The sequence below is a fragment of the Eretmochelys imbricata genome, chromosome 14 (assembly GCF_965152235.1).
Source record: "Eretmochelys imbricata isolate rEreImb1 chromosome 14, rEreImb1.hap1, whole genome shotgun sequence".
Taxonomy (NCBI): Eukaryota; Metazoa; Chordata; order Testudines; family Cheloniidae; genus Eretmochelys; species Eretmochelys imbricata.
The window spans coordinates 3,090,607-3,228,436 of NC_135585.1; the positions used below are offsets into that span (position 1 = coordinate 3,090,607).

General features: G+C 60.4%; 3 protein-coding genes across 4 annotated transcripts in view; 2 read left to right on the plus strand and 1 right to left on the minus strand.

The window, feature by feature from the left end:
* The first annotated feature begins 7,778 nt into the window (after window positions 1-7,778).
* On the plus strand, window positions 7,779-84,333 carry BAHCC1 (BAH domain and coiled-coil containing 1). Its single transcript, XM_077833773.1, has 28 exons — window positions 7,779-7,952; window positions 11,961-12,267; window positions 44,959-45,138; window positions 53,454-53,576; window positions 54,593-56,314; window positions 57,294-57,399; window positions 58,318-58,526; window positions 58,978-59,136; window positions 59,291-59,481; window positions 59,820-60,180; window positions 61,390-62,169; window positions 66,332-66,507; window positions 67,250-67,386; window positions 67,786-67,914; window positions 72,404-72,518; window positions 72,928-73,210; window positions 74,423-74,581; window positions 75,067-75,392; window positions 75,607-75,714; window positions 77,023-77,155; window positions 77,709-77,823; window positions 78,295-78,370; window positions 78,806-78,914; window positions 79,447-79,569; window positions 79,805-79,978; window positions 80,474-81,609; window positions 82,143-82,379; window positions 83,069-84,333. The coding sequence occupies exons 2-28, from the start codon at window positions 12,093-12,095 to the stop codon at window positions 83,273-83,275; spliced, it is 7,749 nt and encodes a 2,582-aa protein (XP_077689899.1). The 5' UTR covers window positions 7,779-7,952; window positions 11,961-12,092; the 3' UTR covers window positions 83,276-84,333.
* A 31,700-nt stretch (window positions 84,334-116,033) lies between these two features.
* On the minus strand, window positions 116,034-119,641 carry ACTG1 (actin gamma 1). 2 transcript variants are annotated; one of them, XM_077833029.1, is made up of 6 exons: window positions 119,543-119,641; window positions 118,547-118,679; window positions 118,189-118,428; window positions 117,468-117,906; window positions 117,098-117,279; window positions 116,034-116,992 (listed from the first exon to the last, which is right to left on the minus strand). In XM_077833029.1, exons 2-6 carry the CDS (start codon window positions 118,667-118,669, stop codon window positions 116,849-116,851), a joined length of 1,128 nt encoding a protein of 375 aa, XP_077689155.1. In that variant the 5' UTR covers window positions 118,670-118,679; window positions 119,543-119,641; the 3' UTR covers window positions 116,034-116,848. The 2 variants fall into 2 exon arrangements, with proteins under 2 accessions (XP_077689155.1, XP_077689156.1); XM_077833030.1 differs by having other exon boundaries at window positions 118,547-118,682; window positions 119,543-119,609.
* Window positions 119,642-136,665: 17,024 nt separating this feature from the next.
* FSCN2 (fascin actin-bundling protein 2, retinal) overlaps window positions 136,666-137,830 on the plus strand; it is a 6,002-nt gene continuing 4,837 nt past the window's right edge. Inside the window, exon 1 of the mRNA XM_077833913.1 lies at window positions 136,666-137,488. Coding sequence (XP_077690039.1) covers window positions 136,666-137,488 — 823 coding nt within the window. The remainder of the gene's footprint in view (window positions 137,489-137,830) is intronic.

Consider the following 137,830-nt stretch of genomic DNA (forward strand, 5'->3'; position numbering starts at 1 on the left):
TTCTTATTGAACTGGGTCTGCTGGCTTTGCTGCTTTTGCCACTCTCTGTCACTTCAGCCCCTTTCTTCCCTTTAATGTGTCTCTCCTCCCCCACCACCCAGTGCCTGGGTCTCCTGCCTTTTCATAATAATTCCCAAACTCTGGAGTGGGGGCAGAGTATTAAACTCCCTTGAATTTACCGCAGATGGGTCGCTTCATTAAGACCCTCACACAACAAACCTATGGAGGGGTGTGTTGGGGGTGTGAACACGCTAGGATATATTTAGCTGCACATTAGGACTCTGCATTGTACAGGGCATTAACTAAGCATTTGGAAGTGGAAAAGCTCTTTGAGCTCCTAACCTAAAAACCTCTGCTCCGGGCTGATTGGACTCCAGGCCTTCCTCTCAAGCGGGGGGGATTCTCTCCACTCTGCCCCCCCCAGCTATAGTAAATAAGGGCACCATTTATGATGTGTGCGGGTGTCTGTATATGTAACACTGTGTGCCACTGTACCTGTGGGTGTGTGCGCTGAAATCCTGTTTGGGTTATAAAGGCTCATTGCCCCTTAGTTGTGTTTCAGTCCTTTGCTACAATGCAACGAGCTTGTGAGGAAGCGGCCAGGCTTCTTTTGAGATTAAAAATGTATTTGGGGCTTCAGTGCAACGTCTGTCTGTCCGTCCGTCTGTCCGTCCCCAGACACTTCAGTGAGGTAGATTTATTCCATTAACAAATTTGTCAGTCTCCTGTACAAAGAGGGAGGCCAGGGCTCCTGCAAGATGTGGCTAGCTCTGGGGAGGCCAGAAGGGGCAGGGCCGTATTATTGCCTTGGCTAGTGATATTTGTAGGTGAATGGCAATAACTAGCCCGAACTGGTTTGACTGGGAGGGGAAGGTTGCCTTGTCAGGATGCTCTTTGCCTTTTCCTGGCTGCTGTCCTCTCCAGGCTAAGTCTGCTGTGACCAGTGCAGCCAGGGCGGGCTTCCACCCCCCAAAATGACCTGTTTCTACCCTGGATATTTTGCGTTTTTATCACCCATTCCAAGCCCCCCCCTTTCCCCCCCAGGCCCCCTCTTGATTCTTGGGTCTCAATGGGAACCCAGACACCATAAATAATGCCCCTGCACAAGGTCTTCGGGCTTGCATCTGTTGGTGTTTAGCAAAGGGGGTGGGGGAAGCCCCTGCTCCTTGTCTGGGGTCCCCAGGGCATGGGCTTGGACTGGGGAATAACCCCACGCAGCACTCCTGAGGCTAGCTCAATCTTCCTCCTGTGGGCCTGGCCAGGGGAGGGGAATGAGGGGAATGACTAGACGGATGATTTGAGCCCCCCAGTTGGTTGATTTACCTGGCCCTGGCTGAGGCGCTTTTGGAAGGGGGCAGGCTAAGGCAGATGCCACCCCCCAGAAAGGAGGGGTAGAGATATTGGCTTGAGGGACAGGTGGCAACAAGGTACAGCCCTAATTTGCGGGAAGGTCTTTTCCCGGGGTGTAGTCTGCAGGGCCTTGTGTCTCCCGCTGTCTGTTCTACGGGAGACTGGAGTGTGGCCCATCGCCTGTCCTCCCAGCTCCCAAGGATGGGGGGGGGGCAGGGAGGGAGGCACACACCTCGAGGCTCTGGGGGGGGGGGCGGGTTAGTAGCTCTCTGGACAGTCCCTCCCACCCCCGTGGGGTATCTGGTGCTTCTAGGGTCCAGAGACCCTCTGCCGCAGTCAGAGGGCAGCTTGCCCCGTGGCATCTCCATTGCGCAGAGTTTGCCCTGACTTCTGGACCCGGCTAGGTGAGACCCGCACAGGGGGACACGTTCTCCAGGTCCTTAGGCCAGCCCGGGTGGGGGTCAACTCCCGATCTCTCGGCTGGCTAGCGCGGGCAGTGTATGTTGTGGGGCTGGAGTGGAGGGGCGAGGGACATGTAAAACTCTGGGGGCAAGGCACGATGTCAGGAAAGGGGTGGGTCGGTGCTTGTGTGGAAGGCAGAGACCCCCAGCAATACGGCCTGACTCGTTCCCTCTGTGGGTTTGTGCCCCCTCCCCCCCCCCAGTAGCCTGTTTTTGTAACAAGTAATGCAAAACAGCGCTCATTTTCAGGAGATTGGCAGCAAGTTACAGCACGTGCTGACTCTCCCCCCCCTTCAGAAAAAAATGTAAAACTCGCGAGCCGGCTCCTGTGTTTACCGAGATCTCTGGGTTCGAGCAAATAAACACGGCTTTAATGGAGGATCTGATTTATTGGATTGTTTGCATTTTGATCGGAGCACGAGGGTTTTTTTCGGGGAGCGGGGGGGCGGGGAATTTCGCTTTTTCCAAAGCGCTGGATCTGGACGCTGGGGGAGGGACTGTTGCAAAGGCCACTGCCCCCCCTCGGGTGCCAGGAGCGCTTGGGTTTGAAGAATTAAGAGTCATTTTTTGTAGTCAAGAAATTGTTTCTAATTTGCTCTTTGACTAATGGCACTTGGAACAATGAGCCGGCCCCAAACAATTGCATTACTCAGAGGCGCCCAACGTGCAATTACCCAAATGCAGAGATTTGCATCTTGCAGCCCTATTAGGCAATTATTTAGTGTGCTGGCTTAATCTACAATATTATTTAACATACCGGGGCCCTTTTCCTTTCCAGATGGAGCGATATTCAATTGCAATATTTTAACCCATTTCCCCAGAGTGGGGAGGTTGGCGGAGGGCTGAGAATTTCCAATGATTGCATATTCATTTGGACAGGAAAGGAAGCTGCTTTGGGGTGGCCACCCGGAGCAAAATGCCGCTCGCCAGCCACTCCGGTTGGCTTAGGAGCTAGTCCAGCGGGCGACCCGGGAGCATGGAGAGGGCTCACCGCAGAACGCACAGCTCCAAACCTCCCTCAGCCATTAAAAAGAACCGGGCTGCGGACCAGACCCTGAACAGAGAGAATCGCTGCAGAGCAAAGGGACAAGTCTGACTTTCAATCTCCTTAGTGCTGCTCAAATAAACGTCCTGCCAAACCCGCAGCAGGGACCCGGGCGGCGCTCGGAGGCTAGGACCGTGCCAAAGATTTCCAATCACGGGGCGGGCAGGGGGGATGTCGACAAAGCCGGATTTTTGCAGCCCCTTCCTCTTCGGTCTTTCCCCAGCGCGGTGACGAGCAGAGATGGGGGGGGGGGGCTTTGGGGCGCCAGGATTCATTTGCAAATCACTGGTGAGAGGGTTGCTCAATCTAAGGCCACTCTCCCAGCAGCGTAAATATTTATTTCTGGGCGCATTATCTGCGCTCGCTCTTGTCTCAAGGAAGCTAAGATACCAGTGGTTGGTTCCTGTTCGATGGAAAACATTTGCTAGGTCTGGACAGTTGAAAAATCGTCCTTCAGGGAAGCCTTCACTTCTGCTGATAGCGGGTTGCCCGGGTGCAGATACCCTCCGCCCCGCCTCCTTCCCTTGGTGTGGAAACTACCGTGATCTAGTTCCCCCCTTACTACCGCCAAGAAGTGAGCACACAGAACCGGTGGGTCATTTGCCAGCAGACCCCTGCTTGGTCCACCCGTCCTGGCTGCAGCTCTTTGCTGTCACAACTGCTTGGAAGGAATTTTTTAAAAAATGATATTAATCAAAGTGCTTGTTTTAGAGGTGGGGCAAAATCTAGACGGGTTTAAAGCAAAAATCAACCCAGCGATGTTGGGAATCAGGAATAAACACTGAAGAAGGGCTCGGGAAGTTCCCCCCTGGTACATTTCACCCTTATTTTCCCCGGGCAAAGCGCGGCTGTATTTCCAGTCGGTTTTGCGCATTGTTCGTCTGGATCGTGCTCCTGGCCAAACAAAAGTGACCCCCTTTAAAAAAAAAATCCCCTCTCTCATTGGTCCAATAAATAGACCAATCTTTTTAATGCTAAGAGTTTGGAGATTTTGCAACCCTCGGCCTAAGCCGGTGACAAATGCACCGCTCTGCTAGTTGCCTTTGGGTAGAAGATAGAAGGGAAGTGTCAATCAGAAACGCTTCAGCGATCAGGGACAATCCTCTTTGCAGGACTGGCCTTCCTCAAGAGCAATCAGTCACTCTGCATTAATTACCCTTCCATCCATTCCCCACTGCAGGGCAACTGCTGCTTCTCAGAGACCTGGCACATTCATTACATGGCACCACCTGAAAGAATGGAGCAATCCATCCCTTCCCCCCTCCCTCCTTCCCCAAAAACAAAGAGTCCAGAAAGGAAAAGGACTTCAGAAGTCTGGACCTTCGAATCCCTCCCTCCTGTAGGCAGCCCCGAGAGCTTTTCAGCCCTGCTAATGTCTCCCCCTCCCTCCGCCCCATATCACATCAATGTACAAGCGACAGCAGCCAGACAGAATTTATATTTGATAATGTTCCACCGGGTTGTTTGTGTTGGTTTAAACAGCCCTTTCAGTGCCTTGCTTCTAACTCGCTCTGCTAGGAACCGCCTGGAAGTCACAGGCCGGTGCTGCTAATTTAGCCGGTGCTACAGTACCCTGAGAGCCAAATCCAGACCCACACCCAGAGAGAAAGCCGAGGCGTTGGAACCAGTGTTCTCCACAGAGACTAGGGACGCGGATTTGAGGTCTCGCTTTCAAAACGAGGAGCTCCTTTAAAAAAAAAATTAGTGCAACTTGGAAAGACACAAAGCCCGCTTTCCCGTGCGGCTGGATTTCATACAGGCGATCCCCAGCGAAAGCAAAGACGAACGCAATCTCGCCCGAGCCACAATGCAGCCGCCCCGGAGAGCGGGCTGCGGGAGGGGCAGGGAAGGGGGTGAAAGAAACAGAACTTTTGCGGAGCTGCAATGTAAGCGACGCAAGGGACTGGGGCCGAGGCACAGGGCTGGCGAGAGCCAGCCCGCGGGAACAGCACCAGAGAGGAAGGAGCCTGTCTCCTTGACATTTCCTTAGTTCCGATCTTTTATTTCGCAGGGGTTGGAGTTTCGCACCCCTGAAACGCGGCGTGTAGGGGCCATGCTCGGGACCCACACGGCCCAGAGCGGGACATCTATCTGCCTGCTTGGCAGCTGCCTTTCCCCCTTTCACACCCTGCCCCTGGGTAGTGGCTGCTGCTTTGCTAAGAGGCCCGACAGTGTGAGCTCGCTTCCGAGCTCAGCCACCCGCCAGCCCCGCGCTCTCCGCCGCTCGGACGCGGGTTTTCTCTTTTCCTGCTGGGCTTTTCAGTCCGATTTCTTACAGCGGTGTCAGCCACAGCAGCAGGCCGGCCCCCCAAATCTCGCTTGTATCCCCGCGGTCCCTGGGGAAAGCCACCCCTTCGGGCCTGCGCCGCGCGGGTCGGTGTCTCCGCCCGGGCTCGGGCCCTGTGTTATCGGCCCCCTGTTACCGCTGAACCGCTACGCACCCGCCCGAGCCCCTGTGTGTAGCTCAGGCGCGTTGTGTAGCCCGGGAAAGTCCGCCGGATCCCGCCGGGCTCTGGCCTCGGCTTTGCGCTGGGAAGGATCGGCCTTTCTGCGGGGTTTCTGGCCGCTCCGGTCTGCTCTCTCCCGCAGCCGGTCTGCGCGCTCGGTCTTGCTCCTAATTCAATTTGCTCCTTCGCCTAATGAATAGCTCCCTGGTAATCGAATCTCTCGTACGAGTTATTCTGATTTATTCGGCGTTTGCAATCAATTACAGCCTTGTGTTTTTAAAAAATAATTTTAATCGCCCTTCTAGGGAATCGCTCCGGCCATTCACCACCCCACCCCCGGACTGCTAGCGGTGACATTGGCTGGTTTCTGCCCGGTTTATCCCCAGCACGCTCCCCCCCCCCCACCCCGGATCCTACGGCTGGGAAGATCCCAACCCAGCGCTCTGGCAGGGAAACAAATGGACGCGCCTGATCTCGTTAGACCCCGCGACTGATAATTGGGCTGAAAGGTCTGGGAAGCTGGGTGCCTGCATTGGAAATGGGGGGGTCCCCTACACGGATACCCCCCCCCAGCTGCCCAGGCTCGTAGAAAGCCAGCTCGCTCTGAACATCGCGATTGGCATCGATAGTTCCGCCCCGCCCTCCCCCTGCCCAGCCGCGGCAGGACCGGTCCCCTCGGACCTCCCCCCCCACCTCTTACCAAGTTACAGCGCGGAGCTGCCGGGGCCACGCACCCCGCCGCGCTCCGCTTCCCGGGGCTCGCGGCCGCTCCCCGCACCCAGCCCGGCCCCGCACGCTGCAAACTTTCCGGGTGCACCGGCGGATTTTCTCCCCCCTTATCCTCCTGCTTGCCGCCCCCCCCGCAAGGGGAGGGGGCTGGCCCCCCCCGTGCACCAAACCTGCATTGTTTTGGGAACCACTAACAGTGGCTGAGTCCGTGGCCCCTTTCTCTCTCCCTTTGATCCTCTCACTCTTTGCTCTTCTTGGCTCCTGGGCCAGTGGGGTCTGCCTCGGGGCCTCCTGGAAACAGCCCCCATCTTATCTCCTTTCATCAAGCGGCCCCGGGCCGCCTTGAAACCGCGGGGCCAGTAATTGCTTTTTTCAGGCAGCCCAGTGCGGACTGGCTAACAGCCAATCAGCGCCTTGTTTACACTGGGTGATTGACAGCGGGCTGGCAGGCTGCCAACCAATCGCCGCCATCCCGTGGAGGGAGGGGGAGAAACTTGAAATCGGTGGGGTTAACCCCTGCATTGCCAAAGGGCAATCGAGCAAGGGAGAATCTGCATTTCCGTGTGTCTTGCTAGCTCTTCAAATCTGTTTCTCACGGGGCTGGGCGGAGGGAATGGGAGCTACAGGTGGGGGCTGTGACCCCCCCCGCTGTAAATAAATCGCAGTGCGCTGGGTGTAGCGCAGATCCCCAGAATGGTCGCAACCGCAGTGTCTGTTCTGGGGTCTGCCTTCGCTCCGGTTCGTTCTCTGCGAACCGACCCAAGCACTTTACAAACAATGCGTGGCTTTCCCAGGAACCGTCCAAGGGCGCGACATGCTCCCTGTGAACGCCTTTAGGTGGGGTGGGGGGGATGGGTCTAGCTGACGGGAGTGTGATCCTCCCTCTTGCCCAGGACTGGCAGGGTTTAATTTTGCGGGTTACCTCTCTCGGGGAAGAGGGCGAAAGAGAATGCATGGGAGCGAATACAAGTCTCCGGCTTCTCGAGAAAAAAAGCACCGACAGAGCCTGTCCTGAGACCGGGCAGGATGCAGGTGACCGGGAAGAGAGTTTGCAGGTCTCTGTCCCCGTTCTGCAGCCCCTGCTCTTTCTAAAGCCGTTCCCGTATTCTCCAGCCGGCCTCCAGACCAGGACAGGAGCCCTAGCGTGCCAGGGGCCCATTAGAAGACTGCAGCACGTCTGTGTGAAAAGGGATGCTCGGTTTGGTGCAACGCCCACGTACCCAGCCCAGTCCACAACCCCACGTATCAGACTGCGCAATAGCTCCATGCAGTGGTTGCTACCAGAGCTTCCAGCTCGGCCCAGTCCAGCAAAGCAAAAAATAAAACGCTCCCTGCCCAGCTGCTCGGAGCGTGCGTGGGCTGGAGCGACTCCCTGGAAGAACTCATTGCAACCCCCCCTTCCCACCACCCCCCAAACACCGACCCCCCCCCCCCCCGCCGCTGCCTTCGCTGTACATCCCCATTCACAAGCAAGCGGGGACGGCAGCTGCGCAAGAGGAGCTGCGCAGCTGCAAGGCTTGAATTAGGCGCCATTGGGCTGAGTAGTAGCCCTGCTGCTCTCTGATTGGCAGCTCGCTGGCCCCGCGCCAGCCTATTGGGAGGCCTGTTTACGCAGGGAGAGTGGCACGAGTTTATTACCGTGGCGGGCCAGACGTCCAATCAGCGACCGTGCTCACCCTGGGTGAGTGGCACGAGCTTATTAGTATGCAGGGAGAGTTGCTTGCAGGACTGAGCTGCGGGCTGGGGAGCTGCTGAGGCTGGAAGGAACCCACTGTAGGGTCCTTTCCCTTCTGCAAGAGCAGCCAGTGCATTTACAGTGCAACAGTCAGCACAGTGCAAATACCAATAGGAATACAATGCAAAGTCCCATTTACTGATTTAATTGTATTGCATTCACTGTGTGCAAGGAACATATCTCCAGTAAGTAACTGCAATTCTATTTTTGTTTGCTTTTTAAAAAAATGCTTTTTTTTTTTTTTTAGAATTAAAATAAAATCCAGGATTGTAAATTTTATTATTTTTTTTTGCATAGTGAGAACTTTTGATGGTTGAAAATACCATGTTGCTATTCTTTTTCTTTTGAGAACATTCTGTAGTTCTGTTTGATGTTACATCTGTAAAAAAAAAAATTTTAGTAGCAGTGTTTTGCTTGGAACTGTTTATAACACATATCAATTGAAAATAATAATAAGACTAAAAAAGACATGTTGGAATACGCTACTCTTAGCACCTCCAATGAAAAGAAATGCTACAGGGCATTTTTAATGGTTACAGTAAATTGCTTTCTCTACCCCTGGAAATTTGTACCTAGCGCCGGGTAGCACCAACAAAAATACAATTGTTTGCAAATTTTCTAATGCCATTCTAAGGTTTTTTAAATGCAGCTATGAATGGTGCTTTGCAAGGAAAAACAAACAGAGCCATTGTAGCACTTTAAAAAAGGCAATGGACGCAAATTTGCAGCCTTTCTGTTTTTTAAAAAAATAAATACGTGGTTGCAGGAGAGATTTAGCTTTGCATCGAGCGCCGAGGAGTGCTTTCTTTCTCCCTCAGCGCATTTGCTAAATTTGAATAGAGGACAAATCTGAATTAAAAAAAAAAAATCCACAGGAAAAAACCCAACCCAAAACAAAATTAGGTTTGGGGGAAGGTGCAAGTTGAGGCTGTTGGTTTTTTTTATGGTCACACGGACTTTGCTTGTTAATTAACAGATTTTAAAGGAAGATTGAGTTGGAGATACTGGGGAGAAAATCCGGCTTTTTTTAAACCTTCGGGCTCGGTAGGTTTTGTTGTTGGTCGCAGGGAGGCCAGCTCGTTGCAAATCTGTCTGCGTTTGCTGGCCGTGGCGGTCGTTGTGTGTCTCCTCTCTGCCCGGGTCCGAGGGTGTTCCCTCTAATCGGGAAGCTGCTTTTTGTTTGTTTAATTTTCATTTGTAAACGCGAGCGGGGGAGGTTTTTGTGAGACAAATAAATGCACAATCTCGGGGTGCAGGGCTCGAGGCTGCGCCTCTTCTCCGAGGAGCTGCGGCTGCTGGCGCTTTTTCCCTCTCGGTGCAAAAAGGGGGTTTGTAAAACCCAGCTAGAAAGCAGGAGAAAGCCTCGGGGTGGGGAGGAACCCAGCCGGCCCCAGCCCGGGCTCTCGCCGGGCTTGCTGCGAGGCCGATCCCGGCAGCTCCCCAGCGGCCCGCTCTCCCCGCGGCTGCCGGCGGAGAGCTCTCGCGGCCGGGCTGGGGCAGGCGCTTGCCCCGCGAGCCGCCCCAGCCTCTCCGGACGCAAAGCGGCGAGCGGAGGGGAGGAGGCCGGGGAGCCGAGCCCGCTGCCTTGGCGCGGGGCGGGAGGGCGGCAGCCCCGGCGCTGCACGGCTCCGGCGCCGAGGCGAGCAGGGCTGGGCCGGACCAAACCTCCCGCAAAGGCCCAGCAGAAGCGGGGGTCCGTGGAAGCCCGACTGGGCCGGGGGGTCGGACTCGGGGCCGTTTGCGGTGGAATATTGGTTCCCACCTTCTCCCCGCGATGTATGTTTAACCGCTTCCCGCTCCGTGTTTTTCCTTCCTCGCATTGTTCCAGCCGCGGCTGACTCGCAGCAGCCCCGGCCCGCCTGCCCTTGGCTGCCGGGAGCTGGTCGGAAGGAGAGATTTTGGGGGGTGGGGGAGGGGATTTGATGAATGGGGTTTGGAGATTGGGGCATGTTTGGAAGCGGGGCGGGGGGGGGGTTACCGAACCCCCGCCGGTCTCAGGCAGAAGAACAGCGGCTGGGAATATAGGTGTGTAACACCTCGGCCCCCAGCCCTTCTCCGCTGCCTGCTCCACCCGGGCCTGCAAACAGGACACGATCCTGACAAATAAGAGTAATAATTCCATCGTGCAAACAAAGCCGTAAGCGGACTGCGGGGCGGGGTGTCCAGCCCCCCTTCCTGTAACTGATCCCGGGACATTTTCCTGCTCACCCAGGCCCTGGCCAGATTGCTGTCCTTTTATTCATTTTAAAAATATCTGAAGCCGAGATGAATCAGAGAGTGGGAATCTTTCCCTCCGCAAAACAAGCTTTCCCGTCCGCGTTGCTATGTGAAACCATTCACCCCGCCAGGCTGCTGAAACTGCGAACTGAGCTTTGTCTTGCAGGCTGCAATTTTTCCCCCTGTGAATTTCATATCTATATATTGCTTTGAAGTGGGTGTTTTCCTGTATTCTGTATTCCCACCCAGACCCATTTCCGCTGCTTTTTAGGTGATTTCGGCTGACTGCTGAGAAAAAAACCCCTTCCGTAAGATTCTTGCAAAGCGAAGGATCCTTCCAATAATTCCCTGTAATTGCAAAGTAGGAAATATTCGTTAGGCTAAAAGAGATAGATTATGATCTCAATAGGGGGAGAAAAAAACCCACCCCCCCTTTGTATTAAGTTGTAAGCCAAAGAGAGCTCATTGTGTTAGTTCGAATTTATTTACAATGCAAAAGCTCCCCATCTAAATATATACATAAAATACTTATCAGCTGTGCAAATATGTATTCACTTAATACATTGTGTTTTCGGTTATAGATTAAATCAAACACAAAAGTAGTCTGCAAATAAGACACTGTAGGGCTGGAAGCATTAAATATAGCAATTGAAAAGGGTATTCGCTAAATGAAAAACATCTTAATTGCTTTGTTGTTATGATCCGGGTTAAAATAATATCCTTTCTCCCCCCTGGAATGTTAACAATTAAGGGTAGTGAATCTATTATTCTCCTTTGGTTGGAGGTGAGATGAAACGTTAAAACAATACAGAATGAAGGAGAAGACTGGGCAAAAACGAGTGTCTGGGAGCCCTGGACTGGGGCGGGGGGCTGGGATTTGAACGGCGGGGAATGGTGTGGCAGGAGCAGAACCCACTGCTGGCTTCTCTCGGGTCCCGGGTGTGCCGACGCTTTGTTTGCATTTATTTATACACGCAGGCAAAATGCTGGGAGTAGGGAGCTCGTGAAATTCGTAGATGCTACCTGACCGTTCGCTTTTTTCCCACATTTATGAAGCAAGACCCCCCGCCCTCCTCCTCCTCCTTTTGGCCTAATGTTACAGGCGCTGGGCCCGAGCCAAACAGCCTTGTGTGCAAACGGAGTGAATGCCCAGGAAGCACCTTACATAACTGTTTGGTCTGGGAACAGTGTATAGAAGAATTTAAAGCCCCGGCCTTGCCACCGAAGGCAGGGTTTGCCACCGCGGTGGCCGGAGGGTGAGATTTATTTCGGGGCCAGCGGCACGAATTCTGCCCCGTCCTCTCTCTCCCAGGCCGGGCGCTGGGGTCTGCTCCTTGCACGGGCTGTCCCGGGGAGCCACCGGAGCCCATCGTGCGACTTCTCTCTCCCCCCGAGGGCGGAGGGTGGGGGAAGCAGGCCCGGCTCCTGCGGCAGAGAACTGACCCCGCCGCGGCCCAGCGCGACCTGCCCGAAGGCAGAGTTGGGGGGAAGTGTCCCCTGCGCCCGCGGGGCGGCTCCGCGCAGGGCTGGCGCTGGCTTGCCCGGGCGGTCGGCGGCTCGGAGAAATACATTCTCCGAGGAACCGGGAGAGATTTTATTTTATTTGTGTTTTTTTTTTTTTTTTCAGCCCAGCCCCATCAAAAGGCCTGACCCAGGCGGCCCGGGGCCCATAGATCCGGGGGGATTTTCAGGTCCGGGGGCAGGTTTTTGTCTCCCCCTCGCAGATGCAATTCACGTTTTGGGTAAAATGTTGCTCTGCCTTGGGGTGGGGGGCTGGTCTCCTCAAGGTGCCAGTTAAAAGGGGGGAGCGCTGCGCGGGTGGGGGGGCGCTGCGCGGGTTCTGTATTTTTAAAACCCTCTCGTGCCCCCGTCAACGCCGCGGCTCGGTGATCAGCCCGGAGCCAGGGCCGGGGATTTCTCCCGTCCCCCAGCTGGGCTGCAGCCGGTTTCACGCTCTGTCTCTCTCCCCTCCGCAGAGGATGAGCCGGGACGCCAGGAGCAGAAGCGGGGCCCGAGCCCGCCGGAGCCCTGAAGGACGAGCGCTGCCCCGCTGAGACGCCGCCGCCGCCGCTCGCCCGCCCGCCGGGGTGCGTGCAGCGGGCCCCGGCATGGAGGGCCGCGAGTTCGCGCCCCCGCCTCACCTCCTCGCCGAGCGCGGCAGCGTGGGCCACCGCAGCAGCGCCGGCCGCCTGGCCGCGTCCGGCCACAGCCCCGTGCAGCACCCGGGCCACTTCCAGCCGGGCAAGTTCTTCCCCGCGCCCATCTCCATGGCGGCGCACACAGGTCAGTGGGGTCCCCGCCCGTCCCCCGCAGCCAGCGGCCGGTGCACGGAGCCAGCCGCGGGTCCCCGGGCTGCGCGGCGGCCAGGCCGGCGGGAGGGAGCGCGCAGCTCCGCGGGGGGCTGCCCCGCTCGGTCCCCCGGGCCGCTTCCGTGCGGGGCGCTAGCGGTCTGTGTCCCCGAGCGGGAGCTGTTCTGTGCAGCCGCTGGGCTGGAGGCGAGAGGCGGCGAAAGGAAAACAACCCCGCCGAAAAGCCCTCGCTGCCCTAAGAGCCCGGAGAACCTCGGGGGGACGACAAGGAGGCGTTCGGGGGGCTGAGCAAAAGGGCTGCTCCGTGCCAGGACGCGGGGAGCAGCGAGGGGCTGGCTGGGGCCTTGCCGATTGGGGCAGTGGCGTGTGCCGGGCTGTGTTAATAGGGCTGGTGGTGTAGGACTAGAAAATCCTGTTTCTATATAAAGCCCTGAAGTGTCAGGGTGCGAATGGGTTTGCAGGGCCATGCAATAGCTTTAACAAGTGCCTCCGGTATCCTGCTAAAGGCATACAAAGTGTGGCAAGAAAAATAGACCCAGTGAGATGCAATAGGGTCTTTGGAGATCATCGGCAGTGGCCGTTTAATCAACTAATGCTTCAGAGCAGCCTGCAACCAGAGAGGGGTGAGGGGAAATCTACCAGGTACCTACTAGCTACATGCTTAATATTAAACAAAACACAATAAAAAACTATCAGCGGGTCAATTATATGCGTGAGCAGCTCGGGGTTTCTGGGGAGGTAAGGTGTGTATTCATTGTCTTCAGTACTGATGTATATCCAAAGGGCCGGGGTCAATCCCCACTATAGTGCTGTTCTCAGGCCTCACTCAGTGGGAAACTGGCCTGAGAGAGGAGTAAGGGAAAATGGAACTGAGGCTTCAGGATTTGGCCCTCACATTTTGCCTTTGCTCTGAGTATTGTGGGCTCCTCAGGTTTCCAAAGGGTTGATCCGCCGTGGACTGGATTTTAAAGGGAGCTTCTGCTGTGTGCGAAATGAAAGATTGGAGTTAGAAATCTTATTTCCTCCATATTCCCTCTGCAAATGTATTTGCAAGTGGGAATGGTGGAATTCTTGTGTGCTACTCTCAGCTGCCTCCCTATTAACCCGCAAGTGAATATATTTTTGTCCTCAAAGTTTTTCTGCACAGACTGCTGGATTTGAAATCTGTTAGCTGGTTTATAATGTCAAGAAAGAAGGGCTGTGGGAAGCTGTGTGTGCACGGTGTATATGTATGAGATACATTTAAGGATGGATGGATGCAGTGCTACTCTTGCACAAGCATATAGCTAGCTCGGTTTGTTTACAGTTTGCTTTAAACATCAGAGTAAATGTTTTGCAGTTTTTTTAAACTCAGCAGCAAGAGTTATTATTGCTAGCTTGATGAACTGTGAATACTAATAAAATTATATCTGCTTTAATGGGATTACAATTAGTGCGTGGATTAAAAAGGACGGCATGAGATGGACTAGAATGGAGAATTGTCATCTGGGAGCGCAGTCAAAAGAAGACTGTAAATTTCCTAAAAAGAAAAAAATGACACACAAAAATTGCATAATTACTAATGGGCTTTTAGCATGATGAGATGAAAAAAAGTGCCAATAACAAACGCAATGATCTAGACATACTTATTCTTAAATGTGCTGTATTTTAAATAATTACATCATATGTTTGCAGAATTTTCCCTGGATGAAATGTGTATTTCCTCTTACTGTTTCTTCCCTTCCCCTTTGTTTTTTTCAAAATTGCAATATGCTGATTGCAGCTCAGCCTTTCAGAAACAGATGCTCCCAAATGACACCAGGGTTTATTTTAAAATATAAAGCTGGACAAACAGGGCAAATTGTCAGATTTGTGTTTAAATCTTGTTTCTTCTGTGCTCCTTGGTTAGTGCCCCTAGTTCAGACAGTGCCCCATCCCGCTTCAGAGAAGGTTTGATCCAAAGCCCCATGTAGTCTTCACTGGATCAAGCACATAGTCCCTCATGTAGCTCAGAGAAACCCTCTTTCTAAAGCCCTCAGCGTTGTGTTTAAGTCTCATTGGGGAATTCAGGGGAGATGAGAAAATTTGCAGGTAAGCAAATTGGTGATTCCTGTAGAATAAATTATTGATGGTATCTTGACACTGAGTATTTAATTATAATACAGGGAACGACCTCACAAGGACCAGAGGCCGTTGAGTAGGAATATACCGACTAGACTGGATGGAGCTTTGCCAGTTTTTTTTTTTTAATCTGAAAAAGGTTATTAATGTCTCTTAACCCCCTGCTCTCAGCTTTTAAACATACACACATGGGATGTCTTAGGAACGACGACGAGCAAAACCTGTCCTGACGGAATTGTTTTAACTCCTTCAATTTTCAGGTTGAGATTTGGATAAAAATTGAAATGTACGGCTTGGAAGGCCCCCAAATGAGACAGATCCATTGGGGGTATATTGGTTCTAATAAGAAAAGCGCTGCTCAGAATGAACTTTGTTTTTATGTCCAGTCATTCTTCTAGTCAGGCAAAATTCCAGAAGGCATACATAGTTGATCGAGCATTTATTGTAACACTCCTGTTGCTGTGGAATTCTCTCCCCGCGGAAAGCTTTCCTCTCTCCCCTCAAACTGTCCTTTTTTTTTTTTTTTTAAGTCAGCTGCAAAGACCTTGATTTTGGAGTTAGCTTTTAATGTTTCACAAATTGTTTTTCTTAAAACGGAGTGCTGAGAGTTTTATAATCCTGCTGTAGAAATTTTATGGTAAAGTGCTGTTATAGTAACCTTGTCACAAAAGGTGCAATTAAAATGTTTTGTAGCGTTATTTTTAGTGCAGTGGTAGATTTTTTTTGTCTCTAATGCAGATGGTCCAAAGTCAAAGCTGTGAAAGTTGAGAGAGAGAGAGAGAGAGAGAGAGAGAGGAGCAGGGTTATTTAGCAGTCCTGCTGCCTCGAGCTGCTGAAATTTCAACATTGCTGTAGACTCTTATTTAGTAAGAGAGACATTCTTATCTTTTAGGGAAACCTCCAAATATAAACATTGTCTCTCTCTCCCCTGCCACCCCTCCAAGGTAGCTGCATGTTTCAGCATTTCGGCTTGAATGGGGCTGACAATAAGAAATAATCTGTGAACTGCTGCAGCTAGGAACACAAATATAATCATCATACTAATTAATAAAGATTAATAGTAATCAGGAATGGCAGCCGTCTCTAGCAGGGACCATAAAGGACTGCAAGCCGAGAATTTCTGGTGGAGTACTTCCATCTTTTACTCCACCACCGTCCAAGCCCTGAAACTTGCAAGGAATAATAGATCTTCATATAGATTTAGCTATCATTAAATCCAGTAATTTCCTGGTGAGAAAAACCCTGTAAAGGGGTTTCCCCCCACTGCCTTTAGTGTTCTTCTTTTCTAAAAAAGAAAATACATTTTAGTAAATACCTCATTAACTGCATGACACCAGTGAGTGTTTTTGCAACACAGTTACCAGCATTAAATAGGTGCTAAAAGAGTTACTGTTCAAAGACATGTTCTAAAGACTCTAACCATCTTTACTTATAAATGACAAGTAGCATGAGACATCAAAGGCAATGCACAGCTAACAGCTAGGAACTGCCAGGGCTGATCTTTTGCACAAGAACTGTAAGATATACATTGTTATGCAAGGCAGCTGCGGTTAACACACACACTGGGAAATTAAAGCTCAATTTTGGAATGTGCATTTTTCCACTGGGAATTGCTACACCATCATGTCTAATTATTCCTATAAGAAGTGGAATTTTTCTATAGGACTATCCACGCTGGGTGATGCTAATTTAGTGGCAGGCAGAGCCTTGGTGCAAATAGCGCATCCTAAGAAATTGACTCCAGCAATTCTTAGAAACCTGCCCAGCCTTGTAGGAGAGGCTGTGTGACATATGGAAGTCCAAATGCAAAGAAGTCTGTTAAAATAACATGTATGAGTCTAAAAATACCCCTCCAGAAACTCGCTTAAAAAAAAAAGCCAAACCCAACAACAGAAAGATCTAAAAATATTCCGGGCTTTGGCAAGGCCCATGAAGTTAAATAAATTATACAAGAGCCATTCATGGGAGAGTCTCCACTTTCTCTTACGGGAACATTGTTCAAGCTAATAAAAATTATAATTTACTAGCCACCGAGCTTTTCATGAGTCTAAATTTAATTGGTTGGGCTTCTGGAGTCCATCATTTCCTGCTGGATTAGTAGATTTGTATTGGAGTCTGTGACACGGCACAGAATGAAAAAAGGCAGAATCATGAAATGCCATATTTCTGGGCACAGGCAGGACAAGGAGACTTGCCCTGCAAACAGTTCCCTTTTGCCAGCCTGTGCAGTGGTGGAGTTTTGGGAAGGGGGTGCTAGGAAATGAGGAGGCGATTTGGATGCTCCGGGCCTTTGGAACGCGACACGGTCATTTCAATTTGATAAATGATTGGACACCTTTGAGAGTATGTTTGAACAAACGAGATGCAGTCCAGCAGGCGGCTAGGATGTATGCTGTCAACTTACCTGTGTCATTAGTGCAGCCTGCGAGCATTAATAATGGGACGACAGAGCGCCTCTGAATACCCTGCACTCCTCTGCTCGGTACCCACAAAAGAGCCCTCTCGCCTCCCTTCAAATGGGAGACGTCTGAGAGCAAAGTTAGAATCCCGCCCCCCCACCCCCCGCTTCAGGACACACTCCTCTTGTAGCTGCTGCCAGCAGCGAGCCTTCACAATAGAAATGTATTAAGGGTAATGGAGCCCCCAAATGTGTGCTCGGAAAAGCTGGGTGTAACCCCTCCAGCTAGCCATGGCTGGGTCTCTAAATTGGAGGGGGGAGAAGTAGCCCAGTTGGTTGCAAGGAAGAGACATTAGAACTCCGTACGTTTACTTATTTAGCTGTTAACCCAGTTTCATTCTTTTCTCGCTGCTGCTCCATGGCCTGGCGCCGAGTGCTTTGGAAACGTGGCTAACGGTAATGAACGATGATTAATAATTACTCTCCCTGATAAATAACCAGACAAAATAGTGGGTTGGCTGCGGTAAACCGAAAAGGTGGAAAGACAGGCGCAGAACGTTAATTGCAGGATAGGGCCGGATCCCCAACTCGTGCAAATCAGCGTAACTCCCCTGAAGTCAGGAAGCTGCCCGGACTTACACACGTTGAGGAGAGGACCCAATGTCTCGCCCACATCTGTCTTTTCCTTTGCTTTGGTACCGGCTGCCTCTTGGTCAGGGTTATCCACAGTGCAATTAACAGGGCATGTGTGGCCCTGAAATGAGGCCCTAGGGTTGTCTGTCTGTAACATGGCTCCCTCCCCTGCTGCCCCTTCAAGCGTGGGACTACACGTCCCAGAATACTTTGCAGATGGCTCCAAGGTTGTGGGTAACTTGGAGGATGCGCAGAATATAAGATGAAAAGGTTTCATTTTATTTTATTAAACCCATCATTCAAACCTGGGAGTTAGAACAGCCAAATGCTTCGGTTTGCATCTGGTTTTGGCGCAAAGATCATGCAAATGAATATGTCAGAGAATGTTCTGCAGCTCTGGCGCACAGGACTGGGAATCGTGACCCCATGGCTCCATTTCCAGCTTTCTCACTTCCTCGCTCTCTGAGTCTTTTTCTGTGCCTCAGTTTCTTCATCTGTACAATATGGAGACCACTTACCCACCTTTGTAAAGGGCGCTGAAATTCTCTAATGCAAGTTACTAAACCAGAGCAAAGTGTGATTTATGCATTATAGGCGCAGCACTGTGTTCTGGGAAGTTGCCCGTGTGACTTCTGATACGTCAGAGTTTGGATGCTTGACATTTCTTATTTCTGATGCAATTACAGAGAGAAACAAACAGAACAGAATAGATTTTGTCCTTTGGAACCTATAGGGGCATATTTTAATTTTCCTGCCTAACTCCCATTAAAGTCACTGACAATCCCGCATGGAATATACCCTGTAATATAGAACAGATTTTCTATAAAAGTCACTTTGTTCCACAATTAAAATTCTGTGAAGGAACTGAAAGATTATCGCTGGATCAATATGAAAAGCCTGCCAGACCCCATCACTGTCTGGGAAAGAGACCGGAGAGAGTCCTGCTAGTAGCAAATCAGCCTCATCAAAGTTTTCCTGGTGTAAATCTGCAAACTTACCCCAACTTCACACTGGTCTGGCAGAGGGTGGAGGTTGGCCTGGGACCTTGAATCTCACGTGGTGCTCAGACACCATGGTGGAAATGCCCATAAATAAATGAAATAAGGGAAAGAAGAAGTGGAAAACTTCGACAAAGAGGTTCTGTGAACTCGATACTTTACACGGAGTCTAAATTTTTGCCCTTGTGACATTTTTATAGGCTAATATATAGGTTAGCTCATGTAGTGCTATTTGTCACTGCAGAAAAGCTTTCTATTTGTTGTAATATATAATAATACTGTACCCTGAGAGCAGCAGCCTGGAAGGGATTTTACATAAGGCAGGAGCAGGAGTTTTGCTGAGGCCAAACATTGCTGAGTAGCTGAGGGAGCCCCGGAGCACTGCTGTGACGTGATCCTGGTGATTTCTGGTTTTCAATCAGGCCCCATCGTGTGTCAGTTACGAGCCCTCAGGGCCCAAGTTGCCAGCATCTCCTGCTCCAGTTCTCACTGCAGCTGTCTCGGTGGATTAAATTCCAGACTGGGATCGGTCCGAACACTTAATTTTTATATTCCGGCATTCCCGAGAAAGGGATGGGTCAGAAACAGGTGGGGCCGTGTTTTCTTTTTTAAACGGGCTGGAGATTGTTTCTCTAATTTCCTAAGACCTTGGAAGCAGCCGAATCCCCGTCATCGGAGGCTGGTGAATTGGGTACAGGAGCCCTTGATCGCACGCGCACACACATACATGTGCAGCCGTGTGTCTCTTCAGCAGCAATTCACCGAGCAGGAGAGAAGCAACAAAGCCAGTGCTCGGTGGGAGCGAGGATGAAGAATGGAACTTGAGGCAAACCGCCTCACAACTGTCTTTTAGTTACTTTAAGATTAAATCTGACTCGTTTAAAGTGGATAGGTGGGTGGGGGACTGTGTGTACATCCAGCCCCAGTCACACCGGCTGGGTGCGGTGGAAGACGACAGCCTTCCATCTTTTACAGGCACAGCCTGAGCTAGCATGAAGATCCAGGGCTGCAGGGACCAGTTAGCTATCCATCATCCCAAAAGGAGCTTTTCCTTCCTCTCCGCCTGTGTGTTACTGTGGCTTGCCGGCCCAGCCTCTGCATTGCATTTTAAGAAGTAGGTGTCAGAGTTAAAACAGATTTTGAGATTAACTTGTCTGCTCCTTATTAGGGACCCTCCTGCGGAAGATTACTGAGGAGGGGAGGCGGGAGGTAAATTCACATGTGTCAGGGAGAAAAAAAGCAGAATACGAAGAAACCAAAATCTTGTGGAATTACGCTGGAGTGGTTTCATCTGTTCATTAGTTATTATTTGGATCTGGGCAGGGACACTGGTGTGTGCATGTCTGTGGGGAGCCAGAGAGGCCGGGGCTAGATGAACGGCACCTTTTATGATCTCACCTGCGGACACTAAGTGTCTCTAATAAATACTGTTACGATTGCCCCAAAATATGGAAATGAATGCTTGACCCCGGGGTGCCAGAGCGGCCACGCTATAACATGAAATTGGATTCCTGTTTCAGGGACGTGAATCTCTTTGATGTACTGAGGGATTTTTTTTTTTTCGGTATAAATTTGTTATTCATCATGGTGAAAGAGATATAAATATTCCAGCTGCCGGTGATGTCAGAGGGAGATCCTGTGAGTGATTGTGTGTGTCTAGGCATGAGAGAGAGAGAGAGAGAGAGAGAGAGATCCTGTGGGGAAGGGGGACGTGTATATTAGGGGAAGAAAAATGTACTGTGCAAGTCACTGATCTCTGTTCCCAGGGACCCCATGGTGCTGAGCCCCCAAGATCTGAACAAATGTCCCCTTCACCTGACCAACCCAGTATCCCAGGGGTGCATGTAGGGGAAGGGGAATCTGTAGCTGTTAGCACCGGAGTTTAAACAGGCAGCTTCAGAATGGAACATAGGGAGGAGGCAGGGCCGGGCTGGGCAAAGGAACTTGTGTTAAATGCACTTCCTGTAAATGCTGATAGGTTGTTTTGGAAAGACCCGTGGAGCACACAGGGCAGAATGTGTGAATACTCCATTCTCCAAGAATGGGACTATTGGGCTGGTTTCTTTTTCATCCACTCTGTAAAATACAGTAAAACAGATGGGCCCAGAGTTGCAAACTCTCAGCTCCCTTCTGCCCTGGCTGTACTGTACACCCAGGTCGGGATGTGGGAATCCCTCTGGACTGGAGAAGAGCCGATCCCAGGGGATCAAACCCCCATTTCCCCTTCCTTCCCTTCTGGGGCCTCAGACTGATTCTCCCCGCCACAGCTTATCGCACCGAAGGTGGGATCCTCATGTCTCTCCCCACCCCCGCTCTCCACTGCCTGGGGGCTTGACCCACTTCTAGCCCCCCCAGGCCCTTTTCGTCCCCCAGGCTGGGACTGGAGGCAGGATGGCCCCACAAACAGCCCTGGGGAGGCATCCGGCCCATGGGTCAGACCAAAGCAGCTTGGCCCAAGTTTTGGGGACGCATCTGAGCTCCTGGCTGGTCTCTCCTCACCCCCGGATTTCTTAACCTGCCTCAGTGCCCAGAGGTGGGGGGGCTGGGCCTTGTGTTAATCCAGCTGCTGGTTGTGGGACGCGTGTGTTGAACCGTTTCTCCCAGGCCGTGTCCCTGCCCAGTTCAGGGGCTGCGGGGCTGGAGAAATGCGGGGGGGTGGGGGGTGACCCTGGGGGAGGCCGAGGAGCCCACCTGAGGTGCAGCGACCGCTTGCGAGCTATCAGTAGTTGCGAGGGAGAAGCAGCTGTTGGAGTCCAGGCAGGACCCGTTGCTCACGGGCCTCAGAGAAACCACTGTCCCCATGCTGCAGGGTGGTGGGCTTGCCGCATGCTCTCTGCAGGCGGGTGAGTTGCAGCCCTTGGGCTGGGGCTGGTCTGGGCTCGGCAGCCCGTACCCACACTGGTGAGCTCGCCCCCCTGGCAGGGAGTCGGGGCTCAGCACTCTGGCTGAGGCAGGACCACAGCTGTGTAAAAGAACAAATCTCCGGGGGCAGCCACGAGGGAAACACCTTGGGGAGCTGGCTCGATAAACAAAGACTCTTTCCACAGACCAGGCCAACGCCCCACCTGCAAAGAGCTGAGGCCTCTGCTGTGGAGAGCCGGCAGCTCCAGGGGCAGGCCCAGCTAGCGGGAGGTGCAGTGCAGCCAGGAGTCCCGTGTTCTTATTGCCAGCTATGCCAGGGCTACAGATATAAGGTACCATGCGCACCTCTTCCAGCATCCTCTGAGATGGACAGACAGATGTCAGCAGGCGTCAGACCACGCCCCATGTGAGCTGAGCTGCACCGTTACCAGAGCCCCCTTTTGGAAGCCACCAGACTTAGCGAAGTCTCAGCATGTGTGTAGCACGGATCAAAGCCCAGCTCTGTTTTATTTATTTGTAGGGTAACTCAGAAATTCAGGAATATGTCATCAAATAGCAGGGTGAAGAAGCTCTCCTCTTGAAGCTGGAGTGGGATTCACTGAATAAAACCAATATTTATGTTAGCGGGGCTTAGAGCTGGCCTACCTATCAATTTTGCTTTATTGCTTACACTCTGTTTTGGTAATTTTTTTGTTGTTGCTTTGCTCGGGGCCTGAGAGAAAGGGGCTGCTCGGCCTTCTCGCCCTTTGTGGGCATTTTATGTATTTGAAACACTTTCTGAGAACTTAATGTAGCAATTCCAGGGCTGATTCTCAGCCCTCCAGACTGCAGCTCGTCGGCAAAGGCCCTTTGGATTTACCCGGGGTGGCAGTGCTCAGCCTTGGTCAGAGCCTCCTGCTTGTGTTCCAGAAACGCAGGGGGCAAAGCAGGCTGTCAGGAAGGATTTCCCGGCCCCGGTTTGGATGCAAGAAGCTCCAGGTGTGATTGTCCCCACCCGGCCCCTCTGTGCCCGCTGTCCTTCGCACCTGGCCAAAGTGGGCGTGACACCGCTCAGCTCAGAGCCGCAGCGTTTGACACCCCTTGCGTGCGGGGCGAATGGTGACATGCGGGGTCGGGCGGGAGAAGCAGGGCCTGGAGCCTAAGCAGTGGTGGGAGAATCGCACCCAGGGGCAGGTGCGCAGGAAGCTCCAGGTGGGCTGGGGTTGGATTCAGTTCCCAGGGTTTATTGGCTGCAGTGACTGGGTTCAAGTAGCACCTTGCTGTGTGAGTAGCCCGGGGCCTGGTAGAGGCACCACCCAAGAGATCCCTTAGCTGACCTGGTTCACAAAGCTGCCCTGATTCCAGCTGGCCCGGGGCGCTGTCTGTCCCCACAGGGAGCAGGTGCCCAGTCGTCTTGCACTCCCTTGCAGCCAGGGAAGAGCTGTGCATCCCCCCCACTTCCTGAGTGCACCTACCCCTGGGGGGCAGCCACTGTCCGACCAGAACAGCTGCTTCCTGACCCTGTTATGGGGATATCCGAGCACCTTACTGTCTTGATAGATTCCTCCTCCCCATGCAGCAAGGCCAGAGAATTTAGAGATTAAGGTCCCATTGGCACTCTGGCAGAGCAGGGATTTTAACCAGAGTCTGCCAAGTCGCAGGCTAATGGGATCACCAGTGCTGCGATTACGACCATAGGAGGGGAGAGGGGTGTGACCAGTGGGTCATTTCTCAGTCTAGACCCACATCCCCAGCAGCTTGTGTCTTGTTGCGTCCCACGGGCACCTTTCTGCTGGCTCTGGAGTGCATTCAGAGTGGTACCAGTGTGATGATGGGGGAGCTGAGCTTGGCAGGGGGAGTTCTGGAGGTGTTTGCTCTGGAGGCTGTGTTTGTCTGGCTTTTTAAGCACTGGGACGTGAAGTGGTGCTGATCAGAACCGCTCCTCCATTCTCTCTCTCTCAGTCAAAAGGCGACAGATTGCAAGTGGCACTTATAACGTAGAAACTAGCTTGTGATTACCCATTGGATAACATTTTAATTGTACGCCTGGCACTCTGTCAAGCTGCATTTCAATATTACAGCATTTATTTAGTGCCATAACAATATGGATTAATCTTAAATTATAACACTGAGGAAATTGTATTACACTTATTTTCTATTTGCCAAATATTTAAAGGGGCAGCATCAGGTTAAAAATCTCGTTATCTGAAGGGAAAAACAAAGGAAATTCATGTGTGGGGTCTGGGATAACACTTTAGATTGGTACAAGGGAAGGACGTGAAAAGACTGTCATTATTTACCCTGTTTGTTGGTTCTCTTTGCATTTCCGGCCTTTGGTGGGGAGTTATCCGGCTCTTGCTTCCTAACTAGGGTCAGTTTTCGGTCTCGTGCCTGGGCGCTGGTGAAAGGGGCAGGTAGCAGTTACTGCGACGGGCTTGGGGTTTAACTTGAGATGCAAACTGGGTTTCATTGTTACGAAGAAAAATAATCAGGTGGTCGCTGATTTCTCTTGGCGCCAGGTTTTTTCTTTCTTTGTTTGTTTTTGTGTGTTTGTTTGGCCGAATCTTTTCAGATGAACCCTGGGTGTCTGATGAAAACGGCTGGGGCTGGGGCCGAGTGCAGCTTGAGCTGTCCTGGGAGCAGCTTTGAGTGACAAGTCCGGTATTTCTCCGTCCGAAGATTCGGTTCTTAGAGCGGGCAGGGGATGGAGGGAGTCCTCTTCCCCCTCCTCGGTGTTCATGGTTCACGCTCACATCAGTGTGAACATGGCTACGCCCTAGGGCAAGTGCCCAAGGAGAGATATGCCCTTGGGGGGGCCAAGAACAGCCTTGCTTTATTTCTCCCCTGTCTTTCATGGAGCAATGGACACATGGACAGCAGAGAGGAGAGAAGGGGGTGTGTCTGCATGTGTGTGTTCACACGTGTGTTCACACGTGTGTGCGCACGCAGAACTGCATTCCTTATCTCCTTTTCTATGTATCTTTCCTTTCCTGGAGTTTCTTTTAGGAAGCCAGGTTTAGCATTTGCGGAGACACCCTGTCCCGTGTGAACAAACCTCCCACCAGCTGACCCCACGGAACAGGACTGAAAATCCTTCCCGTCCTCTGCAAAACTCCTGTAAAGTAGGGAGAATGCTGCATTTCCAGGTCCTAGGATACTGGGTTTTGAGAGGAGCACAGCGTTGTCTGCCCTCGGGGCTTTACAAAGATCCAGCGCTCTGAGTGCAAGGCACAGGGGAGCCCGGGGAGCGAGCTCAGGCCCCCCAGCCTGTGGATCTGTTCTGCAGCCACCCGACTGGCCCCACCCCACAGCTGTTGGATGGCCTCTGTGTCAAATGAGCTGCTGGCTTCAGCCCTTTCCCCAGGGGCAGGTGCCCAGCTCACAGAAACACCAGGAGCAGAGGTGCTAATTGGTCCCTGTGCTGCCGAGGCCAGGGGCTGCAGGGGGAGGAGGGGTTTCTGGAGGTGGTGGTGGCGCCGTGCATGGGGGGAGCAGAGACTTGCTTTGCCTCTGCCTGTGGATAAATAAAGCACCGGATTCCCCAGGGCTGCCCCCCGGGAATCTCTCCAGTGTGGACAGGACCAGGGGAGAAGTAGCCAGGATGCTAGAGCCCGGATGGCTCCGATGGGCAGGGAAAGGGGGTCCCTTCCCGAGTTCCCCCTCCAGGTGCCACGTGTATTGCTGGAACCAGCGTGCGAGGTGCTCCTGGCCCCGGCACTGGGGCATCCTGCAGGCAGAGCTCTGGCCGTGACTTTCCCAGAGCCACAGAGGGTTCTGTGGGCAGCGTCGGCCCCTGTCTGCTGGTGGTAACTGAGCAGGTGGCTCGCTCTGGCACCAGCCCCCGTGCTCTGGCCCGGCTACACGGGGTCACTGGAGAGCACCGCGAGGTCCGTCACCCTGTGCCGTGGCTGACGGGTGGCATGTTCTGCCCTCCCTGCCTCCTGGGCGTGCCCTGCCCACTCTGGCTGCAGCGGGCTGCGGTGCACGGTGGGGTCGGGGCTGTCGGAGGCAAGGTGGGGAGAGCAGCGCCATCCGCCTGGAGCCCACGACTTGGCCTCAACGCCAATTCACGAGCTGTAGTGACGCTCCTCTCCTTCCAGCACAGTCCAGCGCCTCTGGGCAGCTGTTCCCTCCTGGGCCCCTAGAACCTGGGAGGAACCTGCTCTCGTGGCCGTGGCCGTCCGCAGCCCCCAGCTGGCTGTCAGGCTGGGGGCGCGCGCTGGTGCTGAGTCGGGATGGGGCGCTGAGGATCAGCACCCAATGGTCTGTGCTTGGGCCCGACAAACTTTCACTGTTGTTTACAGAAGGCTTTGTTTCTATCGGGCTTTTAGCTGTGGCTCTCAAAGTACTTTATAAGGGGGGGGGAAGTTGGTGCCATGAGCTTCCACTTTGGGTGGGGAAACTGAGGCACAGGGTGGGGAAGTGACTGCCCGAGGCCACACAAGAGCTGGGAGTAGAACCCACGAGTCCTGACACCAAGCCTGTGATGGTCTAAAGGGCTGGAGGTTTGGAGAGATCCAGGGTCTGGAAGGCAGTTCCCACTGAATGCTCGGAGCTAGGCCAAGCCTCGGTCATCCCTCGCATCATTGCCCCAGTGAAAATACTGGAGCCCCTGCCCCATGCTGGGGACAGAAATGAACAGCCTTGTCCAGGAGTTTCTCTCGCCCCGTCCCTGCCACACAGCCTGCTCCACCTTTTCCATGTTTGCTGCCATTTATTTTCCAGACACAAACTGTTCCCCCTGCCCCCCGTCTCTCCCCAGCACGGCTCCCAACTTTTCATTTTATTATTATTATTATTTTGCGATAAATTAAGAAGCATAATCAATATTTAGAGAAGCCGGGATGGATTTATTCTATTTGCATAAACGGATGGAGTGGATGTTTAGCCGATATTTCAGCATGTCAGGGACCTTTATGGGACAAATTGATTGATGAGGAAGATGGGGAAAGATTAGATTGGAGAGGGCAGGTTGCTGATACTTGTGAGGACCAGCTGTGGGGGGAAGAGGGCGGGCTGCACATCCGTGGTGGGGGTTGCAATGCTCCTTGGGTGCTAATTTGCATCCCTCGGCTTTCCGTTCTGGTTATGGAACCTGCTAAATGGCTTGCAAATGAACAGACAGATTTCTGGGTTTGCCGGAGCAATTTTCACACGTTTTCAGGGCCAAAACTTCAAAGAAATGGTCTCCATAAAATGTAACATTGTCAACTCAGAACACCAGCTCGTGCCTTTGGTGGCAGGCGTCTCTCCCAGCTCTGCCTTTCTCAGGGGTTTTCTTTTGCAGTGGAAGGGGAATTAATTGCATTTTCTTTGTTTGTTTTTCCCTATTTCCAATGTAATCTACCAGTGTTTTATTGGTGACAACATATCTCCAGATTATAGCATTTTAACAGCAAACTGAACCTCAAATATTTGTTCTGTTCGCTGCGCAGCCTGTGAGAACGTCTTCTCTTTAGAGTAACACTGGGTGCGCCAGCTGCTTGTGTGGGAAATGAGCTGTATTATCCCTGAAAGATGGGGAAACTGAGGCACAGAGCAGGGAAGTGACTCACTGAGGTCCACTGAGGGAGTGAGTGTTAGAGCCGAGATTAGAACTCAGTGACCTGGATATCCTGCAGTGAAAGAATGAAATAAACGTGTATCCGACAAGGGGAGAGGTGGCCCCCAAGTGCTCCTGGCTCGCAGCTAGCCTGTCACAGTCTCCCTCTGTCTCCTGCCGCTGGGACGTCAGGATCAGTAGCATGCGTGTGAGGGTGGCGCTGTAAAGACTCTGGTGATTGGCACCCTAGAAATAACGTATATCAGGTTGCAGGGGCAGGTGAGGGGTCGCACTGGCAGATTTCAAGAGAATAGTGGGAGTCACATGGAAAAGTCCTGTTTCATCCTCCCCCTTCCCTCCACTGTCTCCAGATTCCCTGTGCTTCTTACATGTGGGGCAGCTCCTGGCTCGGATCAGTGCGAAATCCTGCGTTTGAGCAGTGTGGAGTGGCTCTGCTGGGGCTGCAGCCGGAGGAAGGATCCCGCTGCAGCTGGAGTCTCCTGCAGGAATAACGTCTGTGCCCCTCGGCTTGTCCCCCAGCTCTGGGCCTGGGCAAGGAGAGAGCGGGGATCGTCCCACCCATCATCCTGGGCTGGGCAGGGCAGGACGGTGCACTCCAGGGCCTTGACCTGGTTCTAAAGGGCCCCCTCCATGCAGGTCCTACTGCATCCCTGTGCAGAGCCCCGCCAGCCCAGGTCTGTCAGTTATTTCCCCTTTAAAAGCCTGAGGAAGTGTGTAAAGCCGGGACCCCCCAGGCCAGGTGTCTCTGACACACTGCTTCTCGACATGGAGCCAGGAGGGCCGGGGCCCTGAGAGCTTCCAGATGCTGCTGAATTTCAGTCTAAAAAATATTTGCAGCCTTCCCAGGGCGAAGAGAGTCCTGAAAAGCCACAAAGTGTGAACGCAAGCAACATGGCTGCCTGTGTCTGCAGAGAGCCTGACGCCAGGGCTCGGGGAGGTGTGAACAGCCCCAGGCGCTGATTGGCTGGAACCGGAGCGTGAGCATTTAACTCTCTGGTGCTGTATGCAGCGCTGGTGCAGGCGGGCTGGTCCCAGGGTAGGAGAGAGACAAAGTGTGGGGAGATCATACTTTTGTTGGACCCACTGCTGTTGGTGAGAGAGGGACTCGCTTTCCAGCTTTGCCAGGGCTTGGAGAGCTTGTCTCTCTTACCAGCAGAAATTGGGCCAATAAGAGAGATTCCTTGTCTCTCATTTAACTCCTTCCTTGCTTCCTGACCCACCTGCCCAGCTGTCCCGCTTTGCCCGGTCCAGCTGGGGGGTATGAAAACCAGGGGTGTGTTGGAGAGCAGGGGACGGGTGCAGAACAACTGGACTCCATCTTTGCCCCGTAGCCGGGCCCCTGCACAGTGGACAGTGGGGCCCACGCGGGCTGGGCTGCCTGTTCTGTAGGTCCCTTCTTCACCCCCCAGAGCTAGCATCTGTGGTCGCGTAGTGCCAGGAGCCCCAGGCACAGAGCAGGACCCCACTGTGCCAGGCGCTGGACAAACCCAGAGCAGAGTCGGTCCCTGCCCCAGCGAGCTGACGCGCTCCGTATAGGACAGGAGGCAAGCTGGGGCCAGACGAGGGAGCCCAAGCGGACAGTAGGAGAGAGCTGGCAGTGTTACTGGCGGTGGCTCCCGCTTGCCAGCAGCCACCCTGTGGCAGTGGGTTCTGTGGGTGTGATGGCACACGGCAGTTCTCCGGGGGGGCCTGAAGGAGGATGGCGAGGCTGTGGGGAGCTCCTGGGGGCTGCCTGCCCTGGCCCGGCCCCCTCCTGCCCGGCCAAGAGGAGTCAGCCCCCTCCGCCTATGGAACCTTTCTCCAGCTGGCCAACGCTTCAGCTCAGAGCTGGCGCCGCCCTGCTCCCGCAGCAGGGAGCTGAGTCAATCTGGGAAGAACCCGGCCAGCAGCCTGCCCCGGCGGAAGAGGTTGTGCAACGTTCCCTCCCCAGCCTCGGGGGGGGGGGGGGGCGCTGCTTGGCCCAGTGGGGCTGGGCAGTTGCTCTGGCTGGGGGCAGACAGGGCGCTAGAATCAGTGGGGGACCGTTGGGCCCCAGGGGATCGTGCCTGTGGGCACAGGGGGGAGGTGTTGCTGGGGCAGGGGGTGGGTGGCAAGGAGGGACAGGATGGGAGGAGGGTGGGGAGAGCAGGGTTGAGGCTCAGGGCTTACGCCATGGCTGGTACCAGGCAGCACGCGGCTCCGAATCCCCTGCTGTGCTGGGGAGGGGATGGTCTCATGGCCAAGCTACCCCCTGCCTCCGGGCTCCAGCTGGGTCCCGCCCTGTCCCTGTGGGGAAGGGGCAGGACGAAAGGGTCGTGGGCAGATGCTCTCCAGGAGGACAGGGGCTGGCAGGGGCCAGCCCAGCTCCCCAGGGTGAGCGGCTTTGGGGGCGAACGGGAGTGCGTTCCCCGGGGGGAGGGATTTGCTGCGGGAGGAGGGGAACCCGCTGGGCAGCTTGCTGGGCCTTGTCTTCAAGGCTCTTGATGTGGCTGGGAGGAATTCTGAAATGTACCCGGCGAAATCTAGCGCAGGCATTTGGCCAGTGTACACAGACCCAAGGAGTGTTTCTAGTCCATTACAGATAATTACCTGTCATTCAGGCCAGATTAAGGCTCTTTTCTTTTGTGTTTGCGCCTTGCTCTCTCCTTTTTAAAAAAGTCCCTCCCGCTGCTTCTGGCTGGGGTTGTGGGTCAGCTGTGGGTGCTAGCGAGGAAACGTCTCCTATAGGGGAATCCAGAGCCTGGAGGCACCAGCCAAGGAGACAGGGCCTGGTGGGGAGAAGGAATGCGGGAATAATCAGTCTCGTGTCAGCATGTGTTCATATGCACATGCCTGTTGGTCTAACGTTAGCATGTGTTCACACCTGCATCTTCCCACACGTCAGCACCAGGACAGTGCATGTTCATGTGAAGGGCGTCCACACACACGTCAGTGTTATGGCAGTGCCTGTTCTTGTCTTCTCACGCACATCGTGTCTTGTGTGTATCCACGCGTGTGCGCACACGGGCACGTAAGTGTCACGCCAGTATGTGTGTATCTACGTGTGTGCGCACAGACCCGTCAGTATCCCCCCCAAGCACGGTGGTGTGCCCAGTATACAGCGATCCCGGCGGGAAGCGGGTGCACGCAGCACTGAAGGGCAGGATTGGGGCATTAGACTCCTGGGGCGGGCGCGTTGGGGAGGCAGATTTGTCCAGTGCCTGAGAGCACTGGCTAGCATCGGACAGGCTGGCGTTACCCAAAGCCTTCCAGCGGGCAGCGCAGGAGAGACACAGGTTGCTCCCTGTCGGCTCTGGGGACCCCATCCCTGCTCAGAATGTTCTAAACCTGCAACAGACGAATGAGTAACTCACCCCCAGACTGGCTGCTCCCCCGGCTTCTCTGCTGGGGTTTGAGTCACGCTCTGGCATTTCTCTAGGGCAGCGACCCAGCCAGATAGTCCCCGGCAGGGAGGCGTCAGCCAGCAGGCTGCACGCAGGACTGGGAGCCAGAAATTCCCGAGGCCTAATCCTGGCTCTGCCACTGGGTGGTGGGGCCTCCTTAGGCAAGTCCCTTCCCTACCCTTTGCCTCGGTTTCCCTTTCCTGTCGCAGGGAGTTAGGGATGGCAGCTCCTCTCAGGAGCCTGCAGGTGAATGAGCTGTTTGCGAAAGGCTGTGCTAAGCTGTATCAGTAAGAAACTCATCCACTCTTCCACCCCAATGCGGGATGGGGGACACGGCCTCCCAAATGCCTGCGTTTCTCATGGGAGTCAGCTGGTGCTACCAGCCTCTGCCCTGGTGCGAGCTGAGACCCCGGGGCAGCGAAGGAGCCTGCGTGGAGGAGGGGCTGGGGCCTTGCCAGCTGTCCAGGAGGCTAGTGAGGCCTGTGGGTCTGGGCACCTGGTGCCCAGCCAGCTCCCAGCCTGCCCTGCCTGTAGAAGGGAGCGAAACACGGCTCCCACCAACAGAGATTTCTGGGGAGGCCCTAACTGGGAGGGGCCTCTGGGGTGGTGGGCACTGGGGAGAGCCTGGCGCTGCTTGTCTCCCGCCTGGGGGGCTGGCCCGCTCCCGTGACTCTTCCCCCACCAGCCACCCGAGCAAGGGGGCAGGAGGCTGCTCCCCTGGCCGCTCTGCGCTGTGAATGCCCCCCACAGGCTTGCTGGCCTCATCTGGTGTCTGCTCCCTGGGTCCACTCAGGACGCTGCTCTCAGGGAGGGAGGGGCAAAAGCTGCCGAGGGGGGGTCAGTGAGGCTGGCGCTGCCCCTTGTCTGACCTGCACTGGGAGGGGGGACGGGAGAGAGGCGGGTCGTGTGGGATGAAGTGGGGAGCTGGTGTTGTTATTTACGAGCCCAGGGGCGGGCTCTGCCCGGAGAGGAAGGTTATTTCGGAGGTGTCCCCTCCCTTTCCTGGCAGCGCTGGTTTGGCTCCTGTTGCTCCGCTGGAACTTGGCGGCTCTCAGCCACTGGCCAGAAACCTGCTTAGTCGCAAAACAGATGTTGCCTCCATATTTCCCATGTGGCCCCTGGGGTCTGCGGCCAGGGCGAGGCCTCCCCAGCGAGGGGGTTTTGAGGAGATGCCGAGCCCTGACCCGCAGCCCCAGCCCAGCTGAATGGACGAGCGAAACTTTCCATCCGCCCAGCGCATTGGTGTGAGTGTGAGAATTCGGTGCTCTCAAAAGGGAGGAGATACGATGCAGGAAGGCATGGTGCAAGCTTCCCCAGGCCACAGCCCTTCCTGTGCCCCTCACTCCCGACCCGTAGCCCCGGGCTCCCCACACACCCAGCCCTGCCGGTGCCCCTCACTCCCGACCCGTAGCCCCGGGCTCCCCACACACCCAGCCCTGCCGGTGCCCCTCACTCCCGACCCGTAGCCCCGGGCTCCCCACACACCCAGCCCTGCCGGTGCCCCTCACTCCCGACCCGTAGCCCCGGGCTCCCCACACACCCAGCCCTGCCTGTGCCCCTCACTCCCGACCCGTAGCCCCGGGCTCCCCACACACCCAGCCCTGCCGGTGCCCCTCACTCCCGACCCGTAGCCCCGGGCTCCCCACACACCCAGCCCTGCCGGTGCCCCTCACTCCCGACCCGTAGCCCCGGGCTCCCCACACACCCAGCCCTGCCGGTGCCCCTCACTCCCGACCCGTAGCCCCGGGCTCCCCACACACCCAGCCCTGCCGGTGCCCCTCACTCCCGACCCGTAGCCCCGGGCTCCCCACACACCCAGCCCTGCCTGTGCCCCTCACTCCCGACCCGTAGCCCCGGGCTCCCCACACACCCAGCCCTGCCTGTGCCCCTCACTCCCGACCCGTAGCCCCGGGCTCCCCACACACCCAGCTCTGCCGGTGCCCCTCACTCCCGACCTGTAGCCCCGGGCTCCCCACACACCCAGCTCTGCCGGTGTCCCTCACTCCCGACCCATAGCTGCCGGTGCCCCTTCATGCTGTTCCATTTCTCAGTGCCAGGCTCAGCTGCACTGGTCAGTTGTGTTTAGGGTTCACCAATCCCCCACTCAGGGGACTGTGCTGAGACCCGCCGGGCTCGCTTCACAAGGGTATGTGAAAAGCCCCCAAGCCTCCCCCAGGGCTTCCCAGCCTCCCTGCCCCTCCCCCTCGTTCTTTGCAGGTGAGGAGAATGAGGCTAAACTTGTTTTCCAAGGTTTTGTTTTAACCCTTCCCTTAGCCCAGAGTTTCATGTGTTTCCTCTAAAAAGTTCCGAAGTCAGTTTGCATGCGTGTGAGAACGTGTGCGTGTGAGAACGTGTGCACAGCCAGCCCAGGACAAGTGCAAACTTAGACTAAAGCCATCATTGCAGCCCAGTCCCCTGAGTCGAGCTGCATGGCGGTTTTCTCTGCTGGCAGGGGGCCGCCATAGAGGAGCGGCTCCGGGTTCCATTCCCAGCCCTGCCACTGAGCTGCTGGGTGACCATGGACAAGTCACTCCCCTGCTCAGTACCTTGGTTTCCTCTCCCACCCTTTGTCTGCCTGGTTCGATGGTGAACTCACCGGGGGCACTCTGCTTCTGCAGTGCCTGGTGCAGTGGGGGTCTGGAGATGGCACTGCAATAAATCATTATAATGCAGCTCTGCGTGTGAGCGTCTGGGATCTGGGGCTAGTTCTGGAGGGGGAGGGGGTGTGACCCTGGTCAGTGACTTGTGGATAAATTAGGCTGGTGATCCGAGTCCCCAGGCATGTGAGTCAGAAATGCCCCCAAGCTCGGTCCCCCCCATGACAGAGCTACCCCGAGGGCTGCAGAGTGGCATGCAGCACCAGGCCCCCTTGCCCAGATACGCGTCCTCCTGCTGATCTGTCTCCTAGAAACGAAGCCTGTGGCTCCTGGACAAGAGACAGTGCGAGTGGGTGGGCAGGGTGCTCTTGGCTAGTGCGTGCCCCCAGTCAGAGTTCTGGGCCCGGAAGGGGCGGCACCGGACACCTCTGGCCCCTTTGGTAAATGACCCAGTGCCCCAGCATCCCGGGAGGAGTCTCACGGGGAGGACTCAGGTAGGTTTGCAGGCCTGAGCGTGAATCTCCGGAGACACAGGAGGCCGTCCGTGCTGCCTCGTGCCCCAGGAATGCCCCGTGAGCAGGGAGCGTGGCTGTGGCCTGCTCTGCTTGTGCTGTGTGTGGCGACAGGGAGGGTGCGTGGGCTGCTCTGTCAGTCCCAGGGGATTTGGGTTTGCCTCATGCTGGCTTGGCTTGGGCTCCAGGTGGTTCTGCTCCAGTTCTGCTGTGGCTCTGCCATGGCGAGTGCCCAAGCCAAGTGGCCCAGAGCGGCCGGCCAGGCTTGGGGGTGGGAGCAGGTTCTGCCTGCTGCTGCGTCTCCCTTTTGCCCCGGAATTGGGCCCGCGTAGCCAGGACCCCAGCAGGGCTGGGGGAGACTGGGCCGTGCCGTGGGAGTGGGGGGGGCCCCATTAGCTGCAGCCTGGGCTGGGATAAAGAGAAAACCCTGCACAGACAGGAGCCCAGAGTGCCGCACAGGGAAGCTCCCAGCTTGGCTGCAGCCTGGGGACCCTGGTGTGACTCACCCAGTGACCCCAAGCCCGGGCCCAGTTCTCCTGGGAGGAGAGCACTTGGGGCTGGCTGTCCTGTTTTATACGTCCGGTCAGGGAGCAGCAGCTCTTCCAGGGACCTCGGCGTCCAGTCCCATGGCCCAGCCTGGCCAGGCCCCAGTCGGGGAGGAGCCCCAAGCCAGGCGAGCGATGGGGGGGGCCTGTGCATGGGGGGGTGCAACAGACAATGCAGAGAGTGGAGGCTGTGACTGAGATGGGGGGATGGGATGCACAGCCCCAGCCCCAAGGCCAGCCCAGCCCTGTGTGAGGAGAGGGCCTGAATTGGGGCCTGCTGGCAGCCTGAACAGACAGGCTGAGTGTTGCACAGGCCATGGACCGAGGTCCTCTCTTGAGCCAGCTTTGCCCGTCCACTAAGGGGCCCAGCCTGACCCAAAGGGGTGGCTGGTTACTGCCCATCAGGGGGTGGTTGGGGTGGGCACCTATGCCCCAGGTCTGACCGGGGCCCCCAGCCTCTTGTAAGACCTTGTAGGGTTTGCTAGCGTCCCGGTGCTGCAGGATGCTCTAGGCCAAGGGTTCTCAAACTGGGAGTTGCGAGGTTATTACGTGGGGAGTTGCGAGCTGGCAGCTTCCACCCCAAACCCTGCTTTACCCTGAAACCAGGCTCAGCCCTAGCATTGGACACTCCCTCCCATGCCCACGCCAGGAACTCACTGCCTTGGAAGGTGCAAACCCCTGCCCCTGGTGCCTAACCCTGGTGGGTCCCACCCTCCTGGGTCTCCCCTTGTGATGAAGTGGGACTGTTCTTAATGTTTCCTCTGAAATAGTGTGGGGGTGCCTCAGTTTCCTCTGTGCAGTTCTTAAGTATCTAGGTGGTGGGGTAAGCGTATATGATCATTGCAGAGCCCTGGAGGGCAGGAGTGTGCAGGGGTCTGGACACAGAGAATGGCCGACACCCTGTTTCCTGGCAACTGATGGCCTGGGCCCTTCCCCCCTGCAAGGTGAGAGCTGAAGGGTTGGAGAACAAAGGAATCCGGTGACCTCCTGGCCGGGGAAAGGGACAAAGCCCAGAGGAGGAGGGGCTGGAGGGAGTTTCAGTTTGGGGCTGGCTGGGACATGGAGTGAAGTGCCCCCTTAAATGGACCCAGCTGAGGGGTCCGGTTCCCTGCACCTACAAGCTCTGTTTTAGACCATGTTCCTGTCGTCTAATAAACCTCTGTTTTACTGGCTGGCTGAGAGTCACGTCTGACTGCGAAGTTGTGGGGCAGGACCCTCTGGCTTCCCTAGGAGCCCCGCCTGAGCGGACTCACTGTGGGAAGCGCACGGAGGGGCAGAGGATGCTGAATGCTCCGAGGTCAGACCCAGGAAGGTGGAAGCTGTGTGAGCTGTGTGTCCTGCAGACAGGCTGCTCCCAGAGAGGAGACTTCCCCAGAGTCCTGACTGGCTTCGTGGGGAGCAGTTCCAGAGCATCGCCCGGGGACCCCGTGACACCTCTCTGGGTTGCTGGTGGTTCCCTCATGCTCTCCACCCCTCTGAGCACCTGACCCACCTTCTGTGGAATGGTGGGTTTGGGGGTGGGTGACTAGGGTGAGGGGCTGGGCCGGTTCAGCGGGTGGCACCTGCCAGTTTGGGGGCAAGGCCAAGTGCTTCTTGTGGATCTCAGCTGGGGAGGGACTGGCAGGCGAGAGGCTGGGGCAGCCTAGCCTCCCCCGATGCTTTGGGACCCCACCAGAGCAAGCCCTGCTCTCGGGTGGTAGGAGGAGAGAGCCCCGCCCCAGTTGGCCCCATAGTACACTAATGGGAAGCACATGGGGTTGCAGGGCTCTCCCAGGGCTCTCGGCCAGCTGCCTCATTCCCAAGCACTTTCCCTGCCAGGGAGAGGAGCTACGGGTGGGGTCGGCTCGGCCTGGGCCTGGCTCGCTGGGTGGTGTGCAGGAAGGGAGGGTCAGTGCCCATGGGGGGTGCCCTGCACTGCCTCGCTCCCTGCTTCCAGCTGAGACGGGCTGGAATAGTCACGCAGCGGACACGGGAACAGCTTGCCCCTCTGCAGCCATCACCAGCCCGGGCATGCCCGTCTGCAGGGGGCTGCTTCCCCATCCACCCGCACAACCTTCCCGCTACTCACCCTCGCTGCCGGGGGCTGGGCCCAGCCATGGTGGGGGTGCCATGGACCGGCTGTGACTGCGTATGGGATGGCAGTGATGTGGGAGGAGAGGGCTCCTGGCGGGTCTCACCCAGGGTCAGAGCATGTGGGCAGCAGCTCCCGGGGGGTATAGAGTGGCCCCCAGACTGTGGGGTGCTGCCTTGCAGCGAGGCTGGTGCCAGGCACTCTCCAAGGGGAGGACAGACCTGGTGGGTTGCTGCTGAGACAGGCAGCGGGTCCCCCACCCTGCCCAGCGCTGGGAGCAGCCAGCCCTGAGCAGCTCCTGGATAACGCACCTGTGAATGGCCTGGATCTGCCCCGGCTTGCCCTCGTCTGGGCACATTGGCTGGCTCAGGCACCTGACGGGGTGGGAATGGCACCATCAGGGCCTGACGGGCGGGGAGGAGCTGGGGGGAGCCTGAGGCCCATCTGGGGAGACATCCAAGCCTGTGCTGGGGTCTCGGTCCCAACCACTAGGCTCCTCAGTCACCGCCCTGCCTAGGGTGAGGCCGCCGGGCAGATGGGGCCCCCAGCAGGGGTCTGGAGGCCTGTTGTCCGAACTTCATGTGATCCGGCCCTGGCTAGGGGCTTTGATCTGCTGGGCTCCCTGGGCCTTCTCCCTCAGGGAGAAGGGCCTGAGCTGGGCAGAGTGGGTGCCCCTCCCTCGAGTCTCTCTCGTCCTCTGGGCCATGCTCTGGCTGGTCTCAGCGCCCCTCGCAGGTACCAGGACCCCCCAGTAGCTGATACCCGGAGCCTGGCAGTGAGAGCACCAGCCTGGGAGTGGGGGAATGGGGCTTGGGGAGCAGCCCCGCCCCTGTGGCTCTCCATCTCTGTCCATGTGTCTCTGCAGCAGGCAGGCTTGGAACAGACGGACACGGACTGAGCAGGAGGGCTGGCGATCAGCTGGCTGGGGGGGGGGGCTCCTCCATATTGCTGGTGTCACAGGGGTGGATAAAAGGGGCTGTTATGTGGGCACTGGGTGCTGCTCAGTCCGCCTTGTGGACTCCCTCCAGCCCCTGGGGGAGACCTTCTCCATTCCAGGGGCGGGGAGTGGGTTTGGATCTCTGCTTTGGGGGCAGGCAGGGAGCTGGGGGATCTCGTCACGGGGAAGCCTCTCTTGAGCTGTGCTGGATTAAGGCCAGCTCATGGGAGCCGGTGCGTGCAGGGTTGGGAGCTGCTCCCATCAGCCACCCTGAATTCAAATCCAGCCTCTTCTCTCAAGGGAAAATGACTCGTTTTAGCCCCCATTCTCCACATCAAAAAACCAACTCATCCCTGGTGACTTTGGTGCAACAGAGAATGGGGGCTGTGGGTTGGGATTGAGGGGCTCCGGCAGAGCTGGAGTGGGGGGGAGCCCAGGGCTGGGCTAGCAGGGGGCTGCGGGTCAGGATTGAGGGGCTCCAGCAGAGCTGGAGTTGGGGGGAGCCCAGGGCTGGGCTAGCAGGGGGCTGCAGGTCAGGATTGAGGGGCTCCAGCAGAGCTGGAGTGGGGGGGGGGAGCCCAGGGCTGGGCTAGCAGGGGGCTGCGGGTCGGGATTGAGGGGCACCAGCAGAGCTGGGGAGGTAGCAGGGAAGATGCTTTGGCTCTGGTGAGTGCTGTTTCCATGAGCACATGGGTCCCCCAGCCTGTCAGCCCTCCGTTCCCCCCGGAGCAGGCCCAGTACTTGCCCAGCGGCCCCCGGACATGCTGGTGGTGGGAGGACTCCCTGGCCAGCCCTGTGCAGTCAGTAGCCATGCGGGGGTGTGGCCCTCCCCCTGCTCCAGGCTGCAGGTGCCCCCGCCTGTCCCTGCCCCTGCCCTGCAGAAGCCCCCAAGGGCCAGCGTAGCTGTGGTGTGGATCCAGCAGCCAGTGAGAACCGGCTGCAGGCTGGGTGGGAGAGCTGGAGCCAGGCCCCGGCCGTGGGAAGGACACATCCTCCCCGCTGTTCTGGGGCTTTCCCCTAAGGATCCAGGAGTCCTGGAGAGGATACCCCGGCCAGCTGCAATCCGGTGCTGGGATGGGAACTCATCAGCCAGCAGTGTGAAGGGGTAGGGGGCTGTGACAGCCTCGCCCCCTGCCCGGCTGCTGCCCTGTGCCCCGCTGGCCTGGCGAGATGGGAGCAGCACGGCCCCCCGCTCCCCCCCTCTCGGTTCTCCTGGGGCTCTGAGTGTGGACAGGAGATTTAAGGTGGATTTTTTTTTTACCATCACCTTTGAGCTGGGGAAAGGGGAAAGTATTTAAGGTGGAAATGTTTGTTTCCTGCTGCTCTGTGGGGTTTGACCTTCCCAGGATTTGGTTGTACATTGAGGTCGGTCCGTCCATTCCCACGCTCTCTGTCTGTCTGTCCTGTGCTCTGCCCACTCCTGCAGCTGGCCTGGCCCATCTGTAAGCACGCAGCACGCCCCGAATACAGCAGGCACCAGCAAAGCACCGTTTTGGCAGCTCAGCAGAACTCGTCTCTCTGGACCGCGCCGGGGGCTCCCTCTCCCCGCCCGGGGCCGCGCCGGGGGCTCCCTCTCACCTGGGGCTCTCTCCCTGCCAGGAGCTCCCTCTCCATGCCCGGGGCTCCCTCTCCCCGCCAGGGGCTCCCTCTCCTGGCCCGGGGCCGCGCCGGGGGCTCCCTCTCCTGGCCCGGGGCTGTGCCTGGGGTTCCCTCTCCTGGCCCGGGGTTCCCTCTCCTGGCCCGGGGCTGCACTGGGGGCTCCGTCTCCTGGCCCGGGGCTGCGCCGGGGGCTCCGTCTCCTGGCCCGGGGCTGCGCCGGGGGCTCCCTCTCCTGGCCCGGGGCTGCGCCGGGGGCTCCCTCTCCTGGCCCGGGGCCCCTTCTCCCCGCCCGGGGCCGTGCCTGGGGCTCTCTCCAGCCTGGGGCTCCCTCTCCCTGCCCGGGGCTGCACCGGGGGCTCCCTCTCCTCGCCTGGGGCCACGCCGGGGGCTCCCTCTCCTGGCCCAGGGCTGCGCCAAGGGCTCCCTCTCCCCGCCCGGGGCTCCCTCTCTCGCCTGGGGCCGTGCCTGGAGCTCCCTCTCCCCTCCCGGGGCCATGCCTGGGGCTCTCTCTGGCCTGGGGCTCCCTCTCCCCGCCCGGGGCTCCCTCTCCTCGCCCGGGGCCGCACTGGGGGCTCCCTCTCCTCGCCCGGGGCTGTGCCGGGGGCTCCTTCTCCTGGCCCGGGCCACACCTGGGGCCGCGCCTGGGGCACCCTCTCCTCGCCCGGGGCTCCCTCTCCCCGCCTGGGGCTCCCTCTCCCCGCCTGGGGCCGTGCCTGGGGCTCTCTCTCCCCTCCCGGGGCCATGCCTGGGGCTCTCTCTGGCCTGGGGCTCCCTCTCCCCGCCCGGGGCTCCCTCTCCTCGCCCGGGGCCGCACTGGGGGCTCCCTCTCCTCGCCCGGGGCTGTGCCGGGGGCTCCTTCTCCTGGCCCGGGCCACACCCGGGGCCGCGCCTGGGGCACCCTCTCCTCGCCCGGGGCTCCCTCTCCTTGCCCGGGGCCGCACCGGGGGCTCCCTCTCCCCGCCTGGGGCTCCCTCTCCCCGCCTGGGGCCGTGCCTGGGGCTCTCTCTGGCCTGGGGCTCCCTCTCCCCGCCTGGGGCTCCCTCTCCCTGCCTGGGGCCGTGCCTGGGGCTCTCTCTGGCCTGGGGCTCCCTCTCCCCGCCCGGGCCTCCCTCTCCTCGCCCGGGGCCGCACTGGGGGCTCCCTCTCCTCGCCCGGGGCTGTGCCGGGGGCTCCTTCTCCTGGCCCGGGCCACACCTGGGGCCGCGCCTGGGGCACCCTCTCCCCGCCGGGGGCTCCCTCTCCTGGCCCGGGGCCGCGCCGGGGGCTCCCTCTTCTGGCCCGAGGCCGCGCCGGGGGCTCCCTCTCCCCGCCCGGGGCCGTGCCTGGGGCTCTCTCTGGCCTGGGGCTCCCTCTCCCTGCCCGGGGCTCCCTCTCCCCGCCCGGGGCCGTGCCTGGGGCTCTCTCCAGCCTGGGGCTCCCTCTCCCCGCCCGGGGCCGTGCCTGGGGCTCTCTCCAGCCTGGGGCTCCCTCTCCCCGCCCGGGGCCGTGCCTGGGGCTCTCTCCGGCCTGGGCCTCCCTCTCCCCGCCCGGGGGCTCTCTCTGACGGTTCTGGTTTCTTTGATGGGTTGATAGTGTTGCTCTGCAGAGCGGGGCCCGGGGCTGGGAATGAGGGAAAGGTGGGTGCGTCTCCTCAGCCCTTGGCAGGGCTGTGGGAGCAGAGCTCTGGCGGGGCGGGCGGGAGCGGGGGGTTGCTCGGGAGTGTGTGAAAGGAGGGGGGTGGGAACCTGGCGCAGGCCTGGCCGCGCGGCTCGGCAGCCAGACCCGGAGCCTGGGGAGCAGAGCCGGTGCCAGCGGCCTGTGAGTCAGCTGGTCGGAAATGTGGGGGGGAGTGTGAGAGCCGCCGGGGGGGCCCTGTTCTCAGGGAGCCCCGAGCCAGCCAGCGCAGAGCCTGGGTCGCTTTGCCGCCGGCTTCCCAGCTTCCAGAGCAAGCTGGGCCTGGAACCTCGGCCGGCCCTGCCCAGCACATGGCAGCTCTGGCCCCCTGCCCAGCTCCTCCCGCTGCCTGGCCCCGATGCTCCCTGGGGGGAGCCGGGGTAAATCCCCCCCCCACACACTGAGGAGCTAGACTGGGGGGAAAGTTAGACTCTGAACCCTTGTTCGCCCCGGGCTGCGGCTCAGGGCATCAGCTTGATGCGTCGGCCCCTCTCTGCTCCTGCCCTGGGACGCCACAGCCCCCTCTCCCCCACCCCGGGATGCCACTTCCCCTCACTCCACCCCGGGAGGCCGTGCCCCCCCTCACACCCCCAGGATGCCACGCACCCCTCTCATCCCCACCACGGGATGCCGCGCCCCCCTCTCACCCTGCCCCCCAGGATGCTGCGCCCTTCTCTCATCCCCCCAGGACGTCATGACCCCCTCTCCTCTCACCCCCCTCTGCTCCCACCCCAGGACACCATGCCCCTCCTCTCCTCCTGCCTGGGATATCATGCCCCCCTTCATCCCCCAATCTAGGACACTGCACCCCCACTTCACCCACCCCAGGATGCTGCACCCCTCTCTCATCCCCCCCCCCCAGGACCCTGCTCCCCCCTCTGCTCCCACCCTGGGATGCTGCACCCCCCTCTCCTATCACCCCAGGTCATGGTGCCCCTCCCCCCTCCAGTGTGAGCTCCATGAGGCAGGGCACCCCAGGCTGAAGTGGTACACGACAGGGTGGGGGTGGCCCTGCCTGCCTGGCACCTGCTCTAGAGAGGGGGCACATCCGGTTCTGGGGGGCCAGGCTGGCACCTCTACCCCGAGCGCAGAGCACTCCCCCTCCCCTCTCGGTGACTCAGTGATTCCTGGGTTTGGAATCCAGCCCCTTGCTGCTTCTCCTGAGCTGTCTGCTTGCCCGGGCCCTATAATGCGGCCTGGCTCCTGGCTGGAGCCACGGATGCATGGAAACACTTTGCCTCATCGCATCTGATTTAAATCAAGTTCAGAGTGCTTCTAACCAGGCTGGGCTTGCCAGGGTATGGTGGGCTCATGGGGGCTTGCCTAGCACTCGGGCGGGGGAGGGCGGGGAGCGCCTGCAGGCAGCGTGTGTTCGGGGGCGGTTTGCCAGGGCTCAATGAGTGCTGGGGGTGCAGCTGTTTGCGGGGAGAGCTGGGGGGCCGAGGATGGGAGAGACTGACCCCACGTTCTGCCAGTGTGGCCATTAGAACTGTCCTCTGTCTTGAGCCATGAAGAGCCGTGGTGGGGCTTTGCTGGGGATAGGCCGAGGGGCAGATGGGGTGACATGGGAAGATGTTTGCAGAACAAGAGCATGTTGGAGCTGGGAAGGTTTGGGGAGTGAAACGGAGGGTGAGGCAGAGACCCAGGGCTGGGAGCATCAGCCGAGCTCCATCTTTTATTAGCTGAGATCTCCTCTCCCATGGTCTGTCTCCTGCACTTCCACTTCTTGGCTTCCAGCCCACCCATCCTAGCCCCTTGGCCTCCCCCTCCCACGGTGAGCTGGCATGGGGTGCTCTTGGCCCGCAATGCTTCTCTTCCTTTGCTGGCACAGAGCGTGGGGCTGGGAAGGGGGAGCGAACGCCAGAATCTCCGACCCCAAATGGAGCAGGGAAAGTCATTGTCTGGCTCTGTGATGGCAGGAGACTAGGAAATGGTTTGGCGGGCGTGGCGGGGTCCCAGCCAGAGCCAGGGGGCCGCCAGCAACTCCGGGACGGTTCGGGTGAAAATCAGGAGCCAGTGACATTTAATTGTAAAAGGCTGGGAGTCTGGAAACACCCCACCCCTGCTGGCTGCTTCCCCGGCCCAGCCAACCCCTGTGTGAAGCCACGGCCTACGGGCCGGAGCCCTGGCTAACAGAGAAGTGAGCAGGCCCAGCACTGGGGGCTGCAGGTCGGGTCTGAGGGCTATAGGCCTAGCTGGGGGGGCCTGGATGTGGGGGGCAGGGGAGGAGGGAGATTCCCGGGAGGGGGGAAATCCTGAGGGGGTGCCCAAATGCTCCAAGCTGGCACCGTGGGCTGTGGGGGGCTGGAGAACTGGGAGCTGAGCCGGGCCCTGCCAGCTGGGGACAGAGGGCTGAGCTGGGAGCGGCCGTGCTGTTGAGCCATAGGGGGCAGCTGCCTGGTGAGGTCGCTGGGGCTGGTGAGTGCCGAGGACTCGGCAGCGCCAGCCCCTTCTGCGCCCACATATATGGCCCCTGCCAGGCTGGGGGGTGGCTTCCAGGGTTCGCGGCAGGTTTGGCCCCCGCCCTGGGGGGCTGGGACAGAGCTGGGCTGGCTGTAGGCGCAGGGGAGCCTGTCTTTGCCATTCCATCCCTGCCTCATTGCAGCTGTGGGTGGGCGCTCCTTGGCAAAGCGGGTCGAGCCCCCCATCGCCTGTGGGGGCTGAATGCTGTTCTGGGGAGCAGGTGGGGGCGTGGGTCCTGCCTTGAGGCCATCACCTGCCCCATGGTTGCCAGTGCAGGCTCTGGGGTCCTGGGCTCCCAGCTCCCTCGCTTGGGGTCTGGCCTCCACTTGTTCCCAGGCCCCCCTGCTCCTCTGGGAATCCCCCATCGCTGCCTGTGGGAGGGCCAAGGCTCCCTGTTCTCAGAGCCGCAGCCTGGAAAATCCTTCTCCTCCTTGGATCTGGGCCCTGGCATCCCGGCCCCGCTGGCTGCTCGGCTGCCCCGGAGACGCGCACTGAGCAGTGGCCCGGGCGCCCGCCCCCAGCACAGCTGCTGGGCGCGGCCTCGCCCCGCCTGCTCTGCGGTGCCCAGCCCCAGCCCCTGGCTCTGCGAGCGGGAAGGCTGGGGCGAGCGTAACCACATCCCGACACTCATCCCCGAGGCATCCTGGGGATTAGCTCCGGAGCGTGGGCTGGCTTAGAGAGCAGAGCTCACTTCCTCCCCGTGTGGGCGTCTGGCCAGGCCCCGCCGGGCTTCCCATCAGGGAATGACCCGCTCCTCAGCCGCACCCCCGGCTGCAAACACATGTGCTGGGGCGGGGAGAGGACCGGGGCCAGCCTGCCCGGCCCTTGGTTACCGGCTGTGATGTTTCCAACATGATCTCACAGGCCGGTCTTCCACGCTCGCCTCCTCCTCCAGCCCGCACCTCCCCAGCCCCAGCCGCTCCCCAGCACCGCTGCTCTCCCGCCCATCCGGGGGCCTGCAGGCTGGGGAGTGTTGGACCTAGCCCCCTGCCCCCATTGCTGGTCCGGGTGAGCACCTGGCATGGGGTGTGTTGTCCCTGCTGGGGGGTTGGGGCTGCCAGCCCCGGGCCAGGCCCTGAGGTGTGGGGGCTGTGTGTGGTACAGAAGACAACTGCCTGCTGCCGGGTGGGTGTGGCAGGGCTTGGAGGGGCGCTGAGCCTGCTCCCTGCCCCACCCCAACCATACCTGGTGTCTCACAGGCTGGGGGCCAGTGGGGCTGGACGCCTGCTCTGCCCTGGGGTGCTGCCAGCTCCTAATCCAGAGCCGGACGCAGAAGGGCCTGGATGGGGCTGCACTCCTGTGCACACAGGCTGCCCCGCGGCCCACGCACGCTCGCGCCCCGGCTGACGCCCGCCTACGCAGCCTCTCCACCTTCGGTGCTGGGCCCAGCCCCTGGAAGCGCCGGCGTTGGGCTGCTCCTCGAGGCCACTGACTGCAGCACCTGTTGCCCGACATGTGCAGGCATGAAGGGGGTGCCGAGCTGTCCTGCTGCCCCAGTGGCACCTGCCCTGCGGAGCCCTTGGCAGCGTGAGCAGGGCCCGGAGCTGGGAGCCTCAGGGACGTTCCCTGTGCGTGGCCAGGCGGCTGGGCCCCCACACCCTTTGGCAGCTGCCTGGGGAGCGAGGTGGGGGGGTTGTACTGAGTGAAGGGCGCATCGCTCCCTGGACAGCCCTGCCGGCCTCCGTGACGACACGCGTGTGTGGCTCCTGGGCTGGGGGAGGGGAGCTGGGCTGGGCGGGGCACCGTGGAGGGAGTCCCGTTGGGGTTGCCTGGGGGAGACGGGTGGAGACCAGCAGGGGCTCCCTGTCCAACAGCTCCGTGGTCCTGCTGAGGGGAGACCGAGCTGCCTGCTCCCCCCCGATCAGCATGAGCAGCGGGGTGCCCCCTGCCACGGGCGGGCACGCAGAGAGGCACTGTCGGCTCCTTAGAACCACCGAGATGGACAGCCCTAGCCATGTGCCCGTGCCAGAACAGGCAGGTGAATGCAGCCCCACAAATGCCCGCAGACACGTACGTGGAAACGCTCCTGCGCCCTGCACGCCTCTGCCAGCTGGTGCACACACCCAAACGCCTCCGCGTGAGAGATGAGCCCTCGCCCCGGGCTCAGAGTGCGAATCGGAAGGGGCAGATTTCCCTGCGTTTCCCCGATGGCCCTGCGGCTCCCCATGGCCTCCTTGGTGGGGGTGGCCCTCAGGGACTTCATGGAGCCGAGGGTGAACCTCCCAACAGGCGTGGGTGTGAGTGGGTGTGTGCATGCCCGGGCATGTGGGCACTCATTTCCTGGGGGAGCGTGAATGGGTCAGAGCATGTGGGTGCCCGGGTGCTGCTGTGTGGGTGCCCACGCAGAAGACCCTGGCCCCGGCGGAGCTGATGGTCCTTTGTTGTGTTTACAGCAGGGAGTGGATTGATGGGGAACACGCCCGCCTCGTCCTTCATGGGCAGCTTCCTCACCAGCAGCCTGGGCTCGGCCGCCCCCACGCATCCCACGGGCCCCGCCTCGTCCCCCTCGGAGCCGGCCTACCGGGGCCCACACTCTGGCACCTCCCAGATCTGGTTCTCACACTCCCACGAAGGTAAGGGCTCGGCGGCCCAGAGCGCCACGGGTGAACTGGGGAGGGAGCAGGGCACGGGAGACAGTGGGGACATAGGGAGCAGCAGCAGCCATCCAGCCTCGACTGGCATACCACAGGGATTTGGCCAGTGAACCAATGGCAGCGAGGTGCCTGCCCGCCCTCGGGCCACGTGTGCCAGATGTGCCGGGTGCATCCTGCTTCCCAGGGCCACGTGTGCCAGATGTGCCGGGTGCATCCTGCTGCCCAGGGCCCACGTGTCCCCAGATGTGCCAGGTGCGTCCTGCTGCCTAGGGCCACGTGTCCCCAGATGTGTCAGGCGCATCCTGCTGCCCAGGGCCACGTGTCCCCAGATGTGTCAGGCGCATCCTGCTGCCCAGGGCCACGTGTCCCCAGATGTGTCAGGCGCATCCTGCTGCCCAGGGCCACGTGTCCCCACATGTACACACTCAGACGTCTCTAAGACCTTTGACTTGGTACCACACAACATTTTGATTAAAACACTAGAATGAGATAAAAATTACCCTGGCACACATGAAATGGACTAAAAACTGGCTAACTGGTAGATCTCAAAATGTACCTGCAAGTGGGGAATCACCACTGAGCGGGTGTGTTACAGTGGGTCCCGCAGGGATCAGTTCTTAGCTCTACACTAGTTAACATCTTTATCAATGACCTGGAAGAAAACATAAAATCATCCGTGATGAATTTACCGGTGACAGAAACATGGGGAAGTGGGAAATAATGCAGAGGCCAGGTTACTGGTACAGAGCGATCAGCATCACCTGGTAACCTAGGCGCAAGCAAACAGTGGGTATTTTAATACAGCTACATGTAACTACACATCTGGGAGCAGAACGCTGGCCATGCTACCAGGCTGGGGGGCTCTGACCTGGGGAGCAGCAACTCTGTAGAAGATTTGGGTGGGGTGGGGAGGTGGAATTCAGCTGAACGTGAGCTCCCGGTGCAACACTGGCCAAAAGCGCCGATGGGATCGTGGGATGCACAACGGGAATCTGGAGGAGGAGCAGAGAGGTTATGTCACTGCTGTTCCGGGCCATGGTCTGACCGCTGCTGGGATCCTGTGTCCAGTTCTGGTGCCACAATTCAGGAGGGATGTGGATAAATCGGAGATGGGTCAGAGAAGAGCCACGAGAATGATCAAAGGGTTAGAAAAGCTGCCTTGTCGTGACAGACCCAAGGAGATCAGTCTATTTAGCTTAACAATGGGACGTCCAGGGGGGACTGAATCCCAGTCTGGAAGTACCGACCTGGGGAACTTTGATAATTGGCTCTTCAGTCTAGCAGAGGAAGGTCTCACCCCATCCAGTGGCTGGACGCTGAAGCTAGACACAGTCAGCCTGGGAATAAGGCAGACATTTTTAATGATGAGAATAACTAACTACTGGAGTAATTTCCCCAAGGGGGCCTGGTAGATTCACCATCACGGGCAATTTTGCAATGAAGGCTGGATGTTTGCTAAAAGCTCTGCCCTAGGGATTGTTGTGGGGCAGGTCTCTGAGTCTGGCCTGCGTTATCCAGGAAGTCAGACGAGGTGATTGCAACGGTCCCGTCTGGCCTTGGAATCTATAAATCTGTGTCCTGGTGGCCCCCCTGGCTGTGCATCCCCAAAAGTGCCAGCCACCCACATGGCTCCGCGTCCCCAGATGTGCCGGATGCCCCCAGGGTCATGTGTCCCCAGATGTGCCAGGTATGTCTTTCTGCCCGGCTGGCTGTGTGGCCCTGCCCCTCGGTTGGGTTAGCTGTGCCTTAGGAGAAGGGCGAGGGTGACTTTACTGGCCCCAGCCAGGTGCTTTTGGTAACCCCATCTCTGGTTACCATCCCAGGGGATGAGCACGTCCGGCGGGGCAGGGTGGCACCGAAGGGGTTAAAGCTTTGGAGGCGCTGGCTCTCGGCACGGTTGGCATGCAGAGAGGTCATTGCAGTTGGCAGCGTGAGTGAGCGGTGGGCTCTGTGCTGCTGGCACCTGACTGCACTGTAACGCGACGGTTCCTGCAAATCGAGTGTTTAGAGAGGCGATGAGGTGTGTGTGTGGGAGGGCGGGGCTCTCTGCAGCCCTCTCGCCCTCCTGGGGCCTGTGTGTCTCTGCCTGGGGGCTTGGCGTGACGGGGCTTGGAGGGGCATGATGCTCAGGGACCTGACTGCTCAGGACTGAAAAGTGTTAGAGAGAACTGAGGGGGGGTGGGCAGGGGAGCCCAGTACAGCTGTGCCATGCCACGCCTTGCGCGCCTTCCCCAGCTTCCCCTGCCCCAGACAGTGCCTGACACTGCCAGCTCCCACCATGGCTTGTGTGATGTGCACAAACAGGGACTGGGCTGAGGCCAGTCTGACTCATGCCACTTGTGACCATTGGGATGTGGAATCTGCTTTGCCAGCTCGCTGTGCCGGGCACCCTCCTGGCAGCACCCCGGGGGCCGTCCCTGTCAGTGCAGTGCACATAGCCTGCCGCTTCCCAGGCAGGAGTCCAGCATGGAGGCCGCGCTGCAGTGTGAGCTGGGCCTGGGCAAACCGGCCCCTTGGCCAGCAGCTCAGGGGGTGGGTCTGTAGCAGGCTGTGGGGAGCGGGGCAGGTGCCAGGAAACAGCGCAGGGAGCAGCCGGCATAACCGACACCAGGCCCTGAGCTGCAGCTGCCTGCCGCACTGGCTGCCCACGGGGCCCGATCTCCGCGATAAGCAGCAGGGGCTCCAGGGGAAGGGAGAGGGGCCGTGGGTAGGCGGAGGACTGAAGGGCCCCTCCCCCTTTCCAGAAGCAGCCCGGGATGCAGGGGTGACCACGGCCTTTCACCCCACACCCAGCCCAGCCGGAGTCACTATCCCAGGCTCCCGGAGCTGGGCTGGGGTGCTATCGCCCACTCGGGGGCTGGCGCCTGTCCCTGCCCCCCACCGCCTGCTCATCAGCACAGAGCCTCTGTGGTTAAACCGGCGACACCCCGGCTTCCTGTGCCACTAACGGCCGGGGGGAGGGGGATCCTGCTGCCGCAGACTGGGGGGGGGGGGAAGGGGGCTCCTGGCTCAGCCCCCCAGCCACGCTGCTCTGCATCATGGGGGTTGTGCTGGGGAGATGCAGCCTGCCTGCCCCCCACACTGGCCCCAGGGAACTGGTTCACTCACTGGCGGGGAGCAGCACCCCCAGTGCCCACTCTGGGCTGGGCAAACCCCCAGAATTCACGGAACTGACTGTACGTCCGATCCCAGCTCACTCCCTAACCCCAGCCTGCTACCCGCTCCCCCAAAGGAGAACTACTGGTACCCCACTGGACAGCTGGCTCCATTCTCCAGCCCCTCCCCATGCCCCGCCAGCTCTGCTGGTGCCCCCAACTCCCAACCCGCAGCCCCCTGCTATCCCAGCCCTGCCCTCTAAACTCTGCTGGTGCCTCTCAATCCTGGCCCGCAGCCCCCTGCTATCTCAGCGTTGCCCCACCCCAGCACTGACGGTGCCTCTCACTCCCAACCCGCAGCCCGTTGCTGCCCTTCCCCCCGGCCTGGGTTTGGTGCTGAGTCTGCAGTGTCCCCACCTGATCCCTGTCCAGTGAGCTGGGTCAGCGCCGGGAAGTGAGGGAGATGCAGAGTTAAGGAGCGAGGAGCAAGGTGGTATTGGCAGGATGCCCTGGCACCGAGCCCGGCTGCTAGTTTGAACTGGTGCCAGCTGGCTTCCGGCATGCCGGGGCTTGCTCAGCACGTCGGCCGGGGGCGGGGGGGCGCAGCGCACGGCTGCATGAGCAAGATCACGAGAGGCCTTATTGACGGGCAGCCTGGCTGAGCACCGGCAGCTAATGAAGCTGAAAGGGGCCGGTGCACGGCATGGGGCTCATAACTCAGCCTTCCAGGAGGGCACTTGCGCCAGGCTCGCTGTTGCGCTAGAGGGAAGCAGAGAGGGGGCCTCACAGAGCCCCGGGGGCTGGGTGGGAAGGGGGCAGCAGCGTGGGAAGGGGCATGGGTCTGCGTGAAGGGGGGCGGGAGAAGATGGGGCTGCAGGCACCTGGAATAAAGCCCTGGCATCTCACTGCAGGGCCTGTGAGCTGTCATCTCAGCTCTTTTCACCAGTGACACAAGTCTGGAGGGTCTCAGCATGGGGCCCGTTGGGGTGGGGCGGGGTGGAGGTGTGCGATGGGGCTGGCGCATCCCTGGCCCAGATGCTTGGTTGGTCTCTCTCTGCAGCCCCAGGTTTGACTTCGCTGCGCAGAGGGGCAGGATGGGGCCTCTGGATCTCGGCAGAGCGCTGCATCCCAGCCCCAGCTAGTGGGAATTTCCTGCTCCACACAGACCTGCTGGGTCCTGGGCCCAGACCCCACTGCTGGGCCCCACTGCGCTGGCTTCCCTGGGAGGCCCTGAGCCCTGGGCCAGAGGGGTGGGGTGTGGCTGTGTCCCATGGCTGGGAGCAGGGGAGCCACCAGAAGCAGTAATGGGGAGAGGATGGGCTGGCCGGGGGCGGGGCCATGGGGCTGGCCGGGGTGTGTGCCGGAAGCCTGCCCCTGGTGGAGGCAGGTGGGACTGGTGACCCCAAGACTAAGAGTGAGTCTACAGGACGCCCCATAGGAAGCATCTAAAAATGTGGGGGGAGGGGTCCAGGCCAGGGCTGGACAAACACAGGTGGGGTCCAGGCTTGGAAGAGGGTCAGAGTCTGGGGTGAAGCTGCCCCAGGAGGGAGTGCAGCAAATTCACTGGGCCCAGCCCCATCAGCAGCTCCTGGTCCCATCCCACCAGAGGAAGGGGAATCACTCGGGGCCCTACTGCCACTGTCGGACATTTGTGACTGTACAGGGAAATTGCCTCACCCACCACTGAAATGCAGCCACCTCTGGGCTGCCACGCAGCAGCTGTTTAATCGCTCCCAGCAACGCAGCCAGGACAAGGAGTGAGGGAGCCAACATGCCCCGCTGAAGCTGCACGTGAGCTTGGAGCAGCAGAACGGAATTGCCCCTTTGGGATCTGGCCAGGATGTGGACGCTGACGCCGGTGGAGGTTGAATGACCGCAGGCTTCCTGGGTTTGCTGCCCCTGGGAGGGACGACCCTGCCCAGCTCAGCGTCCCCGTCGAGGGCTTGGGGCCGGTGTGCATTGTGCCTCCCAGTCCCCATCTGTGCCCAGGGCTTGCGTCTATGTCTCTGTGCCCTTTGCCAGGCACTGGCTCATCTCAGCCCCGCTCACCTGGCAGCCTGTGACCAAAGCACCCAGCAGGGACAGGTTGGGCCCCTCCAGGCCTGCTGCAGCATATCTCACCAGCAGCCTGGCGTGCTCAGCTCCTGGGCAAGGCAAGCAGGAGCGGGTGTGTTCCTGTGCCGAGGCTGCTGGGCCGTGCGAGGCTGATGTGTGTGGATTCTGGCTGTGCTCACATCACTGCGTATCTGTACACGTGTCTCCGTGTGTGTCTGTGTCCCTCCCCGTGTGCACGGCCATGGTTGGGTGTGGGTGGCAGGCCGTGCACACGGGGAGGGACACAGACACACACGGAGAGAGGCCGTGCGTATGCCTATGTGCTCACGCATGTATGTATCTGTGCGTGGGGGGGGTATATGCTTGCTGCGCGCTCCCCTGTTCTCCCCCCCGGTCCCATGTGTCTGCTGTGCGCATCCAGCTCTGGGTGAGCTCCCTGGCAGGGCTGGGTGCGCTCAGCTTTCGGTGAGGTCGGGAGGTCTGAGCCGCAGGGAAACCCCTTCCCGCCCCCGCGGTTACATGAGTGCCCCCCCCCAGACTGAGCCAAGACCCCTGAGGCTGGGCAGGTGCCACTCGCAACCACAGCCCCTCTCAGAGCCACAGCCCAGCCTGGGGGGCTGCCCTGGGCCACTCGCTGGGGCTGGGGGCTGGACGGTGTGACTGGGGGGGCCCTGCCGTGGGGGAGGGCTGGATTTGACCCCTCAGTGTCCAGTGCAGGAGTCAGCCGGTTGAGGGTGGGCTGGGCCCGGCGGGCAGAAGCTCTGGATCTCCTGGTTCCTCGCCTGCTCCTGTGCCCCCTTCCCCTCCGGGCAGAGATGGGTGCTCAGGTGTCCCGAGACAGGCACTGCTGCCAGTGGCAAGGGATTCTGGGTAACCGGAGAGTGCCGGGCTGAGCCCACTCTGCTCTGCCCCTGAAGCTGGGTGAGCCAGAGCTCAGGCCCCTGGCTCCCTGAAAATGCCCCTCCCTCACCACTGCACCTGACACCTCAGCCAGGGGGAGGTGCCCTGTGGGTACCTGGGTCCCAGAGGGCAAAGGGAACCCGCCCCCAAGGGGGAAGGACTCCCTGCCTGCTGGCCATCTCTCCCCCAGCTCTGCTGGCTGAGCACAGACATGGGTGTGGATGGGAACGTGACCTTCCGGGGCCTCCTGGGTGCTGGGGGAGGAAGGCACCTGCCCCTCAGTTACAGCTCGGTACGGCCCCTCGCCCAGGAGGGGTGATCCACCCACCGGGCGCCGAGCTGCAGCCCTGGTACCCAGCGCTCGGGGCTATTTGAGCAGGGCTTAGACCCCTTGCCATGCATTGAGTTTGGGCCCCCACGACTCCCAAAGCAGGTGGGTGTCTCGCCGGCTGCGTCCGTGTTCGTGCACGTCTGTCAGCGTGAGCGTCTGCGTTCATACGTGCATGGTTCTGTGTCGATAAGCGCGTGTCAATGTCTGTCTGTGTGTGTGCACGTCTGTCTGACCCAGCCGTTCACAGCTGTCCCGGGACACGGGGTTCCCAGTTCTCGGGCAGGGTACTCGAGGGGGCTGGGCCCTGCACAAGATTCGGGGCCTGCACTGGCCCCCGTGCGAGGACACAGCACAGAAGCCTGGCCGGACTGGGGGTGGGGTGGGGAGAGACAGGGGGTGACAGCATCTGGGCCTGAGGAATTGACAGACTTTGTTGACTGAAATGAGGGCCAGTAAAACTTCTAACAGCAGCTAATGAAAGAGGGACAGCCGCAGGGTTTGCCCAGCCCCGCCCCGTGGCACAGCCCCTGGAGATGGCAGGTGCAGCGCGGGATGAAGGTGGCATTGGAGCGGGCAGAAAGGTGCCCTCGACGAGGCAGTAGTGGATGTTATCAAGGGTCCTTCTGACTGGGGCCAAAGGGAAGAGCTGCCGGAGTCAGACGGGGGCTAACAGGCCTCAGGCTGGAGCAGAGCCCCCGTTAGCTCCATGTGGAGGCTGCGTGATTCTGCCTTTGCTGTTTCCTGACTTCGCTGCTTTCTGGGCTCTATGCTGCCCGGGTTTGGGTGCGGCCTGGGCTAGCCAGCTGCTGCTCGTGGGGGTGTAACGGGCAAGATCCATGGGGCTGTCACCACGTGGGGAAGAGGGGGTGCTCTTGGCCTAGCAGTGAGCGCTGCAGTGTGCCCAGAGTCTAACGAGAACTGCCCAGCTGCTTTGGCGGATCACACAGCCTAGCTAGGGTGGAGTTGCCCCGTGCCAGGGCCAGCCACAGGGCTGGGTGGTGCCGAGTGCTGAGGGCTACGCAGGGCTTGAGTGGTGCCAAGGGTCTGTGCGGGCACAGGTTCTGGTGCATGGAGAAATACCAGGTGCCCCGTGCTGGTCCCTTGGCCTTGGAGAGCACGGGGAGGGCACAGCACAATCCCCCGGTACTGAGGCACTGTCCAGCTTGCAGGGGCAAGTGCACAGAAGCCAGCGAGCTGAGCAGTCATGTGCGTGCCAGCTCGCTCCCCCTCTTGTGAGGGCTGCCAGGGCGCTGGGCAGACGCGCCAAGAGGAGATCGGGATGGGCTAGCGCGGGGGGGGGGGGGTGCATTGTGCAATTGCAGATGCACTGACCAGATCTGCCCCCGCCACAAGACTGGCATCCGGGGGATTGATTGAAGCACAATGGGACTGTGTCCTCTCCGCTGGCTCTCTCCTGCCTTGCCCCCCGCGTCACCCCAGCACCTGCGCACGGGGGGGGTTGCGCGCAGGGGGCCCAGGTGCGAATGGCGGGGAAGAGTGTCATGTCACCAGCGTGCGCAGCTAAAGGCCCCAGGGCGATCTCCCGCCGGCCGGAGCTGGGTGGGGTGGGGTTGTCTGACTGCTGGCTCTGTGGAGAGCAGGGACTTGGCTCTGGGGGCCCCGTTCAGAGCCCTGACAGCAGCAACCCGCCCAGGGAGAAGGGCCAGGAGCCTGGATTGTCCATGCAGGCTTTGGTGTTCCTGTGGCCCATTTGGAGGGGGTGCCCAGATGCTATGGGGATGGGCAGCAGGGCTAAGCCTTATGACAGAAGAATGCACGGGGGGTGGTGGTGGTACCATTTACCGAGGGCGTCCCACTGGCCTGCGCGCGAGCACCTGTGCTGTGCTCATGACCTGCCTGCCCGTCTGTGCCCCACCGTGGGGCCGGCTCACTCGCTCGCTCTGTCTCCCCAGCTCCGGGGTACCCCAGGTTCTCGGGGAGTCTGGCCTCCACTTTCCTTCCCATGAGCCATTTGGATCACCATGGAAACAGCAACGTCCTCTACAGCCAGCATCGGTTCTACGAAAGCCAGAAAGGCAGGTACCAGGAGGGGCTGGGGCTGGGGCAGGGTCCCCCAGCCTGGAATCTGTGCCCCAGTGGCCGGGCTCCTGGGCCCCAAGGCAATGGGCGGGAAGGGGCTGCCGGGGTGCCCTGGGAGGGGACCAGCCGAGCCCGGGGGGAAGAGGCAGGAAGCCACCTGGAGTTCTTGGCACAAGCCTGTGCCCCGCGAGAGCTTCCTGCTGGGGATTTGGCCCACTGATGCCGGTGGAGTGGGGCTGGTTACCCCAGCTGATGGAGAGATACCCCCGGTCCCTGTCTGGAGAGTCCGGCCCCGGCATGTGGCAAAGGAAGGGCCAAGTCCCCCTCGCCCCCTGGCCGTGGCAGGAGGGGGCAGCACGCAAGCCCACACAGGGAGACGGCCTGGGCAGAGCAGGCCGTGGGTTGGTTTGCGATGCCCCGGCCCAGCCCTTAGCCCTGTGCTGGGACGGAGGATCGAGGGATTTGGGCAACAGGCTGGTTTTTTTGAGGCGCTCGCACCAAAAAGTGGGGAACTTCTGGTTGGGGGTGGGGCGATTTGTGGAGGTGCTGGGCGGGGGGGAGGGTGGGTTAATGGAAGTGGCAGTTCTGGATTGGGAAGGGTGGGGGTGCTGGGGTGGGGAGGATTGGGGGACTAAGGGGGCTGGGATGAAGGGTGCTGGGGCGGGAAGGGCTGTGGGGCTGGGATAAGGGGGTGCTGGGGGGAGGATTAGGGAGCTGGGATGAAGGGTGCTGGGGTGGGGAGGGCTGGGGCCAGGAGGCTGTGGAATGCGGGTGCTGCCGGGGTGGGCTCCAGCATCGCTGAGGCGACTGCCATGACGCTGAGACGTCGAATGCCTCCTGTGGGCGAAGGGGGCTGCAGCATAGTGCAGGGTCAGCGGGGCCTGGTGGTGGGCGAGCGCTGGGGAGAGAACCAGCGTCCAGCCCAGCCAGGGCCGGGTCCTGGGCCCCGTGTGGAGGCGGGCACCCCTCGGTGCAGAAGGCCCCACGCTCACCGGCTGCATTTGCCCCCCAGATAACTTCTACCTGCGGAACCTGCCAGCCCAGCCCACCCTGCTGTCAGCCAACCACAACTTCCCCAGCATTGCCCGGGCAGCCCCCGGCCACCCCATTGGGTCCTGCAGCCGTGACCGCGAGGCCAGCCATGGGCTGAAGAGCCACAAGGAATACGACCGCTACCTCCTGGCCAAGGAGAAGGCGGGCAAGGGGGAGGCCAAGGAGAGGCTGGCGGAGGAGGACGTGAAGGAGCGGCACAAGTTGGTGCTGCCCATGACGCCCGAGGGGCACTGCAAGGAGGGGGTCCACCAGAGGAGCTCGTGCGAGAACCGGGCCAAGCACCTCAACTCCTGCCTCCTGAGCTCCAAAATGCTCAATGGTGACGCCCACAAGGCTGTGCTGCCCAGCTGCACGGGCGGTGCCCTGCCCCGGCACGCCGGCACCGCCATGGCCCAGAGCCGCTGCCCCAAGGACATGCTGAGGTCGGAGCGGGAGCTGGCTCCCCACGAGTCGCCCCAGCCCTACAGCGAGTGCCTGGAGCGGCGTCAGATGCTGCACCACTCGGTCTCCTACACCGTCCCGTCCAGCCTGCCCGCCATCCCGCCCCCACTCAGCACCTCGGCCGCCACCTTCCCCTGCCTGCAGCTCCACTCCGGCCCCGACGGGCTGTGCCCCTTGCAGGACAAAGCCGGGCGCGAGTTGAAGCTCAGCGGGGCCACGTTCGTGCCGTCGGTGGGACACTTAACCGACAAGAGCAGGTCTTTCCAGGTGGCGTCCGAGGCCTGCAGCCTGGAGCGCGGCGAGGCCAAGGAAAGGCACGAGATGGGCTCGGAGCACACGGGCGCCTACAGCAACTCCTTCCACCATCTCAAGGTGGAGGGCAAGGCGGAGCGGAGGCTGGAGTGGGCGCAGAGCTCCAACGCCCGGCTGAAAGGCCTGGAGTACCTGAACAGCGGCGGCTCCGAGGCCCCCTTCCCCAGCCTGCCCCAGGCACCCAAGGGTGGCCTGGAGAAAGGCAGCTACTTCGAGGTGGCGCCGTCTCAGGACTGCTCCCGCGCCAGCCACCAGGACGCCCTGTGCGTCAAACTCAGCCAGTCCTGCTGCACTTTAGACAAGGGCTCCAAGGACTGCCAGGGCCAGAGCGTGCAGAAGGTGGCGCGGATACGGCACCAGCAGCACGTGCCCCCGGAGCTGGAGCTGGCAGGGAGCGGCTCCGAGGCCAGGAGGAAGTCGATGGGCTACAACGGAGCCCCCCTGCCCCCCTGGGGCATGCAGGGGCAGGGCGCGCCCATGCCCATGGGCGAGGAGAGGAAGAGCTCCTATCTCGACCCCTTCAGCACCAGTTTGCAGCAGGCTGCATTGATGACTCAGGGCTCGGTGCTGAGCCAGGACATGCAGAGCCCCCCTGACGAGGTGTCGGCCATGAAGAACCTGCTGAAATACAGCAACCAAGCACTTATCGTGGGGCAGAAGGCTCCCTTCGTGGGGCTGGGCACCCTCAAGGGCAGCTGCGCCCAGCAGGACGGGAAATTCCCGGTGGGGAAAGGGCAGCAGGAGCTGGAGCGGCCGGACTGTGCCCGCAGCAGAGACCATGAGCTGGCCCACGGGGAGGGCGAGGTGCGGCAGCCGCCCGTGGGCATCGCTGTGGCGGTGGCGCGACAGAAGGACACGCTGAGCCGGCCGGAGCCCTCGTATGGCGCCAACTCCAGCCGGCAGGGCCGGGCGACCGTGGGCCTGAAAGGTAACGGGGCCAGGCCAGCCACACGCCGCCCCGGGGATGGGCAGCCCCATGCCTGGGAGGAGCAGCAACGGTGGGGGGTGTCCGCAGGGCCGGTGGTGGGGGGAGGGCGCTTCCCAGAAACCGCGAGCATCCGGTTCTTATTGCCGGCCGGCATTGCCCCGAGTTCACGGCCCCCGTGCCTCTGCCCGGAGCCCCACTGGGAGGGGCATGGCCGTCCCCAGGGGAAAGCACTGACAGGCCAGGGAACCCTGCACTCAAGCCTGCTGCCCCCTGCGGGCTGCACAGTCCCCTGGGCCCCACCCATCAGCCCCTCTCTCTGTTTTCCTCCCCCAAAGCCCAGTGTCACCCTCGGCTGAAAGCCCCCCGCTATTCCATCCTGAGCCCTCCCCACCAGTGCTCTGCCAGTCAGTGTATGCCCCTCAGCCCCGACCCACAGCCCCTGTTAGCCCAGCCCTACCGGTGGCCCCTCAGTCCCAACCCGCAGCCCCCCCATCCAAGCCCTGCCCCCCACACTCCTTCCACTGCCCTTCAGTCCCAACCCACAGCCCCTGCTAGCTCAGCCCTGCCCCACACAGCCTTGCCGGTGCCCCTCAGTCCCGACCCACAGCCCCTGCCCACCCCAGCCCTGCCCCCCCCACCTCTTCCAGTGCCCCTCAGTCCCAACCCACAGCCCTGCTAGCCGAGCCCTGCCGCGCACAGCCCTGTCGGTGCTCCTTAGTCCCATCCTTCAGCCCCACCCTCAGGTTCCCAGCCCTGTGCAGTGTCCTGTCGAGAGCGCCTGGCAGCCCCAGCCGGGGGGTGAGATGGGCACAGGCAGGGGCAGGCTCAGACCCCGTCATGTGTGTCCTGATGAACACGGGAACCCAGGGCGAGAGGCGCGTGCCTGGCCCGCACCCTGTGCGGGGGTGGGGACGGGATGAGGGATTCTGTCCCTCACGTCTCTCTCTCTCTCATCTCCCTCTCGCGGGGTGTCCTGTAGCCGGCTCAGCACGACCCATGCACGTCATCGACCTGGAGGCGGAGGAGGAGCGGAGCCGCCTGTGCGAGGAGCGACTGGGGATCACAGGCCGAGAGCTTCTTCTCCAGTAAGAAGCCAGCGTGCCCTGGCACACGCCGGCAGGAAACTCAGGCTGGCTGGCCTCCCCCACCCCCTCCGGGGCTGCCCGGATCCCACGTCCCCGGTATTTCTCTGCCCTGGGTCTTAAACGGGCCATGGGTGGCCCCCAAGGCCTCTGGGTCCTGGCTGGAGCAGGGCCAGTAACGGGCTTGGGCAGTGGGTGGGTGCCGGAGGGGGGCTAGGCTGCGCCAAAGTCTCTAGCTTCATTCTACAAACCATGGGCCCAATCTGGAATGGTGCAGCATGCTGGCAGCTCTTGCTGGGGCCCAACGGTGCTCAGCCCCCCAGGATTGGGCCCGTTCGCAGCTGCAAGGAACAAGGGAAGGAGGCAGCAATCTCAGAGCTGGACGCAAACCCTGTCACTCCCAGACCCTGCAGCTCCGGGGCTGGGCAGCACAGGCCAGGGGTGCAGGGCACCAGGACACCCGGGTTCTGCTCCCATCTCTGCCATGGGTGTGGCCTTGGGTGGGGGTCTGTCGGCCCCCCCATTTCCCACCTGTAGAGCAGGGGTGGGGCGGACCCTCCCTGGGAACTGCTTTGCCCCTGCTATGTGCATGGAGCCAAGCGCATGTCTCTGGCTCAGGGCCCAGCGTGGGACTCACATGGCAGCTGGCCCAGTGCAGGCGCCTCGGGCTGGTCCCATCCTGGCTAACGAGGCAGAGGGAGCCCAGAGCCGGCTGGACAAGTGACCGGCATGGTGCATGCCTGGAACCATGCCTGGGGGCAGCCAGGTGCCCGCGTTGTCACCAGGCATCTTGTCTCTGTTTCCAGCGATGGGGGCAGCTGTGGGCAGAGGTGGGGAGCAATGGGCACGGTTAGTACAGATGGCTCCAGGCCGACCTGTGGCCCCTCTCACCCTGTTCTGTGTCTCCCCTTTGTTTTGCAGGGAGAACAAAGACCTCGTGGACTTTGCCAGGATCCACCCATCCAGCGGCTGCCCGGGCGATCTCACCCCCCACCTCATGATTGCCGGCGGCTCCTCCCTCCAGGCCGGCCAGTTGGGTGGGGACCCCGCAGCCCACGCACACCCGGCCCACACGCACTGGCTGCCCCGGACGCGCAGCCCCTCCATCTGGATGGGGGGACACTCATATGGTCAGTGCAGGGCGTGGCCAGCTGGCCGCTGCTGGGGAGACGGGGCCCCTGGCTTCGCTCCAGGTCTTTGGGCCCATCTGGGCCCTGGCATCACGGGGGCTGGGCATGCTGCCAGCCACACACCTCTGTTGGCGCCCCTCAATCCCCTGCTGCACCCGCCCTGGCCTCCTGTTCGCAGGCACTGTGAATCGGAGCCAGGGCTCGCTGGGGTTAGAGTCCTCCAGACTCCTCCGGCTCCTGCTCTAACTCAGCTCCCAGCAGCCGTGGTCTGGGCGTCCCAGCTGCCCCACGGAGCCTGGCGCGTGGCCCGGGGGCTCGCTGCCCGGCCCGGGTCTGTCATTGACAAGTCCCTGAGTCTGGCCATGGTGCCAGCCCTCTAGAGTGGGTTGCTGGGAAGGTGCCTCTGGCTACACCAGCCCCTATGACCCTTCTGTGTTTGTTCCCTCCACAGGCATCAGCCACCCGGCCTTGCATCAGAACCTGCCGCCCGGCTTCCCTGCCTCCATGCCCAGCACCATGCAGTCCGTGTTCCCCCTTCCCCAGGACCCCCCAGCGCAGCTGGTCATCCTGCCCACAGAGCCGTCACCCCACGGCGCCCCCCACACGCTGGGTAAGGGCAGCCGCCAGGGGAGACGCTGCCCCCTGCGAAGCGTGGGCCCAGCGCCTGGCTCCCTCTCGCCCGGATTCCCTCGGCCAAGGGCTCGTCGGAGAGGGGGGCATGGCTGGGCTGAGGCGCTGTCTAACCCCCTGCTCTCTCTCGGCAGCTGATGTTATGGACCAGGCCTCGCTGTGGCCGCCCATGTACCCGGGCCGGGGCCCCAGCTCCCACCTGCAGCACGCGGGCCAGCTCCCCGTCTACTCGCGCTCGCAGTTCCTCCGGCAGCAGGAGCTCTACGCCCTGCAGCAGCAGCGGGCGGCCCAAGCCCTGGAGCTGCAGAGGCAGTCGCAGATCCAGGTGGGGGGCAGGGGGCCGGCGGGGAAGGGTGGGGGGGTGTTCGGAGGAGGGAGGTGCAGGTACACGGCTCCTCCCAGCCCCTGGCGGCCTCACGCCTGGGGAGCCGGCACTGGGCAAGCCAGGCTGGGGCCATCTGGTCTCTCTGGGGTGGGTGTCGGGCTAGGGCGTGAGGCCAGTTTGTCTGGAGCATAGGGCTGGGTCCTGGGGCTGACCTGTCTGGGGTGTGGGGCTGGGACTAGGCCCTGGGGCTGACCTGTCCGGGGTATGGGGCTGGGCTGTGGGGTGACCTGTCCAGAGCTGGGCCGTGGGGCTGACCTGTCTGTGTCCTTGCCCCACAGCGGAAGGCGGAGGAGCAGCCTGGTGAGCTGGAGGAGCCAGGCCACGAGAAGCCCCTCAAGCCGTCCCACAAACCAGTTGCCTTAACGCCCCCCACCAAGGGCCTCTCCTCGGCGGCCCCCTGCCCTGCCAAGCTCTCACCCTGCTGCCACTCGCCCGCCCTGCGGCACCCATCAAAATGCCCCTCGGCGCATCCTGCCGCCCCCTGCACTTTACCCGTCTGCCCGGCCCCCAGCTCGGCCATTGCCCCGCGCTCCCCGCCCGCCAGCCCCAGCCCCTCGCCCAGCAACAAGGGCAACGAAGCAGAAGACAAGCGGGTGGAGGGGCAGCCGCCCAGGGGCTACCCCAAGTCGCTGGAACCAGGTGGGAAGCATGCTGGGGCTGGGGTTGGATGGGAGCCATGGGAGTGCCGGGGCCTGAGTCCTGAGGCAGACAATGGGGCCAACCCCATTCGTGTGCCTGAGGGCAGTCCTGTGGGGTGGGGAGCTGGGGCCTCTGGCCGTGGGGCGGGGGGAGGCCATGCTGAGGGCCTGTCCCAGCCCTGGCCAGAAGGATCCAGCCTTGTCAGGACAGCAGCTGGGCATCGTGGTGATGAGGCCAGTGGGGTGGGGGGAGCTCAGGGCCACCGGGGGCAGGATGAGGTGTCCTGGTGGCCCTGGTTCTCCATGCTGGGATGGGTGGGGTGGGGGGCGTTTGGCAGTCAGCCCTGTTTGTGGGAGAGAAGCCTAAGGGGACATGTGGGGCGTCCGCGAGGCCAGAGCCTCCCCGTCCGGTGCAGCCCGCCATGGAGTGGCCCAGTGCCCGGGCAGGCAGAGGGGCTGGAGTTGATTGGTGCCCGCTAGGGATCTGGCCCCAGGAATCCACCAGGCGCTTGCGGGCCGTATGTGCCTCCCACTGCCCGAGCTTCCTCCCTGTGCCAGCCGCTGGCCCTGCCAGCCCTCAGACAAGGGCATTTAACTTAGCTGGCATCACCGCCAGCATTTACATTGGAACCGTGTGTTGGACGAAGCATCTGGTCCCAGGGTTACCATGGGGACACCCGCCAACAGGGTTAATGGGGCTCGGTGCCTGGACTGCAGCCATCTCCCCTTCCCCAGCACCGGCTAAGGCCTGCCTGCCAGGCCAGAGGATTGGGGTGGGGAGCTCCGGCCGGGAGCAGGCCGGGCAGGGGGTGGCCTGGCCCTCCTGAGGGGCTACCTGGGATCAGAGGGGCCTATCGAGTCATCCCACGCACCCCCCTTGTCCCAGCTTGGGAGGCACAGACCTGGCAAACGGGTGGGCCAGTTAGACACGTCCCCTGGGCCCCTGGTGGCTCGGGGCTGGGGATCCCAGGCAGGCAGACACCAGGCGCCTCTGACCAGCTGGCGGGCCCATGGGGCTGATGGGAGAGGGCAGGGGGAACATCCAGGCAAGGGCCTCAAGGGTGGGAGACCCCCAGATACTGAGTAGGGTGGCGGGGGTCAGAGCCCTCTCCTGGAAAGCGTTGGGGATGGGGTTGTGGCTGGCCCCTGGCGCTGTGGGGTGCGTGGTCCCCTCCCCTGCCCTCACTGACTGCTCTGCCTTGCCCCACAGACCTGCCGCCTGGATACAGCTACCCCGCCGTCAGCATGGGCTACTCCTCGCCGCTGGCCGTGCACGCCGCCGAGCCGGCCGACCCCGACACGATGCAAAGCGTCTCCCCGGCGGCCGAGCCCGAGCAGTCCCGGACGTTCCCTCCCACGGAGGAGCCGTGCCGGGCCAACGGCGCGCTAGAGGAGGCCGGGCGGGCGGCGCAGGGTGCCACGGCCGAGCCCAAGGCCCAGGCTGCCATGGGCCAGCATCTCCATCACCACCTCCTCCTCCTCCCCCCGGGGCAGGCCTCCGGGGAGCTGGTGGGGGCAGCGTCAGGGCGGGGCCCGGTGGCGGAGCTGGGAGAGATGCCCTACGGCCCAATGCTGGGGGGGCCCAGCTTGGCCTCGGCTCAGGGAGCTCCGGAGGAGAGCAGGGGCCTGGAGGAGCAGCCGGGGGCAGCGCAGCTCACGGGGGCACAGGCAGGCCCCACCCCGAAGGCCTCGGAGGATGCAGCCGGGGAGGAGCACGCGGCGGGGCGGGAGGCCGGCTGCGAAGAGGAGCAGGAAGACGACTCCCTGAGCCTCCTGCGGGCGGGCAGCGGCCTCCAGGGCTCTCTGAGCGGGCTGGACGCACTGATCATCGCGGGCATCGACCTGGGAGACCTCCCGGCCCCGAGCCCACCCAGCGTGGCCCCCCCAGCGGCTCCCCCCTCGCCCTGTCCATGCAGCTCAGGGATCACCCTGCTCAGCGAGCTGGCCGACCTGGAGCTGCAGCGGCAGAGGTGTGATGCGGCGGTGGGAGGTAAGGAGCTGCCACCCTCCTCCCGGGCCTTACATAGGGCCCCTCCCTGGGCTGGGAGCCCCCCCATTGCAGCCCCTGTGCGCTCTGACCCCTCCACTCCACAGGGTGGGGATGGCATCGGGCCAGGTACAGTGTAGGGTTGGTATGGGGTGGGGTGGGTGCAGTGTGGGGTTGGCACCGGGCCAGGCAGCTGCAGAGCAGGGTTGGCGTCAGGACGGGTGCAGAGTGGGGTTGGCATTGGGTGGGGTGGCTGCATAGGGTGTCAGGGCGGCCACCGCGGGGCAGTGGCCCAGTGCAGACAGGCACCATCCTGGCTCTGAAAAGGCGGCAGGGGCTAGTCCCTGGGGGCTGGCTGGGTCGATCCAGCTCCCTGGCTCGCTAGAGGCAATGGAGACCCCCGGCTACCAGCACTGCCAGCTCTGTTGCCCAGCACAAAGCGCCAGCACCCTCAGTTCTCTTGGGATGTTCATTTCCCCACAGGCCTGGGTTATGGGGTGCAGAGAACCTGGGGGGCATGGGGCTGGGATACCGGAATCACTGCCCTCAGCTGGGGAGACCCTCTTCCCCCAGCCTGCCTGGCCCCCCACCCTGTGCTCGCACGCCTGCTCCTCAAGGCAGAGAGGGGGCTGGAGAGGGAGGGGACTGAGCCAGCTCTGCTTTCTGCTGCCAGGGGGAGGCCCCAGAGCTTAGTGTCCCCCAGATTCCTCCCCAGTCCACATAACTCCCCCCCAGTCCTTTGCCTTGGTCTCCTCCCCCTGCTGGGGATACCCTGGGGTTCTTGGGGCGCTCAGGTAGGGAGCAGGGAAAGCACACCTCCCCCTGCCCGGGCCAGACCCAGCCAGACCAGGGGCGGGGTGTTAGAGCAGCACGTGGGCATCCCTGCTGGAGGAGGTACACACGGGGGAAGGATCACACCCAGAGCCCAGGGGGCAGCCCCTGGAGAGAGGTGAGGAGCCAGGTCCCAGCATGGCCCTGCTCTGTCTTGGTAGTGCCCCCTACCTGGCCTGGCCCTCAAGCCCTTGTCCAACTGGTTGCCCTCTGCCCGTCTCCGGGCCCGTTTCCCCCAGACATAGGCTGCTCCCTAGCGGACCTTGGCCGAGCGGCTCCATGTCCCATACAGGCAGGATGTGGCTGGGTCCCTGGCATGCCTCTCGGGGCGTGCAGCGAAGCAGGTGGGTGGCTGCCCTGCCAGATGCCAGGGTGCTCTGCGTGTAGGAAAACCCCCCGCAGAGAGGGGTCTGCCTGGCCCGGGTGAGCTGCAGGCTGTGTTTGGAGAGCGGCAAATGCGCAGGTCACTCTCCAGTCACCCAGAAAGGAGAGTTCACCGCGGCCAGGCACCCCCATCCTGCTCGCAGTGGGCACAGGGGCAGCGCACCGGGGATGTCCCCTGGGGGCAGGAGTTGGGAAGGTGGTGGGGTGCCAGTCTTCAGGTCCAGTGTCCCTTCTCCCCTGACACCTGGGATTCCTGGGCTCCCTGCTCATCCTGGCCCCTCGCTGCCAGGCCAGGGGGGTTCCTGAGCCAGGGCTCTGGGAGGAGGAGGATCCGAGAAGGGGCACCAGGCTCTGAGCAGAAGGAGGAACCCCCTGGGCATGGCCCCAGTTATATGAAAAAAAGGGAAGGGAGTAGATGGCCCCCCAAAGCCGTTCCCATCTCTGAGCCCCAGGGAACAGACTTGGGGGAGCATCCTGTCCTGAGGATGGGATTTTCCCCACTCTAGGGCTGGGGATCCTTTTGGGGACCTGGGTGTCCTGGCAGGAACAAGGAAACCCAAAACCCCACTGCAGCAAGAGCCAGGGCAGGGAATGGGCACTGGAGTGGGAATGGGCATCAGAGGGCAGGGAATGGGGCATCAGAAGGCAGGGAAGGGTCGTCGGAGGGCAGGGAATGAGGCGTTGGAGGGCAGGGAATTGGCACCCAGCACACGGGGGTTTGGCCACAGGACGCAGCGCTTAGGGTGCAGGGAGCTTGTCGGGACTTTGTCTCTGGGATCTAGTTGTTTATTTCCTTAAATTCTAGAGGTAGAAAATCCCCGAACTCCTGCACCATGCGGAACCAAAACAACCCAGCATCACCCCCCACTTCCCCTGCCCAGCTGTGTCTGGCCTGGCCCTGGTAGATACAGGTTTCCTGGAGAGCACAGGTGGGCCAGGCCTGGGTCACCAGATCCCCACTCCAGGGCTTTGGCTGCTGCTAGCAGCTGAGGTTACTGGGGGCTCCACACCCACAGACATGGCCCCCCAGCCAGCCTGGCCCAGTCGTCCCGCTCACACGGCCCCGCGCCACGCCACGGGCCCTCCTAGCCCGCCGTCACTGCAGGGCTATAAATAATCTTCTGCTGTGCACTGACGGTTCTCCTGCCTCCCACAGTCGTTCGGCCAAGGAAAGTCTGTTCCTTTCATCTCTGCTCAGACGGTTACTGTTCCCAGAACCCGCCCGCCCTGTGCCCGCAACGGAACGGAAACCGCACGCAGGCATTCCCGCCTGCTCCCACTGTCACGCCATGCACACGCGCCCACCCGCCTGCACGTGTCTGCACCCTCCCCATCAAGGCCACACTGTCACACGCACAGGCGTGCTCAGCGTGCCAGGCCAGCAAACCCCTGCACGCGTGCACGGGTCCTCGGCAGGAGCATACCCGCAGTACGCCTTTCACACAGGCGTGCTCAGCGTGCCAGGCCAGCAAACCCCTGCACACGTGCACGGGTCCTCGGCAGGAGCATACCCGCAGTACGCCTTTCACACAGGCGTGCTCAGCGTGCCAGGCCAGCAAACCCCTGCACACGTGCACGGGTCCTCGGCAGGAGCATACCCGCAGTACGCCTTTCACACAGGCGTGCTCAGCGTGCCAGGCCAGCAAACCCCTGCACACGTGCACGGGTCCTCGGCAGGAGCATACCCGCAGTACGCCTTTCACACAGGCGTGCTCAGCGTGCCAGGCCAGCAAACCCCTGCACACGTGCACGGGTCCTCGGCAGGAGCATACCCGCAGTACGCCTTTCACACAGGCGTGCTCAGCGTGCCAGGCCAGCAAACCCCTGCACACGTGCGCGGGTCCTCGGCAGGAGCATACCCGCAGTACGCCTTTCACACAGGCGTGCTCAGCGTGCCAGGCCAGCAAACCCCTGCACACGTGCACGGGTCCTCGGCAGGAGCATACCCGCAGTACGCCTTTCACACAGGTGTGGCCAAAGCCAGCGTCACTCGCCCAGCCGCGCACGGAGCACACAGCTTTCCCCATGCTGCCCGCCATGTGTGCACTCGCTTCTCGTACACAGCCCATGCCAATCACACGCACACGCATGGGCGCAGCCGTCCTCACTGAGCCTGGCTCCTGAGCCCAGTCGATGGGCCAGACCCTGGTGCTGAACCCCCCCTGCCTCCGGCATCATGCTGTCCCTGGGCCTTGTCGTTCCAGTGATCCAGCACGGGACCAGCCTGGGGAGAAGCTATGTTGCCTTGGGCCCTGGGGAACCTGTCCTCTCCCGCCCCCGCTGCACCCACGGGACCCTGCCCCCTCCCCACCAGCCACACCCACGGGACCCCGATCCCGCACGCCCCCCCCAGCCGCACCTGCAGGACCCTGCCCCCTGGAGCCTGTCCTGGGATAAGGCCTGGCTGGCTGCCCCCCACATCCAAGCTCTCCCCCAATTCTGCCTCCCTCTGTCCCTCCCATAGCCAACCCTGACTCCTGCCTGCCATCACACAACCTTTGGCCTGGAAAAGCCCCCCGCCAGGTGGCTGCCAGGACCCTCAGGCCAAGGTATTTGGTGTCCCTGTAAACTCCCCTCGGCTGGATTGCTGCTCGGTATGCCAGAAATAAACAGCCGCAGAGTGCCAGGCTTGGCCCGGGGCAGGGAGCCAGGCAGTGGGCAGTGCAGGGAGGGGAGGTAGCCAATGCCCATGGCAGAGGTTCTGGAGCCTGGTGCCCGGGCCCAGGGCCCATCTATACCAACTGGCTGGGTCTGCCAGCAGGCGCTGACATTCGGGGCGGCAAAAGGCCCTCGGGGGCTGGACCCCACTTTGTGCTCCTTTCCTGCTTGGTGCTGCGGGGTGGGCTGGTGGGGTTGTTAGCTAATGAACTGAGTGCCTCTGAGACAGCGGGGAGGGCTGATCCCTGCTGGGGGGCAGCTCTGCTTCCCCTGACCTCTCCGCTCCCCACAGCAGAGGACGAAGACTTGGTGGCCGTTAACCTTCGGAACCTGGCGACCATTGCTGCCCTGGTGGAGGCGGCCGGTGAAGAGAGCAGCCCTCCCTGCCTCAGCCCCCTGGCGACCCCCCTGGCCCCCCGCACACGGGGCCTGCGACGGAAATACACCTGGACTCCCAAACCCAAACCCGTGAGTGCCAACCTTGCTGCCCAGCCAGTGCTGCCCCCCCAGCCTCTGCAGTACATGCCAGGGCCCCCCCGAGCCACGCGCCAGCCTGGATTCCAACCAGCAACCCCTAGGGAAAGGCCCCCAAGCCCTTTCCCCTCTCTGAGCCCCAGGGCCCCATGGCGGCATCTCTCTCTGCTCCTGGGAGCCCCGTGTTCTCTCCCCCAGCCTCCCTTTGGCCTCTGGGGCCCTGGGCCCACCGACAGTCGAAGGGCCCACCCAGCGTTTAGTCTGGGGTTGCCCAGGGCCCTGCCCGGCTCCTGCCACACTCCAGAGCTAAGTGCGTTCCCTGGCACATGGGGACTCCAGGGCGCTCCCTGTCTCGCCAGGGTCACCCATCGGGCTCCTCCCTGAGGGGCCCAGGTGCCTCGCCCTGTTGGGACGATGAGAACTGGAGCCATGGGGACCTGCTGGCTGGGAGGCGTGGCCCGTCCCTGACAGATGGATCCCCCCTTGCACCTGGGATCCTGGAGAGAGGGGCTGTCCCAGCTGCAAGGGGAATGCACCCGGGCTTCTCCCCACCGGGCAGCCAAAGCTGCTGCTGCCCTTGGCCCTTTGCTGGGCTCCAAAGGCCGGTTCAGGCAGAGAAGGGGGGCCAGGCTGGTGATGCCAATGAAGGGAGCAGCTGGGGACATGATGCCTGGCCGCCCAACCTGCAGGCCCTTGGCTCTCCTGCCTCACGCTGACGCTGGGCCTGCCCCGCCAGGTCTGCCCCCTGAAGGCCGCCATTGAGCAGCTGGACACGCAGGAGGTGGAGATGCGGCTGCGGCTGGCGGAGCTGCAGCGCCGTTACAAGGAGAAACAGCGGGAGCTGGTGAAACTGCAGCGACGGCATGACCATGAGTACGTCCCCCTCTGCGCACCCCTGCCCATTGGCCTTTTAAAGCCCCACCCCCTCCCACAGTGACAGCAGGGCATGGGCCAGGAGGCCAGTCTGTGAAAGGGGCAGGGGATGGGGTGTGGGGTAGGTGGGGCGGAGCGGGGGGAAGCCGGCACAAAGGAAACACTGCCTGGTGTTCCAGGAGGTGTCAGAGCCCCAAGGAGAACCTGTAATAGCAGCAGAAAAACAAGGCAGGAGAAAAGTCACTGGTGTGATGAGTTTGGGGCCGTTCTCAGCCTACTTCATGCAATGATCCAGTCAGTGGAGAAGACTCAGGAGCTCAGAGCAGAGGGCAGGTAGGGGGCGAGTTCTCAGGGAATCTCCTGGCATCACTCTGCTTTTGTTGTGGCTGGTGCCCACAGGCACGACGAGAGCTCGCGGAGTCCAGCGCGGCGCGGCCCGGGGCGGCCGAGGAAACGGAAGCACTCCAGCACCCTCGGCACCTTGCGGCAGAACAACGCGCTCAGCAGGGCTGACGGCAGGAAAGTCAAGTGAGTGACGCTGCGTGTGGTGCTGTTCGGGGAGGGATTATGGGGCTATGCCAGCAGCTGGGGCCCCTGGCTCTGGGGGTCGCTCGGCCCCAGGAAGCCCTGTGCTCTGGCTCCAGGAGGTGTGCTGCATACGTTGCCTTGTGGCATGCGAGGGTGGGGGCTCATTCCCCATCCCCGGCATGGTAGATGTGTCTCTGGGCGCCCCTGCTTGGCTGTCTTAGCGAGCCCCAGGCTGAAAGCCCCCAGGGCAGAGAGCCCTTCAGGGCCTGGTGGGGGCACGCCGAGTGCTGGGCACTGCCTTGTGTGTGTGTGGGCCTCAACTGGGACTATAAACCTGCGGCCCCCTGCACTCGGCAGGAGCATGTCCTGGTGTCCTTGCTCTCCTTCCTGCTTCTGCGTCGCACTGCCCGCCTCATGGCTCCTCATCCCCAGAAACGGCAGTGTTTTGGGGGCAGGAGATGCGGTCACCGGGTGTGCAATCGGCAGAGCGCGCTGGGATCCAAATGGGGCTGAAGAAAGGGCTGGCTGGCTGCAAGGTTGGCTTCCTCCTTCCTCTCTATACGGCGTGCTCCCTCCCCAGCCCATCGCCGAGCCGAGCGGTTCCGACTTGCCTGCACTGTTCCAGGGAGCCCCCCTGCTTCGAAGGGGAAGGCAGCGTTGCATAAAAGCCTCTTTATCTGTGCTGTATAAAGTCATTGGTCACGCTGCAGTGCTGTTCATTGCTGCTGGCGCTTTATTATTATCCATTAGCCGCCCGGCGCAGTCATTCTCGCACTCACGGGCCCTGTATAATTGTCCTTCTCTGCTACAAATTGCCTCTCCCGGCAGGCCCATTTGCATAAATCCTCCGAGCTAGTCCAAACATGACTGGAGTGTGTGCATGCCGTGCATCAATCCTGATGATTTGGTAATAATAGTTAAATCTGTACTAAATGGTTCCTTCAATTAAGACAGAGAAAAAAAATTAATCTCGAGGTTTTATGTCACAAAACATTAGCAAATGGAGTGAAGGTTAGAGTTAAAAAAAAAAAAAAAAAAAAGCAGTTCGTGTTGGCTTAGGGTTGCAACATGGCTCGACCATATGGCTGGTGGGAATTCTCCTGGGCTGTTTGGACAACTGGTTTTGCTCCCTCCGCCCAGTCCAGGGGAAAGAGGAGAAATCTCCCCCACCCCCATCCTCAAAGCTCTGCAGCCCTCAGAAAAACAGTACGCTGAACACAGGGCCAGCTCCCTGGGAGGAGAGTCCCACCCAGAGACACCATGCGCTGCCCGACTGGCACCGCTGGAGTGCCCCGCCTGTCAGCCCCGCACTGCCTGTAGCAGGTCTGTGTCCTCTGGTGACTGGAGAAAAGGGCTTCCAGGCTCCTCCACAGATACCTGGGCTGAGCACGACTGCCCTCGTGTGAGAAGCCGGCCAGGGCTGCCCGAGCTGCCAGCTCTCGGGTGCGGAAGGAGGGGCAGAAAATACCATGGTGAGGCCCAGGCCAGGGGACTGGCACACCTGGAAATTCCTTCCCAGCTCCAGATCTGGCCACTTCCCTCTCCTGGTGCATGGGCCAGAGTCACTGGAGCTTCTGCTTTCCTGGAGTTGCTGATAAAGAACCCAACAGGAACCTCAGATGGGTCTGTGCCATTTACCCGGGCGGTGGCCAGACGAAGGCGTGTTCCTGCTGCTCATTGCACACGCGTGTGCTCATACACACACTGTCCTGCACGGATGCAGCCACACAGACCGGCACACTCACGTACGTGTGCTCCAATGCATACCCATGGACATGCTCATCCTCACACAGACACGTCTGTGCTCCAGTGCACACACACAAGTGCACAATCACACACCCCTCCACTTGGCCAGACCCGCCCACTGCACACAGCCAGGCCCCATGTTCATGCGCCCACACACGGCCTTGCGGCGGACTCCCTGTGCTCACCCCTGCACTCTGCACACCTGCGTGCTCTGCACCCATCGTGCTGACACCCCCCAGCTCACACACTGCTTGTGACCCTGTGTGCACGCACATCTTTGCACAGATGCCCCTGCCACATGCACTGGCCCCGCACCCCAGGAAATCTGCCTCTGCAGGCTGTGAGTCTGCAGCCCCACACACAGGCCCTGCCCCTTCCTGTGTGCCACATGTGGGATCTTGGCCACAGCCATGAGACAAAGGCTTCTCCAGCAGCTGCAGCTCTGGCCCTTTGGCTGCTGTCCTATCACTAACATTCCTGCCTCCTCAAGCTCCCCACGGGCGCAGAGCTGTCTGAGCAGAGATGCCTCCCAAAGCCAGACACTCCCCTGGAGCAAAGCTGTGGCCTTGGGCCGTGGAATCTCCTCACAGGGCCCTGTTCCTCCCTGGCAGGCCCAAGGGCCCCGGCCGGTGACTTGGGGAGCTGGGAGCATTGCTGCCTCCCCTCCTGGCTCTCTGGTTAGCTGGGGATTCCCTCCCTGCTGCCTGGAGCTGACACTGGGTGCTAGGGTCACCCAAGGGCGCTGGGTCAAAAGGTTGAGTGGAAGCGTCAGGCCGTGCCAGAGGAGTGTGAACAGGAGCTGCCTTGTGGTTGCGGGGCCAGGGGACAGCCTCAGACCCTAGCCAGGAACGCCAGAGCAGGGGAGCAAAGTCAGCTTCCCTGGAGCTTGGGGCTCAGCACCGCTCCTGGCATGGAGGGGCTCCAGGTGCCAGACCTTGGAGCAGCGAGATGCCCTGGTTTGGGGTGGGCAGCAGCGCTGGGAAGAAATGAACAGGGAAGGTAAATTAGCCCCATTTAGGGAGCCCCGGGTGGGGGCATTCTCCAACACCCACCCCTGGGCTTGAAATCCCGGTGGGGTGGCCGCTCCAGCTCGTGCCCAGATGCACGGGCAGTGCCCGCAGAGCCGCAGGCAGGGTTGTGGAACCGCCAGGGTGGGCACTGGTGTTTTTTGGGACCCAGGGTCTGTCCAGCTGATTGCACAGTGGGGATGGGGGGGCGTGGCTGGTTCTGGCACCCTGACCCACAGCGTCTCTGTGTGCTGCTCCCCGGGAGGTGCTGTGATCTGCGTGCTCGGGAGGAAGGGGGGGCTGATACCCACTGAACTTGCTCCACTTGTGACCTGCTTCCCATCCCAACCCATCCCCCACCCCCTTGGGCCCAGCTGCTGCTCCCTGGCCCTGCCTGGTTTTTACTGCTGTCTAATGACTAAAGCAATTAGTCAGTAATAAATGCCCCCAGCCTCGGGAGGGCAGCACCTGTGCATCTCCCACAGTCTTCGGGGGGGTCTCACCACCCCCCCGCTCACCAGTGGCAGCACTGACATCCTCAGACGGGACGGGACGGGCCAGCCCCACGTGGGAGCAGCCTTTCCCCTGCCAGCCCCGTGCCCATAAAGCGCCCTGACAGCTGGGGATGGCCATTCATTTTTGGTGAAAGAGGCGATTGTCCGTGGAGCTGGTTCCCCCCCCCCCCCCGCCCCGTATTAATTAGCTCCAGCAGCAGCCGCCTCACGGGCTCTGGAGGAATGTGGCAGGAAGGCACAAAAGCCCAGGAATGTCCCAGGGAGAGGACTCCCTGCCCCCAAAAGGGGAGCAGTTGCGGGGTAGGGGTGCGGGGGGTAGATCTGGCCTGCCCCAGCTGCGGCCTGCATTGTGTTCATTGTTGGGTGGGGGGATCCCAAAGCAGCCCATCCCCCACCCCCAGTCCCCAATACATCTGCCAGGGAAGGAAAGGGCACAGGGCCAGTGCCAGGGAGGCTGAAGGGTAATAACACTTCGCATTGTCTGTGCAGCCTCTCAAAGGATCTCAAAGTACCACAATGGATTTTGCCTCCCAGTTCCCCTCTAGGGGTGCAGAGACGTCACAATAGCCCCATTTTATACAGTGAGAAACTGAGGCACTGAGAGACCTGGCATCTTGCCCCCAGTCGCATCGCTGGGACAAGAACCCAGTGCCAGGCCGGGGTGGGAGTTTGGAGCCGCTCTGGTTCTGTGCTCCAGCATGGACCTGGCTCATCACCAGCTGTTTGTCACGGGCCTTGGCTCCATAGAACATGGCTCTGGGAAAAGGGGCCGGGTGGAGGCAAGGCAGATCCCTCCCCCACCCCGCTAGGCTGCCTGGTGCTGGGTGCAGTTCATGGTGCTGCTCAGGGCCCCAGGCTCAGTGGTGTTGCTGGGCTAGGAGCATTCCTGGGAGAGTGCTTGGCTGAGGGAGCTTGGGAGGTCAGGCTCTGCACAGGGCCACAGGGCCTGGCAGTGGGGCTGACATTGCGGTGGAGGCTGGCTGGGATTCCTGGGGCAGCCGGGTGGGCGGCAGGACAGGGTTCCTGAGGTGGGGCTGGCTGTGGGGCGGGGCTCCTGGCAGGGTGGGACTGACGGCGGGGTGGGGTTCCTGGCAGGCTAGGGCAGACGGCGGGGTGGGCAGGCTGGTGGCGGGACTGGATTGCCGGCACCCCGGGACAAGGCCCGTGTCTCAGCGGCTCTGCCTGCCCGGTGCACTGAGGGCTGCTCTCCCCCGCTCACAGGGCCGTGAAGACCAGCCTGTCCCTCCTGTGCTCGGAGCTGCGGAGTGACGGTGAGCCCAAGAGGAAGCGGAGCAGGATCGCTGAGGCGACCTACAGCGGCCTCAAGGGCGCCCAGGTGAGTGTCTGCTGCTGGCAGGCTCTTGCCGGGAACAGCCCCACTGGGCTGGCTGGGGGACATGGGGGGCCAAACTGGTGCCAGCCCAGAGCCTGGCCCAGCCACACCACCTGCCCCAGAGAGGAGCCTCCAGCTGGATGCTGGGGGAGGGCGCTGGGCACGGTGCTCAGGGTCTCTGGGGGGCCTTGGTTGCTCCACACATGGGGCCCTGCCTGGGGGGCCCCATTTCCAGCCAGCCCCAGCCGGGAGGAGCAGGGATGAGCACCGCTGGGAAGACCAGCTCCTCTTCTGGCTCGGGGGACGGGGGAAGTCATTGGTGAGGGGCCGGACGGCAGGGCAGAGTGTGTCGGGTGGGCCCGCAGGGGTGGCTGGTGGCTGCTCAGGGCTGTGCTGTCTCCGGCCCACGCAGGACAAGGTGCGGTGCAAGAAAAGCAGCTCCCAGAGCAAACTCGCTGCCAAGGCGGCTCACAAGGTCTCCCAGCTGAAGCAGAAAGTGAAGAGCAAAGGGCTCCCAGCGGGCATCAGCCCCTTCCGCAGGAAAGAGCCCAGCCCCGGCAGCAGGATCCAGAAGAAACTCTCCAGGGCCAAGAGCACCAAAGCCGCGGCCTCCACCAAGTACCCGCAGCAGGACCTGGGCAGCCGGGAGACTGCTCACTTCAAAGCCACGCCCAGCGCGGGGGCAGCTGGCGCAGGTACGGGAGTGGGGCAGGGCACAGGCCAAGGGTGCGGGGCCACGGCACAGTTGGGTCCCCTTGGCACCCAGCCCTAGGGTTGCCCCCCCTTCATACTGCTGCAGGGAGGCCCTTGCTGCTCCGGGCAGGCCCTGGGCACAAGTCTCAGCTCCATGGGTGAGGGAAGGGGCATCCCTCCCTGGGCACAGGGCAGCTGGCAGGGCAGGGCTGCTGTGGCAGCGAGATGTTCCTGGCTGCTGCTGCTCTGCCATGCTCACCGTGGGCTCCCTGGGGTGCTGGCTCTGAGAGAGGGGCAGGGGGCTCCCCAGTGCTGGGGGCCATGCACAGAGGTGAGCGCTATATCTGCAGCTATTGGGGGAAGGGAGGGGAGGGGAGGGGAGGCCAACGGATGGAGGAATCTCTGTGGGATGAGGAATTTAAAAATAGCTCTGTCTGCCTGGCCCGGGGCTGGTTCCTGAGGGCGAGCCCGCAGCTGCCAGGCAGGGTTATCGGGCAGCCAGGCCCTGACACACAAGACTGGGAAAAACCCTCGGCTTCCTCTCCCCAAAAGCCATTTGGTCCGGCAGAACAAAGAGAGGGGCCCGCCTGGGCAGGATGCAGGAAGGAGGAAGCTGGAGCAGGAAGCTCTCGCTGCGAAGGAGCAGGAGGTGCCATCCCCGGGGAGCGTCCTCCCCAGGTGAAGGGGCAGAGAAGTGGGAAGGGCAGATAAGATGAGGAAATCCAAGGCTCTGTGTGCCGGCCCTGGTTGTGTCTGGCTGCAGCAAACCTCTCCCGGGTGCCCAGCCCTGCCCAGCATGGCTCTGCTCTGCTCCTGACAGGAGGGATCCTACTTCCCGACTGGCCACTGCGTTGGGGCCACCCAACCCTTCTGGGGGTATCCCTAGGCAAGCCCCAGGATGGCTTCCAGAGACTCCCCCAGCCACTCTCGGGCTGGCCTGTGGCTGCAGGCCAGGTGCTGCCGGCAGGAGCTGAGCGAATTCGGCTGAAATTCCCCGGGCATCAGGTCGCACCCCATGTCCTGCCATGTGGGACTTGCTGAGTCCCCTGCGGCTGCCCAGTGGGTCCCTCCCTGATCCCAGGGCCGGGCAGGGCAGTGTGGGGAGACGGGGCTGGGTGGGGACGGCCCCCCATGCCCCCTCCGTCTGGTGCTCAGCCTCATGCCCGCCATTGCAGTCTCTTCTTCACCTCTCCCGGCCTGGCTTCCCCCTGCAGACGCAGACTACGAGAGCGAGGACGGTGCCGCCCTGTCGCCCGACGAGACCCTGCCTCCCTCGGTGCCCCCCGCCGTGGTCGGGCCCTCCCCATCCTCGGTGGTGAAGATGGAGGCCAATCAGAAGGCGAAGAAGAAAAAGGAAAGGCAGGGGTTGCTAGGTAACGGGAAAGGCAGGCCGGGGGTACCGGGGATTGGCAGGTGCCAGGCGCAGGGAGCACAGGGCAGGGGGCCCCTGGCACAGACCCTCCTGAGCGGGGGGCAGGCCATGGAGGCTGAGCTGCCTTTGCCCAGAGCAGGGGCAGCACGTTGGAGGGGCTCATGCTGGCACCGTCCATGCTGTACCCAGCACCTGCCCCGTCTGCCTACCTCAGGAGGCAGCGAGCGAAGCCAGATGCTTTGCTCGGCAGCTGCCCTGATGGAAACGTGTGGCCGGCTGGCCATGGTTCAGAGTCAGTGCAGGGAGAGCACTGGGTCGGGGGGTACTGTGCAAAAGGAGTCGCTGCTTCCCCTGCGGGTGCCCAAGGATGCTGGCCCACATGCCAGCACTGGGCCCCTGCTCCATGGTGGGCTCGGGACAGGCACAGGCTGGCAGTCATCAGGACCCCTGGCCTAAGCAGCCTGTCTCTCCCCTCTCTCCCTGCAGGGCCTTGTCGAATCTCCAGCCCAGAGGGCGAAGTCAAGATCAAGCGGCGCCCGGGGAAGCCTGGCGTGGGGAAGCTGGAGAAAGTGCCCGCCAGGAGGAAGACAGGGGGCTGCGAGGGGGCTGCTAAGAAGAAACTGAAGGGGAAGCCCAAGGAGAGCCTGCGGCAGCTGGTGAAATCCAGCGCAGGCAGCCTGGCAGCCGGCAACAGCCCCTTCCCCGGCACCAACTCCAGACAGTTCACACCCAGGGAGGATGGGGCCAAGATTTCCAGCGAGCGCTTGAAGAAAGCCACCCGCAAGACCAAGGTGCTGCAGTCGGCCCTGCGGGTGAGTGCTGGGGGCTCCTGTGGGTGAATGCAGGGGGCAGGAGGGCTCTTGTGGATGAGTGCTGGGGGCTCACAGGTGGGGGGCGTGTTGCTTGGTGCAGGGCAGTGGGCTGTGGTTGGGGGTCTCTGGGCCACAGCCATGCGCTGCCAGGGCCGGACGCGGGCAGGAGCTGGCTGTGCGCTAACCCCCACCCCCCTCCGCCCCTCCCCGGCAGCGGAAGAACGGGGCGCTGGCCCTGGCCCTCTCTCCCAGGAATGCCAAGACCATCCTCAGCAAAGGCAAGAAGCTGGGCAAGGTGAAGAGCAAGGTGGCCACCAAACAGGTAAGGAAGCAAGGCAAGGTGCCCCCCACTGCAGCAACCCCTCCCCCACCTCTGCCAGCCCTGCTCCCCACCCCCGCTGCAGCAACCCCTTCCCCACTTCCGCCAGCTCTGCCCCCACTCCCGCTGCAGCAACCCCTCCCCCACCTCCATGAGCCCTGCCCCCACCCCTGCTACAGCAATCCCTCCGCCACCTCTGCCAGCTCTGCTCCCACCCCCGCTGCAGCAACCCCTCCCCCACCTCCCACAGCCCTGCCCACACCCCTGCTGCAGCAACCCCTCCCCCACTTCCGCCAGCTCTGCCCCCACCCCCGCTGCAGCAACCCCTTCCCCACCTCCCACAGCCCTGCCCACACCCCCGCTGCAGCAACCCCTCCCCCACCTCCATGAGCCCTGCCCCCACCCCTGCTACAGCAATCCCTCCGCCACCTCTGCCAGCTCTGCCCCCACCCCCACTGCAGCAACCCCTCCCCCACCTCCAACAGCCCTGCCCACACCCCCGCTGCAGCAACCCCTCCTCCACCTCTGCCAGCCCTGCTCCCCACCCCCGCTGCAGCAACCCCTTCCCCACCTCCGACAGCCCTGCCCACACCCCCGCTGCAGCAACCCCTTCCCCACTTCCGCCAGCTCTGCCCCCACCCCCGCTGCAGCAACCCCTTCCCCACCTCCGACAGCTCTGCCCCCACCCCTGCTACAGCAACCCCTCCACCACCTCTGCCAGCCCTGCCCCCACCCCCACTGCAGCAACCCCTCCCCCACCCCTGGCAGCAGCCCCCATGGCCCCTAGTCTGTGGCATAGGAGCCAAGCCCTGAACCACATCCTGCCCAACCTGCCACGGTTGGGAAGAGACGCTGAGGCCAGCTACCTGCAGCCCCCTGACTAGTCACCAGCCACCCAGCCGTCCAGAGATAAGGGGCTGGTCAGGGGCCTGTGGGCAGAGAGCCATCTGGAGAGACCGAGCTGGCCTCAGGGCAGCGGGGGCTGGAGTCCTGTCCAGGGCTGTCTTTGGACCTTAAGGGGGGACTGGGGTTTGGGAGGAGCAGTAGGGAGAAGCCCCTTAGGGCCATCCCTCCCTCCAGACGCTCCCAGGCTTCCCCCAGGCCCCCGAGACGTTTGCTTCCTCAGGCTGGCCTGGCTGCAGGCAGAGCTGAGCTCCCTGCTGGTGCTGTCGGGAGAGACCCAGGTTCAAGGCCTGGCTGAGCCACCGATGCACTCAGTGGCCTGGCTGGGGGCTGGGTGAGGGGCTCCCTGGCGGCCCCCAGACCACAATGGGGGGGTTGCTCATGTTCCCCGGCACTCTGTCCCCACAGTGCAAGGGGCGGGCGGTCAGCAAGCTGCTGGAGAGCTTCACCGTGGAAGACGACTTCGAGTTTGACGACAACAGCAGCTTCTCAGAAGAGGAGGAGAGCCCTCGGCTGGGGGCTGAGCAAGGCGCAGCCCACGGTGAGCTCAGCCACCCAGGCAGAGCCCAGGGCTGCCAGGCCACTGGGGGATGAGGGAAGATCGCGCCATTCTCCAGCAAATGCAGCCTGGGGTGTGGGATGAATGGACACAGCTCAGGGGGGTCCAGGGCAGAGGAGTCAATGCTAAGGCACCTGACTCAGGACTCCTGGGTCCTCGCCTGGGTTTGTGTGTGATTGCCCTGCTCTGTGCCTCGGTTTCAACCATGGGGCTCTCAAGTGTGGGGCAGTGGGGCTCAATCCAGTTACGTCTTGCAGCACTCTGGGATCCCTGGAGCGAGGTGGGGCCACAGAGTGGCGGGCCAGGATCCCGGGGGGCACAGTGCACCCCACGGCTTGTTTCAGCACTCTGTAACAAGAGCCAGCATCCCGTGGGCAGCCCCCAGAAGCTAATGAGCATGCTCCGGATCCCTAAGCCACGGGAGGGGCCGTGAAGCGTGAGAGTGACGGTGGTGTGGCTTGCCTTGCGGGCACGGTGTGGGCAGGGGGGCAGGCACTGGCTGCCTGGGGGACTCATGCCCCATCTTCTCCCCCAGCGCACTCCTGTACTATCCGCAAGGAGGACCTGCGGGATGGCCTGCACGTGCTCATCCCCAAGGAGGACAGTCTGCTGTATGCCGGCAGCGTCAAGACCCTGCAGCCTCCGGACATGTAAGGGCCACGCTGGCATGGGGGAAAGACGCGGGGGGGAGACCTGCAAGGAAGGAGATGGACGGATGGACAGACAACCCCTGCACGGGTGGGGCTGCTGTGATGCCCCTGGCCCGCCAGGGTGGGTTCCCGTCTAGTCCCTTTGGATTTTCCCTGCCGTTCTCCCTCGGAGAGGCCACTGAAAGCGATGGTTCTCTGGGAACGCTCTTGGGATACGAAATGAGTCCTGTCCCTGCCCAGCCCCCCACACCCTGGTCCTGTCTCTTGCGCGGCTGCTGTGGCAGGCCCTTGGATTACCAGGCTGGCCCTGTGACCCCAGACTCTCGTCCAGCATAGCCACTCACTGGGCTCCAGGCCTCTCGGGCCGGATGTCCCACCTTCCCCATTCTGGGTGAGCTCCGAAAGCAGAGGCGAGCCCCTTCCTCCCGCCGCGCTGGCCTGACCCCTTTGTTCGCTCAATCCCCCCTGCAGCTACAGCGTTGTCATCGAGGGGGAGAGAGGAAACCGCCAGCGGATCTACTCCCTGGAGCAGCTCCTGCAGGAAGCCGTGAGTGCTCTGCTCAGCCTGGGTAAACACAGAGCTTGGCCCGGAGTCCCGGGGTGGGAAACAACCTGCCTCAGACAATCGGAAGGTCCCGGCCATCTGTGCAGGGCAGCCTTCAAAGCGCGGGCAGGAAGGGAGGGCTGACGAGCAGCCGGGACAGCGGGGGGGCAAACAAGGGCAGGCGCGCACCATGCGCTGGGGCCAGCGGGGGACGGGAGCCAGGCCGGGACAGCAGCAGAGCACCCCGGGCAGCGGCTGGAGCACACCAGGACTAGCTGCCCCAGAACCCCACTGGTTCTTTGCCCCGTGTGCACTTCCCAGGCAGAGCTCTCCCCAGGTGGTGCGACAGACACCCCCCCACACACACCCTTTGCAGGGGAAGGAGGCCCCAGCCCTGCTGAGGAGCCCCCAGTGACTCGCGCTCTTGTCTCCTTCCAGGTGCTGGACGTCAGACCCCAGTCCAGCCACCACCTCCCACCAGGCGCCAGGGTGTGCGCGTACTGGAGCCAGAAATCCCGCTGCCTCTACCCGGGGAACGTTGTGCGAGGTGAGGCGCCCGCAGGGTGCAGGCCAGGGCCCAGGCGTGGGGGTAGGAGCCATTTGGGCCGTGGGGCAGGGCGAGCACTCCTGGGCTGGGGCTAAGAAATGCAGAGCTACGGCTGGTGGGTGCTCAGGTGCCAGGCAGGGGTCTCCGGACAGGGGCAGCGAGAGGAGAGGTCAGCACGGCTAGCATCTCCCTGGCACACAGCTGGGAGCTCAGCTCTGCCGGGGACATGGCCCTGCGGACATGCCGGGGCTAGACAGAGGGAGCGCAGAGCGAGTGCCGGGCGGGGGGAGCTGGAGATGGGCCTGGCTGGAGGAGGACACTTGTGCGGCATGCGGATGCGACTGTGGCCCAGAGATGCCCATGCCATCAGCGCGTCCCTCCCCCGTCTGCTGCTTCTGGTGCAGCCTCACCTGCTCAGGGCCTTGTCCTCAGCGGGGCACCAGGCTGCTCTGGCAGTGGGGTGGCCCCCCCCACTCACCCAGCGCTGGGGCTCCCCCTCCCCTCTGCCCGCACTGACAGCATGTCCCCCCAGGTCCCTCCAGCGATGAGGAGGAGGAGGACCTGGACTCGGTGGTGGTGGAGTTTGACGACGGGGACACGGGCCACATCTCGGTGTCCAACATCCGCCTGCTGCCACCGGACTACCAGATCCAGTGTGAGCCGCTCAGTTGGGCCCCGAAGGGGGGCGGGGGGCCGTGCCCTGCCTGGGGTTTGGGGGAAGCCCCGCAGAGAGGCACAAGTTGGGTATGCAGGGCCAGAGTACTGGCCTCACACTGCCAGGGGGCTGGGCAGGGACTCAGCCAGGTCTCCCTGCCCCTGGGGCCTGGGCTGGCCCATCTGGCTGTGGGCACGAGTCTCCTCCCCAGCCCTGACGCTCGTTGTGGTTACAGGCACAGAGCCCTCCCCCGCCCTGCTGGTATCCAGCACATGCCGGCGGACAAAGCGGTCTTCCAGCGATGCCCCCCCGCCCAGCGAGGCGGTCCCCAGCCTGTGTGTGGACGGGCGTGAGAGCGCCGAGCCAGCCAAGAACTCCAGCAAGAAGGCCGCTGGCAAAGAGAAAGCTGGTAGGTAGAGCTGGGGGCTGGGAATTAGCCTCCCAATGGGCCAAGGGTCCCTCGCCTGCTCTGCTAAAGCCAGCCAGCAGAGCTACGCTCTTCCCTGGAGGGAAACTCCATAGGGGCTTGGGACTGGCCTAGCAGGGAGCTGCGGGTCGGGAGTGAGGGGCACCAGCAGAGCTGGGGTGGTGGAGCCCAGGGCTGGGTAGCCGGGGGCTGCAAGTCAGACTGGGCTGGCAGAGCTGCACCTTGGGGGCCACATGCACCCTGCTGGCATCCTGCTCCTCTCCAGCCAGCGCATTCGTCCCCGACTTGAGAGCTGAATTGGCACAGCCATGCCTGGGGACCCGCGTGTGCGGGGCTCGGTGCCGGGGGTGGCACAGTTGGGAGGCTCTGGCTGTGGATCAGGAGCCTGGCAGAGCCCGGAGCTGTTCCCAGCCACAGCAGTGCCTTGGCACCCAGGGCCAGCCATCGCCCTGACCTGGCTGTTTCCCTCCCTGGCAGGTAAAGCTGATGTGCTGGCCATGGGTGCCAAGGCGCTGCCGCCGGCTGATCACTTCCTGGGCCGGCGTGGCAGCCCCCTGCTGAGCTGGTCGGCGGTGGCCCAGACCAAGCGGAAGGCGGCCAGCAAGAACCCAGCCGTGCTGCAGAACCTCTTCCAGCTCAATGGCAGCAGCAAGAAACTGCGGGCCAAAGAGGCGCTTTTCCCCGTGCACAGCGTGGCCACCCCCATCTTCGGCAATGGCTTCGGTGCCGACTCCTTCAGCAGAATCGCCAGCTCGTACGCCTCCTTCGGTGCTGGCGCCGGCCTGGTTCTGCCCAGTGCCCAGAAGCTCTTGCGGGCCAAGAAGGTGGAGAGGCTGGAGGCGGAGGTGGGCAAGGGGGGCAGGAGGAAGTCGGGCAGCGAGTACCTGGTCAAGCTGGACCATGAGGGTGTGACGTCCCCCAAGAACAAGAACTGCAAGGCCCTGCTGATGAGCGAGAAGGACTTTGGGCCCAAGCTGGAGCGGCCCCTGCCCAGCCATGGCTACGCCCACCCAGCTTTGGTGGGCAAGGACAAAAAGGGGCGGGCCCCCATACAGCAGCTGCCCATGGGGCTGGCTCTGCGCAAGTACTCGGGCCAGGCCGACTACGCCCTGAACTGTGACAGCGACTGCCACAGCTCCTACTCCGACATGGACGAGGACGAGGAGGCCGGCGGGCTGGGCGCCAACGTGCCCTCGCGCTTCATCACGCGCCTCTCGGTCTCCTCCTCCTCCTCCGGCTCTTCCACCTCCTCCTCCTCCGGCTCCATTTCCACCTCCAGCCTGTGCTCCTCCGACAACGAGGACTCCTCCTACAGCTCCGACGACGAGGACTCCACCCTGCTGCTGCAGACCTGCCTCACCCACCCCGTGCCCACCCTGCTGGCACAGCCCCAGGCCCTGCACTCCAAGAGCAGCACCCCGCAGAGGTGCTTCATCGCCAAGGCCGCCGCCGCCAGCGCCAAGGCCAAGCTGAAGCGCAAGGAGGCCCTGAGCTTCTCCAAAGCCAAAGAGTTCTCCCGGAGGCAGCGGCTGCCGTCGGTGGAAAATCGGCCAAAGATCTCCGCTTTCCTGCCGGCACGGCAGCTCTGGAAGTGGTCGGGGAACCCCACGCAGGTAGGTACATCTGGCCCCACCCCTGGGTACATCTGGCCACGCCCCTGGCTGTATCTGCCTCCGCCTCCCAGTACATCTGGTCCCGCCCCTGGAAACATCTGGCCCCGCCCCTGGTATGTCTGACCCCACCCCCAGGGAAGCCTCAAGGACAGGGCAGGTAGAGGCCTCCCATGTGATTGTCCCTGGCTTGTTAGCGTGGGCACTGCCTGTAGGTGGGACGAGGGGCAGGGCGCGCCCTTAACGGGGATGCCTTGGGTCGGGGAGCTGCTGGAACAGGCCAGCACCTCCACAAGCAGACCCCTGCCAGGGAGACACAGTCACTGCCTGAGGGGGCACGGGCTTGGCAGAACTGCCCCACCCCTGCCAGGGGCACCCCATCCCCACCGCTAGCCTTGGGCCTGCCTGTCCTGCTGGGAGCCCATGGACTCGCTACCAGCCCCCCCGCCATCTCACCAGGGCAGCCGTGCCCGGGATGCCAGTGTGGGGCGGGAGGGTCGCGAGCTGGGGCCTGACTGCATCTCCACCCACCGCAGAGAAGGGGCATGAAAGGCAAGGCCCGGAAGCTGTTCTACAAGGCCATCGTGCGGGGCAAGGAGACGCTGCGCATCGGCGACTGTGCCGTGTTCCTCTCGGCCGGCCGGCCCAACCTGCCCTACATCGGGCGCATCGAGAGCATGTGGGAGTCGTGGGGCAGCAACATGGTGGTGAAGGTGAAGTGGTTCTACCACCCCGAGGAGACCAAGCTGGGCAAGCGGCAGAGCGACGGCAAGGTGAGGGGGTGGGCGGCTGGGCATGGACCCTGGATGGGGCGGGTGGCCGGGCACGGATCCTGGACGTGGGCAGCGGTGCTAAGCAGATGGGTGCGGGACAGGGGCAGCTGGGTGGATGGGGGCGCTGGGCAGCCAGGCATGGGATGGGGCGGCTGGGCATGGGACAGGGGTTGCCAGGCAGATGGGCACAGGATTGGGGCGCTAGGCAGACAGGCATGGGATGGGGGTTGTTGGGCAGACAGAGATGAGACAGAGATTACTAGCTAGATGGGCACAGGATTTGGATACTGGGCAGATGGGCAGGGGATGGGACATGGGGCAGACAGGCACAGGACGGGGTGGCTGGGCATGGGATTGGGGTAGCTGGGTGGACAGACATGGGACGGGGGTTGCAAGGCAGATGGGCACAGGATGGTGTGCTGGGCTGCCAGGCATGGGAGGGGGCACTGGGCAGACGGACACAAAATGGGGGTTGCTGGGCGGACCGGCACAGGACGGGGCACTGGGCGGATGGGCGCAGGGCGGCCCCTTTCCCGAGAACCCGAGGGCTGTACTCAGAACAGGATGCCACGGAGCTCCCAGCATGGCGGACAGGGCCCAGTGTCTGTGTTGGGCCGGGCCAGCAGACCATCCAGTGGCTGAAGCCCCTGGGGCCTGCAGGGGACCCTCATCCTGCCCTCTGCCCACAGAACGCACTGTACCAGTCGTGCCACGAGGACGAGAACGACGTGCAAACCATCTCGCACAAGTGCCAGGTGGTGGGGCGGGAGCACTATGAGCAGCTGACCAGGAGCAAGAAGTACCAGGACCGCCAGGACCTCTATTATCTAGCGGGGACTTACGACCCCACCACGGGCCGGCTGGTGACTGCCGACGGCGTCCCCATTCTGTGCTGACCCCGTCAGGGGCAAACCAACCACCCCCCGGCCACTCACCGGCAAACACGCAGGGGAAAGGAGCCGGGAACTGGGGCCAGGAGTGGCCGGGCATCCTGGGGCCTTTTGCCTCCCTCTCTGGGTGGGCTGGCCAACGGAAGGGCTGCGCTGACATCGCGGAAGCTCTCCCAGCAGCACCACCTCTGCCCGTTGGAGCCAGGCCCGGTAATTATGCAAACCCCCGCCCCCCAGCGGCACGACCCCGGCAGCTCCCGCGGAGCAGCGACCCGGATCCCGGCCGCAGGGCAGAGCCAGCCTGGCTCACCAGAGACCTGCACACAGAGCTCTCCTTCCCGTTGGCAGGCACGGAGAGATTTGAATTCAAGCCATACTGTCCCTAGTACCTCGGACTGTTTGCCAGCAGGTAAAGCAGAAATCAGGTGTATTATTCTATTTATTTCTCGTGTAAATATTGTATTTCTTCCGGGAAGTTTTATGGAAACAGAGAAACCGACAGACAAACGGGGGGCGGGGGAGGGTTGCAATGCACTGTTTGCCCCCAGCCTGGCTGAGGCCGAGGACAGCTGGGGTTTTCTGTACATAGGGAGGGAGCAGGGAGGGCCCCGACGCGCTCACCCCGCGGATGGGACGGCGCCCGCCTGGCCGGACTGTGTAATATAGACCCCCTGGGGCACGCTCCCTCGGTCCTTCGGTGTATTATTCTTATTCTTATTCTGATGCTAGTGCCCCCGGCGCTCTGTCGGGGGGCACGTGCCCTGTGACGGGGGAACAGAGAGAGTATATATATTATTATAAACTTGGGCAGTGAGGCCAGGCCATGCTCGGCAGGGAGCGCACAGCCCGAGCTAGCTTCCCTCGGGAACCAAACCCGCCCGCCACGCACACGCATGCAGCCCCCACACGCACAGACCTGCCGCTCCTGCATGCACCCGCGCCCCACCCAAGCAGGAGACAGAGCCGGGCTAGGCGTCTCCCTGGGGCTCCCAGCCGCGCCGGGACCCCGGTTAAAGGACGTGGGTGGATGTGTGCAGACGGTGGGGGGGGGCATTCGCATGTGGACGTGGGCACGCGGCGGGGTGGGCACGCGGCGGGGTGGGCATGCGGCGGGGTGCGCGGGTGCTGAAAGGACAAAGCGCAGGGGTGCCTGACAGCACCGCACCCCCTCTCAGTTGAGGCCGGGCAGCCCCAAACCTCTTTTCTGAATCCCATTAATCCATTAAACCAAACTAACCCAGACCCTCTCAGGATAAGACATAGGGGCCTGGCTGGAGCCAGCGCTGCCCATGGGCCGTGGCTGCCCCAATGCCCTGGTCTGGGGCCCAGCTGGGGCCGAGATGTCTCTTTCCCCTTTGAGTACCCTCAGGCTTGCAGCTCTGGCAGTGGGGCTCAGCAACCCCCCAGCCACCCCCCAGCCGGGCTGCTCACGCAGGGCAATTGGGGCTTTTCCGAAAGCAGACCCCAGTGAGAAGGTGCCCAGGCAGGTGAGGCTGAGTCAGCCGGGAGCGGGTATGGCACCCTGCTTAGATCCCATTGCCCTGGCATGCCGAGTTAGCCAGAGGGGCAGTGGGTGGCTTCCTGCAGTCAAACCAAAGCACCACCCCCCTGCTCACCCACCCCCACGGGGGCTACGCTGGGAACCGGCTGGGACACTCAGGAGCAGGCCCCTGCCGTGGCCGGCCCCTGCGCCTGCTCTGTGGGGGTGATGTGCAGACATCTGAGCTCTCCCACCCAGGGGCTGCCAGAATGTCTCCGACTCCCCCCATGACAGCCCTGCCCTGCAGGGAGGTGGCACCCACTGGGCACACTACTGGGCTCCGTGTGGCCCATGCCAGCTCGGGGTAGCATGGCCCCACTGAGCAGGTTGGGCACCCCCAACCAAGGACCAGACATCCCCAAGCCCCCGTGCTGCCCCAGGGCCTGGCAGTCGTCCCAACTCCCAGGGCCGCAGCAGGGGCTGATGTAATGTGTTCTGAGGTGCCCCCTCAGCCCCCACTCTCCCAATACTTTGCTGTCTGTGGTTTCTGCCCACTCCAGTCGGGGACCCGCGCCCTCACTGGGGCAGGGGGACGCTGGCTCGTCCCAGCCCCCCCTAAAGCTCCAGATAGAAGAGAAAGGAGCCTCCCCTCCCCCCGGTGGTCTCAGAGTAACCCAGATTCCTGCTGAGCGTGCAAGACTCCCCCCGGACCCTCCCCCTCGAGTGGCCGTGCCCCCCTCCCCGTGGCCACGCTATGCTGTAAATGTGTAAAGGGCCGTTCTGCGCCGAGGGGAGGGTTTTTTTCAATGTAAACACTAAAAAACTACAACAAAAAAAGGGGGAAACACCCCAGTTTTCTGAACAGCAGACGATGTAAAGGCCTTTTAGTATGGAACTTTTCTATCGATAACTTGGCTTATGAATAAATATATGAAACCTTGCTGGGCGCCAGGTGTTCATGCCTTGTGGGATGGAGTGAGGAACCAGCCCCACAGGGGCAGACAAGCACGGGGCACCGGGGCAGGGCTCTAACGTATGTACGGGGGGTGCCAAGCCCTGGGGGTGGGCTGCGAGGGGAACGGATCGGGAGTGCCCTGCGCGGGTGGGGGGGCATTAGAGGGAGGATCAGAGGTGCCCTGCATTTGGGGGATGTTGGGGTGAGGATCAGAGGGGAGGATTTGGGGGTGCCGTGCACTGGGGGGGGAGGATTTGGGGGTGCCGTGCACTGGGGGGGCATGCCAAGGGGCATCAGTAACATGGGCGGGGTTACGGTGACAGCCAAGGGCCAAGTGTTGCACTGGGGAAAGCTGGATGCCAGGACCCATCTCCATGTGACCTCGCTTTGCCTTAGCACTACTCAGAGCAGGCCGACAGGACACCTAGCTTCTAGTTCCCAGTTCTGCCACTGACGCCCTCTGCAGCTGCAGACAAGTCCCTTGGGAGGTGGGGAGGGTGGCTCCGTGCCTCAGTTTCCCCTTCTGCCTGAGGAGTCTCAGTGGCCTCCCCAGAGGAGAGACTGGGACTCACACAGGGGCGTGCTTTGAGATCCTTGGCAGATCAGGAAGGCTGAGCACTGTCTGGGTTCAGGCCTTGGTTGGCCTGGTGCAGCCCACCCCCTTCTCCAGCAGTGTGGGGTCAGGGTCACCCCATGGCCTGATTGCGGGCCAGGCCCCCTCCCAGCCGAGCCACTTGCAGCATGGGGGCTGTAAATCCCAGCACGGCCCCCCGCAGCTGCTGGCTAATGACTTAGTTTTATATCTTAATTCAAAATTTTATTGCCCTCTTCCCAAGCGCAGAGACAGAGAGGTGTAATTAGCAGCCAATGCAATTACCGCCAGCCCCCTGCCCGCCGGGCCCGGCTCCAGCACCATGCTCAGGAAGGGAGCTGGACCTGCTGCTGGCACAGGGCGGTCCGGATGCCCAGGGCAAGCGGGGTCTTGCTGGCCCTAGTCCTCCTGCAGCCATGGCAAACACATCTGCTCCCCCAGCTCGACAGACAGACACAGGGATGGGATAAATTGATACACGGGCTGGTGCAGTGAAATTAATGGGTGCACTGATGACAGGGAACGGCGGGGACTGGTGAAATGTTAGGGTGTTCTCAGTTCCAACCCGCATTCTCCAGACAGGGAAACTGAGGCATGTAGCTGGGACCTGACTTCCCACGGTCACACTGTGGGTCAGTAGCAGACCAGTTACAGCCCCCAGGAGCCCGACTGCCAGTGCCACGCTCAACCCCCCAGGCCCCAGCACGACCATAGAATACCATTCGCCAGGGCAGCAAGCAGCACCCAGCTCCTCTCTGGCTGTCCTCTCCCGGCCCCCTCCCATGCCAGGGATGCTACCCCATTGCCAGGCCTCTGCAGGGACGCTGCATGGGGCTTTGGGGCTGGTGTGGCCAGAGCACAGCCCTGGGACCCAGACAGGGCAGATCTAACCCCAGCAGTGAGACACCAGGATGGGGGCAACTGTGGCTCCCCACGAGCATCGACGGGCAGGGGTGTGAATGCCCCCAGAAGTGGGGGCATGTTGCTGGGGGGCAGGGGTCCAATGTTCTGTCTCCTCCTCTCACTGCCAGCCACAGCACCCCAGATGCCTGCCCCCCTTCCCCACCGGCCCAGCTGCTCGTGTTTCCGCGCTGTGTGGAAAGTGATCCCGCCCCAGGGGAGGCCAGCAAGTAGGCCGGGGATTCGGCATTCAGCCCAGCACTGCTGCCCGGGCCCCCCAGGCCACACCAGCCCCTTTGTCCTGACAGCCGGCTCAGCTTAATTCTGCCCAGCCGAAGAGAGATGAAATTAAACAGGAGCCGGCCCAGCCCGCAGCGGGCCTGGCGTGGAGCGGGGAGCTGCACGGCCACAGGCCTGGCTCTACCCCGTCCCAAGCTGGGGGTGGGCACCAGGAAACGCTGATGGTTGGATTGATACCAGGGGACGGGCCCCACGGGGCGAGCTGCCCTCATCTCAGGCAGGCCCAAGGGGCCATGCAGCCATGCCTCCTGGGCAGAGTCCTCCAAGGCCAGCCAACCACTGACTCTCACCAGCCTGGAGCAGGCACAGGTGCCAGCAAGTGTCAGGGACCATGTCACCTCTCCGTGTCCCATGCACCTCCATCCCAGCCAGGGCCCACAGGCCCCTGGGGTCAGGGCTTGAGGTCTCCATCCCTACTTCGCCCATCCCAGCTAGTACAGGAGCAAATTCCTCTCCCCACCCGCCAAGGCCATGGCCAGGTGCAACTCCCCTCCCCCTTTCTGCCCCACTCCTGTCTGCCCTGTGCCCTCCCCCCCGGAGCAGGGCCCGCACTGCGTGGGGGGCAGCACCCAGAACACACAGGGTTAAAAACGAAGCGCTGGCCTGTGACCAAGACAAACGAGGCATTCCGGGAGCTGCCGCAGCAAGATAAATGGTGGCACCGGGTGACTTTGATCAATAAACGGGACATTGGCGCAGGTAGAGATGACAAGCGGGGCCGATCGCAATTAGTTTTTAATACCACAAACCAATTGGGGACGAGGGCACGTTAATTATTCATCCACCGAGCACTGGCCTCGCCTCCTACCGAGCTGCGCAGAGAGCAGCAGGCATCCCTGGCCGGTGCCCCACAGCCAGAGGAGGGGGGGTCCGCAGGGATGCCGATGGACAGAGATTCTCCCAGGAGGCCTAATGGGCACCGCAGGGTGCCGCGTCACCCAGCCAGGTGCCCGCCCAGCCTTGCCTGCGGAAACGGGCTCTTGGGTCAGTCAAGGGTGAAGCGGAGAAGAGTGAGTGGGGAGGGGAGAGATGCTGCAGGAGGGGCTTTCCCAGACACGTGCCCCCCCCCCCCAAGCTTCCCAGCGCCACATGGGCAGCCTCCCGCCCCCCAGGCAGCTGCCACCTCTTACCTGTCAGGCATGAGCTGACTCCCACCACCAGCCCATGATGAGCACAGACTGGTCAAGCCGCCCACATCTCCTCTCTGCCCCCAGTGCCCTCTGGATGGTGGGGCTGGAGTTAATCCCATTCTGGGGCTGGCAGCCCCATGCACCCAGACCCCCTTGTCAAGTGCCAGCTGTCACCCAGGCTCCCCACAACCTCCATCACGGCCCCTGCAGCCCCAGGGCAGGAGGATCCATCACGGGCTAATCCCACAGGGGGCAAAGGCGAGGGGCCCAACCTCCTGCCCTGCCCAGCCCAGCTCCAGGCTGGCCCCAATGGGCCACAACGGCCACCTGCAGCTTCTACCTGGTCAGGCAGGGATCATGGCGGGAGGGGAGATGCCAAGCCTAGTGGGGGAACAGGGGCAATGGGACATGAAGAGGCATGAGCATGGGGGGAGAGGGCAGAGCACTGTTTTATCTTGAAGACAGAAAGCCTGAAAGTCCCAGCACACACCCTGGTGCCTACAGAGCCAGCAGGCACCGGGGTCCAGATTGTCCAAGGGAATTAGGGCCCCAAGATACAGAGAATACCAGGCACATTTGAAAATCACCCAGGGTGCCTGCCTGCACCTTTAGGCCCCTAACTCCCTTGGGCAGCCTGGCCCCCAGAGGGCATCATGTTCCACCTGGACAGTGACCCAGTGCAGGGTGCTGCCAGGCAGAGGGGAGGGTCCCTGTCCCAAGGAGCTCTGAGGCCAGAGTGGGGGCAGCCCTGTCACTCCAGAAAAGGCCTTGCCGCAGCCCAGCTGGCTCCAGGGCAGAGGGGAGGGGGTTGCCAAGGAACAGGGGTTAAACCCCAGCAAGTTCAGCAGAGACCGCGCCGAGCAGCCATTCCTGAAAGTGCCAAGCTGCACCAGAGGCCCCAGCAGGCAGCACCCAGGGGTTCACTCCACGGGGTGGAACTGGCCACCGTCTTTCCCTGGGGCACTGGAGCCTTGCAGCACCTGTTACAGCCTTGGGGCTTAGGGCAGGGAGCAGGGATTCCTGTCTTCCACCCTCAGCTGCCCCCAGCACACGAGAGGTGATGCCCCATCTAGAACCAAGGGGAGCAATGCTCTGCAGAGCCCTGTGTGCTCATGGGGCCCCTCCTGGCCTGGGTAGTGCCTCCATATTCCCCAGCCATTTCTCTAGGCCAGGCTGGGGAAGCCCTTGGGAAGGGGGCACCATCCAGTCAGACCCACGGGTAGTCCCAGGCTCCCACCCCTGCTGCCAGCTCAGAGGGGAGCCTAGCAGGCACTTTTGGCTGGACACCAGTCCAGACTTCCTGTGCACCTGGGAGCAGGCCCCATGCAGCCAGCTCAGGCTCTGAGACACTCCTGGGAGAAGGGTCTTGAAGCCAGGGGCAGCACTGTGTGTGATCCTAAGCAGCCGGGGTAGCAGCTCCCTGGCACAAACCTGAGCCAGTTGCTCAGGAGACCCTGCCAGAGGCCCCATGAGCCAAGCCAGCGAGCAGAGGGCCCTGAACTGCCACCCCAGGGCATGAGGTGCTGAAGGGGAAGGGCTACTGGCCATGGCCAGGGAAGTCAGGGCAAGGGGTGACTTTCTGGCTGGACAGTCCCTGCAGGCACCTCCCGGGCCCAGTGCCAGGCAGTAGAGATGGTCTACAGGAAGGACCCAGCGAGCAGTTTGAGGGGCTGCTCCTCCCACGCTGGGGCCAGCAGCACCCCAAGGCTAGAGCCGGGGGGGGGTGTCAAGGAGCCGCAGTGCTGGATGGCAGGAGCTACAGAACAGCAGCTCAACAGGGACTAGCCAACCCGCCTATCAAAGGGCCCGGGGCAGGGCTGGGCTAGCAGGGGCCTGCGGGTCAGGACTGAGGGACATCGGGGAAGCTTGCATCACTCCAGCCTGCACTTTCGCTCCCCCATTGACAGTAGGGCCAGGCAGGATGGGTCTGTTTAGGGACCATCATGGACCCAGCTTTGGAACAGCCCCTAGGAGAAGCCTGTCAGTGGGCCCAAGCCCCTCTGGGTCTCACTCCTTCTCAGGGGAAGCCCTGTGGTTTCCCACCTCCTTAGACTGCACCTCAGGGCCTGTCCCCTGTGCAGGATTAACACCCCTCACCCATAACGACAGTGACACATACTGTTGGCAAAACAGTTGGTTTATTAGTCACCCAGCACCGCCCAGGAAACCCCCAGGGTGGCACAGAGAACAGTGAAAGCAGAGCCTCCTGGTCAACCCAGAGCCCGGCTAAGCTGCAGTGAACCCATATTCTGGCTCCATCTCTGCCCGGCCAGACTCCAGGTGAGACCCCGACTCCTTCCAACAGCCAGCTCTCGTCCCCTCCCGGCCTTTGCGCTCAAGCGGGGATCCTCGCTCAGCTCCCTTAAGCAGAGGCAGGGAAATCCAGCTCCCTCGCGGCATCAGCTGGTAGGTGATCGCATCCTGATGACTGGCTTTGCCACTGTCTTCACAGATGCTCCATTGATCTCGGGTCTGAAGCCATGTCTGCCCCCGGAGCAAATGGCTCACTGGGTACCAATACAGCACAGGGGAAATTGAAAATATTACAGAAAATTCCCACTTTCTCCTAGGGCCCATAAGAGCTGTTGCTCCCCACCCTATCCCAAGCCCACAGGCTGGGCTGGGGTGACCCAGCGCTATGGCCCAGCTCCTGTTCTCTGCACTGCCCAGTGAAGTGGATGGGGACCTGGGGGGTCTCTCTCTCTGCCCCCCAGTAGGGGTACAGGCTACAGCTGAGAGACACAGATAACCCTGCCTGTTATCAGCAGAGGGCAGATATCTCTGGGTCCCAGCCTAGCTTACCCCTTTCCCTGCACAGCTCACCCAAACGGGGCACAGGCCAGCTGCTGGCTCTGGTATCTGCACACAGGGGCTGCTTGGAGGCTCCCGAGGGCAGGTAAGATCAAGGGGCTGCACCACGGGGAGCTCTCCCCACACGACCCCAGGGAGCCTGGCTTGACGAGGTCCCACTGCAGCTCCCCAGCCCCAGCGGATTTCTCAGTGGTGCCCTGTAACACTGAATCAGCCACAGCAGAGCTGGCTGGTGGCCAGGCAGCTGCTGGCAGGCCAGGGCTGTTGTGGGAGCTAGGCTGCGCCAGGCTGGACAGAGGGAGCCTTTGCTATTCACTCACCCGCTAATGGGGCTCCACGCTGGGCAAGCTCTGGTGCACGATGCCTGGGGTGCCCACACAGGCACAGGGGGTGCTGCAAACAAAGCCCCAGCCAAAAGCTTGGAGCTGGGATGAGGTCTGAGGCCCAAACCCCCTTTCCTTGTGAGACCCTGGTCCACCTCCCACCTATCCCCAGAGCCCCTCAGGCAGAGACTGGCCAGGTCCCCTCTGTTCCGGGGAGGGCTGGAGAAGGCTGCTGCTGCAACCTGAGAGAGAAAGGCCTGGAGTCTTGCTCCCCAGCATGGGCAGCCGGGGCCTGGAAAGGAACAAGTCAGTCCTGAACCTCTCCTTGTTCACGCACATGGGGGGCCTACTCTGAGGGGTGTCAGATCATCCCCATACACAGCCATTGTTCCCCTGCACTGCCTGGCCCAAGGACTCCCCACACATTCGGCCAGCCGAGCGGAGCACAGCCCAATGCACTGGCCCCACAGGGATCCCACGTCAGGGAGCCGGCCCCAGTGGCTAACAGAGGGACAGGAGGGACCCCTGGCTGGGCCAGGCGAGGCTCCCTGCACCCAGGTTAGTCTGCGGCTTCTCAACTAACCCCCCCCTGAGACTCCCCATCGGGCTGGACTGTGAGCTGCCTGAGCAGAGACCGGGGCCCAGTGCCAGGCTCTGCCCTTTGATGCCAGATGCTGCCCCAGCCATGCAGGGAGAACCAGAGTGCCACGCCCTTCCCCTCCCAGCCTGATCCCTCGGCAGTCCCTGTTGCTACCCTTCCCCACGGCTCCGATGAGCCAGCTGCAGGTGGCCAGCAGGCACCCGTGGCATGGGATTCCTCCTTTGTATTTCAGGCAGCAGCTCACTGCCCGAGGACTACGGGAAGAGATGAGCCCTTGGCATGGCACGTCCCACCCTGCAGCTCAGCAGAGCCGCCCAGTGGGGGAGATGCCCCAGCACAGAGCAAGGATGCCGAACCGCCCCGGAACCTGCCAACAAAATAGCCCTGTGTCACGGGGATGGCAGGGCTCCCCCACCCCTCCCTCATGGGCCCGGCTGGGCACCCTGGCATGGCCAGCGCTGGGCTTCCCCATCCCCACAGCTCTGCCGGTGCCCCTCACTCCCGACCAGCAGCCCCACAGCATCACCTTCCTCAAGTCAAAGCCATAATGACCCAATGGCACAAGGCAGGGGGTTCGCTGCAGCCTGTGCTGAGGAAGGCCACCTCGCAGAGTGGGGACGGGAGCAGTGCTGCCTTTGGGGGCTGATCACGGGGCCATCCGAGAAGTGGGTCAGGGGCCAGCAGGAGCGGGAAGTGACCCTTCCAAAGCCCCACCCCACCCCAAGCAGGGGGGAGGGGAGGGGGAAGCTGCCAGCAGCTTGGTGGGGCCTGGACAGCAGATCCAGGCTGGTTTTGCTTATAGGATCAAAAGTGAAGGCAGTGAGAGCTACAGGGGATTTTAGATTAAAGAGCCTCCCAGAGCCTCGAGTCTGCGCTCAGATGAAGAGCTCACCAGGCCTCAGAGGGGCGAGAAATTCACCAGGCTGAGCTCCCCTGGAACTCTGGAACCAGGAACCCATGGGTCCCCCTTGTGATGCAGCAGGGAGGGGGAGTGTTAACCTGGGAATGTGGCAGGGGAGTTTCACTGGGGATGGGATACCTGAGAGCCTGTAACCTGAGCCAGGAGGCGAAGGGGGGAGGTAACACCTCTGCCCGGGAAACTGGACAAAGGCTGCAGGAGGGAGCCTGCTGGAGGGGTTTTGGTTTCAGTTTGGTGCTGGGTGGTGGAACGCAGGGAACCCCAGGGCTGGGGTCTAAGCTCCCTGCCCCCCAGAAGGCCTTGACTGAGGGGTCCTGGTTGTACCCACAAGCTCTGTTTTAGACTGTTCCTATTGTCCAATAAACCTTCTGTTTTACAGGCTGGTTGAGAGTCACGGTGAATCCCAGGAAGGGGGGTGAAGGGCCTGGACTCCCGCATGCTCCATGACACCCCTTCCCCCCTAGTTCGGGGCCCCTGCTCACAGGCTACCCCACCTCTGCTTTTAGTGCAGCTGCCAGGGCAGGGGCACCATGGGTTGAGCTAGGGGAGGGGGCCCCAGCGGGCAAGGACCAGGGGCAGGGAAAGCATGGCCCCCCAGCAGTGGGGGTACAGATTGAGGACCAGGCTCGGGCAAACCTGCTGATTTGGAGCCAGCCTGTCTCAAGGACGCGGGGCAGCACTGGGCTTGGCACCGAGGGGGAGAGGAAAGCCGGCCTCGCGGGCAGCTGGGGCAGAGCACGGGCACAGCTCCAGGAGAAGGCTCATGCCTTCAGGGAGAGGCACCCGGGATGCCACAGGGTCAGACCCGCAATCAGCACGCCATCCCCACAGAGCCTGGCAGTGACAGCTTTGCCATGCTGCACAGAGGGGCTGGGGGAGGGGCAAGCTGGGGCCTGCAGACCCCCAGGTGCGGTGGCCCGAGGACCCAAACACCAGCACAGGGAAGAGTTTCTAAAGCACTTCCAGCTGCAGGCCTCTGAGCGGCTGGGAGATGGCGCCAGGGCAGGGTCGGGCCTGGGCAGAGAACCAGGCGTATCCCCCAGAACCCCACAAGCGAGGCTGCAGCCACCCCCCGCCCCCATACAGCACCAAGCCTGGGCGGATGCATGGGGGGCTCCCCCTGAGACCCAGGGAGTTGCTCCCTCCAGCTGCTGCACTGGGAGGAGGAAGGGTGAGTGCAGCCTGGCCCTGGAGACATGCCCTCCTCCAGCAGCCAAGGGGTTAAACTAGACCCGAGAGCAGCCGCCCCGGCCTGCCCGTATCTCCTCGTTCCCACCAGCAGGAGGCGCTGAGCCGGGAACGCCCCTGCCAGGCTGGGGAAGCTGGACACGCCCAAGGGATGAGCCCGCCTCATCCCGACCTCGCACCCACCCCCAGCACAGGGCCACGAGAGGGGGCAGCTCCCTGTCCTGGGGCAAAGCGCGGCCCTTCTCTGCCTCAGTTTCCCCACCTGTGTAGGGTGGGGGAGGAGGGGGAGCCCGCGCCCGCAGCGCTGCTGGGAGCCCGCCCAGAGCGGGACCGACCCCCCGATCCCTGCCCCGCGGCGCCCATCCCCGGGGCATCGGGCCGTGGGCCGGCCCCCGCCTCCGAGAGGGAGGAGCGCGAGGCCCCGCCCACAGGGTCCCTCCATCCCCCACGCCGGCCGCGCGCGCACGCGGCTCATTGACGCGGGGTGACGTGTACAGGTCTGAGCGATGGACGGGCCCCCAGCCAGCCAATGGAGACCCGACTCGCGGCTCCTTCCCCCACGTGGGGCAGGACGGGCGGCCAGCGTCCACCTGCCATTGGCCCCGCGGCAGCCAACCAGAGAGTGTCAAAACGCAGCTCTGCGCGACCATTGGCCAGCGCGGCTCCCTTTTGTTCTCGCCAGCCTGGTGCAGTTAACACTTCCCTCCCCGCAGGCTGGACCGGGGCAGCCGCTGTCCTCCAGGGGGCGCTGGCTGAGCCAGGCGCCCCGGGACTAGCACGTGTCCCTGGGGCGAGGGCAGCCCTGCACCAGCCCCCTGCAGGGCAGGGCATTGCCAGGGCTCCAGCCGCCCCCAGAGCTGGGGAATCAGCAGCGTGCTCCAGGGAGAGTAATGGAGGCGGGTGGACAAGGGCCAGGTCCCACAGGCAGCTGTGCAGAGACCCCCCCCAGGAGCCTGCGCGGGGCCCTTTACCCACCCCTCAGCGCCACAGACCAGGGAGACTCACGGTGGCAAGCAGTGATCCAGGGCTCAGCCTGCGCCTGGGCCTATGGGCAGCAGCATGTCCTTCGCCCCGACGGAGCCCCCCAGAAAGCCAGCGCAAGCCAAGGTGCTCCTAGCCGGACAGAGCCAGCATCACTCCCAAGGGCAACAAGCTGGGAAAAGGGGAGACCTGCCAGCGGGGCACAATGCCCTTGGCTTCCTAGCTAAGGTGCCACAAGTCCTCCTTTTCTTTTTGCGAATACAGACTAACACGGCTGCTACTCTGAAACCCAGCTAGGGGGAGGACTCTCTGCAGAAGCTCTTCCCCCGCAATCCCCCTTGCTGGCAGGGGTGCACGCTCTGCAGGTGGCTCAGTGGTGCACAGGGCAGGGATGCAATGGGGAGTACTCAGTAGGACCCCCATAATGCCCCCACTTCCTCCCCACCAGGGCAAAAATGCAGCCCAGGAAGCTCCCAGATCAGTCAGATGGGTGGGGGAAACCATTACGGGAGCTTTATGGGGGGGTCACACACCTTACTAGTGTGTGACCCCAGCACACTGGGGCAGAGCCACGATGACCCCCACCGTCCCCACTGCCACAGATGGGCCATGGGAGGCCGGTGACCAGCCCCCCCAGGCCAAAGGAATTGAACCTGCTGCTAGAGCAGAGCCAGATCTTCTGCACCCAGGACAGTACCACACACGGGGGCAGGTGAGCCCAACATCCCTTAGGCCCTGCTGGGATGCTGGCAGGAGGTCACTGGGGCTGTTAATGGCTCTCCCCACTGCCCTGACAGCAGAGCTCCAGCTGCCCCGTTTGCCTGGCTCTATGCCAGACAGAGAAGCTAGGCAGGACGGTAAGAGGGATGGATCTGGGCATTGGCACAGCCAGCAGCTTCATCTTTGGGGGCTACCAGGCGCTGCACTGGGCATGCATCGGGCCACTTAGGTTCTGCACAGGAAGCCTGAGCCTAGATGGCACCCACTCAGCATCATGGGTGCGCATGGCCCCAGGCTATGAGGCTGCAAGGCTGCCCGGGGAAGCCCTCCGTCCACCCACCCACCAGGGCCTCTCTCCTGCACCCCCAGGCTGAGCCACACAAATCTATCCCAGTTTCCGCCACTAGGTGGCACCCAGCAGGCCATCGCCAAGGGCAGGGGGCAGCTGGGTGTGGGGTGGCTGAGAGTCCTGGAGACCCAGGGCTTCTGAACCGGGGCCAGGGGAGGAGACAGGCAGCCACGGGAGCCTGAGGATGCCCAGCAGGGAGGGCAGCTGCCGGTTGGCTCCATGTTGGGGACACCGGGGGCATGGAGGGTCTAGGTTGCTTTGCTGCACAGGGGAGGCAGGGCCCAGGAGAAGGGCTGGGTGCCCTGACCCACAGCGCATTACCTCTTTGGGAGGAAGGAATGGGAACCCCACACACGGCAGCCGCTCCTTGGGCTGGGGAGAGATGCTCCCTCCCCGAGGCAGGGAGCAGATGGCCCTGAGCACGACAGTCACTGCAGCACCAGCCCCTGGGTTTGGCTACAGGCCAACGAAGGGTTAAGCCCGCCACCCATCACTCAGCAGCCACAGGGACCCCCGCCCGGCGCAGGGAGGCAGGCCGGGAATTCCTTCCAACACCACGGTATAAAAAGTCACCGACTAAGCAAGTTAACAAGTGAACAATCAACCGCAGCCAAGTTGGCTACAGTGAAGCCGTGACGAATGCCAATTGAGAGACAAGCAAGGGCTGTGGTGGGATCGTTACTGCCCAGCCAGCCGGGCGCAAGGCACAGCGTGCAGAGCGGGGCCAGGGGGGCCTTGACAGATGCAGCCGGCATCCCTCCCCGGCTCCCCTCCCTTCCCCAACGCGTACCTCCTGTACTGCGCCAGGGCTGCCCTTTTCTGTGGGGCCCTTCTGGATGGGCTGCAAGGCGCAGCGCCCCATCCAGAAAGGCCATTACCGCATGCACCGTGATGCGGTAAACGCCCCATGCCAGCAGCCCAGCTCTCAGACAGGGGGTGCAGCCAGCAGGGGGCGTCACAGAAAAGGACACTGTCCCCCTCTCTAGGGACCGCCACATCTTCAGCCCTGTTCCCCCATCAGATGCACCTACCTGGAGCTGGTGATGGCCCTGGGTCCCTGATCTTCTCCGTCCAGCCAGGCTCCCTACAAAGTGCATGGACACACCCGTTAGGAGCCAGACATCAGGTTCCAGACACCAAGCCCCCACCCTGAAATCAGCCCCTTACCTTCCCAGGGATCAACACAGCAGCTCCCTACCCTGGGAGCTAAAGGATGGGTATAGCTCCCCCTCCTCCTTATATAGGGAGTGGTGTTGCGGGGAAAGCTGTCCCTGTGGATCACCCATTCCCACTCAGCTAGTTCCATGCACCCTGCTGACCAACCTGCCTCACGCCCGTACCGCCATCTGCCAAGAGCAAGAGAGAATCTCGAAGAACTGGGGGGCGGGCACCACCCAGTCTGGTTCCCAACGCCACACAGCCACAACACCCCTCCTGAGGCTGCCCCCGCTGGATCTAGGGGGGGTCTCCCAGCCTGTCCTGCTCCCAGGAGCCCCTCTCCCTGCAACCCGTGTCTCTCAGGGTGCGAGGGACAGCCCCTGTTTGGGGAGGGGGCAAGCCCTGGCCATGGTGACGGAGTGGCAGGGGCCCCACTCGCCGCGTGGAAACTGACGTTGCCATGCACCGTCCCCTGCTCTCCGTGCACCAGGCCTGAGGGGCGGGAGCCAGGGGTCTCTCCCCAAGCCAGGGTCAGGCCCAGGGCCTGAGCCCTGCAGGCCAGGCTCCTCTGGGAGCTGGAGGGGGCCCAGAGTGCCGGCAAAGAGCAGCTGCCGCTCACCCCCTCTCCTGCTCACCAAGCCCCGACCTTGGCATCTACCCTGCAAGAGTGAAGGCATCCCTCATGCCCTGGCCTGCATGGAAGGCACACCCCCCTCACGGTGCCAGCAATGGCATTGGCTGCCACAGAACCCCCAGGGCCCGGAGCCGACACCTCTCGGAGTCTGCCTGGATCACAGCTTCTGTGGTTTGTCCTAGGCTCCTCCAGCGGCTCCCGAGGAGCAAAGGGAGAGGTGGCAGATGGGCAGGTGGCTGCCCTGTGCCCACTCATGCCAGGGGAGAGCTGGGCCTTGGGACTCAGATCCGCGCAGGCGGGCCAGAGAGACCGACCCCTGCTCAGCAGCAGTCAATGAGCAAGCAGGTCCCCTCAGATCTGGGCAAACATCCCTCCATGGCCAGCCTGTGACCAGCCCCCGGCCTCCCTTACTCTGTGGAACCTGATGGGGAGCGCGGAGCCCCATCGGCACGTCTGTCACTCCCAGACACACCAGCATCGGCATCTCCCCATAACTGACACAGGATGGTGGCAGTGTCGAGAGACACTGGCTCTGAAATGGGGGAAGGGGAAGGGCAGGATGATCCCCACCACAGTGCCAGCTGGGATGAGCTGGGGGGGCTCTGCTCCCCCTTCACAGCTGGTAGCCCCTTGGGCAGTTTGCTGAGCTCACCATAACTTCTGCTGATTCTGGTTCCATGAATTAATGATGCAAAACTTGCACAGAGGCCTCCTGTATTGAAATATCTGTGTCTCCAGCCAACAATCCTGTGCCCATCATCGAGGTATCTGGGCCCTCTCTGCCGCATACATGCATTTACATGCATGCCCAGCAGGGGGGAAAATCAGACCCTTGCTTTGCATTGGAGTAAGTGCTGATCCAAGGCGTAGCCTAGCAGTGAAGCAGGCCCACTGAAAGTGGGGCGCATGGTTGCACCAATGTGAGGCCCCCTCCTTTTGGTTTGAAACTGTTTGAGACGAGCACAAGGCAGGAGCAATTTGGACACAAACACAGTGCAGCCAGTGCTTGTAATTTGATGATGGTCTTCATAAAACCCCAGCTCCTGGAGTCCTGAGTCACTGAGAATCTTGGCTTTCATTGAAAAAAATCAAGACGTTTCTAGCCCTTGTGACTGGAGAAAAACCTGAAATTATGACTTTGGGTGCAACCAACAGGCTCCAGAACCAGAAGGAAACAAACCAGGACCCAAACTTCATTACAAAAATAAATAAAATTATTTTCAAGCCAATCATGGTGGTTGTTTTTTTACCATGTAGGATTGTTGTTCATAAAGCAAATGCATTTTGCTGCTTCTTTCTTGGGAGAACAGGCTGATGGGGGGGGTGAGCTCGACCCGGACTGGGGCTCTGCATTGTTGGCACAGGTGATGTCTTTGATAAATGAAATTTGCTCCTGGACATCGGCTATTTCCTTGTAAATGTCCATGCCAATGTTTGGCATTCCCACACCACGGGTGGCAGGGGGCACGGCTGCAGTAGCCTGTCCTGCCTGCGGGATAGCGAGTGCCTGGCACATTATCAATAACACTCATGCTGCGGTATCAGACAATGGGCAATATTAATAATTCAAACCACATTGGGGATGGTGCAGCTCAGGACTTTGCCAAGAAGCAGCTATAAATTCTACCAGGCTAGAGCAGTAAAAAGTGAAACAGGCCTAGCCCAAGGCCCGGGGGCCAGACTGCGGCCAGATTGGATGTGCAGGCAGTTGAGCGCACAGATGGATCTAGTCACACGCTGGGGCCGAGGCAGCTGGGGCCGAGACTGGCCACTGGGCAGAATGCGACGCGAGCGCTGCCTGGAGCAGGAGAACCTGAGGGAGAGGGGTTTCTGGGGGACAGGGAGGAAGCAGGACGTGACAGCGTCTGTCCTAGGAACAGCGAGGGCCTGGCTGACTCCCCTACTTCCCTGAACCTCCTTGCTGGGATCCCCACGGACGGAGAGTCCAAACCCTGCATGGATGGTGAAGCAGCCAGGCTCACGTAGGCTCACGGCCAAGGGGGGATTGCAGGAGGTGTGGGAGGGGGTCATCTCTTCACCCCACTCCCTGCCCTCACCCAAGTAACTCCCCCCCCACCATGTCACAGCAACAAGCAGAGAGAGCTGGTGTGCCCACTGCAATTGCCAGGGCACGGTGCCCCAATGGAGCCCTGGGACAGCCCTTAGCACCCGCTCTGCGGGGGGGCAGGGAGTCCCAGTCACCGACTGAGTCCCGCTGCGGGCTCGGGACACCCCACGGAGACACGTCTGAGCTACAGACTTTCCCTTCTTCCATGAAAAGGCTCCAATCAATGTCCTAGCACCCCAGCGAGTCCCCCTAACCCCACTGGATCTCAGTGCCCCAAGGGGGTGTTCCTAGCACCATCACAGCACCCTAAAACCCTGACAGAGTCTTCCCAGCACCCTGGTGGGACCCCCAAATCCCCAGTGCCCTGACAGGACCCAAAACCCTGGCAGGGTCTTCCCAGCAACCCAGTGGGGCCCCTGCACACTGACTGGAACCCAGCACCCCAACAGGAGCACCCCAGGCAGCTTCCCTCTCGGGGCAGTGGCTCAGATGGGCATCTGCACACTGGGTCTGAGGAGTGTTAATCCCACCACTCCGCTCACCTGTTAGCACTAAACCTGCCGGCCTGCTCTCCCCACCCCAGCCGCTGTGCCAGGGGCACGTAGCCTCCAGGAACCTCAGTGCCAAAGCTGTCACATCCCTTATGGGGCAGTAGCCCCCCCACCGGTCCCCCAGCCAGCCATTCGCTTTTACACTAAGGAACTTTGCTTGGTTTTTCTTGGTGAACGTTTGCGGCTCATAAGGGCGGGGGACTGATGGGGCTGGCTGGCTTCGCCCACCCCATCTCTGCTGATCCCCCATAATCCTGCCGGCAGGCCCCCCAGCCAGCCCAGCCCTGGGCTCCCACCTCTGCATCCACCGAGGTCCGTCAGTGCCCCTCAACCCTGCCCTACAGCAGACAGGTGACGTAGGCTGCGGCTGGAGCCGGGGGTGGCTGGGTGCTCATCCTCTAGCGTGCAGGGCTGATTCCTGAGGGAGGCAGGTGGTGTTCAGTGCTCTTTGGCAGCAGGTTGGGGGCTCAGCACCCCCTGAAAACCAGCCCACAGCCTGGGCATGCAAACTCGCTGGACATTTGGGCCTAGATTGCTGTGTGACTCAGTTTCCCCCAAGGAGACTGATCTAAAACACAGTGGGTTGTGGGGCCCAATGGGTTAATGCTGGCCCAGCACTAGGAGCCAGAGATGCTGGCTGCCTTTCCCTGCAGTTATGTTCAAGGCCCTCTGCCCCCACCCCCACTCCAGGCTGCCCCGGAGGGACCAGCCCTAGGGCAGGGAGGGGATTTCCACCCCCTACCCCCAAGCTGGGGCTGTCAGCCAGGAGCAGGAGAGAGGGAGCCGTTTCTGCCAGGCTCTCAGAGCAGAGAGCCTGGCTTGGGCCAGGGCCAGCGCCTGCCGGGCACCAGGCTCCGCATGGCTCAGCAGGGAGGCAGCCGCCGTCCTTGCCAACTGCATGAGCGCAGCTGCTGGCAGTGAGCGCTTCCGGCCAGAAACCATCTCCCACTCTGTGCAGCACCCGGCACGCTGGGGCCTGAGGGCGCTACCAGAACAATAACGACCGGCCTGGCGAGGCCTGCCAGCTGGGAGAAGCCGAAACCCTAGGCACGTGTCTGGGCACCCCCCCGTCATCGCTCCAGTAGCTAAAGTCAGAGGAGAACCCGAGAGCCATCTCCCGCATGGCACCCCGAAACGCCTGGCCGGCTGGAGCAGTGCTGCACTGCCCTCTAGTGTGCACCCTGGGGATGACAGACTGGGTTTGGAGCGGAAACTCATCAGCGTTGGGTTCAAATTGCTCGTGGCATGGGAAGGGGATGGTGATCAAAACACTCCCAGGCCTTCTCTGGCAGGAAACGCTGCCCCGCCACCTGCCTCCGGCCCATGTTCTACACTTGGCTGCAAACAGCGCAGGAGCCAAACATACAACCCACCAAGCTGTTTGCAGGCCTGTTGGAGCTGTGTTGGCCCCAGGATATTAGCGAGACCAGGAGGGTGAGGTAATAGCTTTTACTGGCCCAGCCTCCAAGGATATTTACCCAAGCGAACCCAGCCACTATGGTTACTCTTGCCTGGGGAAAACTGACACGCACAGCTGTAGAAGTGAGGCTAGACACATCAGCCAGGGACAGAGATTGCTTCTGTCTCGGCAGCCTCCACAGACCAGCAGGCAGATGGGGATGGGATGGGACAGACAGACAGACAGATGGCTAGATCAGGGACATTTGGGGAGAAATCTAACAGCTCCTTTACTCTCAATGAAATACGCTTGCCTGGAGGAGCTCTGGGGGAAGAGAGCAGGAAAAGTCCCCATAGTTTGTTAAAAAATCTGAACAAAAAATACCAGGGCTATGTTCTACTCCAAGTTACTTCAACAAAACAGGGAGCCAGGGAGCTATTTTTCACTAGTGTCAGGCCCCAATTTCAATTTGATTGTAATAGACGTGGGCCTTAAAAATAATCAACCCCTCCCCTCAGCCAGAATGGAAATAGTTTCATGAATGACTTTGTTAATTTCTGTTTAAACCAGTTTTAAAAAAAAAGTTTAAACTTTCACCGGAAATGCTGAGGGGTGGGGAGGAGTCAAACGGTGCCACTTCGTGCTGGTGCAGGAGGGCTCTTGAATATAACACGCACCTCAGGGCGCCCCAAAGCCCAGCGGGGGGGCAGCTGAAGCGAGGAGATGCAAACTGGCCACAAGGCGTGCCCTTGATGGTGACTCCGGGAAGAACTTAGCAAGGGACACCAGGGAGTCTCCAGTACGCGAGGTCTCACATGGAAAGTGGCCATCTCTAGCTCAGAGCTGGGCTCTGGTTCACCACCAGCTACTGGGCTCAGTGCAGGAATCACTGGTGGGATGGGCCCAGGGGATGAGCTGTGAAATCGACCAGAACCAGAAAGTGACACTAACTGTCTGTGTGAACTTGTGCTCCCCCGTTAGTCTGTCTGTCTCCAGCTGGTGTTTCTTTGGGGCAGGGACCGTCTCTGTGCTGTTTGTACAGTGCCTAGCGCCGCGGGGTCCTGGGCCATGCTGGGGTTCCTCTGCACTGCACTGGTGAAGATAAAGAACAAACCAGCAATATGGTGGCCTTACCTGGCTGACGGGAGTCTGACGTGGGAAATTCCTCCTGGCCCTCCCCGGCTGGAGCTCTCAGGAGCTGATCCAACCAAGGGCAGCATTTGAGTTGCTGGGTTGTACTCTGATTTTTCTGTTCCTAGCAAATAAATGACTGGCCAGACAGAGAGACATTGGCCCAGATGGGACCCAGTGACTGCTGGCTCCCTGTGACCAGCAGCCCCCGGGGAATCGAGTGGGGGGGTCAGACGTTGCATTGATGAGCCTGCAGTTCCCGGGCGGGTTAACATTAATGACTGTGCCAGGCAGCTATTAGCAGGGCCGCCACTGCATTACCCGATACCCCGTGGAGTCTTGTTTGGATGCTGCCACCCTTCTGGCGCCAGGGGAAAGCACCGCCCGGCCCGAGCTGGGATCCAGCAGTGCCAAGCCCCGGGATTCTGGGAACACAGGGTGCAGCAGGCTAAGCGTCCAAGCTGTGCAGCTAGTGACCCACCGCGATGCCCCAGGTACCCGGGGGACAGCGGCCTGGGGAGACGCCCAGAACCTGGAGGCTGGAGTCGGTGCTGTGGGCCATGATGGCAGCAAATTGCAGGGCCTGAGTCCTCGTTACCTGGCTCTTCGTTGCCGCTGGGCTGAAGTGGGTGTGAAATGCACCTGGGTCCAAACGGCGGGCATGCTCCAGCCAGGGAAATGTCACCACATGAGTGCAGGGCGATGCACCATCCAGCCCCGTGCTCTGAGTGACCCTCCCATAACCACGCAGGAGAGGAGCCCATGTCAGGTCTCAGGAGTTGGCCAGAGTCCTACGCAGTGCATGAGCCAGGGCAGCATTTGCCCGTTGGCTCTGGCCTGTGTTTGCTTGAGGCGGTGAGCCCTGGGGCAGAGGCTGCAGCTCACCTCCATCCCCTTCCCGGGTCCCACAGCCAGGGGCAGGGGATGGGGCTGTCCCATCTCCCAGGGAGTAGCTCTGCCTCGGGCACGGACTCTAACCAGAGAGACTGGGCAACTTGCCCCGCTCCCCCTCCACGCCCCAGCCCAGCTGGTCTCCCCAGCACTAACCATTCTCCTGCACAGCCGGCAAACTCAGGGTAATCGCACCACCTGGGGAGGCCTGCCGGCACTCAGCCCCCCCGAGTGACGGGGGGATCTGTGGGGAGCTGGCACTGCAGAGAGGTGCGGAGGGCGGGTGTGCTACATACCTGCCTCCAACTCCTGGGTCCCCGTGAGAGAGCGGCTCTCCGACAGGCACTGGGGGGCATGCTAGGAGCCCTTCCTGGGCTGCTGGGCAGCACGCGGGGGGCCGTCCCTCGTCACTCTGGGCTGGCCCGGGCCTGGGCTGCTGCGGGGTAAAGTTAGAGCAGCAGGGGGTCAAGGAGCCGGCGTGCCCTTCAGGTGTGTGAGAGCAGCAGGCCAAGCCAGGCCCAAGGCTGCAGCACCCCAGGGTCACCCCGTCCAGGGGGAGTTCCTGCAGGTTCCAAAGGCTGAGAGATTTCAGCCCCCTGAGGACAGGCCCCCTCTTTCCTAGGGCTCTGTAATATCCACAGGGCCCCTGGCACCACGTGGCGGTACCAGCTCTGGGGACCCAGGGCGGGATTGCCCTGCTCAGCAGGCGAGACCCAGGGGTAGGCAGTTTGGGCTGGGGGGAGGGCACCAGCGTCTGAGGTGGGGAAGGGGCAGGTGTCTGTTCTGTATGAGACAGGCCCTTCCCCAACACTCAGCCGTTCTGCTTCTGGGGAGCACGGCCCCAACTACCCGCAACGCCCCCTTCCCTCTTCCACTTGCCCTCCAGGGAGGATTTCATGCCCCTGCTGAGTCAAACGACTCAGATTCATCCACAGAGCAGCTTGGGGGGAACTGGGTGCACGTGTGTGTCACCTGGATGACCACCGTTCTCTGCGGGATGGAACGGGAGCAGCTCGCCCCTGTGTCCAAGGCCTGCACTGCTACAGCTCAGGGGGCCGGGGGGGAGGACGCAGAGCACCTGGCGTGGGCAGAGCGATGCAGGCTGCCGAGTCCGCATGGCTGCATTACGACAGCCTGAACTCTGACCTACCCCTGCAGCCCCCATTCTCCAGGCAGCAAGATCCCAAGCGTGACCATGGCCGGAAGCAGGCGGCTGGGAACACGAACCTGCATAGGGTGAGGGAGGAGACTGTGTGCGCCCAGTAGCTGTAAAAGAGTGTAAATGGGACCCCGCGCAGGGCCCGTCTTTCCCCTCAGGAAGCCAGCAGGGCCCCTGCTCTCCAGCCCGGTCCTGAGAGACCAGCCTAGCTGGCATCTGAACAAAACCACTGAGCAACTCAGCCCTGTCCGAGGGCCCCGTGGGTCGGGATTGAGGAGCAGCGACAGACAGGGGTGAGCCCGGGCTGGGATAGCAGGGGGCTATGAGTCAGGATTGAGGGGCATCAGCAGAGTGGGGTGAGCCCAGGGCTAGGATCTAGGGGGACTGCAGGTCAGGACTGCCGGTTCTAAGTTACCCCAACAAAATCTTTGAAAAGATTAAAAAACAAACACTAAGACTAAAACTGCTCCCTGGGGCTGTGTGTGGGGGTGTATCCCCCAAAAGCCACAGCAATGCTCCTCGGTGGACACACTGGGATGGATCCCTGCAGACAGAGGCCAGGGCCAGCCCTCTGGGCAGGCTGCAAACCCGCACAGCCGGCCACAGCCCTTGCCCCCTGAGCGTGGGAACGGAGCAGGGGTGGGAAGCTGCAGGAGATTGGTCTTTCATACACAGGTCTCTGTGCCTCTTACCTGGAGCGGGGCAGGGCCTGGGAAGGGTCGGAGGCCAGGCTGTGGCAGGAGAATTGCTCCCAAGGGCAACGAAAGAAGCAGGTGGGAGGGGAGGGGATTCTTACACACGGAGCGCACCGCACTCCTCTCCTGGCACATCTGCGCCATCCCTGTGACCGGAACCAGCGCCCCGGCTGGAGCCTACCACATGCCCAGCTGATGCAATGAGATGCCACCTGGCTCCCATGGACTGTTTCTCCTAACCAAGGCTGCTAATTCTGAGCATGTTAACCAGATGTTGGCCCCTCGGCACAGCACCCCCATGCCCACCTCCCCCACCCACAAGGACCTGGCACCACGGGCATTTGCTGGGCTAGCGCAGCCTTATTGGCAGAAGAGAATCAATATTTCCCTATAAAAGGGGAGAGCAGAATTTATTAGACAGACCCCTCTGGGGCTCCACATGTGACATCTGGCTGCTGAATTCTCCGAGAGGACAGGCCCTTTATCCCGAGACAAAAGAGAGGCCAGGCAGGGAATGCTGGCACCGCGGGGACCCTGTCAAGCCCAGAGAGTTGGGAACAGAAAGAGCCTGGAATCAAGAGAGCAACGGGAGGCCAGAACACAATGTCGGGCTCTCTGCAGCCGCTCTAATCACATTACCCATCGGCTTATCGCACACGGCTCGGCACCTCGGACAGGCAGCCATCGCCACCGACCCTGCTCTCCCGCCTGTACACTGCTGCCAGGCTGTGGCGAGGAAAAGGTGCTGAGAGAATTTTCCTGAAGCCAACTCTGCTCTGGGGATTCGCTACCAGAATAAGCCCAGCTCTGACCCGAGCCCCGTCTGGTGAAATGACTTAGCGCAGGCTCGCAAAGCCCTGCTGAGAAAGCCCGGAGGACTTTTCAGCAGAGTGGGGTTATTGATTTTTTTCTTCCTTTTCTTTAAATCTTCCTGTCAGGCAAATGGTTAATATTAAGAGACGAGAAGAGAAGAAGAATTCCACATCTCTGCAGAGTCACCTTTGGCTCCGGGGCTCAGAGGGAGACGGAGAATGGCCATGGCCAGCAGGTGTCCACTGCCGTGACATCAGCAGGACTGACCCGGAGCCCCTGGGACTGCCTGCATGAGGGAGGGCCATGCAGCACTTGGGCAGCAGCGTCAGGAATTTCCGAGGGTCAAATCCAAGGTGTTGATGCTATTTTGGCCTGGTCTTTGCTCAAGCAGAACTCCTAGTGACTCCGGGGAGGGAGGGACTGAGCACCAATTGCAAGAGGAAGCTCGGCCTAGTGCTTACAACCTGTGCTGTGTCTCAGGAAAGCCAAGTTCAACTCCCAGCTTCGCCACAGACTCACTCGGTGACCCCAGCCAAGACACTTTGCCCAGATGGTTCAAGTGCTCCACCCCTGGCAGCGACAGCAGCGGCCAGACTGCCAAGAGCCCAGGAGTTCACCTAAATGGAAATGTCAGTGAAAAAATGTCCATGTTTGTCAACGAAACCCACTCCCCACCCTGTGCTTTGGCTTCAGAGCCACAATTTTCAGTTTTTTGATGAAAACCCCTAACCCTAACCCCTCCAGACTTGGCCGTCATTACCTCTTGTCTCCATCGGCATCCCTGAGATCTGTAACACGCCGAGCCAGTCCTGACGCTCACCTCCCATTTACACCCAGGCCTAGCTCCAGTGCAGAGTCCTGGGGTGTCGAATTTATTCGCGCAGGCAGCCCTGTGGTTGTCAATGGGACCAGTCTCACGGGCTGAGAGTCACCCACGGAGTAACATGTACACGTGTGAATGAGGAGGTCACTAGCCACCTGCTATTCTCAGGACGTTGGATTCGATTGTCTTCCCCGCTCACCTCATTAGCCTGCAGGACTTCGAAGCTTTGGTAAAGTTTCCACCAGTCACCTCCTCTCCACCCCTCCCCTCTCTCCCTAGTCCCATTTCTCACCCCACCCCTTCCCAGTCCCCCCTCCCCCAATCTTGCCTTCTCTCCCTTCCCCTCCCCACCCCCGCCTCTATCTTCCCTCTCTCCCTACCCTACACCTCCACTCACTCCCTTAACCTTTCCCCACTCTCCCCCCTCCCCCAATCCTTCCCGCCACCCCCTCATCCCATTCCCCACCCCCAACATGCCCACACAGCAGCAGTAGCCATGATATTGATGCATTTCATTTCTCTCAGGACTGGGGGGGAAGAGTCGCTCCATTCCCACGGAGGCCCCGGCAGGGCAGGGAGCCCACAAAGTAGTGTTTGACCTTTACCACGTGTCAAGGCTGAATCCCCACTCTGTCACTCTGAGTGCAGAAGGTGGGGGCCCGCAAGGATTTTAAAAATTAATACTTGCCCCTCCAGGCTGGCATTAAACTCCCAAGGTTACAGCTTCTCTCTGACCTTGGCTTGGTAAACGCTGCCACCACCCAAATGCAAAAAAGACCCCTTTGAACCCAGGAAGGAGCACTTGCGAATTCCTCCCTGTGAGGTACCCTCAAGCCCTTTCACACCCCCCTCCAGGGAAGAGCTGAGAAAGAAAACAAAGGAAATTAGCTGTGGCTATCAGCTAATCAAACAACATGCACAAACCTCTTAGGACACCAGAAATCCAATCCTGTTCTTAAAAAAGGTACATTTTATTAAAAACAAAAAGGGAAAAAATCTATCTGGAACTCAGGCTTTTTGGTAGATCTTAAAAGAAACAATTATAAAAATGAAGCGCCCAAAACAGCTTTCTTGGGGGTTCAGCTTAAAGGTTACAAGCAAACAAAAGTATCAGGGGTTAGCACAGAGAAAATCCACAAGCCTGAAAAAATAAACAGAAATAAACCTGATCACGTCTAGCTAAACATTCTGATCTACGTACACATCTGAAGTTCAGATAAGTAGTTCTAGGTATGATCTGATGATTTATGATCATACCTGGCTTAAGCTTTACACTGCATTCCTGCTGCCCTCTGTTCCCCTCTTTCCAGGAGAGCAACAGACAAAGGGAAAAAGAAAAGGAGGACTTGTGGCACCTTAGAGACTAACAAATTTCTTTGAGCATTAGTCTCTAAGGTGCCAAAAGTCCTCCTTTTCTTTTTGCGGATGCAGACTAACCTGGCTGCTACTCTGAAACCAGACAAAGGGAAAGTTTCATTCCCCATTTTAAAAAGTTCTACGCTTCCCATTGGCTCTTTTGGTCAGGTGCCCACCTTTTTTCCCCTTTACCTGAGGGACTTCTTAACCCTTTACAGGTAAAGCAAGTAGAGAACAGCTACCAAGAGGGCCTTTATAACTAACTGGCTGGCTGGCTGTCCCTAAAAGGAAGCTACCCCCATTTTATTTATTACACCAGGTTGATGCAGTTAATGGCAGCCACTACGCGTCCTGGCAGGGTTCTCCTTGTACCTGGCTCCTTTTCCGTGGAACTGCTGCTGAGCCGGGTGCTCGCCTCCTGTTCTGTGAAACCCCTCGTGGGTGATCAGTCCCTTGGCAGCCGCTGGGAGAGAACGCCACTGCTCACCGGTGCCTTTCGGAGGGGCCCTCTGCTCTCGCTTGAGCATCCTCATTCACTGCGGCAGCTGTCGAGCCTTCAACAAATGCCATGCCATGGCCTCAGGCCCGGCCTATTCCTCCCACAGCCCTGGGAGTCCCCCTCAGCAGACAGGGCCGGGTTCTCCTGATACAAAATTAACCCAAAACACACAAAATGGATTAAAAACTGGACAACCGTAAGTCTGAACATGTACCAGTAAGCGGGGAATCACCATGGAGTGGGCGTGTAACCAGTGGGGTCCCGCAGGGATCGGTTCTTGGCCCTTCGCTATTTAACATTTTTACCATTGACCCGGGAGAAGACAGAAACTCATCACTGATAAAGTTTACTGATGATTCAAAAATTGGGGGAGTGGGAAATAATGCAGAGGCCAGGTCACTGATACACAGCCAGCTGGTATCGCTTGGTAACCTGGGTGCAAGCAAACAATGGGTGTTTGAATACAACTACATATAACTACATATCTGGGAACAGAGAAGGCAGGCCATGATGCCAGGCTGGGGGGCTGTTTTGGGGAGCAGTGACCTTATAAAAGATTTTTTAGGGGGGGATCAGCTGAACGTGAGCTCCCAGTGCAACACTGGCCAAAAGCGCCGATGGGATCGTGGGATGCACAACGGGAACCTGGAGGAGCAGAGAGGTTATGTCACTGCTGTTCTGGGCACCGGTGCGACCGCGGCTGGGATCCTGTGTCCAGTTCTGGTTTCTAGTATTTTCAGCTCTTAGATTGTCAGCTCTTTGTTCTGGGTTTGTACAGGGCCTAGAGTGATAGGGGCGCCAGTCATGGGCCAGGCCCCTACGTGCTACTAATACACCTTCTAGCACTGCAAATGTACAGCACCTAGCGCAATGGGTGCTTGGCCCAGGACTGGGGCTCCTAGGTGCTATGGTAACACAATTAATGGATGTCCATTGACATGGCTCAGGCTAGTACATAGCGTTATTTGTGTGTCTCACTGCAGTGCCTAAAGGAGCTGGCTGAGAACAGGAACATGCACGTACCATGAGACAGTCCCTGCCCTCAAGAGCTTACAAGCTAACTGGCCAAAGCCAGGAGGGCAAGCAAGTGCCCCAGGTCAGTGGCTGCGCCAGGAACAGAACCCAGGTCTCCTGAGTCCCAGGCTACTGCCCTAATCCTTGGACCGTCCTGTCTAAGAGCAAGAGAAAGGGTTCTCTAGGGTGTAGAGCCTGCACCTGGCCCTTAGACAGGGGAAAGCCCTGTTAGGGGGCTTATTCCTTCACCCACTTACTTCCCTGGTCCTTCTCGCATGAACAGAGAGCAACAATATCCGAAGTCCAAAGGTGCAAACAATTCGATGTGTATTGGGGTGAACTTCCAGCAAGCGTGATTCCAGTTTCCTTCCTTAGCGTCCCCCTTCCCACCTCTGACACCACAGAGCCTTACACTTGTATCCCTGTTCCCATTCCTGCCCTTAGCCAAACATGACTCCAATTTCCCCATTCCCTGTTCCCATTTCCCCCATCCACCCACCCACTTCCTGATTGACTGCAGACTATACAGTAAAACTTGAGTTCTGCTTAGCTATACCTTAACCAATCATTTTCCTGAAATTTAACTAACCAATCCTAACATATTGTAACATGATTATTTAACCAATTATATCCCACCACCTTAATTAGTTCACACCCAGCAAAATTAATTATACAGCAGACAGAATCAATCACAGAACCAGACAGAGATTATACAGACAAACAACAGGGAAATGCGGACTATAGTGATAGAACAAACACAGAAATGAGGATTTCACATCCCAGCTATTGATAAGTGAGTTCTTGCCAGACAGGATGCTATCAAACTAAGTTTCCTTTTACATCTTCTAGGCACTTCGCTTTCTCTGGAGGCAACAAGCACTATCAGGACAGGATTGTATTCCTAACAGCCCAATAGCACCTTATTTCAAGGTGACGAGTTTGGGATGTGAGGAGGTGACCGGTCCCTTCCCAGCTTATGGCTGCCTCTGTCGCTTAGCCAAAGGCCTTAGCCTAAGCACAGGGCCTCCAGACTGTCACAGTAAGAGAAGGTCCTTACACCGGCAGACAGTGACTGTGATTCTTTCTTTTATATCTCTAACTAGCCAAGTGATAAGAATACACCTAAATTCTTAGAGTATAGGCCCTTACAGACAGGCCTGAATATATCCTAACAAGCCCACTGAACGCAGAGAGAGGCAAACAGCACAACACCCCTTTATCTGCAGGAGCCTGAGGACGGTCACACACTTGCATTAATTCAGGATTGGGATCACTAAGAAATCCCAGCATAGGGCCAGCTCCTCAGCTGGCGTAAATCAGTGTAGCTCTACGAAGCCTCACAAGTCAACCGATGGAGCAGCTGTCCCACAGGAGTTCAGAAACTGCAACCTCCTCCCCCCACATCATTCCAAGGGCTGGCTCAGCGCATCCCTTCCCTCCCCCCCCCCTTGCCACACAAACCCAAGGTGCTTTGGGAGGCCCCGAGTGCCTCGCCCCTGTGGCATTGCCATATATGTCCAGCAAGAGACCGACAGGGTGCGGCAAGCGACGTGAGAAGCCGCCCTTGGCCGGAACGCCTGCAGCTCTAATACGAAGGTGCAGGATGATCTCACAGCTCACTGGTCTGGGATGCAGAGTACCAGCTGCTCTGACTAAGCAGCCACATCCTTCCGCTCCTCCTGCACATTCCCCTGCAGACTTTCTTTCGTTCTTTTTTTTCCCGGAGTGATTAATGTGCAAACATTCTACCTAGGAGGTTAAGAACAGTACATCATATCCTGTAATATGCGAACACTTGAAAGGGGATTTAGAGCTAAGGCCTTTGTGGATACATAGAAGCAAGCGGCTGGCTGCCAACTAAAATTTCTCCAACAGATTCCGCGTATTTAGTTTGACATCTGTTAGGCATTCCAAACGGCATCTCTGAAGACTGAATTGTTTTTCCATGGCAGAGGAAATCTTCCTGCCCCACAGTATCCAAACCCAGCCTTCCACTCTGGTTGGGAGTTACCCATCCCTCTTGCTCATTTTTAAGGATATTCATGGATGAACCAAAACACATTGGCTCCCTCCCCCCACCCCCATCTCCCTGGCAAATCACACGTGAGACAGTTTATGACTCTATTATGGCACCGAACAGCTTGGCAAACATTGCCACCTGGTGTTTTTCAAATCCACCCCCACAGTGAAAACCTAGTCTGCTGTGCCAGTGGAAATGCCTAATGCACCAGACACAGGGCACTAGCCCCAAGCCCTCCCGTGGGACTCAGCACTGTGCACAAGTTAGAACGGAAGCCAGGTGTGTAAGAGGATTCAAAAGTTCTGTGTAGACACTCCCTTCGTCCACAGGAGGGGTTCTCCATGGGCATAGGTACTCCACCTCCCTGAAAGGCAGTAGCTAGGCTGACAGAATTCTTCCATCGACTTAGCACTGTCTACAGTGTGGATTAGTCGGCTTAATGTCACTCAGGGGTGTGAATTTTTCACACCCGAGTGATGTAACTTTTTAGTGTAGACCAGGCCGAAGAGCTCTGGCAGGTATATAAACCCTCATTCTCCAGGGCCCAGCTGATCTCTAGCTGGTGGGAGTCAGGAAGAAACTTTCCCTGCAGGCAGGTTGCCTCATGCAGGATTTCTTCCTCTGAAGCATCTGGTGCCAGCCACTGTCAGAGACAAAACACTGGGCTAGACGAACCCCAAGTTTGATCTGGCCAGTTCTAAATTAGCAATTGATGAAAACATGCTTGTTTAAGGTAGGATTTTGCATGGAAATACTTTCCATTGAAAGCAAGCTGCTCCTCCCTTAGCATTTTGTTCAGCCCGCAGATCTGAAAGCTTGGTTGGTTGGAAGCATTCAGCACCTGCCCTCAGGGAGAGGGGCCTGGAAGTGAAGTTTTTAATTAACATAGGTATTTGTACCCAGCTGCCATCAGGAGTCAAGACCAACAGACTCAGGTGGGATCCTCAGCCCCAAGACTGGGCTTTCCCTCTCCAGGTCAGTGAGGAGCCCCTTGCCTCCATCGGGAGGGGAACAGAAGGAATGAATTCCAGGGCATGTCATTACGGCTGGGGCTACACAAAGCACTAATCCCACTCAGTGTTGCTAAGGTCAGGTAAGAATCCCTGTAATGGTAGGAAAGGCAAATGCAGAAAAGACCTATGCAGGAGGCCTTGGAAAGGGAGAATAAAAAAATCCAAGAAAATTGAAGTCCCTGGAGAACCTCCCAAACAGTGCCCAAGTTCTGGCTAGCAGTGAGTGACAAGGGCCCAGATGACCAATGGAAAGGAGGAGCCTAAATACCTCTGTGGATCTGGGCCAAGCAGCCTTGTTGAGTTCTGCTTTTCAAATCATGTGATTTTGCTCTCTTTAGCCTAGGACTCCAAAACACCCATAAGGTAACAGCCCAATCCCCTACGCCTGCAGCCACCCCAATAGCCTGTGCTTATTGCCCTCCCTGCCCCAACCTCACCATACTCGTTACCCCACATCATCACATGCCCCAGGGGTGGCTGATCATCTTATTTCTATTTGCAAGGAGAGACTAAGTGGCTGAGAAGCAGGCAGTTCATTGGAGCATCATTGTACAAGACCCCAAATGCAAAGCTGATTTATTTGCCACAGCAGCTTGTGTGTGACAAGGAAAGTTATGTTAGACTGTAAGCCCAGTTGCCATGGAGCTTTAACACAGCAGCACCACTGTTTAACATTTAACTGCAAGGTTTTGAACAGTGGTACAGCAGTAATTAGAGAAGCAAATGCAAGAACCCAATTGCAGCTCTGCCACTGACTCACTGCAAGACCTTCAGTATTTCAATTAATTAGCATCTCTTCTCCCCTGTTTAGAACAATACTTAGGAAGGGATACATACGGATTTTCTATGAGCTACTGTTTGTGCAGCACATTGAAATTTACAGCCTTCTGTTGAATGCTCCATGTTATGGAAACCATCCAGTTTTCTACATGGCACCTTTGCATATGGCTGAAAACTCATCTCTTCTGCAACAAGGCAACTGTCTACCAACTGGAAGCACACTGATGCTAAGCCCTAGAAGTGAGCTGTCTATTTCAAACCCTATAGGTTTCCATCCATCAGAACTTTCATCCTTGGCAAAAGTAGGTACACTTGTTGAATTCATCAACTCCCAACAACCCTGCCAAAGAGCAACTGAAGTTTAAGCCACAGACTGAAATGGGTCGTTTGCAGGATCACTCCTGAACACAGGCCAGAAGTTACTAGCATTTCTAGGGCCAAGACCTATGCATGGGGCATCAAGGCCCCTAGCTATTACAACCATTATATATGCAGTGAAAGGAAGGTTCAGAAATTCAGGTAGTGAAGTACATTAACATGTTTATACTACTCAAGTGACCAGGAGCTGCTGGGTTTTTCTGATGGGGAGGGGAATAATCAGGCATCTAGTTACTGCTCTGTGCACCAGTATGAGTCATTACAGGGAAGAGTTGACTCAGCACTGCTAGGGAGTTGGGTAGCCCTGGAGCCAAGCTCCCAGGACTGCGATTCTGTTGTGTGCCCCTTTCACAGCAGGATCTCCATGAATAACGGTGTTAACAGATCACCTTTCCTGCAGTAGGGAAGAAGGGCTGTCCTAACTAAAGATGCTTTCTTGCCCCTCCACTAGCTTTGAAGGGGAGTTAGTGAGCCCAAGCAGGCTTGCTTGGCCCAATGGAGTAGTCCACTCCTATCTTCAAGAATCACCAACTGATGTAACATCTCTGAAGCTCTCATGTGTCCTAGAGAGCTATTCACCCTGCTTTGCTCTTTATGCAAATTCAAGCTGGCTTAACAGAAGTCAGAAACATTAATGGACATTCAGTATCCTCTCTCCCCCAACGTAAGCCAGTAGGGCCGGATCAATGTTGATTTGTTATGCTGTTGGTGTTATTTAGTGGCACCAGGCCACACAAGCCAGGGGATGTTTCTCATACCTGTACTAGAGACCAGGGAGAGACCAAGAACTTGAAATTATTCTGAAGCCTGTGGATCTAGACCAGCTTGAGACATTACCTAATAAATCAGACTTCCTTGGCAAGGAAATTCCATTTTTAGAGCTCTAGATTAGGATCAAGTCATTCTCTGCAAAAAAGCTAGCAATTAAGGTAGGAAAGGAGAGGTTTGGCTTTAGAGCCAGCATAGGCCAAGGAAGCCAGTTTGAGCTTGACAAATCGAGCTGTCAGGCAAGCCTGTACAAGAAACTGAGAATGTCACTGAATGTTTAACAAAACTTACATGCTATTTAAGTCTAACCCAGGACATGGGAGTCCAAGATCCTTCTCCCCTTCTGAAGAGACACACACCCAGAATAGTTTACTGCAGCGCTTTATTCTCCCTTACACGATGTCTTGGGCATTACAATTTCTCAACTTCAGGATGACTTACAAATTTTGGTTTTCTACTGTCATGTGAGAACATTAAGGCAACATACAAAAATCTTACATAAATTAAACTTGGTGTAAAATTTACAGGTGTAAATGCAAAGTTGCAGCAACTTAGTTGAGTAACTTTTGCCCCAAGGATGTTCTGCTGGGGTACAGGAGGGCTAAGAAAATGAAAACTGGTTCATAAGGCTTGGACAATTTTTTCCAGCCTTGCTAGAACGGCAGCAACAGAAGTAAGTTCTTTGATGAACTCCTACCAGCCTCTATACCAAAATCTGGAATACTTAGCGCTGTATGTATTGGAAGTCTGACCTCAAATACCCTGTACAAATCAGTCTCAAGCCCTGCAGAGTTTAAATGAGGTGCCACTAGTCAATACTAGCCAGCTATCAGAACTACAGTGTCACAGGCAGATTCTCTTCCACAAATACAAGTTATCCCTAGCATTTTGTCACAGGAGTGATGGCACCTGTACCAAGGTTTAGGTCAGATATGTACAGGGTATTATGCTAATATGTATACCAAGGGACCAGTTAACTTGACTACAGGGTCAAATCAGTGACAGCTCAATCCAACACCGATCTTTGTCTCAGATACAGACTTTCCAAGGGCAAGTTTCTTTTGAAAGAAGGCTTAATTCCAGTTTTATGAGGCTAGCATGAAGTGTATAAATTTGCCCAGGCAAACATATACTAGTGAAAATTCATGCAGCAAATGCTGTGCATCTGCTAGCAGTCCATTTAGAAGCATTTACGGTGGACAATGGATGGGCCAGACTCATCATATTCCTGCTTGCTGATCCACATCTGCTGGAAGGTAGAGAGGGAAGCCAGGATGGAACCACCAATCCAGACAGAATATTTACGTTCAGGTGGAGCAATAATCTAAAAGTAAACAAGAGCAGAAGTCAGTCAGTTGCCAAGATCGCCTTTCTAGATAGTCACCCTCCATAACGCATTGGCTCTATTCTTTCAGAGAGAATTATTTACCTTAATTTTCATTGTACTGGGTGCCAGAGCTGTGATTTCCTTTTGCATTCTGTCAGCAATTCCAGGGTACATTGTGGTACCCCCAGACAATACTGTGTTGGCATACAGGTCCTTTCGAATATCTACATCGCACTTCATGATAGAGTTGAAAGTGGTCTCATGAATGCCACAGGATTCCATACCTAGAGACAGGAGTGGTCAGACTTAGTACACAGGTAGTTACTCAACTACAAAAGCACCATCCCAACCCCAGCTTTAGGTTGCAATCACAGGCAAACTGGAAAGCTAACACTTGCAGTTCATGAGTCTCATTGAATCACTAGTGTTCCAGACAAGGATTGGTCATCAATATGGTTTGGCAGATACTTACCCAGGAAGGATGGCTGGAAGAGGGCCTCTGGACACCTGAACCTCTCATTGCCAATGGTGATCACCTGACCATCAGGCAGTTCGTAGCTTTTCTCCAGGGAGGAAGATGAAGCAGCAGTAGCCATCTCCTGTTCGAAATCCAGTGCAACATAGCACAACTTTTCCTTTATGTCACGTACAATTTCCCTTTCAGCTGTTGTGGTGAAGCTGTAGCCTCTTTCTGTCAGAATCTTCATGAGGTAGTCTGTCAGGTCTCGGCCAGCTAAGTCCAGACGCAGGATGGCATGGGGCAGAGCGTAACCTTCATAGATGGGCACAGTATGGGTAACACCATCACCAGAGTCCATAACAATACCAGTGGTACGACCAGAGGCATACAGGGACAACACTGCCTGGATAGCAACATACATGGCTGGGGTGTTGAAGGTCTCGAACATGATCTAGAAAGAGAAAAGTTGTTTTACTACAAGAAATAAAAATCCCTCAAGCCAATGTTAGAAAACATGCTGGCATGCAAAAATTGATGTGTTGAGAAAGGAAAAAGCAAAGAAAGCAGGCAGAAATAGACAAAAGAAACCTGAGACTTCAAGAAGGAAATGCCAGGAGTACAGAATCCTGAAAATATTGAAAGAACACTTTGTTTTTAAAAGATGTCATAACTCAGAGATGGTTTGTGAAAAAACAGATTAAAGTAGATCACTGTTGTACTGTAGCAAGGGTACCTGTGTCATCTTCTCTCGGTTGGCCTTGGGATTCAGGGGAGCTTCTGTCAGCAGAACAGGGTGTTCCTCAGGTGCCACACGAAGCTCATTGTAGAAAGTGTGATGCCAGATTTTCTCCATGTCATCCCAGTTGGTGACAATGCCATGTTCAATAGGGTACTTCAGAGTCAGGATACCTCTCTTGCTCTGGGCCTCATCACCTACATAGCTGTCCTTTTGCCCCATGCCAACCATAACACCCTTTAAAACAAAAAAGAGAAGCCGTAAGTTTAAAAAGCCCCATCTTTATAATACCTGGCAGTCTTCTACTAGACTGCTCTCATTTGAACAGCACTCATTCCACTGCTGGGCTACTAACCTGGTGTCTTGGGCGTCCAACAATGGAGGGGAACACAGCCCGAGGCGCATCATCTCCGGCAAAGCCAGCTTTGCACATACCAGAGCCATTGTCAATGACGAGCGCTGCAATTTCTTCTTCCATCTTGGAGAATCTGCTTGAAACAAGAACAGCCTTGGGTCAGCAACACTTGAGATCCAGCCCTCTTCTGCCACTCAGCCCCGGACCACCACCCAGTCATGGCCGCAGGGCTGCCCCGGGCCAGGGGGCTGGGCCGCCTTAGGGTCTGCACCCAAGGGCCTGCGCCCCCCAAGAGACTCAAGCTTTTGGCCACAAGAGGCTGCGCTGGCAGCTCCCAGGAGCATCGAGCCCCCCCAGGTCAGGCCCCGTTTTAGGGCCCATCACAGTCCTGCCCCAGCAGCCAGGGCCCACCCCCCACCCCAGCAGCCGGGGGGGGGGGGGGGGTCAGCTCCAGGGAGAGGGCAGCAGGGTCAGGGCTGGGGCCCGGCACAGCCGCCCCACCCAGAGCCCCAGGGGCCTGTTGCCAGAGCAACGAGGCAGCTGCGGGCTGCCCCGCCCAGCTGTCCCTGCACCCCCCTCCCCCGCCCTGCGCCACGGGCAGCCCCGCCCCACGGAGCCTCGCCCGCGCCCGGGTAAGCAGCAGTCCCGCCCTCCCCCAACAGCCGCAGCGCCCCCCCCCCATTCAAATCTCCCGCTTCGTGACGTCACCGCCAGCGGGGACCAATCACAGCCCCTGCCCGGCCAGGGCCCACCCACAGACTCGCGCCATTCAAACGGCTGGCCGGGCGATACCACCGCGAACCGGACTGGGGGGGGGGGAAGAGAGAGAGAGACGCGCGCTGCTCTGGGGCCCGCCGGGCGAGAGCCCCGTGCTCGCCCCCCTCCGGCGAGGCGGCCGCAATGGGCGGCTGCGGGGCTCGAGCCGGCGGAGGAGGCGGCCGGGTACCCCGCGGGCCGGCCGGCCCAAGGACCCCCTGGCCCAGGGAGGGGCAGTACCTGCGGGGAGGAGGCGGCTTCTCTCGGTGCTGGGGAACGCGAAGCTGCCAGGTCTGCTGCCGCCGGCTGAGTGAGACCGTCTAGCGCGCACCCCCGCGCTTTTATACCCGGGGGCGCCGGCCCCGCCTCGCCGGCCGAGAACATAGCCATATATGGAGATCTTTCAGAAACACGCACTCCCATTGGCTGGCGCGGCCCAGGCCACGTGGGGCGGCTGGCGGGCCTGGCCCCGCCTCCCTTGCTCAGCGCGCCCTGCATCGAAAACGAGTCGGGGGAGGGGAGTCCGGGGGGCTGCAGGGTGCGGGGGTCGCGCTCCCCCAGCGCAGCCTAGCCGCGGGCTCGGCCGGACCCGGGCGTCTCAGTCACAGCTCAGCCCACTGCCCCCCCCCGGGGCACTGCACCGTGCACCCCATTGATACCCCCAAACCCTGCACCGTGCGACCCGGGGACACCCCCCGGGTCCTGAACCGTGCACCCCAATGGTACCCCCAAACCCTGCACAGTGTGCCCCAAGGACACCCCCAAACCCTGCACCGTGTGACCCAGGGACACCCCCCGGGCCCTGAACTGTGCACCCCAATGATACCCCCAAACCCTGCACCGTGCGACCCAGGGACACCACCCGGGCCCTGACCCCAATGATACCCCCAAACCCTGCACCACATGTCCCAGTGGCAGCCCCGGGCCCTGAGCTGTGCACCCCAATGATACCCCCAAACCCTGCGCAGTGCATCCCAATGGCACCCCCGGGCCCGGCACCCCCGGGCCCAGCACCCTGGGGCCCTGCACCCCAGTGACACCCCCAAACCCTGCACCATGCACCCCAATGGCACCCCTGGGCCCTGCCCCCCCAGTGACACCCCCAGACCCTGCAACGTGTGCCCCAGCGACACCCTGGGCCCTGCACCATGTGACACCCCCGGGCCCTGCGCCGTGTACCCCAATGACACCCCCAAACCTTGCGCCTTGTGCCCCAATGGCACCCCCGGGCCCTGCACCGTGCGCCCCAGTGACACCGCCGGGCCCTGTGCCCCAGCGACACCCGCAGGCCCTGCACTCCACTGACACGCCCAGGCCTTGCACTGTGCGCCCCAATTGCACCCCCAGATCCTGCATCGTGCACCCTAGTGGCACCCCCGGGCCGTGTGCCCAATGACAGCCCTGGGATGTGCACCCCAGTGACACCCCTAGACCCTGCACTTTGTGCCCCAGTGACACCCCCAGGGCCCTGTGCCGTGTGCCCCAATGGCACCCCCGGGCCCTGCAGTGTGTGGCCCAGTGACACCCCCAGACCTTGTGTGCTCCTCTATGGCACCTCCAGACCCTGCGCCATGCGCCCCAATGGCACCCCCAGACCCTGCACCATGCGCCCGAATGGCACTCCTGGGCCGTGCGCCCCAATGGCATCTCGAGACCCTGCACTGTGTGATCCAATGGCACCCCCAGACCGTTTGTGCACCCCAATGGCACCCCAAGACCCCGTACCGTGTGCCCCAATGACAACCCCAGGTCCTTCGCTGTGCATCCCAATGACACCCCCGGACCCTGTGCTGTGCACCCAAATGACACCCTTTGGCCCTGCACTGTGTGCCCCAACGGCACCCCCGGGCCCTGCACCATGCGCCCCAACGGCACCCCTGGGCCCTGCATTGTGTACCCCAGTGGTGCCCCCCAGGCCACGCAATGTGTGCTGCAATGACACCACCATCCATAGCAGGCACTGTTTCCCCCAAAGGGCTCACTGCCCCGTGCCGGGCACCGGGTGCCCCAAAGGGCTCACTGCCCCGTGCCGGGCACCGGGTGCCCCAAAGGGCTCACTGCCCCGTGCCAGGCACCAGGTGCCCCAAAGGTCTCACTGCCCCGTGCCGGGCACCGCGTGCCCCAAAGGTCTCACTGCCCCGTGCTGGGCACCGGGTGCCCCAAAGGGCTCACTGCCCCGTGCCAGGCACCAGGTGCCCCAAAGGTCTCACTGCCCCGTGCCGGGCACCGCGTGCCCCAAAGGTCTCACTGCCCCGTGCCGGGCACCGGGTGCCCCAAAGGGCTCACTGCCCCGTGCCGGGCACCGGGTGCCCCAAAGGGCTCACTGCCCCGTGCCGGGCACCGGGTGCCTCGGTGGTGACACTGTGTCCCAGTGGCAACCCAGCACAACCCAATGACCCTCCCACCCCTTTCCAGCCATGGCATGTCCCACCCACAACACATTGCTGTCCTGCCTCAGCTCCTAACTAGTCGTGGTACGACCCCACCACACACCTTCATCCTAATGGTGCTGCCATCATGTCCCAGCAACAGCCCCATCCTCTAACCCCCCAGGCCCCCGTCTCACTCAAACAGGGCCCCTGCCACTCTGTGCCCAGAGCCACCCCCGCACTGCTGCTTGGGAGCTGCATGGCCGCATTCTTACACAGCCCTGCAATCAGGCCTTGCAACTGGATGGCTTAATTCAGGGCAATTAGAGTCCTATCGTGCCTTTCCTTCGGAGATTCCAAAGCACTTTACAGTCGGGACTGGTGTCTCTAGATGTGGGTAGCCGAGTGTTTGCATTTGTGTTTAATACCATATCTCAATGTCTGTACTTTGACTGGTTAAAGTTTTACCCCCAATCGGGGAGACTGCAGATTATGTATTCCTTACGCCACCCGTTCCTAAACTGAATTTCGCACCCCTTGATAATCTGTACCCTATTCCCTGATAAGCAGAAACTTCTATGCCTAAACTCTGTACCGTTTTCTTTTTACTTCAACATTATCTTAATAAAATTATTGATTGCCATCTTCAAAGGGATTTACAAACATTAACTAATTCGTGTTTGTATCTGGTTGTTTTCATGGGCTCTTTGAGTGCCTCAGGGAGCCATTGCTGGGGACGAAATACCATGCAGTCAGCTCTTCTTGTGCATCAGAGTTGCAAGAAAAAGCAAATACCAAGTTACTCAGGTTTATTCAGGCTTCAGTGCCCAGCCCTACTTTTGAGTGCAATAGGCCCTCCGCTAGGGGATTATGGGAACACTGAATAAATATGGATAATGGCGGACATGGTCAATGTAATTAAAAACCAGGGGACATGGAACAGGGAGTTTTGCGTAAATGTGATTTGATAAGCAAGGTTGCACTGAATATGCTAAAAGCAGCAGTGAAATGCAGCCATGTCTGGAGTGAAGGGTGACACAGCAGGCCCCAGAAAGAGCATCCTTGAGCCCAAACACATCAGGGTACAAAGTGTCTTGGATGTGTCTGTGCAGGAGCTCAGCTTCTAACGACTCTTCCCAGAGTAAGCCGTGGTACTCAGCATAGCTACACGGATGGGAAGAGTTTAGCCTGACATGCTGGGATCTGCATCTTTGGTTCCAAGGAATCTAGGTCAGTCAGGCTGGGGAGATGATTACTAATTGTCGATTGAAATCTCGCCATAGGATGCAAATAAATAGACAGCGGGACTTGCATATAGTGGCTTGAGATAGAATGAAACAGGGGATGTGACTCTTTGCAGGGCTGTTCTGCCTATTAGCCTATCGGCCAGATGAGTAGGTATCTTTATCCCCACTTTACAGTTGGGTAAATGGAGGCAGAGAAAGGTGAAGTGTTTTGTCCAAGGTCAAAGGTCAGCAGGTCAATAGCAGAGCTGGAGCCCTGATGGCTAGTTACCGCTGTCACCGCTCTGCCTTCAGGGATGTTGAATGAAAATGCTAAATTGATTCCATGTATGGCAGTGTGCAGACTGCAATCCTGGTTACCGTGGCACCTCTGGTCAGAGTGAATGAAATGGCTGCTCCGGAGGGGCAGTTCCCAGTATTGGTAATCTCACCTTTGTTAGTATGGAGACTCAACCCCCGTATGGAGAGAGGACCTTGTCTTGCTTGTCTGTAGAGCCCTGAGCACACACAGGTTGGTGCTATATCAACAAATACCCGTCATTAGCGTTTAAGCAGGAAATATAAGATTCATTATAGCAAGCCAGTGTATACAAGTGAAATAATACACCGCTGGATTAGGTGGAGAATGACCTACCCAGAAGCCGACACGGTATCATCTCAGAGAAGTTCCTGGCACGGGGTGTGTAGGGATCTGGGGTGGGGCTGGAAGTTACTATTTGGATGAGATCTTTAAAATATGGGGGAGGTTGAGTTCTTTAATATTAGATATTGCGTGATGAATAACCAGCTCCTGTTTGGAGGGCTGTCCTGTTGGGTTCCCTCTAACAATAGGAGAGGCTGTTTTCCTTTCCTGTTACAGCCCAGGACACCTCAAGTGCATCTGGGAAAAACACATAATCTTCCATCACTCAGACCTCTGGGCCTTGGGGGGAAATGGGTTAATCACCTAGTTAGAGGAAACAGCCATTATTCATCGCCACAGCACTAACGGGCTTTTACAGCCGTACTCTAGAGGCGCTGATGGAAACCAGCTACGCCTGTCGGGATACAGAAAGGGAGAGGGGCGACTGCCACTCCTAATTGTTCTCCTGTCCTGGCTGAATGGCCTGCAAAACCCTGTTGCACACAAGCAACACTCACACCAGCCAGGTAAACTGCTGGGCCCTTCCCATCCCCACATGCTCCACGCACAGACAGCTTAACCAGCCCTGGTGTACGTACGAGTGACTCCTCCCCTCCCACGGACAAGGAAACTGGTTCTCTTCCTCTTGGCCAAACTAGAAAGCCGATTGCCAGCCCTGCCAATCCCCAAGTAGTCAGTGTTAGTGCATCTGAGTAACTCCAGATCAGATCCTGGGAGGGGCAGAACTGGCCCCCAGGTGAGCAGAATGTCTCTTTGTAGGCATACAGAGAAATGATCAGATAACCAGTCTGACCTGCTGCCCCCTTACCCAGACCAACTTGGATACCACCTTCCCATCCTTTCAGTCCAGTCCTACCTTCCTTCCCATCCTCCCCAGTTCGGCCGACTGTGATAGCCACCCTTCCACGGGAGCACTCAGGGGGCAAATGGGCATCAAAGCTGCCGCAGGGGTATCAGAACAACCCACTGTCCGGCTCAAGGCTGTGTGTGTCATTCCTGCCAGGCGTCAAACCCAGCGACCCCAAGCTGCCTTAAAAGAACCTTGTCAAGGTTTCTCCTACTGCATTTGTGTTTGCTCCCTTCAGGGACTGATCTTTTCCCCGCCATAGTTATTTAAAAAAGAAACAAGTTGCCAGGAATTTAGCAACAATACAAAAAAATATGTGACTTCTTATAGGTGGTCATGCAAACAGCCTGGTTCAGCCTGCAGGGAACAGGGAGGGTGCGGCTGGGGGTATGTCAGGTGGCATGTGATTTTTCTGCATATTTGTCCCTTTCCAGCCACTTGCAGGCTCAAGCTGCCGGAGAGTAAAGGGGAACTGCTTTCTGGGGCAGTAGGCCCGACAGTGCACCTACTGGGGTGATTTTCTTGCAATTTTTTAGAGGTTTTTATTTGGAAAATGAAAGTATCATTGGTTTCCCCCAACCACCCCAAAGAATGAACCAATGCCAGCAGCCCAGCATTCAATAACAGAGAACCCCCCAGTACTGTAACTGTGCCCAGGACAGTGCTTGTGAGCGAACCCACGGGGATAAAGGAGGGTGAACAGCTCCGCTGTCCCACTGCACAGCTCACTTAAGGCTTGGAGCCAGTGGGGATTTGTGAACCCCCAGGACCCAAACAGTGGCCAGGCGGGCGCTGCCCCCGCTGAGCTGGAGCTCCAGGGCCAGGCGGTTCCTCGGTCAGCACGGGACATAATCCTGGCATCTGTACAGTGCCCGCGATGCGAATGCTGCCTGCCAGGGCCGAGCAGGGACCGTGGTGTGTACTGCTCAGCACTGGTCATGGCAGCTCTGGCTCCGCACAGTGCCAGGGGCCTGTGGTGGGGTGCAGAGCACTGGGGGTCTGCATGGGGGGCAGGGGAGGAGCAGGGGTTTGAGTGAGGCTGAGCCACAGGCCCATGGGGCACTGGCCTGGCTGCTGCCTGGGGGGAACCTGCCAGGGCTGAATTCGGAACCAGGAGCACGAGGGGCAGAACTGGATCACCCTCTCCCTCCTCCCCCAGGGTATGGCAGGAAGGGTGGAGCCCTGGCCCCCCAACCTACCATGATGTGGGGTATAGGGGGCAGAGCCCCAACCCCCTGGTATAAGGTATGAGGGGCAGGGCCTGACTCCCCACTCTGGTGTGGGATATGAGGGCAGCCCCCCTCCGGTGTGGGGTATGAGGGACACAACCTGACTTCCCCCCATGGTGTGGGGTATAAGGGGCAGGCCTCCCCAGTGCAGGGTATGGGAACAGCCCCACCCCACCCCCCCGTAAAAGGGAACTGCCGCTGTTTTGCTCTGCCGTGCCGTACCCAGCTGGTAAAGTCCCCGCCCCAGCCAGGCTCTCCCGAATGTGTCACTTGCCGGCAGTGTGACGTGCATCGAAACCTCGTGGGTGTGGGCAGCGGGTGGAGCTTGCCCAGGTGGCTCCAGGAGGCAGGACGGAGCCTGTGGCATGTCTATATTTGGTGATTTCAGGCTGCTGGCTGGGAGCCAGGCCTGCGTGAGCTGGGAACCACCCACACCTAGCAAACACCTGGCTGGCTCTGGGGCTGGACTTTCGCTCCCCGCCTGGTGATGGGGAGAGATCGGGGGCAGATGGGTGCATTCTTAAAGCAGGTGTCATTCCAGCAGTGCCATAGGGAACAGCCCTGGTGCCAACTCCCCAGCAACAGGGCCCTCCACAGCCTCAGGGGCCCCGAGGGTCACCATGACACACCCATTGGCCATGTCCTCCACCCTACCAGGGGCTGGGGGAGATTGGGGGTGGGCGGGAGTCCGGGGGAGTCTAAGGGTGAAGGAGATGTGGGGAGCGAGGGGGGAGGCAGGACAGGGCCAGGGGCAATTTGGCAGGTGGCAAGGTTTAAAGGTGGGGGGGGAAGATCCGGTGGTGAACGCGGTCAGAGATTTGGGTGTGGTAAAGGGGGAGTCTCTTCCATTCGGTGCTTTCCTGTTTTACCCCAGACCATGCCACACCCACGGCGACCTCCCCTGGGGCACAGCCTGTGGGCAGATGATCCTTGTCCATGAGGACCAGTTTCTGTAGCGCTGGGAGGGGGCGGGGCGGGGGGCATGCCTCAGTGGCAGTGCAGAGCAGGGAGCGGAGCCCTGAGCAGACGCCTGGCCCCCCCGGGGGATAGATCCGCTGGCACCTTGGAGGAAGGGAGCAACTCTTGTTCCTCTCAAGACATCCCCCCCCCCCATGGACAGGTGCCAGCCCCAGGCAATTTGGGGGAGTCTCTCTGCTGGAAGTGGCCATGGTGGGTGCATCGGAGCCGAGCAGCCCCCGGTGTCTGCGTCACCAAGTCCCCTGACCCTGCTCAGCCAGCCTCCAGTGCCACCTGGCATGCTTCCTGCCCAGCGCCCACCCTGCCCAGAGGCACAGTCTGCTCTCCCAGGGTTGCCTGCCTCCGGCTCTGCCGCCCAGCTCTGGGGGAGGGGAGTGCTGACCCCCTGCTCTTCCCTGGGGCCCTGCCTGCAGCCCTGTGATTGCTCCCCCGGTCCCAGACCTTGGCTTGCTGGGAGTGAACCAGACCCCCATGCTGCCCGTGTGCCGGGCTGGGCTGCCTTGGTGCTGATCTCCAGTCCCTCCCCGGGGCGCAGCTGGAGGGTTTGCTGCCCAGCCCATGGCTCTGACGGGCAGGCTCCCGGCAGGCATTGTGGAGCCCTCGCATGGCCCTGCCTCCCCCTTGTGATGCGCAAAGTGGAGTCTAGCATGCCAGCTCTGTCGGGACCCCCCCTCTGCAGAGGATCACCACGTCCCCCAACTCGGAGCAAGGTTACCTCGCTGGGGAGGAGGGGCCAGGCTGCCTGGAGAGAAGGCACCTTAGAAGACACATGCTGAGCAAATAACACTGCAGCCTTGAGTCAGCGGCAGCTTCAGGGCCTATAGCCGGGGTCAGGAGGAAACTCGCCGACCCCACATCCACGGCCAAACCACCGCAGGCACAACCCCCCCGTGTGTCACCTGAGCAAGGGGGCCTTACATTGCATCCCATTAGGCCATGGCAAAATGTTCTGATGGGGTTTTTCCACCTCCCTCTGCAGTAGCCAGCGGCAGGACTCTGGGCAAGAGGGGCTGCTCTGCCCCACTGGATTCCGCGCTCACTTGGCTGAACAATTTGCCGTGGCCTAACGGGATGCGACATAACGCACCCTTACTTGGCGACGCACAGGGGCTTTGTGCTGAGCCTCAACTCAGCGGGGCCCTCTGGCCCTGCCTCCCCTAACTGTAGCAGCATCGTACGTCAAATTGTCACGAGCCTGCGTCCGTTGCCTGCTGCCCACCACAGCGACGCTGCCCGGGGACAGGTCCGGCCCGAGGCTGGGTGGTACGCTGGAAAGGAAGGCTGGAGCGGATCGGGGCGAGGGATCCCCAGTGCCCCAGCCAGGTGTCAAACAGCGTATTTCAGCTCTGCAAATGCAGAACAGCAGCAAGTCACTTCCCTCTGAAAGGTTTGACCCAGGCGGGGAAAAATCCTGCCACGAAAGGAAGAGCTGGGGACAGCCCCACAGCCAGGCTCCCTGCCCCCCTGGGGCGGTTTCACGGGCTGGTCTCCTCAGTGAGTCTTCCTGGGCCCTGGCTCCGCTGGGCAGAGCAGCCAGCGATTTAAAGACCCTGCTCCAGTCTACTCACCAGCAGATTCCCCGGCCAAGAACAGGGGCTCTGTGTCTCCATGTCTCCCCACAGCCGCTATGCCAGGCGGGGCAGGCCAAGCCACTCCTCTTTCTCTCCCTCCCCTGCTCAGACCCCAGGAGCCAGGGAGAGGCATGGGCAGGGGGTGGACATGAACGCAGGGCACGGTGGGGTGCAGCCTGCACTCTCCAAAGGCTGGGGATGCCCCCTGGAACGAGCCCCAGCCGGTTCCCACCCTCAGGAGGGAAGGTTTTCTCGGGCGATAGCGAGAAGAGTTGTCTGCCGAGAGATCCTACGGCTGGCCCTGGCAAGATGAATGTTTACAAAGTGCCATCCAAGTGGTTTCCCTGTGTCCCAGCCAGGCCAGGCTGCCGCTCTCCCAGGCTTTCGTCCTGGGACAACTTGGGTGTCACGAACAAACGGTGGAAACAGCTTGTGAGATAATCGCTTTGGGTGTAAATTCTGTTGGGTCAAGACGGGGTTAAGTCCTTGGGATGGAAGAACTGACCTGAACCTTCCCCTGACCTAGAGCAAACTCAGACATTGCCAGGCCAGAGCCTGGACCGCAAGCTCAGATGCCAGGTGTCAACTTTGTTTAGAAAGAACCCCCTACCACCCAATTTTGGCAAGACGAAGAAAGCCCAATACCCACCCAATACCCACCCAATACCCACCCGTCTCTGCCAGACTCCGCGCCCCAGCCCGGGAAGTGTTGGGTGCTCACAAGAGAGCCAGACGGATGCACTGAAATGGTTGGAAGGAGCATGTGAACTGACCCTTGCAGCCCATGTCCTGGGTTCAGCAAGGCCTGGTCTGCACTGCTGGGCCTGGAGCCCTTTGTACCCCCGTACACGGGCCTGGCTGGGGGACGCAGTTCCACCTGGCTTTAGCTTTCACACCGTGGGCACTGGGTGGGTGCAATCTCTGGAGTGGGTGTTCATGCCCATGGCTCTTTGCCTGGGACTAGGTGAGGTTGCCTGGATCATTTCACCTGGGACGGGACCCATGTCAGCTTTGCACAGTGGGCTGTGAAGGCTAAAGGCTTCCCCATTAAAATCTCCACCCTCTCGTCTCTAGGGCATGTGCTCTCAGCAGTGGGGCTAGAGAGAGGGATGGATCGGCGTGTAGGAGGGAAATGCACTGATTTCCTGTCTGGGCTGTCAGAGTCCCGCCAGGCTATCAGCCTGCTGCCTTCAGCTTCTGGCGTCTTCCTGGCAGAAGCATCAGCTTGCAACAGCAGGCTTGGTCCTCCGAGGTCCTCTGTGCAGCCAGGAATCTCACTTCCAGGAACGCCTCCAATGACGCGGCCTCTTCCAAATGCCTTATTCATCGTGATGTAGCTACCGGCCCCGCAAACCCCTCGACCTCGAGGTTGTGCCAATAGATCGATAGCCTGGGCTAGAGACCCAGTGCAGGGAGGTGCAGCTCTGCCGCTGGCCCCCGCCCCACTCTGTGCTGGCCTGGCTGCGCCGATGGCCTGGGGAGCAAGCAGGCACCAATCACTGAGCCAGCTGGGGGCCCTCACTAAGGCCAGGGACGGAGTCACTCCTGATTCACCCCAGCCCCCTTACAGGGTCAGGTCCCCACTGGCTGGGTGTGCGCAGGGAAAGAGCAGAGAGAAATGACGTCTGAACCGCCCCAGAGCCTGGCCCAGCCGCTCTGGTAAGCGTTAGCCTCCCACTTCCCAGGGAACGGGGGGCTGGGGCCCTGACCTAGGCAGGGTTAATACTTTGCTTTTGGCCCTCTCCAGCCCCTCTGGGGTTGATGTTTATTTGGGATCTGGATGCCAAAGGAGAGAAGCTCCAGGCCTCACCACAGAGCTGCAGGTGCTCAGCACCCTGCAGAACCAAGCCATGTCCCCAGCTGAGAACACTGGCCCCTGCCTGTTTGCAGAGACCCTCTGGCACCCCAGGGGCTGCTGGCCATCAATCACAGGCCCCAGGGGCTACGGGCTGGTAATTTTTGAGATCCACCTACTCCGGTAACACGGAAAAACACACACACCAGTAAGGACCCACCCAGCCCCTGGTGCATTATGTCATTTCTGGCCAGCCCTCCCCAGCCCATCCCCATTGGCCCAGCCAGTGTGGGGTCTGCCAGGAGGATTTCCCCAGAGCCTGATTCTGCCTGTGCCCCCCACCCCTCCTGGCTGTGCTTGGGGGAGATCTCGCTAGCCAAGCATGGCTGGGCCTGCTCCGTGCATGGGTGGGAGCCCCCCATGCCTCCTTGCCTTGCTTGCACAAAGTGAATGGAAGATTCTGCGTTGGTCTGACGCTGCCTTTGCACGGGTACAGATGGCTCCCTAAAGCTGGGGGTCGACGGGACTAGAGGTGTTCTCAGCGCTCCCCAGACAGCACCCCCATCTGCACCCCGCTCACCTCCCCTCTCTCGGGGAGAGCTCTGCTCGCACACAGAGCCTGGGGCCGGGGCACTGTAGTTTCGTGTGGAAGCCACCAGGTGGGTCCCTGGGTTGACACAGCGCAGCCTGGTGCCCAACAGCCGCTGTCCTGGCAGCCTCACCCCGGCTGCGGCCTGTGGCACATAGAGGCCAGCCCGGGGGTGACCTCGTGCTGAGGCAGCCGCGGGGGGTTGCAACTCTTGCTGCATCTCTGCAGCCTGCGCTCCAGTGACCTGCGCCCAGCTCTAAGGAGGGCACCAGGCCAGGGCAAAGGGGAACACAATAGGATTAAGGGGAAGAGCAGTGGACGCCGGGAACAACCCTCGCCCCAAACCAGTGACGGGATGAGTTGCTCAGTTCTCCGCTTGTTGACTCTGGAGTTGGGCTGGGGGTGTGGTTTGTCTCAGGCTCTCTGGCATGGGAAGTTTCAATAATTCACATATGCAGGAGACCCAAAGTGCTTTACAGACAGTTAGCTCAGGAATCGCTTCGCCTGCCACAGGAATGCAGCCACCTCTGGGGCAGAACCCAGCAACGATTTAACAGCCACACAACACAACAGTTTAGGACAGGAAGTGAACCCTGGATCAGACACTGCAGGGGCAGTTTGGATCCCTCCATTGTAGGCTGGCTATAAATGGGATCAGTTATGGAAGAGGGACTTTTTAAGCTGATCCCGCTCCTATTCCTGTCCAGACTGGGGGTCAGAAATGCGCCTTTTGCCATCCTTCCAGTGGGCAGGTGGCAGAGACGTCTCCACCCACTAACAATCCTTGAGAGGTACCCAGTGGGTGGGGAAGGGAGTGGGCATCTGAGGACAGCCATGGTGAAGTGCCCGCCCAGGCATGTGTGCTCACACCCACGCACACCCCCACCACGCTCCCAGCTGCAAGGGACGGCACTTGGTTTGTTGGTTTCTTCTGCGGCTCAGATTACCTACGGTCGAATTCTGCCCTCCACTCCAGCCCAGCAACCCCACTGGCTCCAGGGGCTGAATATGACCCATGATCTTTTAGCCTCTCCGAGCCCAGCAGAAACCCAGGTCCCTGCTCATTCCCTCCCCCTCGTAACCCACTGCTGGGCGCGCTGGGGTGGGGTGGCGGCTGTGTCCGAGGAGCAGGGCTGGAGGGCAGCAGTCGGCCCTGTGAAATACTGGCGCGGCTGAGCTCCAAACATGCCAGCAATCCAGCGCTGGCCAGCCCCCAGCCCAGCCCGGAAACACAACCTGCCTGCCGCGTATACATTACAGCCCTGCCTCCCTTCCAGCGGGCATGACGAGCAGCGGTTACACGAACCCGTGGCCGTGCGGCTCAGGTAACGTGCACCTGGCTTCAGGCAGGCGAGGAGCTGGCCGCGGGCGGCTGTAAGCAGAACCGCCAAAGAAAGCGAGAGCTCAAGCATGAAAACATTATTAGGCAACCAATCCCCTGGACCTAGTTTCAGGAACAATGGCTGCCTCTTGGTTCCACTGCAACCCGAGTCGCCCGTCAGCCAGCGGCTGCCCGAGCAATCAGAGCCTGGGCCTGTGGGAGTGAAACCATTTACCCAGACCAAGGGAGCTGCTCACGGGGCCCAGGGCAAAGGAATCGGCCCCTCCAGCCTGCCATTGCTGATCCCGAGCGACCCAGCGGAGTGCGGCTGAGTCTCTCAGCTTCCCTGCTGCCTGCAGCGGCTGTTCGGGCAGCCCAAGTGGGTCCGCGGCCTAACCCCTCTGCAGGGGTGGCATGGCTTCCCTCTTCCCCTTCAGCACCTGCAGCTTCGTGCCCAGCACTGCACCAAGCACTGGAGGTCCCGGCCAGAATCAGGGCCCGTTGTGCTCGGAGCTGAACAAACTCATAGTAATAGACAGACCCTGCCCCAAAGAACTTAAATCAAAACAGAGGTGGGCGGGAGGGGAAACCGAGGCACAGAGCAGCACAGCAACTCGCCCAAGGTCACCCAGCAGCTTGGTGGCAGAGCTGGCAATGGAACCAGGTTTTCTGAGCCCCACCCCAGCGCCCCATCTGCTAGCCCCCATGGCCATTCACGCTGCCCAGTCTGGTGCCTCAGGCTGGGAGATCCAGCACCACTGAGCCCGTGTACCAAACCCAGCCCCAAACTGTTTGTGGGCTGGCAAGTGGAGGTGCGGCCTTGTGCACGTTCTTTCTCACATGGGAGCGATGCCGTGAGCAGCCGAGCATCTTACACTCTGTGCCGGGAGGTGCCAGGCCCTGGGGGGTTCCAGCCAGGAAGGAAGCAGGGAATCCGAGAAGCAGCAAACCCGCCTGGAGGGGAGAGTTTGGACACTTTATATGGTTTCTTATCACCCCTTCCCTGAGTGCAGTGGTGGATTTGATTTAAGCCTCGCGACACCAGCCTGAGGTGGGTTGGAGCCCTTACCCCCATTTTATAGATGGGGAAACTGAGGCACAGAGCAGGGAAGGGACTTGCCTAAAATCACACAGCAAGTCAGCAGCGGAGGCAGGACTAGAAGCCAAAGCCCACCACACTGAGCCAAGAGCTTTAATCACTAGGCCATGCTTCCAAACCTCTGGGTGCTCCTGGGACGCAAAGCTGAACTCCAAACCTTTGCGCTGAACGTGGCCCCCAAACTCTGCCTCCCCACCCCAGCCACGGCGGGCTGAGGCACACAGTGTTACCCCAGCAGGACAATCCCAGCTGCCCTGGCTGGCGCTCAGGGGAGTGGAATTGGCTCATCATGCCCAGCGCTCTCCTAAAGACCCAGGCCCAACGGGGGATCTGCAGCCCTCTGGCTTGGGCCCTGGCATTATGGTTTCCACTGGGAGAGGATTTTGGTTATTAAGACACTTCCTTTTCTGCCTAGCGCAGCTCCCAGCTGCAGTGGGACACCCTCTGGAAAACCAGAGAGCGGGGGCACGCGGCCTGGGCGGCTGCGTCCGGCTGGCCCCATCTCTTAGCGTTTTGTGTCACACCTGTATCGTTTGGAAGGTAAAAGACGTAGCCCCCCAGCAAAGCGTGAGCGCCCCCAGCACATGCCCTGCGAGCCAGCTGGCTGACAGGCCCCAACCGGAGCATCGCGGGTGGCCCTGATATTTCTAGGGGACCTCGCCCAACACACACACATTTTTCAGGCCTTCTTTGGCCATCAGAAAGAAGCGACCCAAAGGCAGGAGCCCGGCGTGTTCGGAGCCCTTTGCAGGTCAGGTCCAACCCCCAAGGCCCGGGGCCAGCATGGGACGAGGCTCCCGCACACCAGGCACCGTCTCTCCCAGCAGGGAGTCACCGGGCCGCCCTGGCTGGGGAGCTGGAGCCAGCGGAGACAAAGGGCACGGCCCTCTGCCCAGCAGGGCTGGGCTGATCCTGCACCGGACTAATGACTGAATGAGAGGTTACCAGGGTCACAGGGGCATTGTCAGCTTCCGGATTGGGAGGAGGTTTCCTGCCATGTGGGCCTCAGCCCGCCCGCAGTCTGTCACCCACTGCATTTATTCCCACTCCCTCTCATGGCCCCTTCTCCGCCACGTCCCCCAGGCCAAGGGACGGGAGCCTTGCAAGCACACAAGGGGTTCATACATTAGCCGTTCTCATCCAGCGGGCTCAGCTCAATTTAGGTCACCAGTGAGATGAGTTTGCTGGGTCTCAGCGAAGACCCCACTGGACGGCTGGACACGTCACAGCTTGGCATGATTGGCAGCCCCTGCTTAGGAGATGCCCACACCACCCATGGGAGGGCAGGGGGCTGTGTGGCAGGACTGAAGGACAGCAGCCCCAGTATCCCAGAGACTCTCACCACCCCGGCTGGGACTTGGAAACAGTGAGCAGGGGAGGTGCAGGCTGGCGTGAAATGTGGGCAGGGGGCTGGTGCCCGCTCCTACTTCTACTCCCCCACAGGGCCAGGGCAGAGAGGGGGGGCAGGGCTGACACGACAGGCCTTCACGGAGGGAGACAGGAGTGTGTGCTGGAGCCCTGGGCAGCACTTTGTGTCCCCCCACCCCCCAGGAGGCAACACGAGAGGAGAGGCGAGAGGGTAACAGGAAACCACGGGGCGGGTTGGCATGTTTGGCTTCTGATGTGTCTGATTTCTCTCAATCTCCTTCCCTCGCTGTGGGCGCCTCGGGGAGCTGGGCGAGGCAAGGGGCTGGGGGGAAGCCAAGGGGGAGCCGAGGAGCTGGGGGACTACATGTCACCCGACACATAGGACACCCCAAGACATATGAGGGGTCAGGTTAAGGACCCCTGGGCTGCAGGACCCTGCAGTAGTAACAGTGCCCCCCTCCATGGGGACTGTACCCCATTGGGGAGGAGCCCATGGGACCCCCTGGCACCCCCAAACTCTGCTGGCTGCAGGCTCCGTCCCAGGTGCCCTGACACCCATTGCTTTGGGCCCCCACTGCGGGCCAGGGCCACCCCTGATCCCATTGGAGCCTCTCCCTGAATCCAGTGGGACAAGGGCTTATCCCCGAGCAGTCAGCATGCCCATGGGTCAGGCCAAGCCGCCCCACACGCAGCCAGCCCAGCTCTCAACGCCCCAACCCACGGGGCTGCCAGCATTTCCCTGCCGAGATGCCCTGGCCCTGCCTCTGGGGTCAGCGCTGACCCTGCGCAGAGGGGTGAGCAGCCCCAGCCCTTCCAAACCCCACTGTGTGCGCCAGCCGGGACTCGCATCCACAGAGCCCGGGTGAGCGACCCACAGGGCCAGGGACAGCCAGGCCTGGCCGGAGCGCAAGCCCCCTGGCTTGGCTTCATCCCATTCCCCCATGGGCCACCCTCCTCCCCATTCAGACCCTGCCGCCTGCCACCCCACCCCCACCCCCACCCCTTCTCTCCCCCCAGCTCTTTCCTCATCGCCTGGCCGTGGGCCCTTTGGCCACTCCTCCAATTCCCGCCCCACGCCATGCGCCCCCCCGGGCTGTCAGGCTCTACCCAGCTGCCAGATGGGGGCAATGGCCCAGCTGGGCTCACACCCCAGGGCCACAGAGACGGCCCCCCCCCCCCCCAGGATGGCAGCCCCGCCAGCCCTGGCCTAGGGCATCCCTATGTCCCATTGCCAACTCCTCTCCAGCATGCTGCCTGCGAGCCCCCTCGCCCCTGCCCCCATGGCCCCCATGCTGGGGTGACTGTCCCCTGGGGTGCTAGCTGCACTGAGCCAGGTGGAGCTCTTTGTGGGACTGTTCCCCTGCGCTCATGACTCGGCCACAGGGCAGCACCGGGATCCTTCCTGGGGGCCGCCTGGGCCGGGGGAGGATTTGGAGCAGCAGGGGTTGCAGGACAGATGGAGGCCAGAGGCCCAAAGAGGGATAAACGGTTTAAACTAATCAAGAGGCCGGGCTAATTGTTAAGGAGCTTAGTGGCTGGGCCAGCGTGTGGCTGGAGGTGACCTCCTGCCGAATCAGAGACGCCCGTAACTCTGGCCGGGTGCCCACGGGAAGGCTGAGCGGCCCCGGCAGGGGCGGATCGGGTTGCGGCCCAAGTTTGCCACCTGAGACTCGGCGGCACAGAGGAAGGAGGCAGAACCTGCCGCAAGGGGAAGAGCTCGCCGGCCGTGGAGGGGGTCAGGGACGCAGACTCCAGCCGCGGCCCCAGCCCCAGCGGAACGGTGCACAGCCTGCGAGGCCAGCCCAGCGGTGCCGAACCCCGGAGGAGAGGCTCCATCAACGGCTCATTGTCTCCCGCATCAACCCCCTCGCTTGTGTCAGCTCAAGCCCCACTATTGGCTACCGAGGGCTCGGAGCCCAGTGACATCCAGGCGCGCTCTGTAATCCTAGCTGGGTCTCATTAACCCAGGCTGCAGTGCCTCAGCCCGCGCCTCTCCTGGTCTGCAGCCCCCGGCGCGCCGGAGCGGGAGAGGTCAGCCGGAGCGGCCGTGCAGGGGCGCCGGCTGCGGGGCCAGCCGTCCGGGCGAGGCTGGCGTTCCGGGCTGCAGGTTAGATGAAGGCAAGCGAGGCTGCGCCCGGCGGAGAGGGACCAGGAGCCGGGCCAGCGGCACGTCAGCGCGGCTCGGCCTGAGGCCCGGTCTGCCCGGGGCCGGCTGCGCGTGGGAGGGAGCGTGCGCACGCACCCGCCGGTGTCCTCAGCGGGGCTGGGAGAACCTCGACTCGCGCCCCACTCCCCGGGACCCGGCCGAAGATGCCAACCAACGGGATCCACCAGGTCTTGAAGATCCAGTTCGGCTTGATCAACTGCCAGAACCGCTACCTGACGGCCGAGAGCTTTGGCTACAAGGTCAACGCCTCGGCACCTAGCCTGAAGAAGAAGCAGATATGGAGCCTGGAGCAGGACGAGGCCGACAGCTCCGTGGTCTTCCTGAGAAGCCACCTGGGCAGGTACCTGGCCGCTGACAAGGACGGGAAGGTGTCGTGCGAAGCCGAGAAGCCGGGCAGAGACGGGCGCTTCGCTATTGCCACCCAGTCGGACGGGCGCTGGGCGCTGCAGTCTCAGCCCTACAAGCGCTTCTTCGGGGGCGCGGAAGACAGGCTGTCGTGCTTCGCCCAGGTCGTCACCGAGGCCGAGCTGTGGACCGTCCACCTGGCCATCCACCCGCAGGCCAACCTGCTGAGCGTCAGCCGGAGGCGGTACGCGCACCTGAGCGCCCTGGAGGACGAGATCTCCACCGACAGCAACATCCCCTGGGGCGTGGACGCGCTCATCACCCTCACCTTCCAGAGCCAGCGGTACTGCCTGCGGGCCTGCGACAACCGGTACCTGCGTAACGACGGTGCCCTGGTGCCGGAGCCCGGCCCGCGCACCGGCTACACCCTGGAGTTCAAGGCAGGGAAGCTGGCTTTCAAGGACTGCGACGGGAAGTACCTGGCGCCCATGGGGCCCACGGGCACCCTGAAGGCCGGGAGGAGCTCCAAGCCGGGCAAGGACGAACTCTTTGATCTGGAGGAGAGCCACCCGCAAGTGTGTTTCCTGGCGTCCAATGGCCGATACGTCTCCATCCGGCAAGGTAAGGGACCCTCCCTTTGCTCCCTTCCCTCCCCATGGGCAGCCCCCCTCTACAGCAGAGTCTGTGCCAATGATCGGTAGAAGTGGGGGGCGGAGGGTGCCCTGGACCCATACACCTGAGCACCTAGAACCGGGGGATCCTGCTTCCTGGGTGCTGCCCTGCCTGCTGCAATGGCTCTTCAGCCAAGCCGGCTTGGAGGGACCCGCCGGGGGCACCAGGCCCTCTGGGCTCGTGCAGCTCCGGGGCCGCCTGGTCAAGGCTCTCCTGGCTCCTCCCCCTTTCCCCCCCCTCCTTTTCACGGTGGCATTTCAAGTGCACTCCCCACCCCTTCCCGGGCTCCCT

What these genes read in the sequence shown, in the direction of transcription:
- BAHCC1 (XM_077833773.1), top strand. Translation starts at nt 12,093, where the DNA reads ATGGAGGGCCGCGAGTTCGCGCCCCCGCCTCACCTCCTCGCCGAGCGC. An exon ending in CGGCGCCCCCCACACGCTGG is followed by an intron (nt 59,137 to 59,290) that starts GTAAGGGCAGCC and finishes CTCTCTCGGCAG; the next exon opens with CTGATGTTATGGACCAGGCC. An exon ending in CAGCGACGGCATGACCATGA is followed by an intron (nt 67,387 to 67,785) that starts GTACGTCCCCCT and finishes TGGTGCCCACAG; the next exon opens with GCACGACGAGAGCTCGCGGA.
- ACTG1 (XM_077833029.1), bottom strand. Translation starts at nt 118,669, where the DNA reads ATGGAAGAAGAAATTGCAGCGCTCGTCATTGACAATGGCTCTGGTATG. An exon ending in TTGGACGCCCAAGACACCAG is followed by an intron (nt 118,429 to 118,546) that starts GTTAGTAGCCCA and finishes TTTGTTTTAAAG; the next exon opens with GGTGTTATGGTTGGCATGGG. An exon ending in CCAGTACAATGAAAATTAAG is followed by an intron (nt 116,993 to 117,097) that starts GTAAATAATTCT and finishes GTTTACTTTTAG; the next exon opens with ATTATTGCTCCACCTGAACG.